The sequence below is a fragment of the Ambystoma mexicanum genome, chromosome 5p (genome assembly GCF_040938575.1).
Source record: "Ambystoma mexicanum isolate Mex_15411 chromosome 5p, UKY_AmexF1_1, whole genome shotgun sequence".
NCBI classification, from domain to species: Eukaryota; Metazoa; Chordata; class Amphibia; order Caudata; family Ambystomatidae; genus Ambystoma; species Ambystoma mexicanum.
The window spans coordinates 912,269,233-912,413,411 of NC_090930.1; positions in this window are offsets into that span (position 1 = coordinate 912,269,233).

The following is a 144,179-nucleotide window of genomic DNA, read 5'->3' on the forward strand; positions in this document are numbered from 1 at the left end:
TGGTCCGTAACGTAGTCCATTTAATGTTGTCTGCAGGGGGTTATGGGGTTTTGTGAATTCTGATAAGTGGTTTCCATTCCGCTAGGGTGGGGGGGTTCCTTCCTATTTCTATTTTTCTTTCTTGTTTCTTTGTCTTTCTTATATTGTGGAATATTTGTGGTCCATGTCTATTGTTATAGGGTTTGAGGCATGCAATGATTTCCAGGGGCAGGTGCCCTCCTGTTATTTTTTTAGTTTTTTCTTTTTATGTTGAGTTAGTGGTGGGACCCCTGCTGTAATGTACAGTAGTGCCTGCCTTCCAGCGGCTTCAAGTAGAAGCTTCAATTTTTGAGACAGAGTTGGAATGTGTTACATTGTAGTATATCAGTAGTAGTATATTCCAGGTGCCGATGCCCTGCTGGGTCAGTAATTTCCTGATCTCCAGTTAGATGGCTGTGCTTTGACGCTTCCCTGACATACAGTGGCATCCGCCTTGCTGCGGTTGTTGTGTTGTGCCTCTGTTTTTGTATCTGTAAGTGTTTGCAATGGTGAAAGCCTATTTGTAGTGGTTGTATTTCCGTCTCATAGTTTCTTTTGTCATGGATCCTGATCCCCTGGTGTTGATGAGTGATTTAGATTGGTTTTATTCTTCCAATGGTTTGGTCTTCACTTATGGGTTTCTGTATAATTCTGCTTCATGGTGGCGTAGGTCTCCTAGTGGTGGTTGTATCTCAGTCTAGAAGCCTCCTGTGGTGTTGGGCCTCTCTGGGTGCTGGGGTTTTTGTGGCTGTATGTGGTTTGCAGTAGTGAGAGCTCTCTGGTTAGGTTGTATTTCTGTTTCCTAGATACTTGTGTTATGGCTCCTGATCTCCTTGTATTGATGAGGGTTTAGGATTGTTTTATTTTCCTGATGGTTTGCTCTTCCCTTATGCAGTATTTTGTAGTTATTTGCTTCACAGTGGTGAAGGCCTCTCCATGGTGGCTTTATTTCAGATTCGGGGTCTGATGGGCTTGGGAGCTTTCGGTTGTTAGTATTTTGTATCTGTACATGTATTGGGTTCGCAGTGGCTAAAGCCTCCTTGCGGTGGCCTAATGCAAGGGTTTTGTAGCTGTATTTTTATTGGGTTCACATTGACGAAATCCTCGCTATGGTGGCTTAATACTAGGAGGCTGGTAACCAGCCTTACATCAGAACTGTGCTGTGGGAGGAAATACAGTCGGTTGTAGTTCAGAATGTAACCTTACTGCTGTGAGGAAGTCCCTTACCTGTGTGTTGCTGCAGACCACCACCTTTGTACATTGATAAATATCCAGGTTAAGAATTAGCATGCAATGGCTAACTTAAAAGTCTCACTAGCTTTGGGTGCAGGTTCTGATTCCGATATCCAGCTAAAAATTAGCGGGCAATGGCTAACTTTAACGTTTTGCTATCTTAGGGTGCATTGGCTGATACAGATATCCAGCTAAAATTAATAGGCTGTGACTAACTTGAAAGTTTCGCTAACTTTGGGTGCAGTGTTTAATCCAGATATCCATCTAAAAATTAACAGGCAGTGGCTAACTTGAAAGTCTTGCTAGCTGAGGGTGCAGTGGCTAAGTCAGATATCCAGCTAAAATTAATAGGCTGTGACTAACTTGAAAGTTTCGCTAACTTTGGGTGCAGTGTTTAATTCAGATATGCATCTAAAAATTAACAGGCAGTGGCTAACTTGAAAGTCTCGCTAGCTGAGGGTGCAGTGGCTAAGTCATATATCTAGCTAAAATTAATAGGAAGTGGCTAACTTGAAAGTCTTGCTAGAGCTTAAATGCAGTGGCTATATCAAATATCAAGTAAAGGTTGAAACAGTGGATTAATTAACTTTGCACCTGGTTTCAAATATTTGGCAGTGGTCAATCATGGGACGCAGTGGGGTCCAAAATAATGGTATACTAAGGAGCACAGCAAGATTGAATGCAATGGCAAACTTTAGAAGGCAGCTAGAGTCAACAAAATGGTAAATTTAGGACATAGCAAGATTCAATGCAATGACAGGGATCAACACTATGGCACATTTGAAGCACAGCAGGGTTGAATGCAATGGACAACTTCAGAGGGCAGCAAGACTCTACACAGTGGTACAATATGGGTGCAGTGGGGTTCAACACAATGATACACTATGGAGCATAGCAATATGCAATGCAATGGCCAACTTCACAGGGCAGCAAGACTCTATGCATTGGTACAGCATGGGTGCCGTAGTGTTCAAAACAATGATGCACTATGGAGCACAGCAAGATGCAATGGTCAACTTCACAGGGCAGCCAGACTCTACACAGTGGCACAATATGAGCACAGTGGGGTTCAACACAATGGTGAACTATGGAGCACTGCAAGATTCAATGCAATGCTAAGTTTGGAGCACAGCGAGATTCAATGCAGTGGCAGGTTTCAACACAATGGGGGTCATTCCGACCCTGGCGGTAGGGGGTTAACGGCACCGGTAAGGATGCCGGTGCCGTTAACCCCCTACCGCCCTATTACGAGGTCCCTTAGCGGGTCTCACCAGGGCCAGCTGGTTTTACCAGCCACCCTTAGCGGGACCTGTTAAGGGACCATGGAGCTTACAACGGGCCCGAAATTTGCGGGCCCTTTATTAGCTCCTTCCCCATTCCCATTGAGCCCTATGGGGGCTCAAATGGGAATGGGGAATGGTTTTCGAAATGGGGATTTACCGGGTCCGCATAGGTCAAAATGTCCCGATAAATCCGCATTCCGACACCACGGACCCAGACCCGAGTTTGGAGGCAGCCATGGTGCTAGTAGCACCATGGCTGCCTCCAAACTCGGAAAGACCCCCAATGCCTAATTTGGAGCACAGCAGGATTTAATGCAATGGTCAACTTGACAGGGCAGCAAGGCTCTAAGCAGTGGTACAATATGAGTGCAGTGGGGTTCAACACAATGGTACGCTATGGAGCTCTGCAACATTCAATGCAATGGACAACTTCACAGGGCAGCAATAATCTATGCAGTGGTCCAATATGTGTTCAGTGGGGTTGAACTTAATGGTGCACCATGGAGCATGGCAAGACTCAATGCAATGGCGAACCACACAGGGCAGCCAGGCTCTATGCAGTGGCACAATATGGACACAGTGGGGTTCAACACAATGGGCCTCATTCCGAGATTGGAGGTATACATGGCACTATTTGCGCCATGACTGCCTCCAATAATGGTACCGGCACCGGTCTTGTTAAATGGGGACTTACCGGTGTAGTCAGACCTTTGCGTGACCGGTAAGTCCCCATTGAAAAAAACATTCCCCATTCCCATTCGAGCCCCTGGGGGGCTCAATGGGAATGGGGAAGTAGCTAATAACAGCAATTTGCAGTACCGTTATTAGCTCTGAAGTCCCTTAACGGGTCCCGTCCTTAACACCTGGTCAGACCAGGCGTTAAGGAAGGGACCCACTAAGGGACCGTGTAGTAGGGCGGTAAGGGATTACCGGCACTGGTCTCCTTACCGGTGCCCAGTATCCCTTACCGCCCTACTCAGAATGAGGCCCAATGACCTATTTAGAGCACAGCAAGATTCAATGCAATGGCAAAAATCAGAGGGCAGCAAGACTCAATGTGGGTACAGTAAGATTCAACACAATGGGGCACTATGGAGCACAGCAAGATTCAAGATTCAACACAATGGCAAATTTGGAGCACAGCAGGATTTACTGCAATGGCCAACTTCACAGGGCAGCAAGGCTCTACAATGAATCCTGAACTGCAATCCCTCCCAACTGCATCACATTCTTGTGATGTATTGATGTGCACTAACATTAGTAGTATAACCACAACATAGACCACAATATTGCAAACAGGAATTCATTTTCATTAGCTCATGTTTATGTAATTATAAAAATGAAGGTCACTCTCCTAGATTTTTCTGCCACCTAAGCATCTATTGGTGCTGTTCTTCCAACAATTGGAAACATCAATTGGAAATGTAATCAAGCTGAGAAAAACATATTTCAAATACATCTGTCAGACTTAACATACTGCCCAGATGCTGTTCGAAATGCTTCATGGGAAAAGTTGAAGAAAGGGAAGAGGTTAGGTGCTGAGGAAATGGGGGAATGTTCAAGCCATAAGGCTGCTTGGTTGGCACCTAAAAGGAGCACCTTGGAGCTGCTTCAAATCACTATATGGGGGAGTGGGAAGTGTTGTATGAGGTGATTCAGTCATGTTGTCATTTGATATGATTAGTTATGTCGAATGGTTTGAGCACATGGGTATCTAATAGCAAAGCCTTCCTTATGCTGATAGAACCTGAGCATGTGATACCAATGTGTGGAAACAGGCAGGTGGACATATTATAGCAGTAGCTTCTCTAATGGAGCACCTATTGACAATATCTGACACATAAGTGCATGTGCTGGCATGTTATGCAATTATATGACCAAATGATTGAATTGCCTAGCACATTGTCCAAGTTGCTGCCAGCTGATGGCAAAAGCAGGCAGTTTGTACAAGTACCTGGCAATGGTGAGAGCACCTTGCTTTATGATGGCAATACTTGTAATATGATGTATGTGCAAAGCGAACAAACATCTAGCAAATGATTGTAACTTGGGCATGTAATTGCAACACTGGACAAATCATATGGATACCTGGGCATTTGATGGTAAAACATGTAAATAAAGAAGTCTGCACAGCTGGCAGAAAGCTTCGCATGACCGAACAAGCAACGGCCTCGCTCACTAGACATTTCGTGTTAACCACTCTACCGGACGACCAGAAATTAAACTACCAATGGCTACTCCAACCGTACTACAAACCAGCAAGCCAGCAAATTATGAAAACCCATCGACACCGCTACAACAAGGACCTCACTGAAAGGAAAAGGGCGTTGAGAAATTCTGTCCGACAATTAAAGAAAACCAAAGATAAGGACCTGTTCAACAAAATAAAAACGGCCAAACAAAATTACAACAACTGGATCAAAATACACCGTATGAGTTTACTACAAGCAGATGCAGAGTCAATACTAGAAACGTATAAAACACATAACCTACGAGAACTTTGGAGCCTGCTGAATAACAACTCAGTACACCAACAAAAAATGACAGGAAAAGTGACAGAACAACAATGGATTCAACACTACACAAACATCTACAAAGCCCAACTAAAACAAATAACCAAACACAAAACGCAAAGTAGACCGTAACCTGCAACCACCAAGACGTTCTAGACATGACACAAAAACTTAACATATCCCGTGCTCCAGGCCCCGACGGGACTTCAAATGCGATGATTAAAAAAAATCCACACTCATGGGCCAACCTCATGAGTAATCTCATCGCACTGATCAACAAGCTAAACTGCATACCGCTGTCATGGAAAACTGCCACCATTGTGCCCATCCACAAACAAGGACCGAGAGACGATCCGGCAAACTTCCACCCAAGTGCGTTACTTGATCCTCTTGGGAAGTTGTTTGCATCGATCCTCCTAAAAAAATTGACTTAGTGGGCAAACGACACACAACGATTTTCTGCAAGACAAACTGGCTTCACCCAAACGTGGGCACAAATATAAACCTACTTCTGCAGTCCAAGGATGAGTAGTAGTAAAATCACTTTCTCAGTTCTCACACTTCTGCAAACCAAGAGTGATCCCAATCATAAAAATAAACAGGCACAGTTAAGAGATTTGCCTCCTTCACCTAGTGTGGTAATGTGGGCGCGGGAAGGCTATACTATTAAGAGAGGTGCGAATGTGACTCAGTAGCAAAACAAACAGTAAACTACAACAGTCCACCATTAATCGAATGTAGGACCATGGACGAAAATACAGTGGTGAAAGGCAGTTTAGCAACCATTGTGTTCTTTGAAGAGGATGGGCCTCATTTACAAAAGCATTTTTGAATGGGAAACCATTATTGAAAAATACTTTGTATATGCATCCCGAAATAGGTCTTTAAAAAAACGGTGCACAAGGGATCTAACAAGTTTCTACGGCCCAAAATCGAATAAAGGGGGAGTTTAGCAGTCAATAGTACCTTCTTGGTGGTTTGACGGTGTCGAATAGGCTTCAAGCAGCAGTGCAAGCTCAATTCATGTACAGTGGATCATGTTTGACCAAGCAGCAAGCAGGTGTTGAGCAAGGGCAGATGTGGTAGCTCAGAAAAGTTAGAAGACTACATTTGGCGATGCACATTGGGTCACATATCAAGAACTGTTTGAGGTCGAAGCAGTTGGACACATGGTCCCCACTGGGCATTGTTAATGTGTGACAGTCCAGTGGTTCAAAGGAAAGATCAGCAATGGTTTGAAGCAGTTATCCTATTGCTACAGTGTTTAGTTCTGCAAGGTGACGGTTCAAGGATGGGCCAGGTGCAGTTGTTCATGATACAAAAACTTAACATATCGCGTGCTCCAGGCCCCGACGGGACTTCAAATGCGATGATTAAAAAAAATCCACACTCATGGGCCAACCTCATGAGTAATCTCATTGCACTGATCAACAAGCTAAACTGCATACCGCTGTCATGGAAAACTGCCACCATTGTGCCCATCCACAAACAAGGACCGAGAGACGATCCAGCAAACTTCCACCCAACTGCGTTACTTGATCCTCTTGGGAAGTTGTTTGCATCGATCCTCCTAAAAAAATTGACTCAGTGGGCAACCGAAACACAACGATTTTCTGCAAGACAAACTGGCTTCACCCCAAACGTGGGCACAAATATAAACCTACTTCTCCTAAACTTGATTAAACACGAAGCAATCCATCAAAAAACAAGAATCTTGGTGGCCTTTATAGATCTTCACATGGCCTTCGATGGAATTTCCCGACAAAAACTTTGGAACAAACTTGAAAAATGGAAATGTCCCATCGACATTTTGGGACCTACCAGACAACTTTACTCTAATACATCGACAACAATAAGACTCACAGAAGAAGGTCACACAGCACCAAAAATACCAGCTGAAAATGGATTAAACCAAGGATGCCCTCTAGCGGCCACACTATACAACCTTTCTACCGCAGACATTGACACGCACCTACAACCGGACGCCCTCAACCCTCCTAAGCTAAACTCAATACCAGTTAAAATCATGACATATGCGGACAACATAATTCTGCTGGATAAGACACCCTCAGGCCTACAACATAGGGCCTCATTACGCGGTAGGCGGTGGATCAAGGTGCCAATAGCACCTTGATCCATGCCGGTAAAATACCGGCACCGCCTTGGTGGAAAGGGGAATTACCGCCCTATTCTAAGGTTGGTGGGGCGGTAATTCCCCCTTCCCCCATTGCCCTTCCCCATTCCCATTTTTGCCCCATAGGGCATATTGGGAATGGGGAAGGGGCTAATCACGACACCGCAAATTTGCGGTGCCGTAATTAGCACCAAGGTCCCTTAGCGGGTTGGTTTTTAACACCTGCAAAAAGCAGGCATTAAATTCTCCAACCCGCTAAGGGACCTCGTAGTAAGGCGGTAAGGGTTAACGGTCACCGGTACCATTACCGGTGACCGTTAACCCTTACCGCCTACGGTGTAATGAGGCCCATGGTCTTTCTCAGCTAAACCACTATATGAATCTTAACGAACTTACTATCAATACTAAGAAGACAAAAATCATGCAACTGACCAAATCGACCAAAAACAATGGAAAACAACTAAAAATTAACTTAAATGGAAACCAGCTTGAAGAAGTTACAACATTCAAATACCTAGGAATTCAGATTAATCAATCTAAACTGGAAAAAGATGGACAGCGAAACTTGAACAAAAGATCAAATCCCTTGCAAGACAAGGATGTATGATCCATCGAAAGTACGGCAAATTCTCTTTCAAACCGATAACAACATATTACAAACAAAAAGTCATTCCAACAATAGTTTATGGCACAGAAGCTATGTTAAATGCAACGGACTACGGCTAGATAAAACTAGAAGCCTCCTTTTGGCGCAAAATCCTTCATCTTCCACCTTCCTTCCATATGCCCAGAATCAGACATGAAATAGCAATACAGTCCATCAGCTCCATTGTCATATGGAAACAACTAGACCTCAACCGCAAGTTACTCTCAGAGGAGAAAACTCCAGCAATCCAAATCCTAAGGGCTCATGAAGGTGCAAAGAACAACATTATCCTCACAAAGTGGAAAGACAATCTTGAACAACTTATGAAAGTAGAAGAAATCTCGCATGAAATGCTTACGTTACGTCCACAATATGCAAAAATAAAAATAATGAGAAATGATTGGATGAAAACTATCGAAGAAAAAACAAAATACAACTTGAACCTTCACTGTAACACAGACAACAGATCCATTAACAAACTGCCTGCCTACTTGACCATCTTTCCTGATGCCAAAATCCGAGCAATATACCTGAAAATCTGGATGAATATAATACCAACGCGCTCTTTCCTGGCCAAAACTAGACAAATTTCATTAACAGATCATTTCTGCCGCTTCTGCTCAGATACACAAAAGCCAGAAACACTTTTCCACCTATTAATGGAATGCAAAGAACTCTCCGAACAAAGATTCAGAATTGGCACCTATTACAAGATCAGAGAACAGACGATGCAGTCTGAAGAAAGATGGATGGAGATGCTTAATGGCAGATCAAACAAACTTATTTTCACAATATGCCAATTCCTGCAGGAAATTCTAAATCTTGGCAAATATGTAAAGAATTGAAAGGAAACCCCGCAAAACTGGAGACAAATGAAAAGTTTAAAAATTAAACTACAACATTTTATTTAAAAAAAAGAATACATTTTCACTATGCACAAGACAAAACTCGTGGCTTTGTTAATGCTGTTTTCGACTTGTTCACAGAATTCTTTTTCATGTAAATAGTACACATACATGATATTGTGTCTTGACACCTGCAACACCAAATAGCATTAGTTATCCTGTTAAACGCAACACCCTTTGTCCTTTACACCTAATCTGCTATAACCCATTACCCTCTGTTTTTCTAACTCCTGTACCCCTTTCCCTACATCCTGAAGAATATAAATAAACATAATGGGCAATAATGTTTTGCTCTCAATGTGTGCAACTGTTCTTTTCCCTCTATGTCCCAGTAAACAGTATAGGGTGGCCATATCCCACCATGTCACCAGGACACCTTTTTCCTAGTCAGGTCATGGGCTTTCGTTTAGCAAATCAATGAAAAATGGGAGCTGCAGTCTTGTTGGTGTTTAAATTGGCTTAATGACCTTGAAAACAAGATTTTGAGAAATGAGGCCCTTTCACATAAAGTCACACATGTGTATTGCCTTAAATAAGCAAACACACAAAAAAAAAAAAAATAAGCAAACACAAGCAAATGAGCCTTGTAACATGTTGTAAGATCCAACTGTGATGAAATGACTTCTGCTCTGCAGTCCAAGGATGAGTAGTAGTAAAATCACTTTCTCAGTTCTCACACTTCTACAAACCAAGAGTGATCCCAATCATAAAAATAAACAGGCACAGTTAAGAGATATGCCTCCTTCACCTAGTGTGGTAATGTGGGCGCGGGAAGGCTATACTATTAAGAGAGGTGTGAATGTGACTCAGTAGCAAAACAAACAGTAAACTACAACAGTCCACCATTAAGCAAATGTAGGACCATGGACGAAAATACAGTGGTGAAAGGCAGTTTAGCAACCATTGTGTTCTTTGAAGAGGATGGGCCTCATTTACAAAAGCATTTTTGAATGGGAAACTATTATTAAAAAATACTTTGTATATGCAGCCCGAAATAGGTCTTTAAAAAAAGGTGCACAAGGGATCTAAAAAGTTTCTACGGCCCAAAAACCAAAAAAAGGGGGAGTTTAGCAGTCAATAGTACCTTCTTGGTGGTTTGACGGTGTTGAATAGGCTTCAAGCAGCAGTGCAAGCTCAATTCACGTACAGTCTCTAAGGTTAGAGACGTTGTCACTCCTAAGATCTTTTCTCCGGGAATGATGGGCACTGGGTCTGGGTTGGTGGATTCCTCTTCTACCCCAATGTGAGATAAAGTGTCTGCCTTGCCATTTCGACAACCAGGTCGGTAAGTATTCACAAAATCAAATTCAGCAAAACATAATGTCCATCGGAGTTGGTTGGATGATTGGGCCTTTGCCACCTTCAAGTACTGTAGATTGCGGTGATCAGTGATTACTGTAAAAGTATGGCTTGCTCCCAGAAGGTAATGCCGCCAAGCCTTGAAGGCCACCTTGATGGCCAGAAGTTCCTTATCCGTAATGGCATAATTAAATTCTGGTGCCATGATTTTCTGTGACCAGAAGGCCACTGGATGGAATTGACCCGTTTCAGGATCTTTTTGCGAGAGGACCGTTCCCATTGCCGAACTGGAAGCGTCGGTCTCGACCACGACGGTAGGTCTGGACGTGGGTGTTTCAGGATCGGGGCTAAAATGAATTTTTGCTTTAAGTCCTGACAGGCTTTCTCGGCTTCTTCTGACCATTGAAAACGTTTGTTCTTTCGCAGTAGAGAGGTAATGGGATGTACTAGCTGCGTGAAGCCTGGAATTAAACGGCGATAGAAGTTCACAAATCCGAGCATACTCTGAAGTCCTTTAATCAAGGTTGGGGAAGGCCAGTTGAGAATGGCGTCAACCTTCCGTCAATCCATGCGTACACCATGTGGGATTAGGACAAACCCAAGGAATTCCACCTCCGTAACATGGAAGAAGCATTTTTCCAGTTTTACGAACTACCAATGTTGACGAAATTCGTCCAAAACTGCACAGACGTGTTTCACATGTTCCTGTTCAGACGATGAATATACCAGAATGTCGTCTCTGTATACCATGAGACACACATCAATCAATTCACGCAGGACGTCATTCATGAAATACTGGAACGCCGCTGAGGCATTGCAAAGGCCAAAGGGCATCACTTGGTATTCGAATAATCCGTATTTGGTGCGCAAGGCAGTCTTCCATTCGTCCCCTTGTTTTATTCGTACCAGATGATATGCCCCTCTAAGATCTAGCTTGGTATAGATTCGGACATCTTTAACTTGGTCCAAAAGTTCAGGAATTAGTGGCAAGGGGTAACTGTTTTTAACGGTGAATTGGTTTAATGCGCGGTAATCGATGCAAGTCCTAAGGTCTCCTTCTTTTTTAGGCACGAAGAACAAGGGCGAGGCAGCTGGGGACTTGGATGGGCGGATAAAGCCGTTAGCCAGATATTGGTCCAGATACTTTTTTAAATGCAGATTTTCAGGTTCCATAAGTGCGTAGATTCTGCCACATGGAATCTGTGCGCCAGGGATAAGGTTGATCTGACAATCGTCCGATCTATGGGGAGGAAGAGTATTCGCTTGGTCCTTCTGGAAAACATCCTGATAGTCTTGGTATTCTGGAGTTAGCGGATTAGTCAGATTCATGATAGTTGCGACTTCCTTAACCAAAGGTTCCTTTATAGGGTAACAGGTACGAGCACATTCGACTGAGAAGGTCAGCCTCTTAGCACGCCAGCCAATGCAAGGATTGTGTGATTCTAGCCATGGCATTCCCAGAATTATTTGAAATTGTGGAGCCTTGATTAGATCGAACACAATGTCTTCCCGATATCCGTCTTGGCACAAAAGTGTCATTTCTGTTGTCGAGTGCGTCACTGGACCCGAAGCGATCTCAGTTCCATCGACAGTGGTGACTAAATCTGTAGTTGCCTTTTCGCACAGAGACAGATTCATCCTTGTAGCCAAATCGTGATCCCTATCATTTCCAATGGCTCCGCTATCGATGTATGCTCTGACTGCATGCATTTGAGACGGCTTTTGGTGATTTATGAGGATCATTGGCAAGACGAGGTGTGAGGTCTGAGAGTCCTTCTTTTCGCTCGACAAGCGGACCTCTACGCTTGTCGGGAGAGGAATTTTTCCTACTCCGGCTCCGTTTCCACTTTGCCGGGAACCCCGACTGCCTTCTTGGGTGGTTTTACTGGGCAGTCTCGAAGGAAGTGGCCGGCCGAACCACAATACAAACACAACTGTTGCTGTCTACTTCTTTCTCTCTCATCCTTGGTTAACGGCCCTCGCACTCCTCCAATCTGCATGGGTTTGGCCAAGTCGGAAGTCATGGATGCATACTCCTTTGGGCGTACAAAAACCCGAGTGTCCATTCTAGCTCGATCTGCCTTACGGTTCTGTAGTCTATGATCCAGCTGAACCACCAGATCTATGTATTCCGCACAATCACTAGGGGGTTTGACCACTTGAGATAAAACATCCTTCAACTCCCCTCTTAAGCCCCGGTAAAACAGAGTTGTTCTTTTGTCATCTGGCCAATCAGTTTCTACTATCAGTCTATTAAAGATTGCAATGTACGTCAACAGATCTTGATTGCCTTGGCGCAGGGACAAGAGTTTGTTATCCAATGCCTGATACTGAGAGTGGCTGGCAAACAACTTCTCCATATTCATTTGGAACCTCTGGAAGTTTCGCAAGATGGGATCGTCCCGATTGACTAGAGGTACCGACCAGTCTGCAGCACTGCCACTGAGATAAGACAATACAAAGGCTACCCTTGATTGGTCGTTTGGAAAGGCCCCTGGCCTACATAGGAAATGTAGTCGGCACTGGTTCATGAAAACCGCATACCTTTTTGGGTCTCCTGCAAAGCGTTCTGGAGGTGCCAAACGTTACGGATCCTGGAAGGACCACTTGAACTGGATTGCTGTGTGTGGTCGGAACCGTTGACCCCAATCCAGGTAACGGTGTTTGCCCCGCCTGGGATTGAAGCAATTGTTTAGCGAGCTCATCGGTACGATCTTTAGCCACGATCAATTCCCTCCTTAAAGCATTGGTTTCCTGCCGGGCTGAATGTACCTTGGCCCTGAGTTCCCCCAAAAGCTGGGCTAGTTGGTCTGTCTCTGAGGTTTCCATGACGCCCAGGTAGAAAATTTGTAGAAGGCTTTGCGTTCTGTCACTCCCACCTGGTCTCCACGGGGGCGTAGCACATAGGCGTATGACCGGTATCTGTACTGGCGTAGTTTTGATGGTATGATGGTGTCCTCTCCCCTGTTATCTCCCCAGGAGGCGTTAGCCTGCAATGTTAAAGCAAGATGTTAGCTAATGAGTGCGTTGGATTGGTCCCACTTCCTGCAACCTCCTAATGCCCGACTCCTCTCCTGCTCACCTTTGAGTTTGGTGAGGCTCAGTCTTTCTCTGGGCACAGTTAATTCACTGTTCCGGAGTGTCTGTTGCTGTGTTTTGGGAATGCTTGGATTAATCAGGTAAATCTCTATCCCAATGACAGCTTGGTATAGGTGCTTAAAGTCTTATTGTTCCAAGGTTTAAACGTGTTTTGTCTTTCTTGCAGACACGGTTTTGTACGGAGGGTTAGAAGATAAATTGACTCTCCTAGGATGCTGAACTGGTTGCCTCCAGGTGAGTATTAGCACGGATGAGTGGCGCTGGATGGCTGAACAATAGTTCGTTTTGTATTGTGCGCGACTAACCTGCGGTTTTCTGTTCCCTTTTTGCAGGCGTGGCGCGGCCCCAAGATGAAGAATGGAAGAACCGCTTCGAAGTTCCGGAGGGATGCAGAATCCCGGGTGAGTATTGGAAGCCTGCGCAGAAGTCCTTTCCCAACATGGGCGGCGGTCGAATGACCAGCTCGAGACGAGACCGTAGGACGGAATTGCAGGTAAGGCCTTTGTCGCTGTAGTAACACCTGTTCTTCTCCTTTTCTCCTTCCAGGCACCGATGGATGGATCTCTCAGATGGGTGTGGTTGTAGAAACTCAAGAACAGAGCAGACACAGTGAGCGTTACGCTGCAGGAGAGCAGAATAACACGAAGCGTGTTCTGCCTGCAGGGTGTGGCTTAAATAGCCTTGAAAGTAGTTCCAGGTAAAGTAGTCCCTTTACCACACCCTGCCTCTCAGGAAAAGTAGTCCCTCTGCCACACCCTGGATATACAGAAGGCTCAGCCTCACTAGGCAGATTAAGTAGTTCCATAAGTTCAGCTCATTTCATGAGCCTGGCGCCAACGGCGTCAGGACTGAGACCATGAGGCTCTGGGGCACCTCCTTGGGGCCTGACTAGTCCTTCTGGGTGACAGGGACTGGGGTGGGCTCAACAGTTCCTGGGGTTTCGGAGCACGCACCATGACAGCACTCCCTCCAAAGCCCCCCTAATGGTGGGATCTCCCCTTGGACCTGGTTTGTTCGGGTGACTCTGATGAAACCTTTTCAACAACCGTGGTGAATGAATGTGTTCACTAGGTTCCCATGATCTTTCATGTGGTCCATATCTTTTCCAGTCTATTAGATAAAACAGTTTTGATTTGAGGCTTTTCGAGTCCAGGATATCGTTGACTTCAAATTCGGGTTCCCCATCGACCATGATCGGTTTTGGCGGCTTCAGTACTCAGGTTCCTGGTTGCACTGGTTTCAGAAGTGAGACATGAAATACGGGATGAATTTTCATGTGCGAAGGTAAATTCAACTTCACAGCTACCGGATTGATGATGGCCTTAATGGTGTATGGACCTATGTATATGGGGTTGAAGGTTCGGGTTCCTTTCATTGGTACATGCTTTGATGCCAGCCAGACTTCATCTCCGATTTGATACTTTGGAGCTCCACTCCTATGGATGTCTGCTGACTTCTTGTATCTTTCCTTGGCTTGTTTCAGCTTATCCGTTGCTTGTTTGAAAGCTTGAGTTACAGTAGTGTGCAAACTTCTTACTGCTGGCATTTCCAAAGGCTGAGGCGAGTCAAGATTGGAGGTTCGTGGATGCAACCCGTAAATGGGGTAGAAGGGAGTCTGTCCGATGCTGGAGTGCAGGGAATTGTTGTAGGCGTACTCGCTTTCAGTTTGATGTAACATACATAGGTATTGTTCTAGAGTCTGGTTGGTCCTCTCAGTTTGACCATCAGTCTGGGGATGGTGGCTTGTGGAAAGTCTTACATCGATTTGCGCTAATTCACAACACTTTTTCCAAAATTGTGAGATAAATTGACTGACACGATCCGTAATTAGGATGGAAGGGAATCCATGTATTCGGACTATCTGCTCTAAGAATTCTTTAGCCAAGATTGAAGCTGAGGGTAAGCCCTTCAGTGGAATGAAATGAGCCATCTTTGAAAACAAGTACACCACCACCAAAATTTTGTTGAACCCGTTACAAGAAGGAAGGTCAGTTATAAAATCAAGAGACAACATATGCCAAGGCGTAGGCGGAATATCCAGTGGTTGCAGTTGACCTGGTGATCTTTTCTTCAAGGTCTTGTTTTGTGCGCAAATTCCACAGGACTGAGTCAATGGGGCACCAAAGCTTCCCGGGTGTTGAGGTAGCTCAGAGAGTGAGAGGGGCTCTCAACAGTTCCCACAGTGGAAGAGCATGGCTGTGAACTGCTAAGAATAGTGAGCGATGCACGCTGGGGATCCACCTGGAAGGTGGAGCACAGAGGAGTGAACTGAGAAGCCCGGCGGGGCGACTGCAACCGGTGAGTGCAGAGAAGGGAACACTCATACCGGGGCACTCCGGGGGCTGGAAACCACCATGCCTGAATGCCGAATGAACTGAATCTTATTGCACATACTACAGAAGGTCAAATGAGATGACTGTGAATGAAGAACAAGTTACAAAGTATGATAAGAACATTTGAAAGGTGCAATCAGCCTTATTAAATATCAAAATAACTGAAAGATATGATGAACATGTTTACAAAGCTAATTAAGTACTTTTGAAAGGTGCAAAGAACATGATTGAATACTAAACTAATTAAAGGATATGATGAGTTTGTTTTTGAATATGGCGACAAAGCAAAGCAAGTGATGAACCATTATGAGCATTTATGAATAAAGCGAATGCAAGGGGGTGAGAAAGAGTACATCTCACAGTGTGAACTGTATGAAATAAAAGTTGTGGCAAAGCATAAAAGACTGCCAAGAAGATGCTGAAATCAATATTTATCCAAGATACAGGAGTCCCCAGGACTACAGGTTGAGAGAGAAAAACCTGTGTTGGTAAGAACCTGAAGAATACACAGGGTTATCGGTTGCATGACTTGTAATGGGTGGATTGTGTTGTTCAACAACTGTGCCTAGACCGAGTGAGCCCCACTAGGAAATAACCAAGGAAAGCAATTGCAAAGAAGCATGTATGTTGTAACAGTTGTGAGGTAACTGGTAAATGCAGAGACAGAACAATTTATTTAAAAAATTGAAAAGCCTGAATAAACAAGGAGTTGAACTGGTATGGTTTTGAATGTCTGTAGATTTGAACTGACTTTTTGTGTGGAACTATTGAACTGTTTTGAGCCCTTGGGAAAGGGATACCCTGAGGCTTTTTTGAAATGGTTGAACTATGTTGAACTGTTGGGAAAGGGAACGTTGAGGTCTTTGTGAAATTGTTTTGAGCTTCGGGAAAGGGAAGCTGAGAGAAAGCCAAAGAGCTGGAAGAAGCTTGGGCCTCTACTTTTGAACACTGTTTATTTTGCTGCTGACATACCTACACATTTTATAGATTCAGTTATGAGGGAAAGTATAGGTTTTGAACACAGACAGACTTCTTATTTGAACTTATTGACACTGACTATCCTTTGTTTTCATTAGGTAGGGAAATCCCATGTTATCATGGGGCAAGTTAGGCCTTATTCCATCCTGACATTTAAAGTATAGAAAGTTGAATCTGTTGTCTGTGTATTACTTAATGATGACTTCACAATTATTCAGTATTGGTTTACTAGTGCAGCACATTGTTACCATCTCTACATTTGGTAGCAGAGGATGGTTGCCTAGGAGTTTTGTGGATTGTCGAGCAACGTCCCCCTTGGATAGCGAAGGCAGCCTGTGGAGAGCAGAATAACATGCACCTGAGAAGAGATATTTGCAGGGACCCGCGTTAATGCAAAGTCTTGCCCGGTCTTGCAGGCCGCCCCCCTGGGCGCGAAGGGCAGAGCAGGCACAGAGTGGAGGCTCGACGCCGATGACCCTCAGGGGATCATTGGATGTGAGTATAAACTGTACACAGCAAAACTGGGGATTTGATGCTTTGTGTATTATTAATTTGTGAGATATTTTAGATATTGAGTGATTGAAAACCTCTGATTTCAAAGGCAAAGCAACAGTCTCCCCAGGCCCCACGGGCTCAGGAAGAATCTCTGAGACACCCTTGGTTTCGTTCAAAACAGACTTGTCGTGCAGAACAGAACAAACAGTCTCCTTCTCTTCTCCTTTGTCAAGTGGCAGAGGAAAAGGTATCTTCTTGACCTGTGTCGCGTGGATCCAATGTATCTTGCTTGCTACTCGAACAGCAGTCTGTGTGGGCAATAGAACTTTAAACGGTCCTCGCCAGCGCAGCGCGAGACAGGATGCTCTTTCAAAGACCTTGGTGAGCACCCAGTCGCCGGGTTGAAGTCGGTGACCTGGCCCCTCGTATTTTACTGGGAGGGCTTCTTGTACGTGTTGGTAAATCAATTACAAGTTTTGAGTTAACTGGTCACAGTGTTCAGAAAGGAGCAAATGCTCCACGTCTTTCAGTCTTTTGGGTTTGGGCATTTTCCAAATATTTGCTGGTCTCCCCATTACGATCTCATAGGGGGAGAGTCCCGTTCTTGTTTGTGGGGTCGTCCGCATGGACAATAAAACTACTGCTAAGGCATCTGGCCATTTCAAATTACTGCTAGCACAAACTTTATCTAGTTTGTTATTTAGGATACCTTTATGGTGTTCTACAAGTCCGGCACTCTGAACATGTCTGGCCAAAAAGAACCGTTTATCGATCTGTAATCCTGCACATACTTGCAGGATAACAGCAGTGATAAAATGTGGACCATTGTACGACCAGATGACCCTCGGCAGACCAAACCTAGGAAAATATTCCCTAAGCGTGTTTTTTGCCGTTGTCATTGCTGTGGCATCTTTCACAGGGAAGGCTTCAACCCACTTGCTAAAGGCACAAATGACTAACAGAACATACTTGTAGTTTTGGCAGTGACCATTTTGATGAAGTTGAAATGCATAACTTTGAAGGGCACAGAGGGGGCACAAAAACTACCCCTCAGTGTCGATGTACCCTTCCCCACATTATGCTGCAAGCATACCATACAGTTTAGGTCCAAACGCTCAGTAGTTTTAGAGATGTTTACATTTACCCAGACATGTTCTAGCAATTTACACATTTTTCTAGTACATATGTGAGTAGGACCATGAGCCATCGTAACCATAGCGGTGACATAAGCAACGGGTAGCATCCATCTTTTCTTTACATTGTCTATCCAACAACCTTCATCAGCTAAACTTGCTAGGCCCTCAGCCCATTGCATAAGTTCTTCTGGAGTGGCATCAGCTTGAATATTTTTTTATCAAATCAATTCCTTCATCTATTATACAGGTATTTGGGCTTCTTTTGTTACATACATTTCTGAATACAAATCAGTGGCAGTCTGTTTGGCTATCCTGTCAGCAAAAGTGTTTCCTCTCTCTACATCATCTGTTACTTTCTGGTGTGCGGCACACTTCATAATTGCGCGTTGAGTAGGAAGCTCAAGTGCTGAGAGTAGCTGAACTATCAAGGTACCATGTTGGACTTTAGTTCCCTGTGAGGTCAAGAAACCTCTTTCTGCCCATAGTCTACGAAGATGTGAACCACCCCAAAGGCATACTGGCTATCTGTAAATATATTTACTGTAAGCCCTTCAGAAAGTTCACAAGCTGGAGTCAATGCAATAATCTCTGCGGCTTGCACAGAGTTATGCGAAATTCGCTTGGTTTCCACAATAGTGCTGAATGTAGTGATGGCATAAGCAGCAGTGGATGTACCATCCGGAAGTTTGAAGCAGGAGCAATCACAAAACAGCTCCCCTTGTTGATCTTTCAATGGTGTGTCATTTAAATAATTTCTGCCTTTGGTTTCTTGCTCAGTGGTATAGAGGCAGTCATGTGACATGTTATCACTGCAAGCAATGTCTTGCGGAAGAGGCAATAGTTCAGCCGGATTTAATACGCAACACCACTTAATTTGGATATGCGATGCAAATAGAATCAGTTTGTATCTTGTTAATCGTGTGGAGGTAAGGTGTTGTGTTTGCGTTCTGTTCAATAGAACATCTACAGAGTGGGGTACCATCACGGTTAATGAGTGACCTAAAACCATACCCTCACTTTGTTTTACGGATGCAGTAGCAGCAGCGACAGCTCTCAAGCATCTCGGCAAAGCACATGCAACAGGATCAAGTGTGGAGGAAAAATAACTGCACGGTCTATTCTTCCACCCATGTTCCTGCGTTAATACAGCCAAAGCACATCCATCACATTCATGCACATACAACACAAAGGCCTTGTCATAATTTGGTGTGCCCAAAACTGGTGCTGAACACAGTGCAGCCTTGAGCATATAAAAAGCTTTCGAGTGTTTCAAGTTCCACGGTAATGGCAAAGAAAGGCCCTTCTTTGTCAATGCTAACATTGGTTTTATCACTAGTGAGAAGTTTGGGATCCACTGTCTACAGTAAGAAGCCATTCCTATCAAGGCTCCAACCTCTTTCTGTGTATTTGGGACAGACATGCCCGAGATGCTTTTTATCCATTCAGGTGTCAGTCTTCTTCGCTCCTTTCACAAGAGATAGCCTAAATAGGCAACTTCCTGTCGACAATATTGAAACTTTGTCAATGAAGCCTTATGCCCATGTGTTGCTAGATGAAACGCGGTGCCCTCCTTGCAAGCAACTTCTGAGTCTAAAGCTAAAAGAAGATCTTCAACGTACTGCAACAATGTACAAGTAGGAGGCATTTCAAGTGTATCGAGCTGCTCCTTCAGACCTCTACTGTAAATGCTCGGACTCTCTGCGTACCCTTGTGGCACACGAGTGAATGTAAACGAGCGTCCCCCTATGGTGAAAGCGAACAGATATCTACTATCAATGTGTACGGGAATACTAAAGAAGGCATTCTTAAGATCCACCACACTGAAATGAGTAGCAGAAGCTGGAATCATTGTTAATATTGTGGTCACATCAGGCACAATTGGAAAATGCGGAGCAACAATCTTATTGATAGCACGTAAATCAATAATAAAACGGAAAGGAATCACATTATCCCCTTTCTTGTACACCTGCAAAATCGGACTATTGCACAAACATCCTGCAATTTCCTCAATCACTCCACGATAGACAAAATCAGAAACTATGCTTTTCAAAGCTTGCTCACCATCAACTGAAATCTCATATTGTGGAATACTGGCAATTTAACTCCTGGTTTTAAGACAATTTTAACAGGTTCAATTTGTAAAATGCTAACATCATTGTCGCCAGCCGCCCATAAACATGCCATAACTTTACTAAATTCAGACGTTAAAGGTCTAATCAAAAATTGCGAAGCAGAATATTGCTGGGGTGAAATCATCAAATGTACTCCATCCGAAGAACAATGAATTACCGCATTTAATTCCTTCAACAGATTCAACCCCAACAAATTCTCGCCACAATTTGTCGTTAGAAGAAATGGACAGTGATCTGTGAATGGCCCCAGTGAAATCGGTACCGGCTGAGAAACCGGACTAACCACTGGCATGCCAGAAAACCCTACAGAAATGTTATTCTGCCCTGACAGTGGAATATCTGGAACCCGTGAATGATCAATGGGACACTTCTGTGCTCCTGTATCTATCAAAACAGATGCTTCCTATTCCCCACTTTCATCTCAATATAGGGCCCTTTCTGATCGACGGGAATAGGCACCAGTTCCAGACTCTGCTTCGGGCTGTCCTAATTAACAACATACACTAGATTGCAAATTATCTTGCTAGAATGACTGTGGATTCTGAGTGAACTGGCTCACACTAGGACCCCCATCCCCAGGGCGGCCTCTGGATCGTCTACCCACGACACCATATGTGTTATTCGATCTCTGCTGAAGGATCGGGGATTGTCCTCACCAATGACCTTCTTCTCTACAATAAGCACATTGGTTCATGTGTTCAGGACCCAACTGCGCATTACTTTGTGGAACAAACTGACCTCTAAACTGTGTACTCCAACATCTTTTTCCTCTAACTATCTGTTGCAACAATACTTTGGTTGTCAGGTCTCCCTTTTTCTTTTCAATCCTCTCTTTTTCATTATTGACTCTATTTTTCATAATACTGAGCCATATCCAATACTTCGGACTGTGATTTAGCTTGCCGGGCACTTTCGGAAGTCATGATTTGTGATTGGATATCAGGCAACAATCCACGCACAAATATATCGACAAACAACCTTTTCCCTGACTCAGTGATTAAATCTTGACCGCTAAAATCTGTAAATACTTGTTTGAACCAATTAAAACATTCAGTAGCACCTTCAGATTTCTCTTGGGTACAAGCAGTGAGTTTGTCCCTAACTATTCATCTCTCGGGAACTAGAGTCTTTCATTTCGTTACTATTCTGTCTGCAATATCAGTATCAACTGTGGCGGTCTCTCACCAGCTTTCCTTTCACCGCCTAACCGTACCAAGTCAACCCACGTGTCACCCAGTCCTGCCTGATCGTCTACAGTTATAATCGGTTTCCATAGATCAGCAGATAGGATCACAGGAAACAACAAGTCTATATCACCCAGGGTGAAAACTGATGAATCAAAGACAGATTCTATTTCTTTACAAAAACCCTGTTGGATTTTTCCTAATGGCTGGAATCGACTGTCTAATAGTGTTCAATTCCTGTCTAGAGAACGGAACATGAACAAATTGTGAAACATAGTGAGCTTTAATAGTAGTAGCTGGTGTGCCTGCTCCGTTATCAGCTGGAATTTCAACTTTAGGACCAAATGTCGGACGAACCGCTCTCATTGGCATTTGAGAAGTAGGCAACTCTGAACGTTTGTTAAGCAACAAAGCTAAATCGAGTGACAAAGTAGTCAAAGCAGTATCGGGCGCGAATGCTTTCTTATAAATAATCATCAAATCTGCGGAACAACAAATCTTTTTCTTCATACACTCATCCTGCACGTACTCTACCATTACCTGTAACACTTTCTTTTGCATTTCTGGAGTATACTGACTAAATGCATCATATACTTCTATGGGAGATATCAACACATCCGAAATCCATCTAAGCACATCCCTTGTGCAAATTTGCGTCTCTTCACTCGTTGACTTACAAGTAGGAAGAAACCGTTTCTGCACATACAGAGCATCCAATCTATCACCATCTGTTTCATCATTCTATAACCTATCTAACTCCCTCCTAAACTCAAAAACCCTCTCGACATGCTCATATTACTTTCTCAGCAGTATCCCTTGAATAAGCTAAGACATTTAAGTCCCTTAACCCTTGTGGGACATCCATATCCCTTAAATCATTCCACATTACGGCCAAATGTATTCCCATCCCCTCAATCAAACCATTCTGTTTGGGAATACTTTCTAATGAATGGAGATATCTGGATTTTGAGAAAATGTCAGTTTGTAAGGCACCAAATAGTAAGATGTATGATGTTTTTAGATTATTTGTATGAAATACATATGCACTGTGGACTTTTATCCATTCAATGAATGCTGACAAGGATTTTTAGTTTCACATCTAAATGTTAAGAATGTCAACAACAAACTATTTCCATAGTGTGATATTTGTGGCATATGGAATAGAGACGCTATTCAAATAGTGCACATTGTGGCCCACAGTGGCCCCCAAGGATGTACCCCCAATTTGTTTGCATGGATTTCCTATTAATTGATCATATATTTAATAGAGACTTCTTGTGCATCACAATACAACATTCACTGGAACAGGGGCTAGCTAGTCATCACAGTATAGCAGATAATCTATAACTTGTAATATCTCTTCCTGGGGAAAGGATGAAAAGATAGGTTCAGAACCAAGAGGAACTGGCATCTGTCAGCATGTTATTGCATGCGGGAGATTGGTTTCTGAGGTCCTGTGCATTATAAACGTATGGGTAGGACTCAGTGCCTCAGATGTGAGGTCGTGTTTATGTTGCTGTGTGTGCTGTATGGTGTTAGGGTGGATTGTGGTTGTGCGCACTGGTTAGTTGCATCCATAGGGAGTCCAGAGTCGTGAAGGGCTGTTGGTGTATGATTATCTATTGTCTTGGTGTGTAATTATGTAGTTGAAGGATTTATGGACTATGTGCTGTGTAGTTCCCTCTATGCTCACTTCCAGGGCCTTTTAGATGGTAGGATGCAAACATTAGATTGATTGTTGATGTGTTTATTTGTAGTGCGGCTATCCTCTAGTTATGTGTCGTGGCGTTGGTTATGTTGGAGGAGCAGAAAAGGGAAAAGTGTTAGTAAGTCGGTTGGTTTGGGGAAGTCTCTATAATATGAATCACATGGTTTTTATTGTGTCCCCTAGAACAGTTTTATAATGTTGACATGGAGTTATCAAATACACAGGGCTAATTGCACACCATGTCTACAACCATATGTGGAGCTCCAATCCAACACTGTCTCTTTAAACATCTCACTGCTCACGATCTTCTATTTATGCATCTCCTCCTTGCCCATCTCTATATTAGGGGCTGGCTGTTTTATCCCTTTCATCACTACTTCCCCCATTATTCATATCACCAACTTCTACTAAATGACGCTCACCACCTTTTGTAGACAGATCCAACTGGTGCTAACTTCCCAATCTCTCTCTATCAACTTCTTAGGTCCTTCCCTTCCCAGGCTTTGTATTCTCTCTCTCCCCTACCTCTTGGGTCTCTCTCTGCCCATCTCCCTCTCACTCTCTCTCTCTTTTCTCTATTTCTTTCTTTGTCCAGAGTCTCTCCCTGTTTGCCTCTCTCTCCCTCTCCCTCTCCCTCCCTCTCTCTCTCTCTCTCTCTCTCTCTCTCTCTGTTTCTTTCTTTCTCCATATCTCTTGCTCTATATCTCTCTCTCCTTACACACTCCTGTGGCTATCTTCGCCCAGCCTCCTAGGTCTATCTCTCTCTCAACAGCCTCCTGAGTCTCACTCTCCCCAAAATCTCTGGCTACCTATGCAGATTCCTGGGTTTCAATTGCCCAAGTCTCCTGTCCTCTTCCTCTGGACAGCTTACTGGTTCTGTCTCTACCCAAACTGCTGGGTCTGTCTGTCTGTCTGTCTGTCTCTCTGTCTGTCTCTCTCTCTCTCTCTCTCTCTCTCCTACGCCTCCTGGGTCCTTCTCTCCCAGAATCCTATGTTTCTCCTCCAGCCTCCACTCTCTACCTTGCCCCAGCCTCTTGAATATTGCTCTCCATAGCAAGCTGGATCTCCTATTTGACCTGCCGTCTCCTGCTCAAGCTCCCCAAATGGGCCCCCTCTCCACCCTCCAACAGTCTCATGCCACAGGCCCTGTCTCTTATAGGCTCTTGGCCTGGCCTTCCAGCCTCAATCTGGCCTATGCAAACTCTGCTATGTTCCCTTGTGAAGAAGGTATTGAGATTGGCTGGCAGGCCCCACAGCCTTGAAGTCAGTTAATCTATCCTCATGGACAGTCCACTCTGCTTACTACAGTCTTGATCCGCCTCAACAAAGGATATATTTACGTAATTTGCTGGAAGAGTTAATTTGCTGGACAACTTTTCTGTATCCACTATAATAAGCATCATGCTTCTTGTCATCTAACTCAGTTTCACTATTGTTTGATGTTTGACAGTGTATTTAGAAAACAGATATATGGGCAGATGTTGCTGGTCAAAGAATTCAGGAACTTACATGATGCATAGATTTGGTTGCTGTGTCACTTAGTCTGTTGTATTGAAATCAATAAAAGATGCAAAGTACAAAATATCTTATCTGCTGCTATGCTTGTCTGTGGTTTGTTCGAGTCTCTGGATTACATTTGTATAACTTGTGGAAAAAGTATCTAAGTCAGACTTCTACTGTACCTTCTGGCCTGGGGGCAGTCGGAGGACGGCCGTGACAATATACAAAACTGATTGCCATAGATAGCTCAGAAATGGGGAATATGATCGATGTAAACACTTCTGCAATGTGCAGAAACTCTGAACCACCAGCACATGAGGCACTTCTACCAATTTGCAAGGATAGTGGGAAACCGGTTTTGTACTGGCAAGGGTCGCCACATCTTCCACCCCACATCCCGGGACTCATGATGGGCATGGATGAGTGAGTTAGAGGGAATTCATGAGGGCTTCTCACAGAAGAAGTTTGGAGGGGGACTGCTGGCACATTGTCACTGGTGTTTTTACAGCAATATTGCTACCACCATCCCCATTACCAGCTTCAACAACTATCAATAGTCTCTGGGCTTCATAACGGTTTTGCCGGTCCAGATAAAATGCGAGTGATTTTTCCGGACCGGCAAAACACAACTTTGCCAGTGGGGGCCATGGATCTCCTGGCAGGCCTGACTTGCCAGAAGATAAGGCCCCTACCAGCACAGAAATGCCTGAATTACTGGCTCTGGTAATACTGGTGCTGGTGATTCAGGCAATTCATTCCATGGAATCCTATGGGACCCCACGGAAATGGGAACTTACCTGCTCTACACCGCCTGTAATATCCTGGTAATACAGAGATATCGGGTGGCGGAGAAGGTAAGGGCAGTTTGCCGGTATCCCACCAGTAGTCCAGGCGGGGTACCGGCAAACTCTTAAGGAGTTCCTCAATCAGTTTAGTGGAGGCAAGAAAGAGACAGGGAGGAGGAGGGCAGAGGTGGTGCAATGCTGATCTGATGGAAGCTTTGCCTCTAGATCAGACAGAGCATGAGAGTTTGTCAAAATGAGTTAGTATCTGCTTTCTGCTTAACCTTGAATCCAGGCCTCAGAGTCATTATTCATCTTCTTGACGTCTTCAAACTTCTGCTTTAGCAATTTTGAATACAGTTGGCTTGGATACACTCGTGTTTACACTCTCTTCCATGACATAATGCTACTTAATTAGAAACTATCTTCCTAAACCTTACCATAAGTACATGATGTATAAATTGGATCCAGATGGAGGCGCCTTACCCTTCCCCGAATGCATAGTATTTGCTTGAACAACGTGTCCAACTTCTGCCTGCACAGGATACAACATTTGAACAAATAATATTCCGCATGGGGTTTCTCTGCTCTGTGCATTCTAGTATAGTGTGTGACTTTTCATTGTTTTTTATCTCGTGCATTTTTTGTATATGTGTGATTATGTGGTTGCGTAATACAAGCGTGGAAACATCACATACTTTGTATGTTCCCAAAGTGGTTTATTCGATAAAGGGAGGGGGGTCGAATTAGTGACTGATTCAGTTTTCAATGGCTTCAAAGACATGGCCAAAGTTGTATGTGTGCCGCTTCTATTATTGGACGATAATACGAATTCGGCAGATACATCATTTGTATTGATTAATGCACTTGGTAGTGGAAGTGTAAAGTGTATAGATGTTCCATAATGGGTTCAATATGGTCAACAAAGAAATAATCCTTTATTTTAAATGCTGCATTTAAGTATACTGCTTTGTTCAAAATAACTAAATCGCTCATCATGGTCACAAACCTCTCAATTGGAAGGCATCAAATTAATATTGTTTGTGCGAACACAGGAAGTTCTAATGTTTTTTTTCTGAATTTCATTTATCAGAGATCACTCATTTATGGAACTGAAATCTGATGGGTAGGCAGACGGTTTTCAAGAGATTGTGATGACTAAAGCTGTCACAGCATTTCAATATGTTTGGCATTTACTGATGCCATGTTGAACGTGGGCTGCAGAGATTAAAAACAACGCTTTAGCCTTCCCTATTTCCTTTTACCTCTTTTGCACTCTTTTACTTTCTTAACGAATTACTAAATCTCCGTTGTGCAAGTAATATGTAAAAGCACGTTTTGTTCCCACCGAGAACGCTAAGTAATGTGCTGCTAAATTCCCTAGATAGACACAGGCATGCTCCCATACCGTTATTATTTGTTGATAAGCAGGGGGAGCATTCTCTTTTGATCGTAAAGTACATAGAATATTTGTCTTCGAAATTTGCACCAGCAAACAGTTGATGTGGACACATTAGTTTTTAGTAAACCCGAACAAGCAGTTTCAAGAAAGACACATAGAGATAGGGCTGTCAAATTGATATATCTGTTCTATGATGTGGCTGTCCTTAGAAAAAATTGTAGTTTGTTTGAATGTGACTTGTACCAATTATGACAGATTGCTATTTAGTTGCGGGTGTGAAACCCTTATTTATTTTTGATTGTTTAAAGATATAATGATGCAGGAAATTCTGTTTCTGAATTCAGACCCCCATTTCATGAAGTACTATACTAAAATCATAGTGCACCCATGTACCTTTGCTGCACCAGTCACTTGTCTTCTTAAACTGCTCATCTGTACTGGAACAGGGCAGGTTCAAAGACCACCTGTGCATTCCTGACAGCAGCTGTGACCCAAAGTCACTATAGGCAGAGATAACCTCTGCACCTCTGGCCTAAAAGATGATTGTCATCCGAGTCAGTCTTGTCAGAGGATAGATACTCTCTAAAATAAGCCATCACTGGTTGGGGAATGGTGACTTATGAAAGTACACAATCATTAAAGCAACATCAATTCAAAATTATGAAAGTGTCAACCCTGTGAGCTCAGGTCAGTGATGTCAAGGCAATGCATTTTCATGGCTAACCTGGCTGTCACTGCTGCTCCAATTGTGACAGTAGCCAGGAGACAGCATTCTTATGATTTCTCAGGAGGAATGGTAACACCTCACCTCAAGAAACATAAGCTCTTGCCAGGAAATCTCATGGGAACCCTGCCTCAGAGGGACATCCACATAACAAAAGTCATCATCACACCAGAGTGCTGCACACCAAATGGCCATTGAAGTCAGGAGGCTTGGGAAGGGGTAGACTTAGACTAGCCAGAGAGGGATGGTTGACCTGAAGTGGGTTTCAACCATCTGGGTTTTCTGCTATGGCTCTCTTCCTTCAACCCCATCATTTTCTTGCAGGACAAGACACTCTGGGTATGATGTTAGATGGCAAGGGCCACTTCTTATACAAACAGGGATTGGTCTACTTAGAGCAAGTTTGCTTTGATGTTCTGGTGTTTTGCCAACCACTATTCTGTTCTTGTTTCTACCCCTGTGCAGGCTGAGCTAACATGTGTTTGTGGGCTTCGGTGATTTAAGAAAAATAGACTTCCTGGAGAGGATGACAAGAAAAAGAGGACCAGAGGTTACTAACAGAGGAGAAAAGACGTGTGTGGTGGCCACATAAAATAAAACCTGAATTATCATGAGTGATTTTGAATCTATCCTTTGCATCACGAATGGGAACTAGATAGATTTAGATTTATAAAACAAGACTCTAACTGTTGAACCAAATGGGAATCCATCCTATTGTTGTAGTAGTTGTATTTATTTGTTTGCTTAATTTGACCAATACCTGCACCAAGGCTTAAAAGACTTTTGTTTTAAACTACATCCTAGACTCAGTCTTGAGTTGGACATATTGTAACATATGCTGTTAGAAGCAGGAACACAAGTGCTTGACCAAGAGGCCTGTCATATGTACCACGCCCACTGGTAAAGGTTATGGGGGGTACAAGGAGAGCTAATCTGCATTTTAAATAAGCAGGATTTGAATTAACCAGAATCAACATGGCAGACATTTCAGCTTGTGGCTGGGCTCTAATGAACACTGGCTGGAAACTTTAGTTATTTAATAGGATTTATAGCCAGATTGGAACTAAACCAAGTTAGCAGTAAAGTATGGCATTCAGGTTGGGCTCTAGTAGTGAATTGAGACTTCTGGGGAATACTTAAAATATTACACTTCATTCACAGTATGAATATGTTTGTTGTACAGCAAGGGGATATGATGGCCCAGTGATTTCTTGAACTTTTTACACGCCACCTCTGATAGATGTTCCAGACCAGCCCAACAGTTAAAGAAAAAGCTTTGGTTTCACACATCTGAGGTAGGATTCAAGATTGAAAGTAGAACCACCATACAACTTCCCCTTGGCCCTGAATTAACTATATCCCACTGAAATGCCCTTTAGCTGATCAACATTTGTATAAGTAGAGGCTAGATGTACCAAGCTGATAATGCTTTTATGTGGCAGGAACAGAAACACTGCAGAAGACTACCAGGGAATCGTTAAGACACAATATTACGCCTTCAGCAGGTTCACTGGACTGGGATATATCAACATATGAAGATGTTTGGTGATTAAGTATTTGTCAATGAAAGTTTCAAGTATTTGTAGGATGAGACCACTTACAATTCTTAACTATTATGTATGTATGACTTTCGAAAATAGGTGTGGATATTTGAGGGCCCTGGAGTCATTCTAAAGCAAGGAACATCCATATTTTCTTGTGATTTTGGATTACTCTACACAATACCCTAAAATATTTCCCTGGAGAAACAGCATGCACAAAACATGTAGTTCCCTAATTCACATGAGTGGGCTCCCCAAAATAGATTCTCATGGATTATGACTTGATAATCTTGTCTAAATTGATTATCAAACTCAAAACTCTCTTACACATTGATGCACTCACCATCCTCATCTCTAGACCTCAAATGGATGGCTTAGTTGAGATATGTATTCACATACTGAAAAACCTTTCATAGAAGTTAGGTGAGGGGGGAAACTAAGAATTCATACCTTGGGTCCTGTTTGCTGCGAGGAACATAACACATATCTCAACAGGATTCTCCTTCGTTGTACTGGTCTATTGTCAGGAGTGTGTAAAGAATGGACATCACTGTGCTCTACAAAGGGGGCACACCCAGGGGTTACAAGAAGTGTGCAGGGGTATTGAGGGAGCTTTGATGGACATAGGGAGCAGGGGAGTGGGGGTATTCTGGATGGGAGAACGGTTTGAGTGATATTCAAAATGGTATTAGAAGAGTAGGGTCTTCAGGTCTTGCCTAAAGTGGTGGGAGGAGGGAACCGATCGTATCTGCAGTAGTAACTTGTTCTAGGGACATGGTGCATTGCAGGAAAGGTCCTGTTTCCTGTATTTCCCTTTTGACGTTCTTTGTGTCTAGCCTGGTGATGTGACGTTTAGTGGGGTTCTAACATATGAAGACAGCCAGTTTCTCTGCCAAGTAGAGTAATGTTTTAGTTTTGATTGTTTTGCAACTGATGCAGGCAGTCTTGCAAATGTTATGTTGTTTGCATGAAGGATTAGCAGATCATTGGGATAGTGGAGATCTTGTCAAATTGTCCTAGCTGTCCTGTGATAAGGCATGCTGCAGCATGCTGGAAAGCTTTGAAATGGGACATGGTGCCATCTGGGACTTCTGTGAGTTGGACATAACCACTCTCCAGATGGGACAGGATCAGGGATTGTCCGCTCTTCTGAAGGTGGGATGAAAGACTTAATTGTGAGGAGGATTGCAAGATGATGCTTTGGTCTATTTGCAAATGAATATATTGAATGAAAGTTTACAGTCAATAGAACAGATGAAAGATTTTGAACTATGTAAGATTTCAGAAGGGAATCCATTAAACCTCTTGTCAGTCACAAATTCTGGCCTTGGAAATGTTTGGTCGGAAATCCTAGGAGATTGAATTTGAGACACTTGACATTCAGGATTGGAGGTGGAACAGACAGTGCTTGAGTGAAAGGTTGGTGTCAGTGAATTTAATCTGTAGCTAAAGCTTTTTTGTCTCCTGTAAGTTTGTGTATCTTGATGTATATGGCAGGGACATGATGGAGCCTTTTGGAACTCTGCAAAACTAAGAGGAGATCAGACAGAACATAGCCAAATTCATCCCTGCCTCCTATGAGTGTATTGATCCATCAGCACTTAAAAGAGATCCTGCAAAATGAAATATTGTATAACCATCAAGCAGACTTAAGAACATTTGGGGGTGGGGTCAATACCTAGTGTTCCTCCACACATTTGTGATTAGTGATCAAACTCCTGTTACAGTTTGGCGTGGGCAATAACAATTCCCGCAAATGAGTGATGTAAATTATTGTGTGCAAAAGTTAGACTGCCAGAAGCACTCACAAATATGTCATATACATTTTGAAAGTCCTGGCTAACCCAACAATGATGGGCAGCACAGATGTCTAAGCCCAGTCAGGGCTCACCAGCAAACTAAGCAAGATGTATACTGAGAGCCATAGGACATCCAGCAGGTTCACAATGTACAACACTATTGAGATCACTTGTGAGATTACACTCTGTCCAGTATAAACTACTATCTTAAAATTAATTATATTTCACATACGTAGGATGCATTTTTCCATCCATAGGAAGCAAGAAGGAATAATTCATTTATCATCAATTTTATCCCTGCTTGCCCCACTCTTTTATAATTCTCTTCCATACATAAAAAACAGCACCTATATATACCAGTTGATCAGACATATATACAGGACCAAAACTGATCATATTCTATCATTCTTTTATCCCACACTAAATCCTTATACCCCGCTTCATACCAACTACTCAATTTTTACATACCCCCAGCAGGTGCCTTATGGTTTCCACCTCCATATTACATAATCTACAAAGTCTATTTTCTCTGGGTATTCTTTTTCAAGAGCCTACAAACTCAAGACAAGGTAGCATGTTAAACCTTAATGACATAATAAATCTACTAAACTCCCTTTTATTCACTTTTAACAGATATTTACAAGGTCTGTTTGCGATCATCCCTTGGAGGCTATAAGTAGTAAACCTACTCCACACTCAGAATTTCCAAGTTCTTAATAGAATCCCATTGAATAGCTTTCTAACTTAATTTACTATACCAAAATTCCTGATTATTATTTAACATAGGCAGTTTCAGATCTATCTCTTTCAGAAATCTAGTCACATTATTAGTTAAATCTTTTAGAACCTCATTCTTCTGGCCCTCCTTTATCATTTCCTGGCCCAAGTTATTCAAACTCTTGGAATAATTAGTATCTAATGTCATTTTTACATACAATTTGCAACACTTTATCTTCCGGAGTGTAGACCACGATGTCAAACCCAATTCTCACCTTATGGCTTCAATTGGTGTGGAATTCGCCAATCCCAGTGCTGGTCTCCACAGTTTAGCCTCTACTTTATCTATATTCCTCATTAATTTAGCTCCACTGTCTCTAAAGCTTACATGGCACTAGGTATAATACATGATTTATATATTTCCAATTGTCCTTCTATGGAATATTCACCTTTATCAGATATAAAAGCTCTCCTGGTATTCCATTTTTGTATAATCTTTTTTCCCAGAATGTCTATACAATAGTCAATTTTAGGGAGACTTTTCATTATCATACCTAGATAAGTTTACATTTCTATTACTTCTATTTCCTTATTATCAATTTTCCATTCACATTTTTCCGTATTTCTACTTATGCTTTTAGTTCCAAATATTAAAATTGTCGTTTTATCACATTAATACTTAGACAATTTTTCTTTTGCATCTGAATTGAGTTCATTTAGTAGCCTCGAAGGCCAATAGGAGTTTTGTCTATTAGCATTGTATCACCCACATATGATAACCAACATATGGTCCTGTCTCCAATCTTCGGCGGGATGTTTACAATTTCCTCAAATTTTTCCCCAATGTCAGATACATACAAATTTGATGTAACAAACCTTTGTTTCTAGCCCAAATTGGTATTGATTTGGGAAGTTATTCCCTTGCCTTTATTAAGATACTTTGCCACTGTGGTATCTCTATACATCTCCTTTAGAAAGTGAAGAATAATAGGGCAAATCCCACATCTCGTCAAGTTGCCCCAAAGTCTTCCCCTGTCTGCACCATCAAATGCCCAACTAAAGTCAATAAAACTGGCATATCATTTTATTTTTTCCTTATAGCCTCTGACACAAGGACATTTAATGAGATTATGTTATCAATAGTGCTATGACCCGCTCTAAACCCTGTCTGCATAATAGGTGTTAATTTATTTTCTTCACTCCATTTATTCACAATTTGTAGAAGAAGTGTACAGAACATTTTGCAACTGGAGGTAGACATTGCCAGTAACCAGATTTGTGCATTGCCTCCAAAGGCCTCTGGGGGAATCTATCTTGTCTCACTGCTAGAAGCCCAACCACAAGCTGTCCAATCGGAGATACAACAGATGTTTCAGCTTTTGGTCATGGCATCCCTCCAGGGTCAACAATAGTGATGGTTTCCCAGACAAATACATTATAGAGGTTTTGCATAGACTTCTACAAGGTTAAAAAATTATATAATTATATTATTATTATTATTATTATTATTATTATTATTAATATAATTACTATATGTATTGAATACATACCTAGCTTTGGGAAGCAACAGAGTGCTTTACAAGCCAAATAATATGAGATAAATACAAGAGCGGGTGAATCAAGCGGTGGAGGGAGGGCCAAAAATAAGCAACCCAGGGAGGAAACAAAGGCTAGGAGATCATCCAATCTCAAGTGAGGTGGGGAGTGTAGGAGTGTGGACCTAGGTGTTAGGTAGGAGCCATTTCTTGCAAAGGATGGTATTGAGTTCCTTCCTGAAATGAAATTGTGAGGCGTGAGACTGGTGTTGACAGAGAGAAGGGTCCAGAATGTGGGGGCTTAGACAAAGAAGGCCTGTCTTCTGATTCTTTTCTTCCCGCATCAGCAGAGTTCAAGTCTGTGCATGTATCAGCTTCTGGTGAATTATGTACCTCTAAGGTGAGCTTCTCATCTAGTGTTCTTGGGAAATTGAGGATGATAGCCTTGTAGGGGATGCAACAGGATTTGAAGGTGATGGAGGGCTTGCAGCAGGAGCCATTGCAGTTTGATGAGGGTTAGGGTGGTGTGTTTGAATTTACAGAGTCATACTTCAGCAAGTAGGACACATCCAAGGAGTGCTAAGATTCTGACTAGAAGGCCTTTCAGGGGGACATTGCCACCATCCAGGTGTGAGAGGAAAACGTTTTGCCAGCAGATCTGAAGGTGTTTGTTGTGAGGAAGGGCTTGAAATTCGGCAGGAGGGAATGTTGGTACCAAGCCGTTTGTGTCCTCCTTGCTACGTGTTCCTTGAAGGAGAGAGGTCTGTCAATGTAGAACCCAAGGGACATGGCACCGGTGGTTATCTGATTGTACAGCAATCAAGGTTTACAGCGGAGATCCAGGACTGCATGTCAGGTTGTTCGACATTGTTGGTCTGCTGTAAGAATTCGGTCTTGGAGTAGTGGAACTTCTGCAAAGCATTGGGCAGGCAGAACTGAATCAACGTGAGGCAGACCTTGAGACTGTGGATGTTTTCAATGGAGGATATCTTCAGGTAGAGATGCATGTCATCTGTGTATTGGGGATTGTGGATGTAGTGTGGAGTCAGGAGGGTTCAGAGTGGTTTGATGTAAAGGTTAAAGAGCAAGCGGGAGAAGATGGTTTCTTGCAGGACTTCACTGGTGATGGGTAGAGTTGCTAATCTGGAGAAATCAATTTGGATGAATTGGTGTTGGTTAGCAAAGTAGGATTTGAACGAGCTGAGGATGGTCACACTGATCTCTATGCTCAAAGTAGAATGCCCAAACCCTGCCAATAAACCCCTTAGGCAAAATAATTGAAAGAATATTGTTGGCCAATCCATCTGTACCCAAGACTTCAAAAAGCTGACCTGACACATTGTTGGAGAAAAATACTTTGCAGATATCTAGAGCAAGAGAGTTTAGCTAGATTACTGAGGTTTGCATTTTTGCCAGTTTTGATCATGAAGATGACAATGACATGTCAACATGATTGTAAGGTAATCTCACCGATTCTTCCAAAACAATGATGAAACTGTTAATAATGCAAGCTAAAGGCAGAGACTGACACAGTAATGAAATTATTCAAGTAAATTGATTCACCACACGGCCAGATAAACTGAAAATAAGTATTGTATCTCAAATAAGTAGGTATCAGAAAGCCAATCAAATATGATTAGAGAATCATTTTACTTTCCAAGCAGGACCCATCCCCTTATACAAGGGAACAAACCAGAGAGACCAGAGGTAAAGAGGAACATGAGTAAGAGAACAGCAATGGCAATGTTTTTACCTTCCAGCAGAAATATGATCTTCCTGGCAGCAAAGTCACATCTTGACAAAACAGACTAGGGGTTTCACCAATCAGCTCAGACCCAGAATGTAACAATGGGGAGAGCAGCATTGAAGGTTTCACTGATAAAAACACAAATCGCCAAATAATGTGAAAAGGATTTTTTTTATCAGAAATAAAAAAGGTATGCAAAAGTAATTGTAGATGATCACAGAAACATGTTACCTTCAAAGAATGCCCTCTCTTGTATACAAGGGCTCAAAAGATAGAATGAAAGGCACCAGAGGAGAATCATCAGGAACATTAAAATGAAAGAGGTCACAATATAACCACCATATTTCACTACAGGATGGTGAAGAGCAATTTCAGGGAGAATAAAGTCGAGTTTATTCATGAATTTATCAGACAAAGCACTTGATTGGACAGATTTTCAAGTAATGGAAATTCATCCATCATTTGCACCTAGCAAACCATGTGATATTATACATTTTTTATAAAGCTTTTTTAAAATTCAGCAGAAAAATTCAGACATTCTTTCACAAGGAGGATATTTCCATGCATATCCTCCACATATAACATCTTGATACAACATACAATATTTAAGTGACAAACACAGCTTTTAATCTCACTAGAAGGCAATGGCCCTCATTATGACCCTGGCGGAGGACCATGGTGCAATTTGCACCATGGTCCATGGCGCAGAGCTGCCAACTCCGCCATGGGGGTTGGCGGACTTACCACCCCATTCCGACCTTGGCGGGGCGGTAAGTCCCCAATCCCCATTTACCCTTCCCCATTCCCATTTTTGCCCCATAGGGTATAATGAGAGTGGGGAAGGCGTTAATTACGCCACCGTAAATTACGGTGGCGTAATTAACAACAGGTCCCGTAGCGCCATGGATTTTTCCGCCCGGAAAAACCAGGCGAAAAAACCACCATGGCGCTATGGGAACTCGTAGTAAGGCGGAAAGGTACGCCATGCATTACGCTGGCGTAATACCCTTTCCGCCAGGGTCGTAATGAGGGCCAATGAAATTGCCAGCTCTCCAAAACTGCAGGTTCTGGGTCTAGAAACAGAAAAACCTGTCTGCTACCTCAGTGAAAACCTTAAGTTCAATGGAAGATACATAAACCAAACACAGGCACAATCAGTGGCAGGCTTTAAAACCGATAGTCATTGACGAATCTTCTATATCCAAAGAGCTGCACAAGGGTGGCCATATAGTGCTATACAATAGAGATGATTATATCAATCATGCCTCAGAGCATCTCAGATAAACTCACCACCAATCCTAACATATCAATGTTACAAAAACACTAACAGTCATTCACATATGGTCAGATTATGGAAAGCTAAAATGATTAAAATCAATGTGTTACAGTAAAACATCCTAATATGCCCACAACATAGTTTTTACCAACGATTTCTAAAACCTCTCTAAAGCCTACCAGAGGTAAGACCAATAATGACTGTTATGGGCTTCATTACAGAAACTATTCTTACACTAATAGAGACATGCATCAATCAATGGTACTCACTCAAATGGTGACCAGGCGAACACTATCGGGTTGAAAGAAAATAAGTATTTAGTCATGTATGTTTTAACACACTTCGTAACACTATAGAAAATATGGTCTCCTTGGTGTACTTGACTATTTGTATGCACAATAATCAGTGAAATACCTATCACGATAAAACTTGCTGAAAGAAATGCTGGCATTTACTTTAAAGAATAGTTTACTTTTATTTAGTTGTACCTATTAATATAAAACCAGAGGAGGTATTTGTGGCACTATGTAGTCTGCATATCTGGCAACACTTTTATTTTCTTGTTTTGGGACAAACTGAGTTAACCCATGCATAGTGAGGAACAACAAATATGTTGAAAAAACATTTGATTTTGTGGTCACTTTATACAATTATATTTTCATGATTCGGAATGGTACATCAGACCAATTAGAATCTTGCATTTACTTGTAGGCAAACATATTCCATACACTCACAGAAGTCAACTCTATAGTGCATGTGAGTAGCAGTCCCAGTCACAGATCATCTTATTTTAAAAGCAATCCAGAGGGAGAATTTATTAGGGGTAAATGTAATTGATGAGGAACAGATTTGAGAAAGAAGTTGGGATTATATATAAAAGACAACTGCAGAAGTATCAACACTGTGACAAGAAATGACCACATTATCTCAAACACAAAGTGAATACCAGGGGAAACCAAATGAATAACCTAACTGATCCATTGCACAGTGCACAGGAGAAAGAGATGCCCGACAGAAAATGCCAAGAATACATTGGAACATAGTATGTTTAGATAATAACGTACACAATACATAACAGACACCGCTTAAATAGCACATTTAAAATTTGACCATCACAGAATGTACTGTGTCTATCTTAAATGTTACTGAAAAATCAAAAAGGCTAGCAGAACAAATATGGACATGTACAAGATGTCATAGTAAAACATTCCCAGCACCACCCATCTGCTACTGTATGCAGTACTGTACAACGCATACCTGCCCTGATTCTTCATTGTAATTTATATTTGTATTTTTGTATTTTATTTATTTATATAGCACAGCCAGGCCCAAGGGCATTCGGGCGCATATCTTGACATAGTAAGTACAGTACAGTAATGGTTACAATTGGGATAAAGACATAACACAATGTGCAGGAAGTACCAAATATTAGGATAGCTTTGTAAGGTGAACGCAGTATATACATACAGTAGAGTTATACATAGTATACAATATAATGTGCAGCAATATCTACAGTTACAGGGGAGTTATACATAGTTTACAGCACTGATCTGGTAGAAGATGGCAGACTCTGGGGAGGTCCTGAGAGTAACAAGACAATGATACATTTCTGTAATGGAATACCCATCATAAACACCAACTTTTGCTTGCCACTCATCTCCTGGCTAATGCATTTAGGCATTGCATGAACAATAGATATAGCAATCACACCAGGTGCACTAGATCACAGTGCACAATTACCAAATGTAAAGCTGTCTCTAGAAAAAGGGACTTTAAATGGTAGAACAGTCAGGGGATGGGTATACAACACAAAGTCTACAGTTTAATTGTTTCATTGAGTACCATTGTAAGTACATCCACTAAGGTGTGGTTCTTTAATCAGGGCATTTTTATATTCTATATCCATGGCAGACATACATTGAAAATGTGAAAAGGTGTACATATGTGGGCATAGTTAGTACCATGCATTCTGCAAGAGTTTAACATTTCTGGGGGTTGACCTAACCCCACAGTACCTCAAACCTAAAGTTATTTTCCAGTTTAAACTGAGACCCCCTAATGACTTGTGTTACAAAAGGAATACAATCAACAAAATTAAATTAACCAATTTTAAAGTCACACAAGTCACTAGCCATATGAAAAACGTCCACATACCACAACATATATAAAAAGTGAGACTCTGGGCTGGGAACTAAAACACAGTGTCCATGGCATGGGGATTCAAACTGTGCCATTGATACAGAGGGGACAGCTTTAGCACTACCCAAAGCTCCTGCGTAAATGAGAACTTTGCAGCTCCTGTGTAAATGAGTGGTATCCCGTCCTCGAACATCACAGGCAATGCGAGCCCATGCAAGAGTTTGCTCAGTGAAAAACAATATTCTGCTCCAAGCATTCAAAAGCTTCAAACCTCATATTGCTTACAATATAACTTTGTCTTCTTACGGAAGATGAATGGGCTAACCCAAAAATCCAAAATATAAAAAGGGGAGCATAAACATTACATACCTTCCAGAAGGGTATTGTTTAATGTAATGCAATAAAGGTTTAAAAAACAAAATTCCAATTTATTAAATCATTGGCAGAGATAGTATTAAACCCTGAAACTCACTTCACGTTTGTGGCCAATTAGCCTAACAACATCAGAATCCAATGCAATACAAGTGAAGTCAATAGATCACTTCAATGAATCAACATGTGCTCTGCTAAACCGCAATCTATATCTACTGCATTGGCAACACAGTTTCCATCTAGAACCACATCATGGAGCTAGTGGAGAATGGCAATCAATCTCACTTAAATATTATCAGCAATGGAAAAAAAGAAAATAATCAACCAGAGTGGACTTGACAAGACAATGGGTCTCATCAATGGCATACCAGGGCTTTAGTGTCAGGGCTATCAAAAAAAATAAAACATAAACTCTTTGACAAGTACTCAACATTTGCACTGAATGAAATCCGTTTTTGTAGAAGTACTTTCCTCACTACATATTGTAGTATTTTAAGCAGCTGGTTTGCATGGTGCGGAGAAGATCTGAAGGTGCATTTTATGCAATGTCAAAACTCTGAGCTTTGTGTTTTGCATTTGTCTTTGTATTCATTAACAAAACACTTACAAAAGCTAATGAAAACATTTATACAAGGTGGCATACATTTGAAGGCAAGGTGATGAGAAATTGGCAATTTTATTGTGGGGTATACGTAGTGCGGCAAACAGGGAAACTAAAGCACACATGACAGACAGTAGTATTAGGAGACAGGCTAAATTCAACAGTGCCTTTCTACAGTGGAGGTATGTACAGGGTAGTAAGGGGGGGGTGAGTAATGTGAAATTATTTTGAGGGAACTTCTTCTTGGCTTGGGCAGGATGTGAAGTTTTATTTAAAATTTAAATAAGTGGATGGGAGTAGAGTGTTTGATGCGGGTGTAGAAAGTTCCAGTTGTGTGGGACAAGGAGGGAGAAGGGATGAAAGTGAGACTCAATAGTCGGGGAACAGGGCGATTAGGGAGTATCATGGAGTGGAGGTTTCAGGGACCCTAAAAAAGGACAATAATGTCATCCTGGGGGACAAGTGTTGGAGTTCAGGCCTCTGCCAGGATTTGAAGACATGCTTTAGGAATTCGAAGAGAGGCCCATTTCTCCAAGAGAGGCAACAGGTGAAGAGCCGGTTTTAGAAAGTGGGAGAAGCGTGCGGAAAATTGAAGAGGGTAAGCTCAGTGAATGATTTTGTCAGGGATGGAGAAGGAGTTTAGAGGAAGGTTAAGTGGGGGGCTGGTACAGAAGATGAGGTGACTGAGTACCACTTTTAGTATGAGGGTTGTTGTACAGTAGTAGTTTAGGAGAATGCCACATTTTCTGAAATTAAGCATGTTTATCCTGGCTACAGTTAAACTAATGCTAATAAAGAGGTATTGGGATCACTGACAAAAAGGACCTCAAGATTCTTTGCCTTAGGTAATTGAAAGAGTATTTCAGGTAGGGAATGCAATGTATCAGAGAAGGGTTGGGGGTGTTTGAGGCAGTGAGTTTGATTACTGTGTCATCCGATGAGTTTTGCATCGGTCATCAAATACCCATCCAGTGACAGAATAAAGGAAAGTCAATCAGTAATGTGTGAAGATAGATCAGGAGTTGGAAAAGAGAAGAAGAGTTGCATGCCATCCACAAAAAGGTAATTGTATGACAAAACTAATAGATGAGTTAAGCAAGGAAGTGTACAGGGAGAATATGAAGGGGACATAGTTGGAGGTTTGTGTGACACGGAGAGAAATAGTGGCAGAGGAGTCAGTGTTTCATGAAATGGAGAAACAAGCTGGATTAGGGTAGAAGCAGTCCTTTCATGGGTAGTCCCCTGTATTCCAAGGTTGCAAGGGTATGAAGAAGAGAGGGTTGGTCAGTGCTTTAAGTAAGCCAGGGCCAACCATGGCTGGTCCACAGCAGTCTCCAAAAGGTGGGGCTGAGCCAGGGCCCTCCTCGGGCCCCCTAGTTCCACCACACTATGGCGGGACACATTATCCTGCCATAGCCATAGCTGAGAAGGGAAATGCGCTACCATTCTCAAGTTAGGCAAGCTGACAGAAGTACTAGCCAGCCACAGCGTCACTCAAACTGAAAGTTTGAGCGACGCTGGCTGGAACTTCTGTCAGTCACTGTAACTTCCTCTAGTGACCCCTCGTATGCTTACATACATTTATATATTTGTTTGCATACCTAACTATGGTTTGCATATTTTTCATGCCCCGCCCATCATGAAAGCCACACCCCCAAATAAAGCCCCCCCCCTTCAATTTCTTACCCCACATAAAGCCCTGGGAGTGGTCCATGCTATCAATGGTTGCGGTAGCCGAGAGATGGAGGAGCATTAGGAAAGAGTGCACCAAAATAATGCAAAACCAAAGAAACCCTGGGAGGGAAACCAAGGCAGCCATCTAACTATTCATTGCCAAGTGCTCAATAGGAAGTGGACTAGAAATATAATTTAGTTTTTATTAACATTGAAAATATAATTTCCACTGCCGCATTTCTCGAAAGTGGTACACTTTTTAAAGATTAGAAGTGTCACATCAATTCATGGGTCAATTGCCACGTTCTCATTTTTAAAATTGATGCGCACGGCAGTGTCAAAATAGCAAACAATATTCTTTCTTCCTATGCCCAGTAAGGATGAACAAGATAAAAGCTTCCGGGTTTCCTTTCCTACTTCCTTAGAAAGAATGGCAAGAGAATTGAAAATGACTCATGATGTATTTCCACTGATTGCTTATAAATGGACCATATTTATCTTCCAGAAATAGATTCCCCAATGGCTGGCAGTGTAGCAGAAAAGTAGAAAATAGAATCAATAATGTGAAAATTAAGGGAAAGGGTCACGGTTTGACAATCTATCACTTTGCTGCCAGCTGTCACATTGAAGCTGCTAAGCAGGTTCTCCTTTACTTTCCCCACCTTGAAATCCAACACACTAAGGTATTCACTTCACAATGCAAAAACTACTCCATGCTCAAATAATTCCAAGGTCTGATTAAAGGGTAGCTTTCTCATCATATATGTAAACATAAGCATCCAGCTACATAGAGAAAAGCATACATTATGGGGTCGATTCATGGAATAATGTGCGCCGAAAATTCCCGCGCAGAGGTGCCAAAACGTGCGATTCGCCGTAAAAGTGCGAAAATCGCAAGGCAAGTGCGAAAATCGCAGGGAAACCAGCGCACATCGATTCATGGAAGTCCGTGCGCGAGAAAAACATTGGATGTGCGCTGAAATAGTGCGCCGCGCATGCCGGCGCACAGGTCATCCAACAGCGTGCGCCACGGCCACTGCGAAATCGCCCATAGCGCGGCGCACATCACAAAAGTAGGCGGAACACGGGGCGGAACACTTGGAATGGGGAACAACGTGTGAAAACATGGGCGTCACGGGGGAAGTACAGGAGGCAAGTGCGCGGAACGCCCACACGCTCGCCTACAACCCGTATTCATGGAATCGAATAGGGCAAACCAGCGCACGGTGAAAGACGCGCACAGGGCCAAACAAGTATGCCACAAGAAAGCAGGCGGTAGCGTCCCTGCGCCTGAAAAAAATATGCACCAAAATGTGCGCTAACAAAAAGCACCCATATACAGCCATGATGAATGGTCCATATAGTGGGTCTGTAGGACAAATGAGGTGCAAAGGGGTACCGACAAACACGGACACCCGCTGTGTGAAAAATAGCGTGTGCGTGTGTTCCTGGGTGCACGGGAAGTTCCACACCCGAGGCCTGGGTACGTGTACTTCGGGGTGCGTGGGAAGTTCCACACGCGATTAGCCTGGGTACGTGTACTACGGGATGCGCGGGAAGTTCAACACGCGATTGGCCTGGGTACGTGTGTTTCGGGATGCGAGGAAAGTTCCACACGCGATTGGCCTGGGTACGTGTACTTCGGGATGCGCGGGAAGTTCCACATGCGATTGGCCTGGGTACGTGTACTTCGGGTGCGCGGGAAGTTCCACACGCGATTGGCCTGGGTACGTGTATTCCGAGGTGCGCGGGAAGATTCACACGCAATTTCAGCAGGGTACGTGTATTTCGGTGGTGCCAGGGAATGCTACATGTGATTTGGCCGTGTGGGTCCTCCCAGGTGTTCCCTCTACACCCTCCACGGCCCCTGCAGGCAGCCCACACCACAGGGGACTACCCTGCACCCCTGCTCATGTCCCACAGGCAACCCATCCACCATGGTCATGCCCCCCAGCCAACCCACATGTCGCCTTGCACTACTGATCACCAACACATGTCTCCCAGCACCCCCACCCCCCAGCATCCAGGGGCACCCTCCACCAGGCCCCCACTCATGTCTCCCATCACCCCCACCCCCCAGCAGTGCAGGGGTAGCCTCCACCAGGCCCCCACACATGTCTCCCACCACCCCCACCCCCCAGCAGTGCAGGGGCAGCCTCCACCAGGCCCCCACTCATGTCTCCCATCACCCCCACCCCCCCGCAGTGCAGGGCACCCTCCACCAGGCCCCCACACATGTCTCCCACCACCCCCACCCCCCAGCAGTGCAGGGGCAGCCTCCACCAGGCCCCCACTCATGTCTCCCATCACCTCCACCCCCAGCAGTGCAGGGCACCCTCCACCAGGCCCCCACACATGTCCCCTGCACCCCCACCCCCCAGCATCCAGGGGCACCCTCCACCAGGCCCCCTCACACGTCCCCCTTCACCCGCACCCCCCAGCATCCAGGGGCACCGTCCACCAGGCAACCCACACATGTCCCCCTGCACCCCCACCCCACAGCATCCAGGGACAGCCTCCACCAGGCCCCCACTCATGTCTCCCACCACCCCCACCCCCAGCATCCAGGGGCACCCTCCACCAGGCCCCCACTCATGTCCAACTCATGTCTCCCATCACCCCCAGCCCCCAGCAGTGCAGGGCACCCTCCACCAGGCCCCCACTCATGTCCAACTCATGTCTCCCACCACCCCCACACCCCAGCAGTGCAGGGGCACCCTCCACCAGGCCCCCACTCATGTCCCCCTGCACCCCCAACCCCCAGCATCCAGGAGCACCCTCCACCAGGCCCCCACTCATGTCTCCCACCACCCCCACCCCCCAGCAGTGCATGGCACCCTCCACCAGGCCCCCACTCATGTCCCCCTGCACCCCCACACCCCAGCATCCAGGGGCACCCTCCACAAGGCCCCCACTCATGTCCCCCTGCACCCCCACCCCCCGCCATCCAGGGGCACCCTCCACCAGGCCCCCACTCATGTCTCCCATCACCCCCACCCCCCCATCAGTGCAGGGGCAGCCTCCACCAGGCCCCCACTCATGTCTCCCTCCACCCCCACCCCACAGCATCCAGGGGCAACCTCCACCAGGCCCCCACTCATGTCCCCCTGCACCCCCACCCCCCAGCATCCAGGGGCACCCTCCACCAGGCCCCCACTCATGTCTCCCATCACCCCCCCCCCCAGCAGTGCAGGGCACCCTCCACCAGGCCCCCACTCATGTCCCCCTGCACCTCCACCCCCCAGCATCCAGGGGCACCCTCCACCAGGCCCCCACTCAAGTCAAACTCATGTCTCCCACCACCCCCACCCCCCAGCAGTGCAGGGCACCCTCCACCAGGCCCCAATCAGGTCTCCCATCACCCCCACCCCCCAGCAGTGCAGGGGCAGCCTCCACCAGGCCCCCACTCATGTCCCCCTGCCCCCCCACCCCCCAGCATCCAGGGGCACCCTCCACCAGGCCCCCACTCATGTCTCCCATCACCCCAACCCCCCAGCAGTGCAGGGCACCCTCCACAAGGCCCCCACTCATGTCCCCTGCACCCCCACCCACCCAGCATCCATGGGCACCCTCCACCAGGCCCCCACTCATGTCCAACTCATGTCTCCCACCACCCCCAGCCCCCAGCAGTGCAGGGCACCCTCCACCAGGCCCCCACTCATGTCCCCCTGCAACCCCACCCCCAGCATCCAGGGGCACCCTCCACCAGGCCCCCACTCATGTCCAACTCATGTCTCCCACCAACCCCACCCCCCAGCAGTGCAGGGGCAGCCTCCACCAGGCCCCCACTTATGTCACCCTGCACCCCCACCCCCAGCAGTGCAGGGCACCCTCCACCAGGCCCCCACACATGTCTCCCACCACCCCCACCCCCCAGCAGTGCAGGGACAGCCTCCACCAGGCCCCCACTCATGTCTCCCATCACCCCCAACCCCCAGCAGTGCAGGGCACCCTCCACCAGGCCCCCACACATGTCTCCCACCACCCCCACCCCCCAGCAGTGCAGGGCACCCTTCAACAGGCCCCCACTCATGTCCCCCTGCATCCCACCCCCCAGCATCCAGGGGTACCCTCCACCAGGCTCCCACTCATGTCCAACTCATGTCTCCCACCACCCCCACCCCCCAGCAGTGCAGGGCACCCTCCACCAGGCCCCCACTCATGTCTCCCATCACCCCCACCCCCCAGCAGTGCAGGGGCAGCCTCCACCAGGCCCCCACTCATGTCTCCCATCACCCTCACCCCCAGCAATGCAGGGGCAGCCTCCACCAGGCCCCCACTCATGTCTCCCATCACTTCCACCCCCCAGCACTGCAGGGCACCCTCCACCAGGCCCCCACTCATGTCCCCCTGCACCCCCACCCCCCAGCAGTGCAGGAGCACCCTCCACCAGGCCCCAACTCATGTCCCCCTGCACCCACACCCCCCAGCATCCAGGGGCACACTCCACCAGGCCCCCACTCATGTCTCCCATCACCCCACCCCCCAGCAGTGCAGGGGCAGCCTCCACCAGGCCCTCACTCATGTCCCCCTGCACCCCCACCCCCCCAGTATCCAGGGGCACCCTCTACCAGGCCCCCACTCATGTCTCCCATCACCCCCACCCCCCAGCAGTGCAGGGCACCCTCCACCAGGCCCCCACTCATGTCCCCCTGCACCCCCACCCCCCAGCATCCAGGGGCACCCTCCACCAGGCCTCCACTCATGTCCAACTCATGTCTCCCACCACCCCCACCCACCAGCAGTGCAGGGCACCCTCCACCAGGCCCCCACTCAGGTCCCCCTGCACCCCCAGCCCCCAGCATCCAGGGGCACCCTCCTCCAACTCATGTCTCCCACCACCCCCACCCCCAACAGTGCAGGGGCAGCCTCCACCAGGCCCCCACTAATGTCTCCCATCACCCCCACCCCCCAGTAGTGCAGGGCATCCTCCACCAGGCCCCCACACATGTCTCCCACCACCCCCACCCCCCAGCAGTGCAGGGGCAGCCTCCACCAGGCCCCCACTAATGTCTCCCATCACCCCCACCCCCAGCAGTGCAGGGCACCCTCCACCAGGCCCCCACACATGTCTCCCTCCACCCCCACCCCCCAGCAGTGCAGGGACAGCCTCCACCAGGCCCCCACTCATGTCTCCCATCACCCCCAACCCCCGGCAGTGCAGGGCACCCTCCACCAGGCCCCCACACATGTCTCCCACCACCCCTACCCCCCAGCAGTGCAGGGCACCCTCCAACAGGCCCCACTCATGTCCCCCTGCATCCCACCCCCCAGCATCCAGGGGCACCCTCCACCAGGCTCCCACTCATGTCCAACTCATGTCTCCCACCACCCCCACCCCCCAGCAGTGCAGGGCACCCTCCACCAGGCCCCCACTCATGTCTCCCATCACCCCCACCCCCCAGCAGTGCAGGGCACCCTCCACCAGGCCCCAACACATGTCTCCCACCACCCCCACCCCCAGCAGTGCAGGGCACCCTCCGCCAGGCCCCCACTCATGTCCCCCTGCACCCCCACCCCCCAGCATCCAGGGGCACCCTCCACCAGGCCCCCACTCATGTCCAACTAATGTCTCCCACCACCCCCACCCCCCAGCAGTGCAGGGCACCCTCCACCAGGCCCCCACTCATGTCTCCCATCACCCCCACCCCCCAGCAGTGCAAGGCACCCTCCACCAGGCCCCCACACATGTCTCCCACCACACCCACCCCCCAGCAGTGCAGGGGCAGCCTCCACCAGGCCCCCACTCATGTCTCCCATCACTCCCACCCCCCAGCATCCAGGGGCACCCTCCACCAGGCCCCCACTCATGTCCCCCTGCACCCACACCCCCCAGCATCCAGGGGCACCCTCCACCAGGCCCCCACTCATGTCTCCCATCACCCCCACCCCCCAGCAGTGCAGGGCACCCTCCACCAGGCCCCCACTCATGTCCCTCTGCACCCCCACCCCTCAGCATCCAGGGGCACCCTCCACCAGGCCCCCACTCATGTCCAACTCATGTCTCCCACCACCCCCACCCCCCAGCAGTGCAGGGCACCCTCTGCCAGGCCCCCACTCATGTCCCCCTGCACCTCCAGCCCCCAGCATCCAGGGGCACCCTCCACCAGGCCCCCACTCATGTCCAACTCATGTCTACCACCCCCCCGGCCCCCTAGCAGTGCAGGGGCAGCCTCCACCAGGCTCCCACTAATGTCTTCCATCACCCCCACCCCCCAGTAGTGCAGGGCACCCTCCACCAGGCCCCCACACATGTCTCCCACCACCCCCAACCCCCAGCAGTGCAGGGGCAGCCTCCACCAGACCCCCACTCATGTCTCCCATCACCCCCACCCCCAGCAGTGCAGGGGCAGCCTCCACCAGGCCCCCACCCATGTCAAACTCATGTCTCCCACCACCCCCACCCCCAGCAGTGCAGGGGCAGCCTCCACTAGGCCCCCACTCATGTCTCCCACCACCCCCAACCCCCAGCATCCAGGGGCACCCTCCACCAGGCCCCCACTCATGTCTCCCGTCACCCCCACCCCCCAGCAGTGCAGGGGCAGCCTCCACCAGGCCCTCCCTTACATGTCTCCCAACATCCCACGCCCCAGCAGTGCAGGGGCAGCCTCCACCAGGCCCCCACTCATGTCCCCCTGCACCCCCACCCCCCAGCATCCAGGGGCACCCTCCACCAGGCCCCCACTCATGTCCAACTCATGTCTCCCACCTCCCCCACCCTCCAGCAGTGCAGGGCACCCTCCACCAGGCCCCACTCATGTCCCCCTGCACCCCCACCCCCAGCATCCAGGGGCATCCTCCACCAGGCCCCCACTCATGTCCAACTCATGTCTCCCACCACCCCCACCCCCCAGCAGTGCAGGGGCAGCCTCCACCAGGCCCCCAATCATGTCTCCCATCACCCCAGCCCCCAGCATCCAGGGGCACCCTCCACCAGGCCCCCACTCATGTCCAACTCATGTCTCCCACCACCCCCACCCCCCAGCAGTGCAGGGGCAGCCTCCACCAGGCCCCCAATCATGTCTCCCATCACCCCACCCCTCAGCATCCAGGGGCACCCTCCACCAGGCCCCCACTCATGTCCAACTCATGTCTCCCACCACCCCCACCCCCCAGCAGTGCAGGGCACCCTCTGCCAGGCCCCCACTCATGTCCCCCTGCACCTCCAGCCCCCAGCATCCAGGGGCACCCTCCACCAGGCCCCCACTCATGTCCAACTCATGTCTCCCACCCCCCCGACCCCCCAGCAGTGCAGGGGCAGCCTCCACCAGGCCCCCACTAATGTCTTCCATCACCCCCACCCCCCAGTAGTGCAGGGCACCCTCCACCAGGCCCCCACACATGTCTCCCACCACCCCCAACCCCCAGCAGTGCAGGGGCAGCCTCCACCAGACCCCCACTCATGTCTCCCATCACCCCCACCCCCAGCAGTGCAGGGGCAGCCTCCACCAGGCCCCCACTCATGTCTCCCACCACCCCCACCCCCCAGCATCCAGGGGCACCCTTCACCAGGCCCCCGCTCATGTCTCCCATCACCCTCACCCCCCAGCAGTGCAGGGGCAGCCTCCACCAGGCTCCCACTCATGTCCCCCTGCACCCCCACCCCCCAGCATCCAGGGGTACCCTCCACCAAGCCCCCACTCATGTCCAACTCATGTCTCCCATCACCCCCATCCCCCAGCAGTGCAGGGCACCCTCCACCAGGCCCCCACTCATGACCCCCTGTACCCCCTCCTCCCAGCATCCAGGGGCACCCTCCACCAGGCCCCCACTCATGTCCAACTCATGTCTCCACCACCCCCACCCGCCAGCAGTGCAGGGGCATCCTCCACCAGGCCCCCACTCATGTGTCCTATCACCCCACCCCCCAGCAGTGCAGGGCACCCTCCACCAGGCCCCCACACATGTCTCCCACCACCCCCCCCCAGCAGTGCAGGGGCAGCCTCCACCAGGCCCCCACTCATGTCTCCCATCACCCCCACCCCCAGCAGTGCAGGGGCAGCCTCCACCAGGCCCCAACTCATGTCCCCCTGCACCCACACCCCCCAGAATCCAGGGGCACACTCCACCAGGCCCCAACTCATGTCTCCCATCACCCCACCCCCCAGCAGTGCGGCAGCCTCCACCAGGCCCTCACTCATGTCCCCCTGCACCCCCACCCCCACAGCATCCAGGGGCACCCTCTACCAGGCCCCCACTCATGTCCCCCTGCACCCCCACCCCCCAGCAGTGCAGGAGCACCCTCCACCAGGCCCCAACTCATGTCCCCCTGCACCCACACCCCCCAGAATCCAGGGGCACACTCCACCAGGCCCCCACTCATGTCTCCCATCACCCCACCCCCCAGCAGTGCAGGGGCAGCCTCCACCAGGCCCTCACTCATGTCCCCCTGCACCCCCACCCCCCCAGCATCCAGGGGCACCCTCTACCAGGCCCCCACTCATGTCTCCCATCACCCCCACCCCCCAGCAGTGCAGGGCACCCTCCACCAGGCCCCCACTCATGCCCCCCTGCACCCCCACCCCCCAGCATCCAGGGGCACCCTCCACCAGGCCTCCACTCATGTCTCCCACCACTCCCACCCCCCAGCATCCAGGGGCACCCTCCACCAGGCCCCCACTCATGTCCCCCTGCACCCACACCCCCCAGCATCCAGGGGCACCCTCCTCCAACTCATGTCTCCCACCACCCCCACCCCCAACAGTGCAGGGGCAGCCTCCACCAGGCCCCCACTAATGTCTCCCATCACCCACACCCCCCAGAATCCAGGGGCACACTCCACCAGGCCCCCACTCATGTCTCCCATCACCCCACCCCCCAGCAGTGCAGGGGCAGCCTCCACCAGGCCCTCACTCATGTCCCCCTGCACCCCCACCCCCCCAGCATCCAGGGGCACCCTCTACCAGGCCCCCACTCATGTCTCCCATCACCCCCACCCCCCAGCAGTGCAGGGCACCCTCCACCAGGCCCCCACTCAGGTCCCCCTGCACCCCCAGCCCCCAGCATCCAGGGGCACCCTCCTCCAACTCATGTCTCCCACCACCCCCACCCCCAACAGTGCAGGGGCAGCCTCCACCAGGCCCCCACTAATGTCTCCCATCACCCCCACCCCCCAGTAGTGCAGGGCATCCTCCACCAGGCCCCCACACATGTCTCCCACCACCCCCAGCCCCCAGCAGTGCAGGGGCAGCCTCCACCAGACCCCCACTCATGTCTCCCATCACCCCCACCCCCAGCAGTGCAGGGGCTGCCTCCACCAGGCCCCCACTCATGTCAAACTCATGTCTCCCACCATCCCCACCCACCAGCAGTGCAGGGGCAGCCTCCACCAGGCCCCCACTCATGTCTCCCACCACCCCCACCCCCCAGCATCCAGGGGCACCCTCCACCAGGCCCCCACTCATGTCCCCCTGCACCCCCACCCCCCAGCATCCAGGGGCACCCTCCACCAGGCCCCCACTCATGTCTCCCATCACCCCACCCCCCAGCAGTGCAGGGGCAGCCTCCACCAGGCCCCCACTCATGTCTCCCACCACTCCCACCCCCCAGCATCCAGGGGCACCCTCCACCAGGCCCCCACTCATGTCCCCCTGCACCCACACCCCCCAGCATCCAGGGGCACCCTCCACCAGGCCCCCACTCATGTCTCCCATCACCCCCACCCCCCAGCAGGGCAGGGCACCCTCCACCAGGCCCCCACTCATGTCCCTCTGCACCCCCACCCCTCAGCATCCAGGGGCACCCTCCACCAGGCCCCCACTCATGTCCAACTCATGTCTCCCACCACCCCCACCCCCCAGCAGTGCAGGGCACCCTCTGCCAGGCCCCCACTCATGTCCCCCTGCACCTCCAGCCCCCAGAATCCAGGGGCACCCTCCACCAGGCCCCCACTCATGTCCAACTCATGTCTCCCACTTCCCCGACCCCCCAGCAGTGCAGGGGCAGCCTCCACCAGGCCCCCACTAATGTCTTCCATCACCCCCACCCCCCAGTAGTGCAGGGCACCCTCCACCAGGCCCCCACACATGTCTCCCACCACCCCCAACCCCCAGCAGTGCAGGGGCAGCCTCCACCAGACCCCCACTCATGTCTCCCATCACCCCCACCCCCAGCAGTGCAGGGGCAGCCTCCACCAGGCCCCCACTCATGTCAAACTCATGTCTCCCACCACCCCCAGCAGTGCAGGGGCAGCCTCCACCAGGCCCCCACTCATGTCTCCCACCACCCCCACCCCCCAGCATCCAGGGGCACCCTCCACCAGGCCCCCACTCATGTCTCCCGTCACCCCCACCCCCCAGCAGTGCAGGGGCAGCCTCCACCAGGCCCTCCCTTACATGTCTCCCAACATCCAACGCCCCAGCAGTGCAGGGCACCCTCCACCAGGCCCCACTCATGTCCCCCTGCACCCCCACCCCCAGCATCCAGGGGCATCCTCCACCAGGCCCCCACTCATGTCCAACTCATGTCTCCCACCACCCCCACCCCGCAGCAGTGCAGGGGCAGCCTCCACCAGGCCCCCAATCATGTCTCCCATCACCCCAGCCCCCAGCAGTGCAGGGCACCCTCCACCAGGCCCCCACACATGTCTCCCACCACCCCCACCCCCCAGCAGTGCAGGGGCAGCCTCCACCAGGCCCCCACTCATGTCTCCCATCACCCCCACCCCCAGCAGTGCAGGGGCAGCCTCCGCCAGGCCCCCACTCAGGTCAAACACATGTCTCCCACCACCCCCACCCCGCAGCAGTGCAGGGACACCCTCCACCAGGCCCCCACTCATGTCCCCCTGCAACCCCACCCCCCAGCATCCAGGGGCACCCTCCACCAGACCCCCACTCATGTCTCCCACCACCCCCACCCCCCAGCATCCAGGGGCACCCTCCACCAGGCCCCCACTCATGTCCCCCTGCACCCCCACCCCCCAGCATCCAGGGGCACCCTCCACCAGGCCCCCACTCATGTCCAACTCATGTCTCCCACCACCCCCACCCCCCAGCATCCAGGGGCACCCTTCACCAGGCCCCCACTCATGTCTCCCATCACCCCCACCCCCCAGCAGTGCAGGGGCAGCCTCCACCAGGCTCCCACTCATGTCCCCCTGCACCCCCACCCCCCAGCATCCAGGGGTACCCTCCACCAGGCCCCCACTCATGTCCAACTCATGTCTCCCATCACCCCCATCCCCCAGCAGTGCAGGGCACCCTCCACCAGGCCCCCACTCATGACCCCCTGTACCCCCACCTCCCAGCATCCAGGGGCACCCTCCACCAGGCCCCCACTCATGTCCAACTCATGTCTCCACCACCCCCACCCCCCAGCAGTGCAGGGGCATCCTCCACCAGGCCCCCACTCATGTGTCCTATCACCCCACCCCCCAGCAGTGCAGGGCACCCTCCACCAGGCCCCCACACATGTCTCCCACCACCCCCACCCCCCAGCAGTGCAGGGGCAGCCTCCACCAGGCCCCCACTCATGTCTCCCATCACCCCCACCCCCAGCAGTGCAGGGGCAGCCTCCACCAGGCCCCCACTCATGTCAAACACATGTCTCCCACCACCCCCACCCCCCAGCAGTGCAGGGGCACCCTCCACCAGGCCCCCACTCATGTCCCCCTGCACCCCCACCCCCCAGCATCCAGGGGCACCCTCCAGCAGGCCCCCACTCATGTCCAACTCATGTCTCCCACCACCCCCACCCCCCAGCATCCAGGGGCACCCTTCACCAGGCCCCCACTCATGTCTCCCATCACCCCCACCCCCAGCAGTGCAGGGGCAGCCTCCACCAGGCTCCCACTCATGTCCCCCTGCACCCCCACCCCTCAGCATCCAGGGGTACCCTCCACCAGGCCCCCACTCATGTCCAACTCATGTCTCCCATCACCCCCATCCCCCAGCAGTGCAGGGCACCCTCCACCAGGCCCCCACTCATGACCCCCTGTACCCCCACCTCCCAGCATCCAGGGGCACCCTCCACCAGGCCCCCACTCATGTCCAACTCATGTCTCCACCACCCCCACCCCCCAGCAGTGCAGGGGCATCCTCCACCAGGCCCCCACTCATGTGTCCTATCACCCCACCCCCCAGCAGTGCAGGGCACCCTCCACCAGGCCCCCACACATGTCTCCCACCACCCCCACCCCCCAGCAGTGCAGGGGCAGCCTCCACCAGGCCCCCACTCATGTCCCCCTGCACCCCCACCCCCCAGCATCCAGGGGTACCCTCCACCAGGCCCCCACTCATGTCCAACTCATGTCTCCCATCACCCCCATCCCCCAGCAGTGCAGGGTACCCTCCACCAGGCCCCCACGCATGTCCCCCTGCAACCCCACCCCCCAGCATCCAGGGGCACCCTCCACCAGGCCCCCACTCATGTCTCCCACCCCCCAGCATCCAGGGGCACCCTCCACCAGGCCCCCACTCATGTCCCCCAGCCAACATGTCACCACAATGTAGATCCCTGGCCCTTATGGTCATCCTCCAAATGCCAAACACCCACCTGAGTATTGCATCCACCCACTTAGAAATGGCAAAAACATGATAGAACCCCAATTGCAAGTTTGGAAATGAACACATGTCCCTCACATACACCCAATGGGTGTCAGTGAATGTCAAAACCCATATCATGAAACGCATGAAACCAATGAGATGATACTACACATTGAAGTTTGAAGAAAAAGTATGTATTAAATGCAACATGAATTGAATCAAAAATAAACAAACAGTAATGGAAATTAAAAAAAAAAAAAAAAAAACCAGCAGGTCCGTGAAATAATCCAAAACCACAAATCATAATACAAAGGAAAGGTGTCCAAAGTCACAGTCCACAAAAGTAAATCCAATGGAAAATTAAAATCGAAAACCATTGCTCCATGGGGAAATCATAAAAAAATTGAAAATCCAAAAGTCAACTATATACAGATAAACAATCCAGGGTCCATGATCCCAACCGAAGAAATGAAACCTATCTAATAACACTACCTAAAAAAAAAAACTATATACAAAAACGTGGCCCATTGTCCAAAAGGTCCAAAAAAAATGCAAAACCAAAGGAAACCTAACACTAACTACAGAACTATTTACAAGGGCAGCGGGCTAGTCTGACGGCTCACTTCAGGCTGTTCCGGGACAGGGCATCATCGAACTCCTGCTCAATGTCCCGGAGGCGGTCCTCCTCCATGGCCCAGAGGGTCCGCAGGGCCGTCCACATGTTCACCCCAAACTCCCTGCGGATTGCCTCGAGGCACTCGGCCCTCCTCAGGGCCCTCCGCATGGATTTCTCCGCCCTGACCATCGTGAGCCGTGCCTCTTCCGTCCACTGCCGCTCCACTTCTATGGCGTGGCCCAACCGCTGCCACATGGAAGACACTTCCCGTCCTGGGTCCTCCTGCCCTCCAGCCGATGCCTGCCCCTCTGATGTCAAAGGCCCCGAGCCATCATGGCTCCCACCACATTGCTGCTGCTGCTGTGCCTCTGCCCGTGCACTGCCTCCTGCTGCCTGGACATCCTCCGCTGGCTGGGGTGCAGTCGTTGATGTGGCCACCCCTGCTGGACGTCCGACTCCCGACTGTGGCAGGGATGCCTCCTCCACCAGCCTGGCCGCACCGTCAGAGGCAGCTCCACAGGGCACCCAGGTGACTGATGGGTGGGAAGATGGCACGGAGGACGACTGGCGCATAGGGGGTTCAGTTGAGGAGGGGGTCGGAGCGAGCCCCATCAAACGGAGGAATCCGGCCTGGGTGACCTGTCCCAGTAGGTCGACGCGATCAACGAGCCATTCGAGATGACGTGAAGTCTCCTCATGAAAAGACTGCAGGTCACCGCGCATGGCCCGTTGACGCAACGCCACACCAGTCAGGACAGGCTCAACCCGGACCCGGATAGCCACGTCCGCAGGCAGAGGAAGGCCAGTTGTCGTGAGCTCATCCCCTGCCTGAAAACGGGTCTGGATGTAGGCATCCCTGCTGGTGCAAGATGATGCAGTGACAGGATCAGGGACAGGATTGCACACAGGCACCTCCGCGGCGACCTGTGCTGCCTCCTGTCCCTGGTCCTGCACTGCACCACTAGCACCAGTGGAATCCCCACCTCCAGACCCCGTCTCTGTTGCTTGCACGGCCTCCTCCTCCACCAAACCCCCCACCAACCTGGATGACTCCGTGCCATCTTTACCCGTTGGGCCCTGTGGCGTCCCAGCCGCCCCTTCTGCTGCCGAGGAGTCCAACTCCGACCTCCGCCTCTTGGACCTCCCCCCGGCAGCTGCGGCCTGGGACGTGGCACCGGACTCCTCACTCCCCGACGAGATCACAACCTGGGAGGGGAGCCAGGCCTTGCGTCTCCGGCTGGTGGTGCGATCCCCGCCGCTGTGCTCCACAGCACCTTCTCCGCCCTCTTCATCAGTTGACGCTGCAGACAGGGAGAAATAAAACACAGGCATCAGGGCACTGTACAATGGACACATACACACATGACAGTTGCACATGAGTGGCATTGGCAAACCTCAGACATGGCATCACAATTGGCAACACACATGTCATTTCAACTTGCACACAAGAGCCATACCACAGCCACATCGCAACTGCCAGCCCCATCCATACACATACAACAGCATGAGCAGGCAAAGGTGAGCCAGACATCACATGCAACACAGAGAGTGCACTACACATGTACGCACACCACCACACTTGCATGCATGTGTACACCTCAGCCAACTGTCGCAGTGTTCAGATGAGCATCCATGTCACATCTCCCAATCAGGCTTCCACATCCCGCTGTCACATGCATCCATGTTGCATCACTGTTGCACCCTTGTCAAATACACACGCATGCACATGTACACAGTGCTGATACATGCAGCTGAAAACATCATACATGGGTGACATCACGAACATGCCTACTTACATACACAATAATCCAAACATGTGTGCCCACACAACTGCATTTGGCATGCAAGCCTACACACACAAGCACCATCCATGTCTCACACATGACAGCCCTCGCATGTGTTAGCCTCACGGCCCTATACACCCCCACCCACACTCGGCCCCATACAAACAGATGTGCAACCGGCACACTACTGGCACATCACCACACGCACAGCTTACAATCATGATATATGTACACTTACCGCTCAATTCCAGACGGGTCTGCCTCTCAAGGACCTGGACGTGGAGCGCTGGGGATATGCGTTCCAGGACCATCATCTGATCTTCCGACAAGTGGCCCCGTACAGTGTCCTGGACCTGAAGTCCTCCCAGCGCTTCTTGACATGTTGGAAGTCGCGGACTGCCACCCCCTCCGCGTTGATGGCAGTCACGATGTCCGTCCAGATCCGGGTCCGTCCTTCCTTGTCGGCGCGCACACTTCCGAAGAGGGCATCATACTGCCCCAGGACTTGCTCCACCAGGACACCAACTTCCCTGGCACTGAAGCTGGTGCCCCTCTGCCTCTCTGGCCGGGGGTTGTCAGTGGTGCCAGATGTTGCAGTGCCCGACATGACAACCCCAGAGGCAGGAGTGGGTGGGCTACTGGGTCCTGGGGCTGGGCTGTGGAGCGATGGAATCCCAGTCGGGAGTCTTCGGTTCCAGCAGGGGTGGTCACAGCAACAGCACCCCTGGCTGATGTGCAGGCAGCAAATGGCAGGGCAGGCGGGCATCAGGCAGTCAGGCAGCAGCAGATGGCAGGTGGGAGCGTGCTCGGGGCTCTGGGGTGCAGTAAATCGGATTTCTGGGCAGGAGCGTGGTCTTCCGTGTACTTACGCGTGGCCAGCTTGATACGGAGTGATTTGGCACGTGAAAATCCTGCACGTCTGCGTGTAATTCGAGGAAAGGCCCCTTGAGCGTACGCACGTCTGAACGCATACGCGATTTCATTGGCCCAAAGGCCCCCATGCGCAGCTATGACATCATGCGCATGGCCGTAGAGAATGGCGCATGTAAAAAAAAGATACACGTCCGAGTGTCAAAGCATGTAATTGGTGGAAATGGCCTCATCGCGTATGCGCGTCTGTGACGTGTGTATAAAAGGTACGTGTAGAACGCCATTTCCTTGTACGTGCTTTTCGTGGAGAGCGAGTGGGTGAAATCTGTACTTCTTGTCGGTTCACACGTGATTTACTTCACTGCGTTTCAAGTTCGTACTCCCTGTTACCTCTGACCGCTTTTTCTCTTTTCATCTTTTTCCTGGGCCTGTTTCCTCAAACAGCGTTCCCTTCTACTGTTGTCCTGTCTCCTCAGACAGCGTACAATTCTTCTTTTGGCGGGGGTGTTGCCAACGCGCACACGCGCATATTTTTCATGCTTTTGTTCTTGGCAGACGGTGAGTCGCGCACGTATTTAACATCTGTGCTTGCCCCGTGTGTCGCATACCCCTTCAGAGGTCATTCTAGGCTGCGTGTGACACGCATACGTTCATTTTTGTGTTTCTGGGTGCCACAGCATAGTGCAGGTTTATGTCTAGGAGGGGTTGCGTGCACCTTACTTCCCTTTTTTGGGATGCCTGTGCGTTGCGTGACCCGTCATCTTTCCCCAGGAGTGACATACAGCCTTACTAGAGCACTAGGGTACGATTACCATCTGGTACCCAACCCCTTTGACCCCCAAATGCCCAGGACAATAGTTCACATTGACTCCCATACGCACAATAACATCAGTGCCATGGCTGGGAGGCGAACAAGCCGTAAGGGTGGCAAAGGTAGCCGAGTCCCGAGTGGTGGCCGTGGTGGATCCGGTAGGGGACGTGGCCATGACTTGCAGGGTGCCCCTAGCCCCCCATGTGTGGAGGAGCAGTCAGGGACACCCATGCCCCCCCCCTGGTTGAGGGTAACGTGGCTGACACCATTCATGCTCAGCCCTTGTTGGACCAGCCCACTGTGGAACCAGACCTGGCACAGGGTGTCTCCATGGCTGACTTCCAGGTCAGCAGGTCTAGGCCACATGCGCCGGTGCACGTTGGTGTCATCAGGCCACGTGGATCAGGGGCAGATAGGTCATCTGCTGCCCCGCGTAGGCAGGCTGGGGAGGCTGCAGGGGCAGCTGCGGCTCCATCCACCCCACCTCTCACACACCCAGCCAGGACAGTGTCGGTCCAAGTCCATCATGCTGACATTCCCCCTGACACCATCACACTTGAGCTAATGCCTGCACCAACTCCCATGCTGAGTGTGCAATCCCACACTCCTAGTACAGAGTCCACCGGGGCTCCTGCCCCTAGTGTCCAGAGCGGCGTAGGACACTCAGGATCCCTACCACCTTCCAAGCGGAAGAGGAAGAGTGCTCGTCCAGTAAAGGCTGATGCCCCAGACACGGCTACACAGTCCGGCCCGTCAAGGTAGCCCAGCTTCAATGAGGCCGAACTGAATGCACTTGTAGAGTATGTGTCCGCACATGACCGCAAAATGGTGATTGTTGCAGGATCCAAGACCACACCTGCACAACGTCAGGCACACTGGCAGACCATCGTGGACATCATAAGTGCCCTTGGAATCGTGAGGCGCACAGCTACTGAATGCTACAAGCGCTGGAATGACCTGAAGCGCAGGGCAAAGAATAAGCTGGCTTCAAGTCATGCCGCAACTCTAGTGACTGGAGGTGGGTCTCCAGTAGAGGACATAGAACTCACTCCACATGAGAAGGTTGCTGGGACCTACGTCACGGAGGAACAGATCCAAGGCGTGGGAAAACTGGCAGATTACGAGGCATTGTCCGGTGAGTGCACATGCATGTGTGTGTCATCCATGTGCATGGTGTGTGTGGGAGGGCTTCTGTTTGGGTGCAAGGTGAGGGTGTGTGTGCCTGAGTGGTTTGGGTCACCCATGTGCCTCATCCAATACATTCTGCGCACCAGCATTTGGGTATAGCAGTATCCCTTCTGCCAACATTAGACATCCAGCCCAACACCACGCCAGTTGCCCTTGAAGTGTCATCTTGCCACAACATTGTTGCTTATTTTCCTCTTTTTATTCAGGCAGATTGTTTGCATACCACCACTTTTATTCGGCATTTCTCAGTCCTATTGTCACATGTCTGACATGGCTATGGTACAGTGGACTGGCTTTGTTTCCTGGACATGATTTGTTTAGACATGTCCCTGTGCTATAGGACCATTTTGGAATAGCAGCTCCAGGTTAAACATTTGAACCATTTCAATGAAAAAATCAATTTCATGAGCAAACTGGACTGAATGAACAATTGGTGCCCTCCTCTCCCTCTTCACTTTATGGCTAGGGTACATGCCATCTGTGTGATGGCATGTGTATTTGACCTGCCAATCACTGGCCAATGTGCGATGCCACTGATAGGCAGCATGCAGCAAATGTGTTCATCTTCCATCTTGGTGTCATCAATGTGTGCCATCTGCCTACCCTTCACACGCAGTGACGGTGCATGCATGGGAGGGTTTTAGTCATGTGGGACATGTGTCAATCAAGTACTGTTTCTGTAGCCTCTCAGCCCTAATTGTGTGCCATAGTGCTAATGCCTGTTTCCATTTGTTTTCTTTTATGTCTTTGCAGGGGATGATGCACTTGATACTGCTTGTGTTGTGGAGATGGTGCAGACCCAGGAGGGGTCTGAGGCCCGACCGACCACCAGTGAAGGACGTGGTGTGGTGGTGGGTGAGAACCCACAACTGCTGCAGGTCATGTTCTCAAGGGGTGTCTCTGGCTGCACCTCCCCCGAGCTGTATTCAGGTGTCGATTCGGATGATGAGCCGTCGCAGGTGAGTGTTCCTGGGAGGGATTCTGTTCTGTCCGACCCACCTGCACCAGGGTTAGAACCCTCAATGGGGATGTCAGTGTTGGCAGGTACGCCTTTGGTGGTTACGGATGCAGGGTCACACTCCCCAACATCTGATCCTGTTCCTGGGCCAGCAGATCAGAGGGGGAAGACAGTCCTGCAGCCTCAGGCAGTGCCGGCACAGCAAGGCGCAGTTCGCCTTGCCCCAGACAGGTGTGGTGCCCACCGACGTGGTGGCCGTACGCCACCTGGAAATACCGCATGGGCGCAATCCATATACGGTATGGCAATCCAACAGGCAGCATCATCAGAGATGATGGCTCAGGCCATGGATAGGGTGGCCACTTCCATTGTCCCCCCCGAAAGGCTGATGGAGCGACTACAGCAGGCAACAGACTCCATCTGCCAGTCACACAGGGAGGACATGTTGGCGTCCGACAAGGACAGGCGGGCGGCACTGGCGACTCTGCACGAAGCCATTTCCATAGAGTCCCAGGGCCACAGGGAAGCCCTGAAGGTGGAACTCCTTCACCTCAGGACGACTCTTGTTGAGCTTGAGGCTTCAACAAACAGAAGGACAGAACAGCAGCTGGAGCATCTCACATGTACGTTCTCAGCTGAGATGCAGGCAACTAGGGCGGAGGTCCGGGCATCCCGTGAGTTGTTGGATGGGGACCTACGCACAATTATCCTCCAGAACGAGACCTACCACACCCGCATGCTTGCTGCCATGGAGGAACAGACTAGGGCTTTGCGTGGGCTGCCTCCCATAGTGCCACCACCTCCTGATGCAGCTGCAGAGGGTGAGGAGAGCGACAGCAGTGATTCTCTCACAATAGGGTAGCCGTGTAGGCCATGAGCCCATGTAGGTGTTTTTTTTTCGCAAGATCCACACAGGTGGGTTTTGGTGTGCACCCTGTCCTCGGACCTCCTGGGTGGCCTCCCCCACCCCCCCGAACCCATTAATGGCCATTTTTGATTTTTTAAAAAATGTTTATGATTTTTTGGACAGTGTGTTGCCTTGTGTGGCTCCCGTGGGCATAAGCTGTATTGTGGCTGGGCACATGCAGGCTTGTCATGAATTTGGTTCAGATGCTTGGGTTTGTGTGACACACAACCCTCCTGCTTCCCATTTCCATGGGCTTGCAAAGGGTGTGCCCAAGTGACATTGACGTACATGGTGAAGTTGGACTCCCATTCGATGTGTGGGCAGTCTGTAGTCAATACTGTGTATACATTCATAGTGCATATTGTTGTTGTATTGTACACTGCATGGTGTATTGATATGTGCCTCTGCATCCATCTCATCCTCCTAATTTGCAGGTCCATTTCTGATGTCTTCACAAGGCGGTCCACCTTGGAACTGGAGACCATGTTGTAAGCAGTGCACCTACACTCTTGCGTGGCGCTAACACTGTATACTTGGAAGTGTTCGAAGTGCTGGCATCATCAGGTAGTGAGGCTACCCATTTTTTAAGTCTGTAATGTAATGTTAAAGGTAGGTTGGAGGTTGTGTAGGTGATTGGTATTCTTGGTAAGTATTTGGTAATGTGTGTTGTAGGTCCTGCATTACTGTGAGCATTTAATGTGTGGCCATGTTTCCATTAGAGACACTGTATTTGATGACACTTGGGGCATGCTGTGGGGATTAATTTGTTTGCTCTCACATTGCATGACATGCCATGGTGTGTTGTGTGGCCGTGCCGGGGAGGGGTTGGGTGACATGGCACTGTTCTGATGTAGTATTTTGCAAGTGGGTATTCATTTCTGCAGCATGAAAGTGTGTCTTTTGATGACACTGCATTGGTGGTGTTTGTGTAGGTAGGGATGCACACATTGTGACACTTCCACATGAACAATCTCAGGCTGCTATGGTTCTGACAGTTGACTGTCCCTTTGTTCGTCATAATTGTCAGGTCGAGTCATCATTGCTTATCAGATGGTATGTGCCAGGGCTGTGTGCACTCCACAGGGGTGTGATTTCTATGTGAAGTAATTAGCCACCAGCTGCGTACGGGCTGCCTCACCCTGTACCCTTTCCCCTCCCATGCGCAGCGGGTGTGCATGTGGTTGGGGATGTGGGGGCACCACCATGTCCACAGCCAGGCCCCGGCGTGTTGCAACATTGTGCAGGACACATGCTGCCACTATGATCCTGCACACTACTGGGGGCGCATATAACAGCTGCCCGCCAGAACGGTCAAGGAAGCGAATGCGTGACTTGAGCACTCCCAATGTGCGCTCCACTATGCCCCACGTTGCAATATGGGCTGTGTTGTATCTTACCTCGGGAGGCGTGATGGGGTTCCGAATTGGCGTCATCATGTCGGTGCTCGGAGGGTAGGCACTGTCCCCTGGTGAGGAGGTGATGGGTATCATTAGTGGGGTAGTGACACAACTCTGCATCTGACATGCATGCATGTGCAGTGGCATTCATACTCACCAAGCAGCCATGTATCGCCATGCCACCCAGCTTCTAGGTCCCGGCTTAGGGTAGACATTCGGTAAATGAAGCTGTCGTGGGTGGACCCTGGATAGTTGGCATATACTGAGGTGATGATTCCCTTGGCATTACATACTACCTGAACGTTGCCGGAATGCCAGTGCTTGCGGTTCCTATAGATGTGCTCAGATGCCCTGGGGGGGACATAGTGCCACATGGGTGCAGTCAATGGTGTCTAGCACTTTGGGGAATTGTGCCACACCGTAGAAATCAAGGGCCGCAGCCTGCCTTAAAGCAGGTGTCCTGGGCAGGTATATGTGCCTACGGACTGATGGGCGTGCAGTGATGATGTTCAAGACCTGGTGTAGGCAGCGTGACTGCGTGGCCTGTGACACCCCACCCACTATGGCAGTTGTCGGCTGTAATGATATTGTGGCCAAGAAGTGCAGTACATTGAGGACCTTCTCCAGGGGGCTGAGTGCTTGGGAGCACAGGGTGGGTGATGTGAGGTCATCCTCCCACTCACTGACCAGGTCCAGTATTATGTGTGGTGGAAACCTGTACCTCCCATACACCTGGTCAACAGGCATCCCAAAAAGGCTGGTTCTGGGAGTGAAAATTCGGGCTCTCACTATCCTCCTCCTCCTCCTTTGGTAACCCATGGCCACTGCTGCTAGGAACGGTATATTCATCCTGGCGCCTGAGCTTGTTTGTTGCTTGCGCGCACTTTTATGCTGCGCGGGTCGACGTACGCCTGCTTCATGCTGGCGTACGTGTTTCAGGACTGGACCATTTATTTTTCGGCGCATTGTAGGCGAACGTGTGAATCTTCCCGCCCACCCCAGGAATACACGTAACACGCTCTCCCAGGCCGAGTCGCGAGTAAATATTCCCGCCCACCCCTGGAATACACGTACCCCACTCTCACAGGCCCAGTCGCGTGTGGAAGTTCACGCGCACCCCGAAATACACGTACCAAGGGCAATCGCGTGTGGAACTTCCCGCGAACCCCGTAATACACGTAGCCTGCTGGTATCGCATGTGGAAGTTCACGCGGACCCATAATACACGTACCCTGATGGTATCACATGGGAGACTACCCGCGCACCCCAGGAATACACGTACCCAGGCAAATCGCACGGCTGGGGGGTGGGGGTGATGGGAGACATGAGTGGGGGCCTGGTGGAGGCTGCCCCTGCACTGCTGGGGGATGGGGGTGGTAGGAGACATGTGTGGGGGCCTGGTGGAGGGTGCCCTGCACTGCTGGGGGGTGGGGGTGATGGGAGACATGAGTGGGGGCCTGGTGGAGGCTGCCCCTGCACTGCTGGGGGCTGGGGGTGGTGGGAGACATGTGTGGGGGCCTGGTGGAGGGTGCCCTGCACTGCTGGGGGGTGGGGGTGATGGGAGACATGAGTGGGGCCTGGTGGGGGCTGCCCCTGCACTGCGGGGGGGGGTGGGGGGGGTGGGAGACATGTGTGGGGGCCTGGTGGAGGGTGCCCTGCACTGCTGGGGGGTGGGGGTGCAGGGGGACATGAGTGGGGGCCTGGTGGAGGGTGCCCTGCACTGCTGGGGGGTGGGGGTGGTGGGAGACATGAGTTGGACATGAGTGGGGGCCTGGTGGAGGGTGCCCCTGGATGGTGGGGGTGCAGGGGGACACGAGTGGGGGCCTGGTGGAGGGTGCCCCTGGATGCTGGGGGGTGGGGGTGGTGGGAGACATGAGTGGGGGCCTGGTGGAGGCTGCCCCTGCACTGCTGGGGGGTGGGGGTGATGGGAGACATGAGTGGGGGCCTGGTGGAGGCTGCCCCTGCACTGCTGGGGGGTGGGGGTGGTGGGAAACATGTGTGGGGGCCTGCTGGAGGGTGCCCTGCACTGCTGGGGGGTGGGGGTAATGGGAGACATGAGTGGGGGGCTGGTGGAGGGTGCCCTGCACTGCTGGGGGTGGGGGTGATGGGAGACATGAGTGGGGGCCTGGTGGAGGGTGCCCCTGGATGCTGGGGGTGCAGGGGGACATGAGTGGGGGCCTGGTGGAGGGTGCCCCTGGATGCTGGGGGGTGGGGGTGGTGGGAGACATGAGCAGGGGCCTGGTGGAGGCTGCCCCTGCACTGCTGAGGGTGGGGGTGATGGGAGACATGAGTTGGGGCCTGGTGGAGGGTGCCCCTGGATGCTGGGGGGTGGGGGTGCAGGGGGACATGAGTGGGGGCCTGGTGGAGGGTGCCCCTGCACTGCTGGGGGTGGGGGTGCAGGGGGACATTAGTGGGGGCCTGGTGGAGGGTTCCCTGCACTGCTGGGAGGTGGGGTGATGGGAGACATGAGTGGGGGCCTGGTGGAGGCTGCCCCTGCACTGCTGGGGGGTGGGGGTGGTGGCAGATATGTGTGGGGGCCTGGTGGAGGGTGCCCTGCACTGCTGGGGGTGGGGGTGCAGGGGCACATGAGTGGGGGCCTGGTGGAGGGTGCCCTGCACTTCTGGGGGGTGGTGGTAGACATGAGTGGGGGCCTGGTGGAGGCTGCCCCATCACTTCTAGGGGGTGGGGGTGGTGGGAGACATGAGTGGGGGCCTGCTGGAGGGTGCCCCTGCACTGCTGGGGGTGGGGGTGGTGGGAGACATGAGTGGGGGCCTGGTGGAGGGTGCCCCTGCATTGCTGGGGGATGGGGGTGATGGGAGACATGTGTGGGGGCCTGGTGGAGGGTGCCCTGCACTGCTGGGGGGTGGGGGTGGTGGGAGACATGAGTGGGGGCCTGGTGGAGGGTGCCCCTGGATGCTGGGGGGTGGGGGTGGTGGGAGACATGAGTCGGGGCCTGGTGGAGGCTGCCCCTGCACTGCTGGGGGGTGGGGGTGGTGGGAGATATGAGTGGGGGCCTGGTGGAGGGTGCCCCTGGGGGCTGGGGATGCAGGGGGACATGCGTTGGTGGGCAGTAGTGCAAGGTGACATGTGGGTTGGCTGGGGGGCATGGGCATGGTGGATGGGCTGCCTGCGGGACATGGGCAGGGTAGGCTCCTGTGGTGTGGGCCCCCTGCAGGGGCCGTGGAGGGTGTAGAGGGAACACCTGGGAGGACCCACACGTGCAATTCACGTGTGGTGCTCCCCGCGTACCCCTGGAATACACGTACCCTGATGGAATTGCGTGTGGTACTTCCTGCGCACCCCTGAAATACACGTACCCTGCTGCTTTTGCGTGTGATACTTCCCGCGCACCCCTGGAATACACGTACCCTGCTGCCACGTACCCTGATGGAATCGCGTGTGATACTTCTCACGCACCCCTGAAATGCACGTACCCTGCTGTTTTTGCGTGTGATACTTCCCGCGCACCCCTGGAATACACGTGCCCTGATGGAATCGCGTGTGTTACTTCCCACGCACCCCTGATGTACACGTACCAAGGACAATCGCGTGTGAAACTTCCTGCGAACAACTGAAATACACGTCCCGCGCTTGGCGTTTGCTGTTTGGCAGCCCTGTGAACTGGTCCAGGGTTAGCGCAGCCCTTTGCGATGATTTGTGAATTTTGAAGGCTTTTCCTTGCGCGAGGGCGTTCTTGGGGGCGTAACTGGCGCTGCTGCCGGGTCTCTGCGCCACTCTGCGCCACGGCTGGTTTCGGAGGCTAAAATCCGTGCGAACAACTGAAATACACGTCCCGCGCTTGGCGTTTGCTGTTTGGCAGCCCTGTGAACTGGTCCAGGGTTACCGCAGCCCTTTGCGATGATTTGTGAATTTTGAAGGCTTTTCCTTGCGCGAGGGCGTTCTTGGGGGCGTAACTGGCGCTGCTGCCGGGTCTCTGAGCCACTCTGCGCCACGGCTGGTTTCGGAGGCTAAAATCCATGAATAAGCTGTGCGATGAAAAGGATTTTTTCGCACGCGGCTGGCGCAGTGTATCGCACGGGGACACTGTGCGCCAGCCGCGTGCGCCACTTTTGTGTGAATTTCTATGAATTACCCTGTGAAGCTATTGCATGTCATATATGAATTGTGCCTGACAGGCAGTACTCACTAGCAATATATATGGGAAGGAAGATGATGCTCAGAATGATTTCTAACAACAGCATAACTAACAGTGTACTCAATGATTGCAACAAACCATGAGATTTTTTTTTAAAGTTCTACTTAGACAGTGGCAGTCACGCAAGCCCACTTTCCAAAATTAAAACAGTGACCATCATTTAACAAGTTGTGCTATTTTACAGCAACACACAAGACCTGTTAATTTTCCAACCTCTGCGCCACCAGTGAGGGATCCATAATGTGAACCCATAGGGCCAGATTATAGAACCTTTGCACCAGTGCAAGTGCAAGGTTGCATAGTATTCCTACTAGGGTAATTTTAAAAACACTGGGACATACATGAAAACCATTGAACCATGATAGGTGCAGTTTGGCATGGTATAAGCCCCAGTGCAAAAATTGCCCCAGTGCAAAACAGATATATTCTCATTGCATTTTTGCACCAGGGCAGGGTTTGCCCTAGTGCTCATACAAAATGTCTTTTTTTTAAACTAGGGCAATTTTTGCCTCAGTGCTTATAAAATCCCAAACTGCAGTTGTCATGGCGCAATGATTTTCTAATATGTCCCAGTGTTTTTAAAAATAGGGCAAACGTTGCCCTACTGCTAATACCGTGCAACTTTGCACTTGCGTTGGTTCCAAACTTTTGTAATCTGGCCCCAGGTATTAATTCGATAGAGAACATTTATTTATCTATTTATTTTGCATTTGTAAGGCGCTTATACATCAAGTATATCGTGTTTCAAAGCGCCCCAGCTTAGTACAGCCAAGTATATAAACGGTAAATTCAATCACGTTAGCCCGCTTTCCAAAGTCAGAGAACAAGTTAGAAACACGTGAAACCTTGGTATTTTTCACCGCAGTACTGCCACAGAAGGCATATCATATGCGAACTCCAGGGACCCACCCATCGCTTTCCAGCTCTCATATACCGAGAAACTGGCAGATAACCACGCAGCAAAGCTGCAACTAAGTTTCATTGACATGTATACACCTCAGTCAGTAAACGCACCAGCTCAGTAACTCGGGACTGTATTCCCGGCAGGGTTTATTAGTACACCTTGCAACTCGACAAGCACGACTTCAAGAGACGCGAGCTGAGAGCCACCAACATTCTAGCAGCAAGGCACCAATATCCAGTCACCCTGCACCTAAAAGCAGTCAAGCAGGCAGGTAACCACATAGTTATTTCAGGTATTAGCTAAAGCCCAATGCCAGTGAGTTCTTTGCAATTTTTTCATATGATATGTTACAAGCCAAGAGTTGTGCTTTGGGCCCACAAGCCCTGGCGAGACCAGATGATATCCACTAAGAGAGACAGAGCACAGTTGAAACTATTAATATAAATGCATCTTACTGAAATGCAAATATGCTGATATTCATTTGTTTTACTAACACTACCATTAGGGACCGTGTATTCTCTCCACTGAGCTCGAAACACGGTCCTAAATGTACGCAAGTCTATAGTACGGAAGAATCCCTTCTAGTCAGTCTTGGAAGACATTTACGGCTCATGGACACCAGAACAGTTCCATAAAGTTATAGGAACTTTACAAACTCTTTCATAAATTTGAAACATCCAGTAGCATGTTCTATATAAATTATTACTACTACTATTAAGTCATTTGCCATTTCTCAAACAAACACACACTTTTGGATTTCAGCACAGAGGAAGACTAGCCCTAACGAAGATGATGTTCTCGTCGAAACTAGCGCACGTTTAGACCAAGGGGCCAGTGCGATATGAGCGCAGATACATATACTGTAATTTATTTAACTGGTAGGCATTTTGCAGTTTAATACAGGCACCTAGCACATCATTAGATCTTGGACAATAGTGCAACACGCCCAAGAATAGCTGCAGTATGAACTCTTTAGCTCCCAAAGTTAGGGAGCACTGAGCAGCACTTCAGTGAGAAGACAACAAGATAACAGAATCAGAAAAGTCATAGAGAATCTAGTGTTCAGTGTGCCAATTAACAAGATAGATACCCAGCATCCATGCGTTTTTCACTATTGGGCCTCGTTATAAGGCTGGCGCTCCCGTAATGAAGGGGGCCGGTACGGGACCGGCCCCCTTCATTCCGGGTGCGTCGATTACGAGCTTCCCAGCTCGTGGAAGGTAAAAACAGGTGTGCTTTCCGGGTCCCGCGAGGGGAAGAGGGAGGCAATAACGGGCCAGATGTAATCTGCCCGTTATTACCTGCCTCCCCATTCCCATTGAGCCCTATGGGGGCTCAAATGGGAATGCGGATGGGTTCCTGCAAGGAGGAATTAACGGGTCCTCCTATGTCGGAGTAACCCGGTAAGTCCCCATTGCAGGAACGCGGAACCAGGCTACCTCCGTTCTCGTAATGAGGCCCATTGTGTGTATTGTAAACTCAGTATGCACTGTATTTATGTATTGATCATGTTGTTTAGTAGATTGCTGTTTGTTTGTCACTTGGCTCAAATGGAAACAATTGAGTACTTCAATATGCACTTCACTTGCACTTTATTCATTCAATAAATAATGATTTCATAAATAATACTTTTGTTCTTCATTAGGAGTACAACTCAGACCAATACTGAGTGGGCCACTAACGGTTATTTGTAGGAGGTTTTATAATAATTATTGTACCAAAATAGTGTGCAAAAAGAAAAGAAAGTAAGCTTCAGGCATTATAAAATAGTTAAATAAGTTAATCCGTACACCATTCCAATGTGGTTCACCATAGGCTGTGCCAATCTGCATGTCCATTTCAAATATAGATTGGTTATATGCAGCAACTTAATCTAGTACAGGGTTTAATTTCATTTGAGGGCAGTGTTGATTTACCTTACCAATCAATGCCATCAATCACTATATATTTATTTTGGAATTGCAAAGCAATGCTTAAAACAGTAATAGCATAAAGCATCAATCAAATTCTCAATCATAAAAGCAAGATAAAACAAATATGTATTCTCAGAACACATCTAATAAAATCACAATGATTGAGTCATGTCAACATTAGTGTTCTCCTTTTCCATGATTCGTACAAATAACACACACATTTCAAAGCTCTTGGCACATCTGATGGGCACAGTAATAACACAAAGGCAGGTTTCCAATGAGCCAAGACAAAGTCCCCGTAAAAAAGTGAAAGAAGATAGTGTCTCAGTAAATTATCATATAGAAGGCAAAAGAGAACACAATTAGCAAAGGTTTTTTTGACACCACAGGGCCAGAAAGTATTGTTTACATTCCTTGTGCCTGACCAATAAGTGGTCATTGCCTTTAACTGCATGATGTTTCACCTGGCTTGGGCGAAGAGTAATGTGTGATAAAAGCTTGTCACCAAATCAAGATATGGCTCCATCCCTATAGGTGGTGAGAGAGGTAGATATTGTCTTACGGATGGCTTTAGGCGGTTATATCTTCCCCCTTGCTTTCACACATCATCAGAACATGTTTAGTGCTTGCTCAGGTACTGGGGCAAGACTTGGAACGTTTGTAAAATCACCTTCCAGGCCCATAGTTCCTAGGAACCTTTGGATATATGCAACCCGTTTAATTGTATGGCAATTGCCCATAGACTGTACTTGTTTTATCAAACATGTTGCTAAATTGTCCCAACCACAATGAATGCCAAACTAAGTAAGGTTTAAGCAACACAATGTGAGAAAGATGGGCAAGCCTGTTTCAAGATGTTTAGCAAATGATTCTGTAGTATGAGGCACTCCTAGGAGGCAAGAGAGGAAAGGGTTCTCCTCAGCTTGGAGCCCATAGAGCTTACCCACAACCCCCAATTCACCACCATATGCTCCCAATACCATACCGTTCTCTCTGTATGCTGTTCGCATGTGGCTCACAGAGAACTGACTCAAAGTATTTGCAAATATGAAAATGCATCCAGTAGGTTTTCTCATTTTTAGTTTTCTATTAGATATGTTCTCCTTCCAGGTTAAGTGACTAGTGAACGTTATTCCCAGATATTCAAATCATTGGCATACATTTAGTTCCAGACTGTTCAAGAAAATCGATGGAGCACAATGACGTCTAGTTGTGAAACATATTTCAGGACTCACAGTACATCCTCTTTGATTCATGACATCTGCATAACCCACAACAAGAGTTTGGAGCAACTTGGGTTTCTGGCTATGAGAACCGCGTCATCTGCGTAACTCAGGACAGGCAACTCTCTGCCGCCACATCGTGTAACATCGGCACTTATGCCCTCTAAAAAGGATAGGAGATGATTCATGTATAAAATGAATCAGAGTGGTGCAAGAACTCACCTCTTCCTAACTCCCTTGTTCACATTTATACTATAGCTGACCTCTCCCTCCTTGCCACACCTAACACAAACCGTATAGTCAGCATGTAAGGATTCAAACACCCACAGCAATGCTCTTTGAATGCCCATATTACCAATGTTACTTCCCAAGAGACCCATGTCCACGTGGTCAAAGGCTGCACTTAGATCCATAGAGTTCCCATAGAGAAAGACATATTTGGAGAGGAGCAGGTACAAAGTATTACATTGGTTTATTGTTCACATCCCGAGCCTAAAAGCTAGCTGGGTATAAGAAAGAACAACAGTAAGGGCAGTTTTCCAGCATGGATACGAGCAAACTCATAATGAGGCCCAATGTCTCATTAAATGCCTTGCCTTATCTGGGGAAATCAGGTTAGGTGACCAGGAGGGCTGGCTTCCTCCACCCTTTTGTCATCCCAACTAGGTTAATGAGACAGGACATGGGTCTGTGACTTATACAACCAAAACTCTACTTGATCTTTAAATGAGAGTTTTTAGGCTGAGAGAGTGTGTACATCAGACATTAATTATAGGGAGACTGTGGATGTTAAACTCTCACTCACTGCCTGAGTGAATGCCCAGAAGACAGAACAGCAGACCATCACTAAACAGAATACAAAGAGACAGAACAGGGCAAGCTGCTGCTGCATTCAATTTAGAGAGAAAGGAGAGGGAAGGTTAAATTCCAAGATGATAGAGTAGCTCTTAGAGCCTTGATCCATGAACAAACAAAACATGTAGTCTAAACAACGTGCTCAATCCTGAAACAAAGTGTGCAGCTCAATCACAAACTAATACCACTCAATGTCAACACTTTTATTCGGTATACACTGTTAAGCACAATTCGATTCATTATTGGAAATGGATAGCTTTAAAAATAATCACAAGATAAAATGGTTACAAATATAAAAGTAGCGATGCATAACACAATCGGAAAAAAACCCATAGAGGAGAGCAAGCTTGCAGCCTCTAAGATGACCATCTATCTGATCAATCTACAACCAGATGCTACTCACCAATCAACTTCTTATACCTGGTGAGAACAGGGCACTTATTTACCAGGGTCAGTCTAAGAGCTTGGGCTGTTAACACTATTGGGCCTGTTTGCCAAGGCTTCTTTCTTTGCAGCAAAGCTCTATGAGTATATCTGGCAGTTGCAAAACAACCTTTCTTTCAACAGTTTGTATCAAAAACAACATTGCATCATGTGCTTGTCGGATGCCTTTTTCCGTCAAGAGTAGTCTTAAATACATACATCTCAGGTTCTGTGTTACAAGATAGTTTCACTTGCCACTCTACACAACGGACAGCGTCCCGAAATCTGGAGTGACCATGTCCAAGTATACCAAGCTGTGTGTAAAATGCCAAGTCTGAGTCAAACGTATAAAGATTGCTCATATGCTGGGACTATTTTGTCCAGAAAGGCATTGCTGTTAGACAGTAATTTGACAGGTAGGTACTCTGGTTTTTCCTTCAGGAGGGCAAGCCTGTCAACCAATCATGTTGTAAGTGATTTCAATCCGGCACACACCCAAGTCAATGCCTAGCGTGTAATGCACAACTGAAATCCTTATTTATTTTTGTCTAAAAGTTCTTTATTCTGAACTATATACCACTCATATCACACCCCTCTCCTGGGAGCCCCCTCCCGCCCCCAGTCACACTGAACAGGAATCTGGCTGGTTTGCAAAGTTAAAATATTTATTTATGTATTAACAATTTAATCGGTACACAATAATCACCAATGGGGTGATGTAACACTGAATAATCTCTTTAATACACCAGGAGTAATAGTGAGCAAAACAATTCAGCACGGAAATAATACTTTTGTGTGTGTGTTCAAGTCAAAATAGCACTGTGGTTAACGGTGCCCCTGCACACCCCTCAAGCCCCCAATCGCCCAATCGCCAATGTAAAGAGATAGGAGGAGAGAGCAGGTATTCAGGAAAGGCAACCTTCAAACAGAATATCAATCCCACTTTCCCCCAGCAACACAAGAGAAAAACGGAACTGATTGTCAAGCTGTCAGAATGGCTTTTAAAGTTATCTTAGAATGGATTGTGTAAAAACACTAAATATGGTTTAAATTGCTGAAATTGTTATAATTCTTATGGGAGCCACTTTGGATGGTTGTACACAAACACAAGCAATGATTCAATACCAAGAAAAAATTTGAAATCCTAAAATTCAAGTCGAGAGCAATCAAAAGCTGTTTTACACATTTCCCAAAAAACGAAATTTGCGGCAAACTTTCCACTGCGCGATAATCGCGATAACGGGACAACCATAAGGATTTGGGATGTGGTTTTAGATGCAATTTAAAGCTGTGGATGTTAGCTACAAGCAGAAGTTTAAATTATATGGCTGTTTTAGTGGAGGTCATTTTTTCGAGATAGGTGTAAGAATGAAAAACGGGAATGCGCTTTTAAAATGACAAATGGGATTTGGATGACTACAAACTAAACAAATCCCTACAAGAACACAGACACTTGATCAGAATGACTGCCTGCCTTGGACTCGCCTTCTTCAGATGAGAAAAGATCAGCGCAAAGATAGTTTTAGCAATACTAGTACAGGAGGAAGATAGGAGGGATAGGCTAGAGAGTTCAGACAATTCAAAAGTACTCCTAACAATATCGGTTCTGAATATAAGATAGGATGGGTTTAAGATAGGGATTAACTAGACAAGGTAAATATGCTAGTGACACAGTGCTATCTATAGATACTCACTAGATATGTTTTTAAATGGGGCCGTCAGGATTCTGGGCTGTCAAAATTCTGGTCAGGGAAGGGAATTTGGTTCTGGGACAGACAGCTGGGCACATCGGATTGGATCTGCAATCAGCAAGGAGCTCCGGTCACATCATGGCACAGGACTGGATCGGATCTGTAAGGCACTCTGGTCACAGCACAGCACAGGACTGGATCAGATCTGCTCTTTTTGGTTCTGATGAAATGTATTTGCCGGAACAGTCTGGGCTTGCAGATTCAGGCCTGCCGTCAGGGCGTAAGGACAGCCTGGAGATGGAAACAATTAAGCAAGTACCGACTTTGGGCCAGAATATAGCCCCTTTGGAGATAGGGGTTGGTGAAATCCAGGACCCCACTAAGGTTATAATTGCTGACTGCTCATCCGCTATGCACTCCCTGGATAACAGTGGATCCTTGTTTAACCTATGTAAATCCCTGCAACGTCAACCATTGGGAGTGGTACCCCAACAGAACAACGTAAGTTCCTCAGGCAATTTGTCTCTGAGCCCTGATATGAACCACCTATTTTGAAGTATGGCACATCAAGGAGCAAGGGAGGAAGATAAAAGATGGGAAGTGCTGTTGCCAGTGGTGGATGGTTCTTTTAACATTGAGTATAAATCAATATCAGAGAGATTGGATGACATTCTTAGGATTTGTTCCAACTTGGTGAAACATCAGCTTTGGACACAACAACAATTGGATCTTGTGATCAAAGCTTCAGGCAAGTGGCCAACTGAAGCAGCACACTCAGATGAGGTTGTTAAAATGTCCCATCCTTCGACACAAAATAATGCAGCTGTTATAATGAATGGCATAACAGACCTGGATAGACTGTTGGTGGAGACGGAGGAACAGGGAGATAGACAAAGTTATATCTCCCTCGCTGAAACCAGGAACACATGGAGAACTGAAGACTGTCACTATTCCAGCCGCAAATGAAGAATTTTGCCCTTGAGGCGTTATGTACGGAAATTTCCCTTATGGGAAGAACTGAACATTTGTTACCAGAGACGAGAACTACAGAAATACAGAAGGAAAATCAGATTAAAATATGAACCTCGTCAAAACCGTTAATAATAAATCAGGATGACTATATGAAAACTCTTCTGACAGATGTAAAAGATTCTATGGGTCTTGTAAAAAACAAGAGAGTTACTCACACCCTGGCTGATGGGACCAGAAGGAATGTGACCATACGAGGTCCATTGGATAAGTGGACACTCCCGCATCATGGGGCAGTAGAATTTTCTGCCCCTGCTGGGGCTAAGAGTGTGGGACCCTCTGGGTCATGTTCTGTTCCTAATATTGTAACAAAACCGTGTATAGATGTGAAGCAGGATGTGGGTAGAGGGTGTCCCATACCTGGAACTAATATAATACCAATACATTCTTCCCGGTTAAAATTTGTGCAAGAGACATCAGATGTGGACGAAACTCATTCACCTCCGAAGGTAGACAAGGTGGCTGGGTCTGACACTAATCTAAAGGTAAAAGACTGGGGCAAGAATGTGAAATTTATCAAACCTGGGTGTATGATTAAGCTAATGGAAAGATACCCCACGGCAGATAGCCTTTAATTGAACAGGACCAACTAACTGAGGCTGTTGCCATGGTGCCTTGTTTGTGCACAATAAGATGTGCTGATATTCTTGAATTGGCTTTACCCAAATGGGATAGTCCCTCTAATTGGGTGCTGCTGCGGGTGGTTAGTCCTGCGGTGTCTGCTCTATTATGCGCTAATGTTGACACCCTAGAGTTGTTAGTCCTGAGACTGAGTACGTGGGGAGACAGTGAAAGGTGCCCCTGGGGGGAAGTCAGGAATAGAAGGTATATACAACATCGTAGGGGTATTAACATCCCTGGAACCTACGCAAGGTGAACGTGGGGTGGTGGTGGGGTCTGCTTTATGTGGTATTGAAATATTAACTAAGGGGAGGAGTAGCCTCTCCATGCCACATTTCCAGGATAACATTGATAGGTATTGAATTATTAAGTTGCTTAGTTGGAACACCCGTGGGCACAAGCACCTGCTGCATAAAAATGGTTCACTACAATTCCTATTGGGCCATGATATAATTATGCTGCAGGAGACCTGGCTAGACTGCCCCATATATTACAAGGGCTACCACCTGTATCATTTGCTTTCCACTAAAGGCAAAAGGGGGAGACCTTCTGAGGGGTTGGTTGTAGGTGTCAGCCAGAGGCTGTGCTCTCGCGAAGTCTGGCATACCCATGACGAAGTGTTTGCTCTTGGTGTAGAGATCAACAGTAGCATTTGTACAGAAAGATTCACCCTGCTGATAATTAATGTGTAACTTCCCCCTAGCTTGAAATCCATCAGGGTTTTCTGCACCATTTGGAGGAGGGCTTGGCAGAAAATCTCAAAGTCAATGGGGAGGATGGATTGGTTTTACTGGGGGTGATTTTAATTCAAGATGTGTTGATAATACACTCATACCACTGTGTTATGTGTAGCCCCGAGAATTGAAATGTTGCAGGGTATCCACAATCGCAGAGGGAAGCAATTGGTTCTTTTTTTTAACAATGGGATATTAGAATGTTGAACGGATGTACTGTAGGTGATGTACCTGGTCAATATACCTGGAAGGGATTCAATTCCACTGCCACTGCGTTACCTATTTGGAAATAATGATTGCCTGCTGGTAACTAGAAAGTTTGAAGTTAGAGATTTGGGATTTAGTGATCACTACTCATTAAGTAGGTCCCTTGTAGCTCCTGACAGATTGAAATTGCAAGAAGATGTGTCTGTGTGCTCAGGCGTGCAGGCTAATCATTCTGGAAATACTATAAGATGGAATGAACAGAATTTGGGTAAGATTGGAAGTAGGGTTGATTCCCTTGATACACACGATATAGAATGCCTGGGGGTCTTGGGTGGGTATGCTATTGAAGACTGGATAAAGAATATGGCTACGTCTACTGGTAGATATTGCATCAGGTAATATGCGATAAGTCCTAAATGTAACCATCCATATGACCCAGTGGTTCATGATGCAAAGCGTGTTATGCAAAGGGATATAAAGAGGATTAATTATTCTTCTCTACCTAGGGTAAAAAAGAATACACAAATAAAAATGATTCAGAATGCCCATAGGGCATGGTGCAAGTGATGGAAATTGTCCATTAAAAAACAATGCTGGCAAGAAATGATTGGTGTCCTTAGTAAAAGAAACTCTAAGGAAATATGGAGGAAGATTAACACTGTCAAGGCTTCCAATAAAGTTAGGAGCCTCAACCCTATCCAGAAAGGGAATGGGTTGATTACATTATTAAGACCTACTAAGTTGGTGTTCCTCTTACCCCGGTTTCTGCCTCCAAGGTTGGGATTTGAAGATAAGTAAGGGTGCCACAGAGGATACTTTTTTAAAACTAAATAATTAGAGGGCAACCGGTCCTAATGGCCTGGCCAACGCTGTACTAAAACGGAATCCTGGTACATGGGCAAGAATACTATACATCCTCTTTGACAGAGTTTGTTTTACTCAGTGGATTCCTAGATCTTGGCAACAGGCTCTTCTGGTACCAGTTTACAAAAAGGTTGTACGTACCTCACCAGCAAACTATAGGCTCTTGTCCCTTCTTGACTCTACAGGGAAAAAGTCTGGCTCATTTGTTTTGGCAGCCTTACAAAAATGGGTTGATGATTCCAAAATGTTGAACTTTTCCCAAAATAGGTTAGACCTGGATGCTGTACTACACATAACATCATAGTGATGGAGTGCCTATGTTGGGAAGCCTTGGTCGCTGGAGGTAATGCCCTATATTCTATATTTTAGGGTAGCCTTCTACCGGGTATGTAGGCAGAAACTCTGGACTAAAATGGAGTGTTGGGGATTCCCGTGGTGGCTGCTTAATGTCTTAAAAGTTCTGCACTATGAGACATCCGTAAGGATCAGATTGGATGACAAGGGGGTGTTTTGCACCGGTCTACACTACTGAAGGGGTCAAGCAGGGGAGAAAGTTGGCACCCTTGCTTACTGTATTTATATGACAGATCTGTCTATATTTACACCAAATTTGTATTGTTGCCCTAAGATAGGAGCACGTATGTTACCTTGCATGTTGAGTGTGGATGATCTAAAGGGTATGTTTGAGAAGCTTATTGAATATACCACTGCTAATGACTTAACTATAAACATGGGTAAAACTAAGTTGATAATTGTGGGAGCAAAATCAATTAAATGCCCTATTGTGACTACTAGTCTAGGAATATTTGAGAGGGTCGATAAGTACCCGTATTTGTGACTCAAGACGAGCCCATCAAGAGTCTATGGGCCTCATTATGATCCTGCTGGTCCGGAAACATTGGTGGTGTAAAATCCAGTGCCACTGTTGTTTCCGGACCAGCTGATTCTGATTTCTGCAGTTGGGAGGTGTTACTCCCGCCATGTCTGGCCTGGCGGGATTAACAACTCCCACCTGCAGACAGAAATGGAAACACCGGCTCTGTCATAGACGGAACCGGTGTTTCCATTGTCCCCATCCCCATGGGACTCCATGGGAATGGGGATTTACGAAATTCCGCCTCCGGAATTACCGGGGTTGTAATGCCCCGGTGATTCTGGCAATAACGGAGGCGGAATGGTATTTTGGGTCCGGCGGCAGCCTGATGGTTTTTCCGACATGGCTACCACCAGACTTGTAATGAGGCCCTATGTTTATATTAAGGAAACAAAAAGACTTAAAGCAAAGCAATTAGCAAACCTAATGCGAAAATATGCGTCCCAGACTGCTGGATATTCGTTAGAAGGTATTTTTGTATTATACAAACAGTGCTTCAGCCCCATAATACTCTATGGGCCTCATTACGACCCTGGCGGTACAGAGTGAACAGTGCCGTAAAAGGTGCCGGCGCCTTTCACTCCGTACTGCCGCATTACGAGTTCCCCTCGCGGGACACGGTAAGCACGCCTGGGAAAACCAGGTGTGCTTACCGGGTCCCGCGAGGGGAAGAGGGAGCAAACAACGGGCCATCTTGTAATGGCCCGTTGTTTGCTCCCTCTCCATTCCCATTCAGCCCTATGGGGGCTGAAATGGGAATGGGGAAGGACCGTGTCCGGGTCCTTGGAGGAAGGAATTACCGGGCCTTCCGAACTCGGAATGGCCCGGTAAGTCCTCATTCCGAGGACCCGGACCCCGATGCGATTTCGGCAGAAGCCATGCCGCCAATAGCGGCATGGTTACCGCCAAACTCGTAATGAGGGCCAATATCTTTAAAAGAACACCTTCCCGCAATGCGAATTGGTATCACTCTTGGCAACAATTTACGGCGATAGGTCGAAAATTGCAAGGAGGGATTTTGATAGCTGGATTGAAAAGTACCTAGGGAAAATTACTTGGAGCCCTGATTTTCGATGTGGTACTAGCTTCGAAGTTTTTAAGAGGATATTCAAAAAGAAGCTATACCAGTGGGATTGGGCCAGTAACTACGATCACTTGTACAGTCTACGATCCTACGCTGAAGTGACGACTGTCACTCATACATATCTTAAGGCCCAAAGATATATCAAGTGCGGTCCGAGTCCGGCGCTCAGAATGTTTTTTTTTAAGCTTAGGACCAACCAGCTACCTACATTTCTGAACGATGGGCCTCGCTATAATATCCCTCGTAATGAGCGCACATGCCAGATTTCTAAAAGTAACAGTATCTTAGAATCTCCAGACATCTGCTTAGGTAATGTCAGGCATTAATACCGGCAATCATAGAGGTCATTGGGTGTTTTGCATATAACCACGAGTTTATACGTGCAGATCATCTTTGGACATACTGTTTGAATACAGAAAATACAGAGGATACACCTTGCACTGTTCCGTCTATGGAAAATGATCCAGAAACTATTGCTGAGTGTAAACCTCTGGGAGAGTATGGTATAGCTTGGGAATCGGTCCCTGTAGACTGGTACCGCTAGCATTACAGTTTTATTCTATTTATTCTATTGAGATTATTCTATGAATTCTATGAACTACGTATGAGTGGGTTTGGTAGACTTTTTATGAATCAAAGTGCAGAAGATATACTGGTGTTATGTGTTTTAATGTTTTAATGATCTAACGAGCTACAATGTACAAAGCTATGGTGGTTGGGTCTGCGTATCAAATATATTTATATTTGTAATTTGTAATTGTATTTGTATCTTCAATCAAATTTACATTTATATTTAGTGTTGTATTATTGTTTTATTTGTATTATATCATCATTGTTGCTCTTCCATATGAATTTTAATGGAATTTGTAAATTGAAATTTTAAAAGTTGTATTACTATGTACAAATAAATTAAATTCAAAATTCAAAATAAAGCTACAGACAATAGAACATAATGAAGGCAAAGCATTTTTAATGCTGAAAGAAATGAAAACAAGTTTAAGCATATTTACAAGCATTTTACATGCCCAACAAAAGGAACCGTGCAAATCATTTTGAATGCTGAATGAAATGCAAGCAAGTTGGGAACACTTTTGCATCTTAAGAGGAGTGAAAGAAAGATTTTTAATCTTACAAAAAGGACGTTTTGGAACTAAAATTAAATGATGAACTGCATTAACTGAAAAGAGTGCTGGCAAAGCCAAGAGAGCACAGAGAGTTGAATGCATGCTATGAGAAGTCCAGTATTGGTCCAAGTCAAGAAAATGCAAATAACTGTATATGTTATGTTATGTTATGTTATGTTATGTTATGTTATGTTATGTTATTGGAATTTGTTAAGCGCTCGGTCACCCGAAGGTATCATGGTGCTGGAGGAGAGAGACAAAGCAAGAGGAAAAAGACAGCTACATCAGAACTACTGGAACAGGTAGGTTTTTAGCACTTTCGTAAAGGCCAAAAGGCTTGAGCAACTGTCGGGGGGAAATTCTGCCGGGGTCGGCCGGGCCGTCTGCAGACCTCCGGGCAGCGAGGCCCCAACTCCTCCCGTATATCCCAAAAGAGATAGAGTATGAGACACAAGCAAGAAGCAAGGTGACTCTGCTGTTTATTAGACAAAATGGCAGGGATGTGTCAAGGAGCGTACGCGTCCGTCCTGACACACACACAATCGTGGGGCTCGCAGGCCCTTTTTACCTTAGTATGATGCTCTACTTGCGTCACCTTTCAAAGTTTAGCAAAAAACCTATTTCCACTCTGGATTGGTTACTCGAGTAGTAGGGTTAGTATAGCATACATATAGAGAACGGTATTAGTGGTTGAGGGTTAGTCAGGTGATATACTTGGGCTGTCCCTTCAATTTGATACATGAAAATTGTTACATGAAGACCTCTGAGGATTGGTCAATGTTAATGGCGTCAGTGATAAGGGCCCCATGTTCTGATTGGTCCACTCGCGAGCCTCCCAGTCTGGGACTATCGCTGTTCCCAGCTCGCGGTGTACCTGTAATTTGCAAAAATGTTTTACTATGGGTAGGTGTAAACAATGTGAGGAGTTATTCATATGTTGGGAGGTCGACTACTCCCACTGCTGCAGATGTCCAATGAGTCTTTTAATTGTATCTGCCTGTGTCTTCAAACGTGGGATTCAGGCGTCTCCTTCCTCCTGGGGTTGCCATCCTGTCAGGTTTGGCTTTGTCACGTGAGGTGGGACCGTGTTTGAGGCAGAATTCAGCACAATTAATATTGTTTTTCCCACTGTGTGCCTGGTTTATCTTGCAGGTGCGACCTTGGCGTTGGCTTGCGGCGTGCAAGATTGCAACATCGTGCCCTTGGCGGTGTGCTTTCGCCGGGCTCATTCTGCAGGGTCAGCAACCGAGCTCTTGCTCATTCAATGTTCATGGAAGCTTTTGCTTGCGGCCTACTTGGGCCTAGTGCATAGGTGGAACCGCTTGATGCAGAGCGTGTTAAGGTTACGGTATCATATTGCCCTATCCTCAGTATCGTGTCTCCGTTATATTCTTCATTATGGTACATGGTTCTTAGAAGAAGCGTGAGCAAGCCTTTTTAGATAAGTTCATGATGCGTCTTGCGTTTCTGCATTTTGAGAGCCTATGTGGAAAATAATAAAGATGCACGTCCGTGAGTATGTCTGTCGCCTACGTCATAGCACTGAGTATATTCTTCGTGTGGATTGGTGTGGGAGTGTCCGGTGTGCATGTTTGCACAGGTGTGCTAACCGTTGGCTAGGTCGTCATGGCATCTCTAACGACGTGTTGATTTAGTGCTGGATGGTTCAGTCGAGTCCATCCATGCCACAGGTGTCGGCATGTGCAGGGCAGGCTGGTGGGCACATCCGTATGTTCCTGTACCAGGGTATTTGGTCGTCTGGTAGATGGGCAAACTCCTCTCGTGGCGGGTGTCTGGGCCGTGATCCTCTAGGCCAAGCGCGAGAGGGGAAGGGCGGGAGCCTGTTCTTCCATTCTCCCACTTCACAACTTTTCAGAGTAAGGGGAAGATAATTCCATAGCTGAGCTGAGGCAATTGAAAAGGCTCATCCTCCAATGTGGGAGCAACAGAATGAGGGAACAACAAGTAGACCTGCAGCGGCATATTGCAGTGGCCGCATCGGCAAATATTGGGTAAACTTGTTGCAAAGGTTTTTGGCCCCTTGATCATGCAGAGCGCGATATACCAAGCATAGGGACTTAATATCAACTCACTGAGTAACTGGCAGTCATTGTAGGGCCTGCAGCACTGGTGAAATGTGAGCCCCATAAGGGGAGCCGGTCGCAACCCTGGCAGCATATTCTGTAAGCGTTGGAGCCGCTGAACTAGAGTTTTAGGCTGAGCCAAGTATAATGCGTTGCAGTAGTCTAAATGACTAATTACCAATGCTGCAATGACAGGGGTGGGTAGGTAAGTGCATAGTGATTAGTGAAAGGACCTTCTTTAGTATTTTAAAGTGAAAATGGCCTGCCATAGAAAGAGAAGTGAAAACAACCAGACCCAAATTCTTCACCTTTGCCGCCGGTACTGGAAGGGGGCCAAGAGAAGTAGGCCAGAAGCAGGACACCCAAAGTGAAGGATCAGTGGAGATCCCACCACCAGCACCTCCGTCTTGTCTCCATTCAGCCTCAGCCAATTGCAGTTCATCCATGCCCCCACGGCCGTCAGGCACTGATGCAGGCACAATGACAGCTCAGCCTGATCTTGATCTAACCGTATCAGGATCTGAGTGTCGTCGGCATATGAATAGCATCTCATGCTGGAGAGGATGAGACACACAAGAGGTCAGATGCAAATGTTCGAGAGAATGGGAGACAAGGCAGAGCCCTGTGGAACACGGCAAGAGAGAACACAAGAACCCTGAAAAGAAAGAAGAGAGTGAAAGGGTTTGGGTTCTGTCAGACAGGAACAAAGTTGACCAGGTAAGCACCTGACCCAAAAATACCCACTTGAGCCAGGTGTGCAAGCAGGATGGGGTGGTCAACGGTGTGGAATGCCACGAAAGATCTAATAGAATCAGGGCACCAACCCCTCCTGCATCCACCATCCTGGCCATGTTGTCCTGAACCGAGACCAGGACTCTCTCCGTACCCCGACCTGGTCTAAAACCTGATTGGGTGGGGTCCAAGAGCTCAGTGGATTCCATAAACCATGAGAGTAGAGGAGAGACCAATGACTCGAGAACTTTCCTAAGAAACAGCAAAAGAGAGATTGGGCGGTAGTTAGAAGGCTGCAGGGGATCAAGCAAAGGCTTCTTAAGAAGGGCAATCGCAATAGCAGCCTTAAGCTCAGGTGGAATACCCACAGTCTGGCAGGAAGCATTGACTGCCCCCGTAATCTTGCATAGCAGTTCAGAAGAAATGTCTTTCATCACAGCTATATACTCTAGAGTATAAGGAAGCAAGCCGTGGCACAAGTCAAGGAAACATAAGAATATGTAACAAGTGCATGGTGGGCAGAAAAGCCACACTACCGTGTCAGGGGAGTGTGACGCATTTGAGTGAGACAAACCTCACTGCTGAGGAGAAGCAGTTGAATGGTGTTAAAGGAAAATCAATCAAGCAAGGGTTCCGGTTGCATGACCTGTAATGGCCGGACTGTGTGGTCCGACAACTGCACCTTCACCGCGTGCCCCTGAATGGAAACGCCACTAAAACACCTATGAAGAAGTTTGTGTTGTACAAAGATCTTTTTGGTGACTTTGAAATCAAGTGTTGTTAGAAAGTTGGAAGATTTGAACTCTTGGGGAAGTGGCTCCAGAAGAGTGGCTTCAACACACTTTTTAAAAGGTAAATATATGTATCAATATATTGAAAGGATACATATTTAGGTTTTTAATATACAATTTGGAGTTATTATCCATAGATAGCAGGCATACATTTATTTCCAATAAATGCATATACACTTTTTTACAATATGTTTTATTGAAGTGCCACCTTGAATTTTAGGATGGAAATGGACAGCATGAAGTGTAGATTCATAACAATACTTGACATGGCTTAAACATTTTTATTGCATAGAATTGAGAGAATAGGATGGATTACCTTAGGCACTTGAAGGCCGATGACAAATAAGAAAGTACCATCAGTCTAACCTTGCTAGCACCAACCTCCAGTCTCAAATAATTTTACGATATCAACACAAACTACATACCATGAAGGGGGTAGAAACTGGCCTCTACACCTTCCCGGAGTTGTTAAGACTTTATGACATTTTGAAGTTGTAATATCACAATTCTTTCTAGACATTAGGAAATTGGCCAAACGATTGATCATTCTGGTCTGTGCTTGTTTGGGCTTTTGAGAAAAGGCATAATGAAAATGGCATTGAAAGCTGTTGAGATAGTGCTAGGTATTCAGGATTTTTTAAAAATATTGTGATGGTACACATCCGTGTTGCACTGGGTCTGGCCACGGCACCACTCGTTGAGAAACATTCTGTAAACAGACAATAAAAAATAAATTGCCACATAGCCGCTATTAAGAGTAGAATAGGTTGTTCAACACAAGTAGGATGAGAGGTAGTGTGCATTTACAAAAGCAAGGGAAGGTTGCAAAATACCCAGACAGGGTTACACAAGTAGTATAGACACGGGCAGGTAGAGAGAGGTTGCAACATATACAGCCAGGGAATAATGAAAGGTGGCATGCAAGACACAAAGAACACTAGCATGGCAGAGAAATAGCAGAAGTGCCACCATTAGTCAGACTGAACCCTGCAAGGCATCACTTCTGAAATATTGCAGCTTAACACACAATTCCAGTCCTCACGATTCTCAGACAGCAGCCCAAGCACTAAGGACATTGTACAAAAGGGAGTTCTGCCTAAGAGTTGAAACCACACCAGATAACGTTTCCCAGGGCACAGTGTGCAATTATTAAGTTCATTAGTTTCTATTGGTAGCAGCGAGAAAACACAAATATCTTTGAATGGCAGGTGATAGTAGCTGCTGGGCCAAATGATCCCATAACAAATAAACACATGCACCTCCAGTGGCCACTGAAGAAAGGCACACACATGGTAGGACAGTAGAGAATCCAGCAAATGGGTGAGCATGGTTTTAGCACAGCGGTCTCTCATCATGTGGTTTGAACAGTGACCCTCTATTCCCTGCCCAATTAGATAGTGCACCTGATAGGTTCATTGTGTATCTAGAGGGGAAAACGAGATGCCAAGGCCATGAACTTGTCTGGAAGAGAGAACCTCAGCATGAGAACAAGATGGGACTAATTTTCAAGACCATCTCATAGTGGATCCCCCATCTCTCTTTCCTCACCATGTACCTTGCCACTGAATAACATAGTCAAAGCTTGATGATCAAATAATAAACCAATCAGAACCTTTTTCACTTTATCGACTAGTGTAGTAGAATGCCAACCAATGGCAAGTTAGATTGAAATGTATCATTTATTTTTTGTGAAAAAAACAATAGTAAAAATTGTATTTATAGATAACTATATTTTCTATACTCTCCTAACCAATTAAATACATGAATAGACATTTATTATGATAATTACTAAACATGAAATCCGCTTTGACATTTTTTCTACTTAAAACCTTGTTGTACCAAATTCCATTTTTGAGATTGGCATTTGTACGTTCTCCCGGCCTTTCAAATCTGAATATAGGTGTTTTTTTAATGCACTTGGAGTCACTCTGTTCATTGGTTTTTTTCTCTTTATTTATAGACTTGGGTCTTTCATAACAATGGGCATCATTATAAGTTTGTTGGTCCGGAAACAAGTATGTTGGTAAGGTCACCGGCACTCTTGTTTCCGGACCAACAAACTACAAGTTTGCCTGCCGGAACCACTGTGCTCGACAGGTCTGACCCTGCCAGGCGCAGCGGCCACAGTAGACAGACTTGTCACGGGAGCACCGGCCGTGTCTCCACTCCCATAGAGTCCACAGGATTCTTTGTGAATGGGGATTAACAAAATTACTGCACCTGACTTCCCAGCCACCGGTAGCACAAGCAGGGTTACCGTGGGACCCGTAATGAGACCCAATATTATTACGTTTATTTGCAAAAATTGGACGTTGTGCCCATTCTTTGAAGTTCACAGGTATGTAGATATCAACATGCAAAACAGGGTATCTACTAGTTTCAGCCAGTATAATGTACTGGAGATTGGTAAGTACATCAAAGCAGTGCATGATATGTTGTGCTACAAAGTCACAGATCTGTTCTTCCTCCTTATTAACAATCAGTACTGTTGGATTTTTGGTCCAGAAAAAAGTATACAATACCGTTGCAATATTTTAGGGACATGATAATATAATTTAACATGCCTGCAATGTTGCAAAGTTTTTGGAAACATTGATCTTATGTTTGCATTTAGATGTGCACAATGCAGAACACAGAGCCTAGTGGTGTAAGATTTGATTTTGTTTAGTAAACATGGTTAGGTGGACTTACAGGACACAAATACAAAGCAATTCCATGATAGAGCCAGAGTCTGATATGAAATGCCTACCACTACTCATGAATTTTCTATGGAATCATGTCACAAAATAAACAAGTTCAAAACTTTGTCACACAAGTGGAAATGGGCAACACATCGCTTAAAGGTCATGCTCACTTCTTCTACGTAGACACCACAAAATATGCAGTATTCTTGTCCCTCAGACAAATTATTGAGATTGTCTGACACATGAACAGCCTCCTTAAAAAATGAAAAAATGCTGAGGAAACATGTCTGTCTCAATACCAAAATATACAGAGTAGAGTTTAGTCTTTATCTCTTCAATATACAATATCTGAAGCCAAATTCCAAGTAAACAAAGTTAAAGACATGTGTAGATTTTATAATAAAAGCATTTTTGGATGGTAACCTTTTTTTTGTTTAAATTAGGAAGTGTGATGTGAAACTCAAGCACACTCTGATTTCTTATTAAAGTTATAACCCAGGACAAAATGGCCTTCTGGGAAAAATAATGTGTGTCAGGAATTATTAATGGCTTACAAACTGTGTTAAATAATCTAGATTTGCTGAAACAGTACCAACCACCAGCTTTCTCCAGTGCTCAGGTAAAGAGAAATGTGTTTATGTAAAATGATTGACCAGGAATTACAACCTTAGCTTTAGGTTGCTTGTTGCACAGACCCTTCACGATGAATAGGTGCATTTCTCTAGCAGACACGGCAAAGGATGTTATGACAGAAGCAAAGCGAGGTGTTGTATAATATAGCAGGAAGATTGCAATAACAGGTGCCATCATTATCCACTGGTTACATATTATGGATTTCATAAAGATCCAGGAAAAGGTCAGTCATGCAAACATTCCAACCTGTGACTTCATGTTATACATAGATTTCTAAAGCAACGGATTAAATCACTGGTCTTTCCTACCAACCACGTATCATGATGACATAATCTCTTCATCATATTTTCTGAGAGGGCAACAATCTTTTTTTTCCAATGTGTCAACTGTTGGTTTGATAATGACACTGGTTGTCGAATCAAGCGAAAAGGAGAGAGGCATACCCTCCAAGCTCGCTCCTTGACTTTAGAGGTGGAAGGAAAACAAATCCATTAGATTAATGCAAGTTCAAGAAACAGCTTTCACTATTATAATGTTTGCTAAATGTCCAGTTTGGAGAGATTTGTTCCAGGGGTACACAATATGGTTTGGTATGGTTAGGAGATGTGCCAGAGTCCAGAGTCCCAAGACAGGGCTTACCTATTAATGAACGTAAAAGAGAGAACCAGACACTGGTGACAGCACAACAAGTCCACAATGTCTGCAATGTCTGCAGAGGCCTGACCCTGATAGAATGTGGACTCGACTAAGACAGAAAGGGACAGAGGGGTACATCAGATTCTGATGCTACAGCTTTCCACCAGCCCATCAGCTCCAGCAACCTGTTAGCACGCCTTTAGGTGAGCCTTCAATGGGATCTCCATTTACCAAGTCCCTCAACTTTCTTCTTTACAGTAGAGCCCAGGGATGGAGCGAGTTCCAGGGAAGAGTAAGTCATCTCTAACATCAGTGCCATTGGACTAGTACAGTAACAAATCAGCCCATCCCACAGGACCAAAATGAACCTCTAGGTACCATTACACTTGAGAGCAGACATACACAAATGAGATCACATGTTTGTTCACTATGTTTATTTCAGATGTTTCCATAAAACAGTACACATGTGTAAAGAATGAATGAATCATGATAATAAAAACATTGTTACAAAGGAAAAAAAAATCCAGTAATACAAAAACATTAATTTCTAGAGAAGCTAGCAAGTAAGATAATATGATTAAGAATGCCAGGCAGGCAAAGACTAATGTGTATCACTACACATACATATCTTCAAAAGATAAACAAAAGAATAAATAGACAAATAATCAATGTCAGCCAATTACTTTTTCATTTAGCTCAGCACAAAGCCCTAGACAAACATGTTATAGGAAATTAAATAAATATGTGTCACATTATCTCACACATTTAAACTCCTGATCCACTATAAAACAGAATTGCACGAGCAATCAGATGAGATCCTGCTGTCTATTAATAAACTAAAGTCTGGTGACAGTGTAAAAAAAAACATGTTCATGCAAAATTGGTAAGAGTGTTTTCTTACATACTGTCAAATACACGGTTTAGCAAGTTCTCGTTTGCATTCATACAAGACGGACTGATGATATGAATTAATATATTAGGTTTTCATAATCTTGTGAACGAGCACAGTGGTAACAGATCAAACCTCGCCCTAGTAATCAGTGATCTTTCATATTTAAAATTTGACCACACAAGTTAGTTCTGGTACTGTCATATACCGGGTTTCCAGCTGGCGGCGTCTAGGGATGCCTAGCAACGCCTGGAGGCTATTCTGGCATCTGTCCCAGCGTTATTTAGCACACAGAGTTTGTTAAAATGACAGTTCCCATCCACCTACCTCCCGTAGTCACGTGACACGCACGCACGCAATATATTTCCGTGTCTTTCCGTGAATTTTGTATTTAATACCCATTGTTGCATACATCGGGTGCTCCTTAACTGTTTTGGTTATGAGCACTTACATTCACGTACCTATATTCTATTGTTCCGACCCGACTTACGAATCAGGACCCTGCATTTGCCTTTGTCCCTTTCTGGTTTCCTGACGCCTGTCTCCCTCTGCTGTCCCCCCTTGGATTACAAACTCGGCTACGTTACATTGATTCCTTTCCTCAATCCATTTCTGTTGTGATGCCTTGGATTCTTGAACTTTATTATTCGTAGGGAATAGCATGAGAGTAAAGCTGAGTTCCCTGGTTTCAGTTTAATTTTTCCATTTGCAAACTTTCCTTAACACACCTTGTCTCACCAGCTCACTGGAGATTCCTGAATTTATAGGTGATCAAGAAGGGTGTTTTGCCCACCGGACTATATTGGGTTTGACTTTGGGACGCTTTGCTGCTTCTGTTTTTTGGATTGCTTTTGAACACTTTGCGATGCTCTGCGGCTTTCACATTTTGGATTGCTTTTGAAAACTTTGGGACGCTCTGCTGCTTCCACATTTTGGATTGCTTTTGAACACTTTGGGACGCTCTGCTGTTTCCACATTGTGGATTGCTTTTGAACACTTTGGGATTCTCACTCCTCATCGAATCCTGTTATCCCCTTTTCATTGAATGTAAGTAGGTTGCTGGTATTCTTCTTCGCTGAGCAGGTAAGAGTGCGTAGTCTTGGGTGGTAATTGCTGTATTCGGGCATTTTTTTGGCTGCATTTACTGAACTATTGCATTATTCTTTGTTCCTCTAGCTCTGTTGTTGCTGCTCCTGCCTTTTCACTCAAGCCCCCGGCCTGACAGGTGTATTACGTTTCTGCAGGCTGTGCTCTTGTGGGGAAAGTCTTTAATAGATTGTGCTCAAGACTTCACAAGTGTGAAGGAACACCCAAAGTGAGAGTTTTATCTGCAACACCTTAGATTGTGATATTAGCTCAGGTTGTGAAAGGTACCAATAGTCAGATGCTAATGTGCTCTATTATGTGGCTTTTGCAGCTCTCTGGACTTCCTAACAAAAGTGAAATGGGCCATTAATTGAGATTGTTTTTGGCATCAAAATTTCACGAGAGCATGATGCTGGATTAGAAAACTACTGCGAGGCATTAATGTTTCCCAACATTGTTTTCACATATCTTATGCCATGAATTGCCAGGTAACTAATGGTGGTTGATACATTTCTAATGATCCCCTGGGTAAACATTGCCTTACTTTATCCCCATAAATATATCTATAAAAGGCTAAGAGCTATTAGTAATTCACCATCTAAAATTAACACCACAAGCTCAGAATCGTTTGTATAAAAAAATCAAACAAGTTCTAAAAGCACCTATTTTCTTGTATTTGAAATGTTGAAGTCTTTGGAAAAGCCCACATCCCGGCACCATAATTGGCTACTGCTTTCAAATAATCTAATGATAATTTCAACAGATAAGAATCCATTCTTCATAAGCAAACAATGCCCCAGCGAGCCTGTGTTATTTTCATAGCTGACCATACCATATGATACTCACAATGACATAACCGAATATTCAAAGGATGTAACTACATTAATTACTTTGTTAGCGTCAGTAAAACGTGGCCTTTTCAATTTCTTGTTGGTCATTTAAAGGTACATGATTGCAGATTTGGAAACATGAAAAGTACGATGCAGGTGTGTATTAGTGATTACCTGGGACATCAACGTCGTAGTTCCCCTTACCCAACGGAAAGCCAAAGCCATTTCACATATCAATTCCTGGTTCTCCTCTGAACTCAATGCAAAAAAAAAAAGAGTGTCAGAAATCAGTTCGGAAAAAAAATTGTACTTATAATACAAGAATCGGCAAAGCCAACTCAAGTTGCCGAGAGTTTTTCTCAAAATTACGAGACCATGAATCACCCACACCCCCGCAAACCAATTGCACTAAAGACAGCACCTGGTGCACTGACATCCAAAATGCGCTGCTAGATAAAATTGATTTGCTCCAGAAAAATATTCTACTGAACAAAACTACTCTGAGCAGAGGCAACACAGCCTCCCCTGCTCCGGGACAGTCAGCCCTCTTATAAAACCTATTCAACTTCAAGCCAGTTTCTGAAACAGAGGTCACCTGTATCAGCAAAGGGCTCAAACCCTCCCAAAGTCAAAGTGATGCCTGCCCTGAGACAGTAATCAAGGACGGCGCTGAAGCGATTGCTCCCATATTCTACACCCCTCTCAATGCATTGTTCTCCTCCAACTCAGTGCCAACCAATTTAAAGGAAGCGTGGGTCCTCCCTCTACTAAAACAAACTACTCTAGACCCAGACATCCCTACAAACTGACAAAGGCAGAGGAGAGATTTAGTAGAGTGAGGAAATCTGGAGAGTTAGAATCCAGAAATGCAAGCATTTCTTCACGGGTGTTCAGAAGAGCATTGTCAGTGCCTCTAGATGCTCGGAATCCAGATTGATGGGTTGTGGAGACCTCCAATAAGTTCAATGTAGGAGGTAAGTTGTGGGAAGGCCAGATTCTGCAGGAGTTTACCAAGGAAGGGGGGTGATAGAAATAGGGTAGTAGTTAGCTGGGCAAGTGGGGTCTGCTGAAGGTTTTTGTACAAGGGAGTGCTAGCGGAAGGAGGGGAAAGATCCAGAAGTGGATGCAAAAATCAGCAAGAATGGGGGCAAGAGAGCCAATGTTGTCATTGATGGTTCTGGAGGAGCAAGGGGAAACCTGTTTGGAGGAGACCGCCATAGCTCCGACAACTCTGGAGACCTCATGAGGTGAGATGGGAGAGAAGGAGGAGAGAAAATAAGAAGGAGAATGAGAAGCTATAGGAGGCAAGGGAGTGCCGCAGGAGTTTGGGGAGAGGGTGGCAAGGGTGTTCAGGATATCCAGATTTTTTGTGGTGATGTGTTTGGGCAGTGCATTGCCGAGGGCCTGGGAAGGGAGAGGGGACAGGGAGACTACGGAAGGGTTGGCAAGTTCCCTAGAGTCCTTGATGGTATGAAAGATTAAAGAATATTGAGGCTTAATACCACATAATAAAAATACACCGGTGACAAGGGCAAACATTAATGTACACGTATTAACAGGCAGCTGTCTGGCTCTCAACACCCTGCAATGTGTGCAAGCAGACACCATGAGATGAGAGAGTGCTGGACATTTCAAAAACACAAGAATTTATTCAGATTTTCCACAATCCCGGACACATCGTCCAGCCCCTCTTACATTTACCGAGGGTTCATAGCCTATCCACATAACTAATTCATGTTTAAAGATATTTGAATAGTTTGTTGTTTTGCTTTAAACATTTCACGTGTTTTCCAAATATAAGACACAAAGGTAACATTCCTTATTTTGCTCACTTATATTTGTCTATCATTTGTTCTTGAGTTTAAGGTCAGCTTAGTTTTAAGGTGCGAAAACAAAGATGTCTGCAAGAAGAGCACGTTCAACTATTCATCATTCTACTTTGCTGTTTGAACAGAGAAGTCACTATTGGAAAATATGGTATCTAAATTACTGATTAGTACAGCTTTTGTTTAACTCCAAGGTTTCTCAGTGTAGGACAAACAATCCACTTTTATCAGCTTCAACATTCTCATCTATGTTGACATCATGGAAACAGTACAAAGTTCATTTTGCTATGCTGGAGCCAAAAAAACAATTCTTAACATGGGACAGAAAGCAAGAGGCGATCAAAATGGCAGATAACTCAAAATGGCGGCGCCTGTTTCAGGTTCATTCAATGCAATTTATAGTGCGATGCAAATAGGCTTAGGCCAATCGTTTACCATCAGGCGGTATTCATGCAAAATATATTTATACAAACCCTCCTTTTGGTCTAAGCCAAGAGCATTACAAAAACATTAGCATAATCCGAAAACCACATGTCATCATCAGAGCATCCTGAATCGCTACCTTCAAAAACATTGATTGCCATTAATTCCTTAATGCCGATGTCCTGCATTACCAAGGCATTAGTAATTTTTCCCAGCCTATGTGTCTTAGGTTCTAGTTTACCCACTGCTTGTTCACAACTTCCCCCTATCATGGAACAGATGGCAGGAAGACACTGTATGCAACAACAGCAAAACAGTACAATGCCAACGATCACAATTAGGACTGCGATTTTCCAGCCCCAAGATCATAACAAGTCCCAGAACCATGTGCCAATATCCCACTTTCCCCCTGGTACGTGTACTTCCATACTTAAGGTGTGCAATTTCTTAATTGCCTTAAATATGTTGGAGGAGGAATCATGTACAAAAACACAACGCACAGGTCCCACCAGTTTGCACACCCCACAACGCTCAGCTAGAATGATGTCTAGCACCATCCTATTTTGGAGAGCCACTAATCAAATAGCCTTTTGCTCTAATGTCATGTTACATAGGATGTCAATGGTTTCATTGATGGTTTTCTCTAAAATCCTTGCCAATTTTCTAATTTTTTGGGAGTTTATTATCTATCCCAAAATGGTGCAAAGGATTTAGCAACGTCACCCAGAATCTGTGAGGCAGTGTAACCATCCTCATCCTGCCTGGGACGAGTTCTAGAAACTTCAGCAGTGGTGGCGACATATAAACCTTGTAACAGTATTCCTAAATAACAAGTACCCTCCTAGTCTCTTGGCAGCCATGGATACGCTTCATTACCGCAAACAAAGAAATATGGATCTCATACATACAGAGGTCTATCCTCACTGGTTAGTACGGCAGTATTCGTACATTCCTCAAATGTACCCATTGCCTGGGAACCTTCTCTTTGTATGCAAAATGGAACAGAGTGTGAACTATGGCTAATGGTATAGGATGGAGGCATGGCATCCCTATTACCTACGGGAGCCATTTTAAAGGTAATCATAGATTGGAAAGGTCTGGAGAGTCTATCAGAAGGCCTAATAGAATTAACATTTAGCTGGCTCCTATTTGCAAACATAGAACATCCTAAAGGTGCGAAAACTTGTTTTTCAAACTCATTAAGATTAGTGCCATCAAAATTCCCAGTGACACTATCGTTCCATCAGACAAAGAATAATGCCCTCAGTGAAGCATAACAAGCAGTAGTTAGAGTGAGTGTATGTATATACCAGCACAATCCCTTTTCCCCATGCTGTGGCAGATGTGAACATATCCAACAATTGGTCTTATTAAAAATGCCATGTGTGGCGTTCATGATCATCAAGAGTGTGTTGTTATGATAACCCTCTCTGTGTTGGAGGACTCGAGGATGAAGCATGTGCGAATGCACATGAGGTGAAGACACTTGCAGTTGGCAATACAATATCAAGCGGATGTGCACTCTCCAGATACCAAAATACGAATGTCAATGTAATTTCAATACAAGCTGTTATTGTGATCAGTATCCATTTGGTCCTAGGGGACCATAGTCCTCGACGGGCGGACTCATTATCAGCAAAACAATCAGTATCCTTATTAGTATGAGTGACCCCAAAAACAGGAATAGTTTCTCACTGTCCATTAAGAAGCCTCACTGTTAGGCTCTTTTAGTTTATCCGTGGGAGGAACTTGCTCATGTGGCCTACCTTGACTGAAGGTAACTTTGCCAGTCCCTGCCTCTTATCGTATGCAGCAGAGGAATGATGAAGGACCTGCCCAATGTTGCTTTCTTGTGGGTTTCTTGTGGGTACAGAATCTCAGCTGCACTTTCCTATTCTATTTACATTAATGTAATGTCAGCAGGCCCTAAATCTAAATCCTATTCCGTGGTCGCAGATCGTACCTCAAACTCCAGGTACGGAATGATCAGTGAACAAAGCGTTGTCGTTTCTTGAAGAAGATGAAGAAGCAGAAACAAGATCGATCGACGGTGAAGAAGAAATTGAAGAAGAAGCAAAAATCTCCCCAGGCCTCACAGGCTCAGGAAGAATTTTCATGGCACCCTGGGTGTCGCTCAAAGCAGGCTTGTTATGAGCGCCAGGATCATCAATTCCTTTCTCCTCCCATTCGTCATAGGGCAGAGGAAAAGGAATCCTCTTCACATGTGTCGCGTGGATCAAGTGTTTCTTTCCGGTCACTCGTACTGCAGTTTGCATAGCCAAAACGATCTGATGGGGTCCATTCCAACGAGGTGCAAGGCAGGTGCCCCTCTGAAAATGTTCACCAAGACCCACTGACCAGGTCAGAGTCGGTGACCTGTACCCTCGTATTTTACAGAGGGGCTGCTCATACCTGTTGGTGAATCAAACGCACGTTTTGAGTCAACTGGTTACAATAATCAGACAAAAGCGGATACACAATATGTTTTTATGAAGTGCCACCTTGAATTTTACGATGGAAATCGACTGCATGAAGTGTAGATTCATAAGAATACTTGACATGGCTTAAAACATTTTATTGCATAGAATTGAGAGAATAGGATGGATTACCTTAGGCACTTGAAGGCCGATGACAAATAAGAAAGTACCATCAGTCTAACCTTGCTAGCATCAACCTCCAGTCTCAAATAATTTTACGATATCAACACAAACTACATACCATGAAGGGGGTAGAAACTGGCCTCGACACCTTCCCGGAGTTGTTAAGACTTTATGACATTTTGAAGTTGTAATATCATAATTCTTTCTAGACATTTGGAAATTGGCCAAATGATTGATCATTCTGGTCTGTGCTTGTTTGGGCTTTTGAGAAAAGGCATAATTTTTTTTTTTTTTTTTTTTTATTGGTTGTTGTTTTGGCAAAGAAAAATAAATTTTTCCAACCTTTCAACAATGCATTTAAATCTACATTACAAACAGAATAAATTTCTATTAAAAGTTAAATTAAAAGTTGAATTAAAACCCCTGTGAGCAGTCAGAGCTTTCAGAAAAGAAACATAATGTATATAATTCAATCTTATCCTTTTTTTTCATTTCTAAAACAAATTTTTTCCCAACATATTCAAATCTTCATAATTTTCAAAAAATTAACAATCGCATACTGTATTGCTTTCTTGTTCGTGTGAAACAGTGTAGACCATAGTTGGTCATAGGTTACATTAATATGCCCTTCAAAGAACGGTTTGAACAGTTTAGCTCTTAATTCTGTCCAATGGTCACAATCAACCAATAAATGGCGCACAGTCTCCAACATATGATGACAAAACCTACATTTGTTTTCTTCCTTTGATAGAATTTTGCGCTTATAAAGAAGGTCAGCTGTAGAGCACAATCCTAGTCTGAAGCGCATGAATGCCTGGCGGTGCTGAGGACTTGGGGAGATCAATAAGTACCGAGCAGTTTGGCCAAATCTTTTTGGCTCAAATGGGTTCTCCTGAAATTTTTTATATTGTGCACACTGGGCAATAGTGAGAATCCAATCATATCGCCACATGCTTTCTTTGGCCTTGCAGGGGTTATCAATTAGCAATTGGATGGTTATGTTAGCATCATCAAGCAATTTCAACACTCTTTGTCTCCAAACTCTTATAAATACGTCATGGGTTTCTTGTGCAGCATAGTCGGCCATAATTCGAGTTAGGCCATTTTCCAAGTTACCCATTACAAGTTTGCGATACAAGGAGCAGCAGAGCCACTTATATCTGGCATGAAGTGATATTAATCCCAATTCATAGCGAATTAGAGGTAGTGGTTCCGAACTAGGTAGATGCAACATTTTTCTCCAAAAAGCTCCTTCCATCTTAGCCCAATAGGTATATGGTCGCCAGTGTTTGGTTTCTGTCCCATATAATAATATAGGTGATGTTTTCTGTTTATAATAAGTTATGATTGGAAATATCGAAAATTTACAAAATTTTGCCCTGATAATTCTTGCTTGGGAAATTGCATTATGAAGTTTTGCTCTCTTAGCTTCCTCAAAAGGTAAATCAGTCGGGTGGTTAGTTATTAAAACACCTAGATAGGTATACGTTGAAACAATGCTTAAGGAGCTGTTCTGTAATATCCATGAGTAGGTTCTGCATCTTTGTTTAGGGTTCCCAAATTGAATGATTTGTGTTTTGGAAGTATTGATGGCTATGCAGTTGGAATGAGCATAGCCCTCAAGAGCTTTCAACATACTTTTGAGTCCCTGGGGGGTCTTAGACATAAGAACCATATCATCCGCATAAAGCAGATAATTTATGGGCGTTCCCTTAAGGCGAGGGGCATCAGTTCTTATATCTTTAAATACGATACCTATGTCCGAGATGAAAAAATTAAAAACAGCCGAGGCCAAGATACAGCCCTGTTTTAAACCCCGGTCTGTTTGAATGTAGCCGGATAGGAGTCCATCCCTGCGAAGTCGAACCTGAATGGTTGTTTTGGAGTGAAGCTGAATTATCCATCGCAGGATGGGCCATGGACAGCCCTTTTCCAGGAGTTTTTTGAACAATAGTTCACGAGGAACACCATCAAATGCCGTGCGGAAATCTATAAAGGCAACAAAAATGGGCTGCTTCCTTTGCTTCTGCGCGTTTATCAGAGAATTCAACGTAATTAGGTTTATAGAAGTACCAAGGCCGGCTACAAAGCCTGTTTGGAACTCATCCCTAAAGGAGTTTGCTGTTAACCAAGCGTTGAATGCTACTAACACGATGCGCGCAAAGATCTTACCAGGGCAGTCTAACAGGGCGATCGGTCGGTATGACCTAGGATCGCCCCTCGCGCCTTCCTTATAGACAGGCACTATTTTAGATTTTCTCCATGAATCAGGGATTTCACGAGTTTGAAGTGTATGTTGGAAGATGTGGTTTAATATTGTCGCCCATCTTATTGGATTTTGCTTCATCATTGAATTGCTAATGCCATCTGGCCCGGCTGCGCGAGATCTACTGAGTTTAGAGATACAATGTATGATGTCATCTGTATCAAAATGGAGTTTAGAGTTCGCTCTTATGAGGGTCCAATCAATTTCAATTCGCGAAAAGGGAGAGCGGTAAAGGTCAGCATAATAGTCATTCCAGATTTTTTCAGGGATTGGGTTAATTTGGAAGGCGCTTTGCAGCGTACCGACCGCCTCATTAAGGAGAGACCATATGCCAGCGGTAGTTTTAGTAAGGCATTGAGACAACATTTTTTCTCCGTCTCTCTGGTATCGCAATGATCTCCTTGACCTGCACCAGTTCTTATACATTTGTTTTAAATTTTTTATCAAATTGACATTAGTGGGTGTCAGGTCGAGTGATAAATGTCGGATATCTTTGCGTAATTGGGCCTTCTTTGTTTTAAGCTCCAAATCAAACGCATGGAGATGCTTGATAATATGACAACGTCCACCGTTCCCCCTGGTGCTAAACATTTGCATAGAATGGATGTAACATCCTCCTTCGTTATTATGATATGGCCCAAACTCACTTTCCAGGGCTTTACCAAATAACATGAGTTTATGATCCGACCATCGAACACGGTTCCCAGCTTGACTAATCTCAACAAGTTGCATATTTTTTTTAGTTTTTAGTTCTGGAAGATCAAACCATTGAGCCCACTTCCAGGTTAGATGCAGTTGATTATGATCACTGATGTCATTTTCGCATATCTCCAGAGATGTTGAAGCATCCATGAGGGCATGGTTGGCATATATATAATCTAAGTGTGCTCGCAATAGTTCTCTATGCCATGTTGCCTTGGGGGGTATGTCTCCATCTATGATGCCATTAAGCATCATGAGGTTCCTCTCTTCCATTAGGTGTATCCACTGGGACTCATGGGATAAATGATTCCCGGGCTTAGATGGAAGGAGGTGCAAGTTTAAATCACCTAGAAGAAGTATATATTTAATGGTTATATCCATGGTTAATGTGTCAAGTATATCAGCGATATGTGCAAAGAATAGATCTGCTGATAGATGTTGTTTTCCCCAATATACATTGATTATCACAGTTGTGCCAGTTGACCTTGATAATTTTACAACTTGGATATAAGGGGAGGAGGTTTTGCAGGAAGTGATGCGCAAATGTAAAGATTTCCTTAAGGCGATCAAAAGACCCGCCATAGGTCGACCAAACATGTTTTTTATTGCAGGAACCATAGAAATGTAGTGTGTGTCCCAAATGGGTTCCTCAACAAGCCAGGTCTCCTGCAAGACAACAATATCGTAGGCATTCAGTTCTCTGTTGGATGTATTTAGAAAATGCCTATGTCCACGTGTGTTCCACGATATCAACGAAATGTCTTTATCAGACCTGGATTGTTATGAGTTTCGCCTTTGAGAATTCACGCCCCTGCTTGTGATCGCATTAGCATTAGCATTTGCCTGTGGAATTTCCAGGGTGTTGGAGTAATTCTCTGATAATGAGGTTACTTCGGATGGCAATGTTTGAGCCAAATCTTGTGAAATGAGAAAGCCCAAGGCGTAAAATTCTGATCTAGCTTGCCAAATGGCATTTAGGGTAATTCCCGATCGCATGAATATTCTAACCCTGGATAGATCATTATGAGAAATAAATTCCACCAGGTCAATGTCTGTGCTCGATAAATCCTGTAAAGAGGACACCTCGGCACAGATGTTCAGAATACTCTTGCGATTTAGATCATATTTAGGAAATGGTTGAGGGCGGCATGATACTATCAATCGATGGCAGTGGGCGTATACGCTATGAGTAGGGTTTTGCTTACTATAGTCCTTTTTTCGTGAAGTCTCAAATTCAGGCACATGTTTATTAAATCCTAAAAATTCCGAGGCATCGGATGTTTTAAAGGTTTGAGAGGAAGGCCTTGTGAATGTTGACTCATTTCGTTCAGTCATCGGACCTTTTAACAGCTGTGATACATCTGGCATCTTGTTCAATGACTGCTGAGACAGTAAGGTCTGACCCAGGGGATCTGAAGAGTGGTGCAGATACTGTACTAGGGCAGCTTTAATTTCTTCCCGCAGTTCCTGCCGATCGGGAGTTTGCCCCACCACGGTATCTTGTCCTTTCGGATTCCTGGTTTGAATGGAAATGTCTTGTTGGGTCAAATTTGAAGGTACCGCCAACACCGCTATCTGCTGTGAAGGAACTTTTCTACCATCACGTTGCATCTCTTCTAGCGTAGGACAAGATGTAAAATTGTTTTGGGATTGAGCAGCCCACGGCAAATTTATATCAACAGGCAATTTGGAATGAGTAGAGGCCTGAGCATTTATAACAGAGGATGGTGTAATTTGCGCAACGTGTAGAGCTACTATTCTAGCAATCTCTTGGCGTATTTCTTCAGGAGAAAGAATAGACTGAATAATGTCATAATTCCGAACTTTTATGTAGTTTTGAGGAGTTGTGTCTGACATTAGCGCCACTAGTTTAGTCAAGGGTTCGTGTTCTTGGGGGCATGTCATCGTAGAGTTCTATAGAGTTACAGCCGAGGTTGGTTGAGTTACAACCATGGACGATGGTTGTACTGTGGGAGATGGAAACATTTTAACAAAAGATTGACCCAGATGTGGAACAGCTAGGGCCAATGGTTGTTTTGCTGCAGCCACAATTGATGTGACCATAGGCTGATTCGATTGAGTTACTGTAGGAGTCGAAGACTTATCCGTTGGGGGAGCAATTAACTTAACACACACCTTCTTTGAAGGAGGAGGCTTCGTGATTTTTCGTTTATTTAACATACCTATTTTTTTCCTTTTTCCCTGCAAGTTAGGAACTGTCTTGCCCATCAAGGAAAATGGGTTAATCACATTGCTAAATGGGAGCTGGCCAATAGATGGATCTCTGTCAAGCTGAGACTCATCTACTGGGGGCTCCTGAGGCGGCCCCCCGTCTCACCGGCATTTCTTGTAGTTCGTATTAAGGTTGGTTTTTTGGAATTTCCCTTGGTGCCCACTTCCTGAGACATGTCCAAACAGATCACTACTGGAGATGTCTCCTTTAAAGTACCAAGTTCCGGTTTTGGAGTTGGTTTTGGGCTAGCCACAGCATTATTTAAGATAACTGATGACCCTTCTGATCTTGGGATTTTCAGCAGCTCTTGTTCACATTGTGTCGATCTTCGACAGGTATTGAGTTGTTCTGTTTGCGAGGCAGTGCTACAAGCTGCTGGTGATTTTGAGTTCAGAGTATTCAAATTTGAGTCTCTTCCTCTCATCTGTACTAGATCCAAACTATTTGATTCCTTATTAAGCAATTGTTGTAGTATTTGGGTCTGCACATTCATCTTACTCTCCAAGACCTCATACAGCCTTGCTATTGTTAGCAGGGCAGTATTCATGGCGCTCAGTGTATTATTGAGCGCCGGGGCTTCTGGAAAGGAGGGACGACCAGATCTCAGCCCGTTGATAAAAAAATTATTATTATCTGAGGGCCGTACGTCAAATCTTGAGCCTCTTGGAGTCGGAGCAATGAAGGATGCGGAATTGTTAGATGGATCACCTTGAGATTTATCGAACATGGCTGGAGACTTAGATAGTTCATTAATCGAAGTTCTCAATTCACCCACTACGGATTCCGCATGACTTACCGTCACGTTGGGCGAAGACATTCTCTTTTGAGTAATAACTGTTTTGTCCTGATCCAACTGGCTTAAATCACCTGTGTTGGAACATATGTACAAAACCTCACTCAAATCAGTACAGGTGATATTCGAGGAACCAGTAAAACTAATCATGTCCTCCTCTATTTCACCTGTTGCGATCATTGCCTCGTGGGCAGCTCGCAATTTTTGTTGAGCGAGGACTGTGCAAAATGGTATAGGTTGTGCCAGAGATGCAGTGGATTCAGTTAGAATTGTTTGTTGAAGGGTGGACGGCTCGTTGTTACTGCATGCAGCGAGAAGAGTCAGATCTGAGGTCTCTTTACCCAGCACTACTGTCGACACGTCAGGAATTCCTGTCGGCAGCGCTTCTTGGGTACTAGTAACAATAAACATTGAGTGTTGTAAATCCTGATTTAGTAAGGAAGTTGTTCCCGAGTTCATTTGGGCTACTACTGTGATTTGACCTATTGTCGATTGAACTTGTGTAGGGTCAGTTTGTGGGGAACAATTATTTGGTTCACTGAGTGGGTTCTGAATAATACCGTATGACGCAAAGTTTTGCGGCACTGATGAAGGTTGGTCCCTCAAATCACAATTTGATGGATCAATCGTGCAGAACTGCCGTATATCAGAGGTTAAGGAAGTGGATCGTGCTTTCTTTCTCTCTAAACCTCCTAATTTGGTTTCAGAGATTGTGGTGTCATTCTTGTTTTTTCTACATTAGCTGGATGATGGTCCGGCATGCCTGACTTCAGGGTATAAATGCCTGAGGCCATTAGTGTATAATTTCTTTTTCTTTTTATTTTTAGTTCTTCCTTTCTTCCTCTCCAATTCCCTTTAAATTCCAGCCTATCACCTTCCCCCTCTTCTTTCCCTCTTCAGAATAAAATAACTGTAATGATTTATTAAATAAATAATTAATAAAAACGTACTAAAGATCAGAATCACAGTGAAATAGAGAAAAGAGAGAAACAACAAAAAAAAAAAAAGACAAGGGAATAAAATTAAATACAGTGGAAAATAGCACAATAGTATTGCACCTATAAAATTATATGTAAGTTTTCAGCTTAAGAGGCAACGTTTTACTGCATTATAAGCATGTTACCAGTAATTGAACGAGATTAAACGGTAAATTGGATACCGGGACACAGGAAGCACCGCACCTGAGCGCGCACAGCAAACAGTACTTTTCGAGCTTCACAGAGCGCTCCAATAACCACAGATTTCTTTTTGGTGCACCCTCCAACCCCAACCAGCCACAGACAGCAGCCCTTAGCACCAAAGCCCTTTTCGCCAAAGCGCGCGCGCAAAAGCGCGTGTCCATACAATATATTGTATTGTGGGTAAAAGAGGAGGAGTTGGGGACTTAGAAAGTTTCCCTGAAATTTCTTCCTGAAACAAAGGAGACGAAAGTTGAAGTTGCCTCGCAACTTTCACAATCCAACCAATGGAAAGTTCTTGTCTTTCAAAATCCGTACCGTGGTTCCAGCCGGGAAGTAACACACGTGTAAATACAGCCAAGTGGGACAGCGCCTCCAGCAGCCACAGACAGCAGCCCTTAGCACCAAAGCCCTTTTCGCCAAAGCGCGCGCGCAAAAGCACGTGTCCATACAATATATTGTATTGTGGGTAAAGGAGGAGGAGTTGGGGACTTAGAAAGTTTCCCTGAAATTTCTTCCGTGGTTCCAGCCGGGAAGTAACACACGTGTAAATACAGTCAAGTGGGACAGCGCCTCCAGCAGCCACAGACAGCAGCCCTTAGCACCAAAGCCCTTTCGTTCCTTCCATTATGCACCTCCCAGCCGAGTGTGTCGTTATTGACAGAATCCCAGAAGAAAGGCCCTCAGAATTCCGGCACGTCCTGGAGTCCAGCGTAGTTCAGGGAACGTGTTTCCTTGCTACCGTAGTAAAGGCATAATGAAAATGGCATTGGAAGCTGTTGAGATAGTGCTATGTATTCAGGATTTTTTTTAAATATTGTGATGGTACATATCCGTGTTGCACTGGGTCTGGCCACGGCACCACTCGTTCCCAATCATGAATGAAAATATAAGTTGAGAAACATTCTGTAAACAGACAATAAAAAATAAATTGCCACATAGCCGCTATTAAGAGTAGAATAGGTTGGTCAACACAAGTAGGGTGAGAAGTAGTGTGCATTTACAAAAGCAAGGGAAGGTTGCAAAATACCCAGACAGGGTTACACAAGTAGTATAGACACGGGCAGGTAGAGAGAGGTTGCAACATATACAGCCAGGGAATAATGAAAGGTGGCATGCAAGACACAAAGAACACTAGCATGGCTGAGAAATAGCAGAAGTGCCACCATTAGTCAGACTGCACCCTGCAAGGCCTCACTTCTGAAATATTGCAACTTAACACACAATTCCAGTCCTCACGATTCTCAGACAGCAGCCCAAGCACCAAGGTCATTGTACAAAAGGGAGTTCTGCCTAAGAGTTGAAACCACACCAGATAACGTTTCCCAGGGCACAGTGTGCAATTATTAAGTTCATTAGTTTCTATTGGTAGCAACGAGAAAACACACATATCTTTGAATGGCAGGTGATAGTAGCTGCTGGGCCAAATGATCCCATAACAAATAAACACATGCACCTCAAGTGGCCACTGAAGAAAGGTACAGACATGGTAGGACAGTAGAGAATCCAGCAAATGGGTGAGCATGGTTTTAGCACAGCGGTCTCTCATCATGTGGTTTGAACAGTGACCCTCTATTCCCTGCCCAATTAGATAGTGCACCGGATAGGTTCATTGTGTATCTAGAGGGGAGGACGAGATGCCAAGGCCATGAACTTGTCTGGAAGAGAGAACCTCAGCATGAGAACAAGATGGGACTCATTTTCAAGACCATCTAATAATGGATCCCCCATCTCTCTTCCCTCACCATGTACCTTGCCACTGAATAACATAGTCAAAGCTTGATGAACAAATAATAAACCAATCAGAACCTTTTTCACTTTATCAACTAGTGTAGTAGAATGCCAACCAATGGCAAGTTAGATTGAAATGTATCATTTATTTTTTGTGAAAAAAACAATAGTAGAAATGGATTTATAGATAACTATATGTTCTATACTCTCCTAACCAATTGAATACGCAAATAGACATTTATTATGATAATTACTAAACGTGAAATCCGCTTTGACATTTTTTCTACTTAAAACCTTGTTGTACCAAATGCCATTTTTGAGATTGGCATTTGTACGTTCTCCCGGCCTTTCAAATCTGAATATAGGTGTTTTTTTAATGCACTTGCAGTCACTCTGTTCATTGGGTTTTTTTCTCTTTATTTATAGACTTGGGTCTTTCATAACAATGGGCCTCATTATAAGTTTGTTGGTCCGGAAACAAGTATGTTGGTAAGGTTATCGGCACTCTTGTTTCCGGACCAACAAACTACAAGTTTGCCTGCCGGAGCCACTGTGCTCAACAGGTCTGACCCTGCTGTGCGCAGCGGCCACGGTAGACAGACTTGTCACGGGAGCACCGGCCGTGTCTCCACTCCCATAGAGTCCACAGGATTCTATGTGAATGGGGATTAACAAAATTACTGCACCTGACTTCCCAGCCACCGGTAGCACCAGCAGGGTTACCGTGGGACCCGTAATGAGACCCAATATTATTACGTTTATTTGCAAAAATTGGACGTTGTGCCCATTCTTTGAAGTTCACAGGTAAGTAGATATCAACATGCGAAACAGGGTATCTACTAGTTTCAGCCAGTATAATGTACTAGAGATTGGTAAGTACATCAAAGCAGTGCATGATATGTTGTGCTACAAAGTCACAGATCTGTTCTTCCTCCTTATTAACAATCAGTACTGTTGGATTTTTGGTCCAGAAAAAAGCATACAATACCGTTGCAATATTTTAGGGACATGATAATATAATTTAACATGCCTGCAATGTTGCAAAGTTTTTGGAAACATTGATCTTATGTTTGCATTTAGATGTGCACAATGCAGAACACAGAGCCTAGTGGTGTAAGATTTGATTTTGTTTAGTAAACATGGTTAGGTGGACTTACAGGACACAAATACAAAGCAATTCCATGATAGAGCCAGAGTCTGATATGAAATGCCTACCACTACTCATGAATTTTCTATGGAATCATGTCACAAAATAAACAAGTTCAAAACTTTGTCACACAAGTGGAAATGGGCAACACATCGCTTAAAGGTCATGCTCACTTCTTCTACGTAGACACCACAAAATATGCAGTATTATTGTCCCTCAGACAAATTATTGAGATTGTCTGACACATGAACACCCTCCTTAAAAAATGAAAAAATGCTGAGGAAACATGTCTGTCTCAATACCAAAATATACAGAGTAGAGTTTAGTCTTTATCTCTTCAATATACAATCTCTGAAGCCAAATTCCAAGTAAACAAAGTTAAAGACATGAGTAGATTTTATAATAAAAGCATTTTTGGATGGTAACCTTTTTTTTGTTTAAATTAGGAAGTGTGATGTGAAACTCAAGCACACTCTGATTTCTTATTAAAGTTATAACCCAGGACAAAATGGCCTTCTGGGAAAAATAATGTGTGTCAGGAATTATTAATGGCTTACAAACTGTGTTAAATAATATATATTTGCTGAAACAGTACCAACCACCAGCTTTCTCCAGTGCTCAGGTAAAGAGAAATGTGTTTATGTAAAATGATTGACCAGTCATTACAACCTTAGCTTTAGGTTCCTTGTTGCACAGACCCTTCACGATGAATAGGTGCATTTCTCTAGCAGACACGGCAAAGGATGTTATGACAGAAGCAAAGGTAGGTGTTGTATAATATAGCAGGAAGATTGCAATAACAGGTGACATCATTATCCACTGGTTACATATTATGGATTTCATAAAGATCCAGGAAAAAGTCAGTCATGCAAACATTCCAACCTGTGACTTCATGTTATACATAGATTTCTAAAGCAACGGATTAAATCACTGGTCTTTCCTACCAACCACGTATCATGATGACATAATCTCTTCATCATATTTTCTGAGAGGGCAACAATCTTTTTTTTCCAATGTGTCAACTGTTGGTTTGATAATGACACTGGTTGTCGAATCAAGCGAAAAGGAGAGAGGCATATCCTCCAAGCTCGCTCCTTGACTGTAGAGGTGGAAGGAAAACAAATCCATTAGATTAATGCAAGTTCAAGAAACAGCTTTCACTATTATAATGTTTGCTAAATGTCCAGTTTGGAGAGATTTGTTCCAGGGGTACACAATATTGTTTGCTATGGTTAGGAGATTGCCAGAGTCCAGAGTCCCAAGACAGGGCTTACCTATTAATGAACGTAAAAGAGAGAACCAGACACTGGTGACAGCACAACAAGTCCACAGTGTCTGCAATGTCTGCAGAGTCCTGACCCTGATAGAATGTGGACTCGACTAAGACAGAAAGGGACAGAGGGGTACATCAGGTTCTGATGCTACAGCTTTCCACCAGCCCATCAGCTCCAGCAACCTGTTAGCACGCCTTTAGGTGAGCCTTCAATGGGATCTCCATTTACCAAGTCCCTCAACTTTCTTCTTTACAGCAGAGCCCAGGGATGGAGCGAGTTTCAGGGAAGAGTAAGTCATCTCTAACATCAGTGCCATTGGACTAGTACAGTAACAAATCAGCCCATCACACAGGACCAAAATGAACCTCTAGGTACCATTACACTTGAGAGCAGACATACACAAATGAGATCACATGTTTGTTCACTATGTTTATTTCAGATGTTTCCATAAAACAGTACACATGTGTAAAGAATGAATGAATCATGATAATAAAAACATTGTTACAAAGGAAAAAAAAATCCAGTAATACAAAAACATTAATTTCTAGAGAAGCTAGCAAGTAAGATAATATGATTAAGAATGCCAGGCAGGCAAAGACTAATGTGTTGTCACGATCCCTCATCATGTGGTCCCCAGGGCACTCTCCCATCCCCCGTCTCGCCCTTCCCTCTCTTTACCCCTTCCCAGGGACTCACGTGGACTCTCGCACGTCTTGCGAGCGCACCCGCGCCTGGTCCGTAACAGGACGGCTGTCAGGTTACGGCCGTTCCTACATTGGCAATTGCCTTGGCGCTTAGGATCGCGAAGGGCTAGCCCTGAGCTTCCGCGTCGCGGGACTGTAAGGTCACGTGATGCTCTTGCCCGATCACGTGACTCAGCCGCTCATCACGTGACCAGAAGCGCGAGTACTTAAACTCAGAAACCCGAGTACTCGTTGCTTCACAGCTGTGCTCTGCATTCTGTAAGGCGCTATGAACTTTGAATCACCTTTGGATCACTCACGGAATCGACCTGGCTTGCTGTACTGGACTCCTCTTGGATTTTGCCCCTTTGGATTTGTTTGCACATTGATACACGGCTCTCGACCACAGACTGTTATTGGACTGCCTCTTGGATCACCCTCTTGCACCTTGGCTCTTTGGACTTCTTGCCTCACAGCTCCACAGCTCCTGCTAACAGGTGAACTACTGAGAATTACTCCTCTTGGGGTACCTCCGTCCACGTGGGTCCCGCACCTCTCCATTAGGTTCACTACCTCTTCCTTGACCCCGATTGGTAAGACCTTTTCTGTTTTATTCGAAACACTGTTGTTACTGTTTCTTGCTTGGTACTTAATCCGCATTTTCTTGCAGCAGTGTGGGGTCCCAGAAGTTCGCGGTCCCGGACTTGAACATCTTCGCCTGTGGCCTCAACGGCTGCACAGAGAGTGGCTTTAAGTTCTCTCTGTGCGGCATTTGGGGATGGAGGCCTCTTCTGCCTACACGACACTCAAGTCTCAACAGACTGTGAAGCCTATTGTCGTGTAGGCAATGGAGGGGAACGCTGAAGACCCCATGACTGCTATAGTCCAAGCTATTACAGTGCTACGAGCCGATATGGCAGCAGCCAACACGGCTATTCACCAACGTCTCGACAACATACAAAGTGTCAGACACCCTTTACCCCCAGATGCAGAATTCGGAGATACACCCTCTGTTTCCCAACCCGTTCCACCTCCGATTCTCCCACCTCAGAACCCCGTTCCCGTGGTACTACCTTCTCCTTTCCCACTGGCGGCCCCTGAGAGGTACCATGGGGATCCCAAGAAATTCAGGACCTTCCTAAACCAATGCAAGTTGCATTTCCTGTGCCGACCCCAGGCTTTCCCAGATTCCACCACGAAAGCAGCATTCACCCTTTCTCATTTGGCTGGGATAGCCGCTGCATGGGCCAACCCCTTGTTGGAGAACGACAACCCGGCCTTATATGACTTCGATCTCCTTGTCACCGAGATGTCCAGGGTTTTTGATACTAGACACAAGGTCCAGTCTCGAGATCTGGAACTTCTGGATTTGTGCCAGGGTAGGGGTTCCCTCATTGAATACATAACCCGCTTTAACCAGCTCTCCGCTGAAACTTCTTGGCCCGAGGTCAAGAAGGCATTAGTCTTCTATAGGGGTCTCAGTAATCCCATGAAGGACGCCTTATCAGTAGTACCCTCATTACCCACTGCATTCCAGGAGCTGGTTGATTTGTCACTCCAGGTGGACGCACGTAGGTCCGAAAGAAGAGCGGAAGCAGGATTCGCTCAGTCCTCCATATCTCACACGGCTGTCCCTTCCTCTGACTCCTCCCAAGAACCCATGCAGATCGGGGGCGTCAGGAGCATGGCTGAGAAATAGCAGAAGTGCCACCATTAGTCAGACTGCACCCTGCAAGGCCTCACTTCTGAAATATTGCAGCTTAACACACAATTCCAGTCCTCACGATTCTCAGACAGCAGCCCAAGCACCAAGGTCATTGTACAAAAGGGAGTTCTGCCTAAGAGTTGAAACCACACCAGATAACGTTTCCCAGGGCACAGTGTGCAATTATTAAGTTCATTAGTTTCTATTGGTAGCAACGAGAAAACACACATATCTTTGAATGGCAGGTGATAGTAGCTGCTGGGCCAAATGATCCCATAACAAATAAACACATGCACCTCAAGTGGCCACTGAAGAAAGGTACAGACATGGTAGGACAGTAGAGAATCCAGCAAATGGGTGAGCATGGTTTTAGCACAGCGGTCTCTCATCATGTGGTTTGAACAGTGACCCTCTATTCCCTGCCCAATTAGATAGTGCACCGGATAGGTTCATTGTGTATCTAGAGGGGAGGACGAGATGCCAAGGCCATGAACTTGTCTGGAAGAGAGAACCTCAGCATGAGAACAAGATGGGACTCATTTTCAAGACCATCTCATAGTGGATCCCCCATCTCTCTTCCCTCACCATGTACCTTGCCACTGAATAACATAGTCAAAGCTTGATGAACAAATAATAAACCAATCAGAACCTTTTTCACTTTATCAACTAGTGTAGTAGAATGCCAACCAATGGCAAGTTAGATTGAAATGTATCATTTATTTTTTGTGAAAAAAACAATAGTAGAAATGGATTTATAGATAACTATATGTTCTATACTCTCCTAACCAATTGAATACGCAAATAGACATTTATTATGATAATTACTAAACTTGAAATCCGCTTTGACATTTTTTCTACTTAAAACCTTGTTGTACCAAATGCCATTTTTGAGATTGGCATTTGTACGTTCTCCCGGCCTTTCAAATCTGAATATAGGTGTTTTTTTAATGCACTTGCAGTCACTCTGTTCATTGGGTTTTTTTCTCTTTATTTATAGACTTGGGTCTTTCATAACAATGGGCCTCATTATAAGTTTGTTGGTCCGGAAACAAGTATGTTGGTAAGGTTATCGGCACTCTTGTTTCCGGACCAACAAACTACAAGTTTGCCTGCCGGAGCCACTGTGCTCAACAGGTCTGACCCTGCTGTGCGCAGCGGCCACGGTAGACAGACTTGTCACGGGAGCACCGGCCGTGTCTCCACTCCCATAGAGTCCACAGGATTCTATGTGAATGGGGATTAACAAAATTACTGCACCTGACTTCCCAGCCACCGGTAGCATCAGCAGGGTTACCGTGGGACCCGTAATGAGACCCAATATTATTACGTTTATTTGCAAAAATTGGACGTTGTGCCCATTCTTTGAAGTTCACAGGTAAGTAGATATCAACATGCGAAACAGGGTATCTACTAGTTTCAGCCAGTATAATGTACTAGAGATTGGTAAGTACATCAAAGCAGTGCATGATATGTTGTGCTACAAAGTCACAGATCTGTTCTTCCTCCTTATTAACAATCAGTACTGTTGGATTTTTGGTCCAGAAAAAAGCATACAATACCGTTGCAATATTTTAGGGACATGATAATATAATTTAACATGCCTGCAATGTTGCAAATTTTTTGGAAACATTGATCTTATGTTTGCATTTAGATGTGCACAATGCAGAACACAGAGCCTAGTGGTGTAAGATTTGATTTTGTTTAGTAAACATGGTTAGGTGGACTTACAGGACACAAATACAAAGCAATTCCATGATAGAGCCAGAGTCTGATATGAAATGCCTACCACTACTCATGAATTTTCTATGGAATCATGTCACAAAATAAACAAGTTCAAAACTTTGTCACACAAGTGGAAATGGGCAACACATCGCTTAAAGGTCATGCTCACTTCTTCTACGTAGACACCACAAAATATGCAGTATTATTGTCCCTCAGACAAATTATTGAGATTGTCTGACACATGAACACCCTCCTTAAAAAATGAAAAAATGCTGAGGAAACATGTCTGTCTCAATACCAAAATATACAGAGTAGAGTTTAGTCTTTATCTCTTCAATATACAATCTCTGAAGCCAAATTCCAAGTAAACAAAGTTAAAGACATGAGTAGATTTTATAATAAAAGCATTTTTGGATGGTAACCTTTTTTTTGTTTAAATTAGGAAGTGTGATGTGAAACTCAAGCACACTCTGATTTCTTATTAAAGTTATAACCCAGGACAAAATGGCCTTCTGGGAAAAATAATGTGTGTCAGGAATTATTAATGGCTTACAAACTGTGTTAAATAATATATATTTGCTGAAACAGTACCAACCACCAGCTTTCTCCAGTGCTCAGGTAAAGAGAAATGTGTTTATGTAAAATGATTGACCAGTCATTACAACCTTAGCTTTAGGTTCCTTGTTGCACAGACCCTTCACGATGAATAGGTGCATTTCTCTAGCAGACACGGCAAAGGATGTTATGACAGAAGCAAAGGTAGGTGTTGTATAATATAGCAGGAAGATTGCAATAACAGGTGACATCATTATCCACTGGTTACATATTATGGATTTCATAAAGATCCAGGAAAAAGTCAGTCATGCAAACATTCCAACCTGTGACTTCATGTTATACATAGATTTCTAAAGCAACGGATTAAATCACTGGTCTTTCCTACCAACCACGTATCATGATGACATAATCTCTTCATCATATTTTCTGAGAGGGCAACAATCTTTTTTTTCCAATGTGTCAACTGTTGGTTTGATAATGACACTGGTTGTCGAATCAAGCGAAAAGGAGAGAGGCATATCCTCCAAGCTCGCTCCTTGACTGTAGAGGTGGAAGGAAAACAAATCCATTAGATTAATGCAAGTTCAAGAAACAGCTTTCACTATTATAATGTTTGCTAAATGTCCAGTTTGGAGAGATTTGTTCCAGGGGTACACAATATTGTTTGCTATGGTTAGGAGATTGCCAGAGTCCAGAGTCCCAAGACAGGGCTTACCTATTAATGAACGTAAAAGAGAGAACCAGACACTGGTGACAGCACAACAAGTCCACAGTGTCTGCAATGTCTGCAGAGTCCTGACCCTGATAGAATGTGGACTCGACTAAGACAGAAAGGGACAGAGGGGTACATCAGGTTCTGATGCTACAGCTTTCCACCAGCCCATCAGCTCCAGCAACCTGTTAGCACGCCTTTAGGTGAGCCTTCAATGGGATCTCCATTTACCAAGTCCCTCAACTTTCTTCTTTACAGCAGAGCCCAGGGATGGAGCGAGTTTCAGGGAAGAGTAAGTCATCTCTAACATCAGTGCCATTGGACTAGTACAGTAACAAATCAGCCCATCACACAGGACCAAAATGAACCTCTAGGTACCATTACACTTGAGAGCAGACATACACAAATGAGATCACATGTTTGTTCACTATGTTTATTTCAGATGTTTCCATAAAACAGTACACATGTGTAAAGAATGAATGAATCATGATAATAAAAACATTGTTACAAAGGAAAAAAAAATCCAGTAATACAAAAACATTAATTTCTAGAGAAGCTAGCAAGTAAGATAATATGATTAAGAATGCCAGGCAGGCAAAGACTAATGTGTTGTCACGATCCCTCATCATGTGGTCCCCAGGGCACTCTCCCATCCCCCGTCTCGCCCTTCCCTCTCTTTACCCCTTCCCAGGGACTCACGTGGACTCTCGCACGTCTTGCGAGCGCACCCGCGCCTGGTCCGTAACAGGACGGCTGTCAGGTTACGGCCGTTCCTACATTGGCAATTGCCTTGGCGCTTAGGATCGCGAAGGGCTAGCCCTGAGCTTCCGCGTCGCGGGACTGTAAGGTCACGTGATGCTCTTGCCCGATCACGTGACTCAGCCGCTCATCACGTGACCAGAAGCGCGAGTACTTAAACTCAGAAACCCGAGTACTAGTTGCTTCACAGCTGTGCTCTGCATTCTGTAAGGCGCTATGAACTTTGAATCACCTTTGGATCACTCACGGAATCGACCTGGCTTGCTGTACTGGACTCCTCTTGGATTTTGCCCCTTTGGATTTGTTTGCACATTGATACACGGCTCTCGACCACAGACTGTTATTGGACTGCCTCTTGGATCACCCTCTTGCACCTTGGCTCTTTGGACTTCTTGCCTCACAGCTCCACAGCTCCTGCTAACAGGTGAACTACTGAGAATTACTCCTCTTGGGGTACCTCCGTCCACGTGGGTCCCGCACCTCTCCATTAGGTTCACTACCTCTTCCTTGACCCCGATTGGTAAGACCTTTTCTGTTTTATTCGAAACACTGTTGTTACTGTTTCTTGCTTGGTACTTAATCCGCATTTTCTTGCAGCAGTGTGGGGTCCCAGAAGTTCGCGGTCCCGGACTTGAACATCTTCGCCTGTGGCCTCAACGGCTGCACAGAGAGTGGCTTTAAGTTCTCTCTGTGCGGCATTTGGGGATGGAGGCCTCTTCTGCCTACACGACACTCAAGTCTCAACAGACTGTGAAGCCTATTGTCGTGTAGGCAATGGAGGGGAACGCTGAAGACCCCATGACTGCTATAGTCCAAGCTATTACAGTGCTATGAGCCGATATGGCATCAGCCAACACGGCTATTCACCAACGTCTCGACAACATACAAAGTGTCAGACACCCTTTACCCCCAGATGCAGAATTCGGAGATACACCCTCTGTTTCCCAACCCGTTCCACCTCCGATTCTCCCACCTCAGAACCCCGTTCCCGTGGTACTACCTTCTCCTTTCCCACTGGCGGCCCCTGAGAGGTACCATGGGGATCCCAAGAAATTCAGGACCTTCCTAAACCAATGCAAGTTGCATTTCCTGTGCCGACCCCAGGCTTTCCCAGATTCCACCACGAAAGCAGCATTCACCCTTTCTCATTTGGCTGGGATAGCCGCTGCATGGGCCAACCCCTTGTTGGAGAACGACAACCCGGCCTTATATGACTTCGATCTCCTTGTCACCGAGATGTCCAGGGTTTTTGATACTAGACACAAGGTCCAGTCTCGAGATCTGGAACTTCTGGATTTGTGCCAGGGTAGGGGTTCCCTCATTGAATACATAACCCGCTTTAACCAGCTCTCCGCTGAAACTTCTTGGCCCGAGGTCAAGAAGGCATTAGTCTTCTATAGGGGTCTCAGTAATCCCATGAAGGACGCCTTATCAGTAGTACCCTCATTACCCACTGCATTCCAGGAGCTGGTTGATTTGTCACTCCAGGTGGACGCACGTAGGTCCGAAAGAAGAGCGGAAGCAGGATTCGCTCAGTCCTCCATATCTCACACGGCTGTCCCTTCCTCTGACTCCTCCCAAGAACCCATGCAGATCGGGGGCGTCAGGAGCCCGATATCTCCTCTAGAAAGATAACGTAGGAGGGTAGATAACGCTTGCTACAACTGTGGCACCTTAGGTCACTTTGTTAAGGAATGTCCACGTCGTCCCAAACACAAGCCACAGCGTTTTCAGATAGCTCGATCATAGTACCGGGGACGGGATCGAGCTATACCACGTACACCCCGAATCCAACACCCTCTTTCGGGTGTATCCGGCCCATTCATGTACAAGCCACTCTACAGCCCACAGCGTCCATTTCGCATCCTGTTACTCTGATAATCGACTCAGGGGCAACGGGTAACTTTATCGACATTTCCTTGGCCCGTTTGTTAAACCTGCCCCTCTTGACCAAGACCAGGCCTGAACCGGTACAGGCTGTAGATGGCTCTTCTTTGATTTTGGGCCCAGTAAAACAACAAACAGCCCCTTTGTTATTGACCATACAATCCAGACACAGGGAGACCATAAGTTTTGATCTTATCACCATGCCACAGTTTGGGCTCATTTTGGGAATCCCTTGGCTTCAGGAACATAACCCCCTCATTGATTGGAAATCGGGTTTGGTTCACTTTGAGTCGGACGTCTGCCAACATTTCTGTCTTCCCACAGACGCACCCAGCGACAATCCTGCCCAGGCTATAGCTCGTCTTGCAGTACAAGACCCACAAGAAATACCATCAGAACATGTAGTTGGGTTAGTGGTGCAGGACGTTCCCCAGGTATACCAAGATTTTGCAACTGTGTTTGATCGTGGTTCCTCTGAAACACTGCCTCCACATCGTCCGTACGATTGCCCCATCGATCTACTCCCTGACACAGTGATTCCCACAGGGCGGATCTATTCCCTCTCACCATCTGAGGAAACGGCTCTCAAGGAGTACATTAGGAAGGCCTTGAGCCTAGGGCACATACGACCATCCACCTCTCCTGCAGCAAGCCCCATCTTTTTTGTGCCGAAAAAAGAAGGCGATCTACGCCCATGTGTTGATTATAGACACCTGAATGCCATCACGAGGAAGGATCGGTATCCTATTCCCCTCATCACGCCCTTGTTAGACCGACTCACACACGCTACCATTTTCACCAAACTGGACCTCCGCGGAGCCTACAACCTGGTCCGCGTCCGTTCCGGGGACGAATGGAAAACCGCTTTCTGTACCCGGCACGGCTTATATGAATATACTGTCATGCCTTTTGGGTTGTGTAATGCCCCAGCGACCTTCCAGAGGTTTATGAATGACATCCTGAGCGATATCTTAGATGTCTACGTCGTGGTTTACCTCGAGGACATCTTAATCTTTTCTCAGTCTCTAGAAGAGCATGTGCGACACGTTCGTGAGGTATTATCGCGCTTACACAAACACTCGCTATATGCCAAACCGGAAAAGTGCCTGTTCCATGTTGATAACGTTGATTTCCTCGGGTTCTGTATCACTCCTGGGGGGTTGTCCATGAACCACTCCAAAGTAAAAGCGGTTTTGGATTGGCCTTTTCCTACGAATCTGAAAGCTCTTCAGTCCTTTTTGGGTTTTGCGAATTTCTATAGGAGATTCATCTCTGGTTTCTCTTCTATAGTGTCTCCCCTCACCGCATTAACCAGTCCTAAAGTTCCCTTTCTTTGGTCTGATATACAACAGAAGGCCTTTGATTCGCTGAAGACTGCTTTCACCACAGCCCCTGTCCTTCAGCATCCCGATTCTGAACTCCCTTTTATCGTGGAAGCCGACGCCTCCTCCTTCGCTCTTGGTGCCGTCTTGTCCCAAGCCTGTCAGGCCACGGGTCGTCTGCACCCGGTTGCATTTCATTCCCGCAAATTTACCTCCCCCGAGTCACACTACACCGTGACCGAGAATGAGTTATTAGCGGTTATGGACGCATTCCGCGTGTGGCGACACCACCTCTTGGGCGCCAAGCATCGAGTCACTGTGTTCACTGATCACCAAAATCTGCAGGATTTGGCGTCCCTGAAATGTCTTAACAGCCGACAGGTGAGGTGGCACCTTTTCTTCACAGCATTCGACTTCCAAATCCGACATCGGGCTGGTTCTGCACACGGCAAAGCCGATGCGTTGTCTCGCTCTCCCGGGGGGGTTTCTCTGCCGGTATTCCCTGACACAATGCTAGACGACACTAAGGTTATTTGTCTATGTACCCCCTCAGTGCCCTTAGTGGACGCGGTACGCAAGTGGGTGTCCTTGCATCCCGACCAGCTATCAGAGTGGGATCCGGTATTCCAGGATGGTCTCCCATTTGTGCTGAATCGTCTATTTTTGCCCACTGCCGATACACGCAATATGGCCATGGAATGGTCGCACGATGCCCCTATGAACGGTCATCCTGGCCAACGCCGTACGTTATCCCTCCTGAAGCGCTGGTGTTGGTGGCCGGGCATGAAGAGGGACGTGGATTGCTACGTCAATACATGCACCATATGTACGCAATGCAAAACCCGTAGGGGACGCCCATTAGGCCTGCTTCTCCCTTTACCAGTACCCCCGAAACCATGGCATACAGTAACCATGGATTTTGTTACAGAACTTCCTCGGGTACAGGGTTACGACACTATTTGGGTGGTGGTAGATTCCTTCTCAAAAATGGCACGCTTTATCCCCTGTAAGGGTATCCCCTCTGCTTCCGTCCTGGCCGCCCTGTTCTTTGATACTGTCTTTTGTTTCTTTGGGTTGCCCTCTGTTCTTATCTCAGATCGGGGTTCTCAATTCACTTCTCGCTTCTGGCGCGCTCTGACCAAATTGATGGGTATTGATGTTCGGTTCTCTTCAGCCTACCACCCGGAGACGGATGGTCAGACCGAAAGGACGAATCAGACGATGGAGCAATATCTCCGCTGTTTGATCCTGCAACAACAGTGTTCTTGGTTGCGTGCTCTCCGACACGCTGAATTCGCTTACAACAATGCGGTTCATGCATCCACTGGGTTCACCCCCTTCTATGTACTCTATGGCCAACATCCCCCCACGCTACCGGTCCCTGACCTTGCGACCTCCACCAATCCGGCCGCTAGTACCTGTTTTAGGGATCTGTCCTCTATCCACGCCCAGACTGCATTACATCTCCGTGAAGCCCAGGCATCCATGAAGGTACAGGCTGATAAGAAGCGGCTGTTGGCTCCGACTTTCTCGGTGGGTTCCCGGGTGTGGCTTTCTACCCGTCACTTGAGGTTAGTGGGTTGCAGGAAGTTGTTGCCCCGTTTTGTGGGTCCCTATGTGGTCTCCCGGGTTATCAACCCTGTCACGTACCGCCTGGTTCTCCCGGGATCTTGGAGGGTTCACCCTGTGTTTCATGTCTCCCTTCTCAAGGCGTGTCCGGCCCCATCCCGCCTGCGCGCCTCTGCTGCCCCGGTGTCCTTGGCATCCCCAGACGAGTATGAGGTGTCCTCCATCCTGGGCTCCCGGTTCTGCAGGGGGCGCTTGCAATATCTGGTTGATTGGGTCGGTTATGGCCCGGAGGAGCGCTCCTGGGTTCCTGCTATTGACGTCCACCCTCCCCGGTTGGTGGCTCGCTTCCACCGGGATCACCCTTCCTGCCCACGGGGTCGTGGGCCTTTGGGGGGGGTTCTGTCACGATCCCTCATCATGTGGTCCCCAAGGCACTCTCCCATCCCCCGTCTCGCCCTTCCCTCTCTTTCCCCCTTCCCAGGGACTGTAGGGTATTTTGTGGAGATTTGGGGCCTGACGGTATTTTATTACCGCCGAAAAATAACTTAGCAATAATCACTCCTTGTATTCAGATTTGGCCATGTGCAACAATAATACAGTGGACATGCATTATTTCAGCACCCAGACATGCATATTTGGTATGCGTGGTTGGTATGCGTGGTTGGTGGTATTTTGGTGAGCATAATTCCCTTGTTTTATTTGTGGCCCCAATGTCCAGAATCCCTTATCTTTGCTTAGATTTTTCGTGTAATCACTAGAGAGACCTCAGACCTACATTTTAGGAATACCACATTTTCAGTGTTGGTGTTAGTGTGCCACCATGGGTGATCTCACTGACTTATTCACGACAGAGAGCTATATGTGGTAATTTTGTGGTAATTTCCACTACCTTATATACGGTAGGGAACTATGTTCAGAGAGTCCCTCTTCCCGTTGGCTCATGTACCTCCAACGAGCTATGCTACAAACAATCACTCTCAACTGTCCATACTGAATATGATCATGCACACATCTGTCTTAAAATGACAATTGCATTGTTTAAAAATCTCCCCTCATCATCAGCACTGTATTGGTAAATAGAAGACACACCACCCGTCTGCTTTCAAATATTTTTCTGTATTATAAAAGTTGCATTTAAACACGATCTCACTCTTTACAGAAATAAATAAAACAGCACATTAACAGCATTGTCTGTAATACACTGAAAAAAAAATGGCGGAGAACAGAACACAATTTGCAACATTAACGTGTGATTAAGGCACCGGAATCTCCTTTCCTACTCTGACTGAACATTCTCATACACACTCAGCTCCCACACTTATGTAATTACATTATCTGTTCAGAGTTTTCTTCAGCTGTTCTCTTTCTGAATGTGGCTCCCTTGAAGATTAACCCCAGTGAAAACGAACGCCTGCCGTTCTCAAACCGGGGTTATTATCTGGAATTCTCAGCTTTTGCAGATAGTAATGTCTCAGCCAGAAAAAAGGTCCTTCTCCCAGCTCTGCCAAATCTTGACTGGCCTTCTCTCTCCTCAAACTCCCCCCAGCAAAACTCTGATCACTCCCTCTAGCATGATACTTGCTATGACGCTGCTCCAATCAGAATCAATCATGCCATCTCCTCCTTCTCTACACAATGGCTCATTTTTATAGTAATACTTTGTAACCAACTGATTTCCTGTTCTTTCGAGCTCTTTTGCTTCCTGTAATTATGTGGACAGGGCAGCAGAGAAAAAAAAATGGATGTGCGTTTAAAAGTTCACTTTCAGAATAGGCCTAATTCTGCAGTGGAGACACATTTTTATTAGTGGATTATGTTTCATTAGTCAGGTTAGTTATAAGTAATGTTAGTTATTATTTTCAAATGTTTCTCTCGCACTATAGGCATTTCAGGTGAAAAATAGTGTGCATTTTTGAATGTGCATGTGTGCTTTTAACTGTAAAAATAGATTTGCATCTTATATGTTAAAATCGTTTTTGACTGAATAGCCTGTCTTTCCTTGTTAATCTGGTAACACATATAGCAATGCACCGCACCCTTGTGGTGGTGCTGCAAAAAAAAATTGCTACCTGTGCAGTGCTGTACTCTGTGCTGTAACACGCCAAATATCCTTACATACCCTCCTTTTGTTTTTAGAATCTGGCTACGATCCAAGCCAATTCCTAAAAACAACTTGTTCTTTCTTTTTCTTTTAAAATGCATGTGTATTGGGATATCTTTCTCTTCCTGACGTAGCTAGTAAAATCAGTAACATTTTCATTTTTACTGATAGCACAATCAACCATCCACCCATGATTAGCACCAGGATAGCCAAACCCACTATTGAGCGTTCCCCCCAGGTTCCCCAATTAAATCTTTCCACTTCTATTATGCCCAGATTACTAATTGTAATATTGTTTTTTTCTCAAATTCATTTTTATAACATGTCTTTCTTTGTGATTCAATAAATATTCCACATCCGGATCTATTGGAAAAGTATCCCTTTGAAAAAAATCGATATTTTCCACTTGGCTTTCCCAAACATCATTTGTTACATGAAACAATGTTAATCCCCCAATTGACACAATTGCATCCTTTGGAACCTGTAAATAAAAAACATTATATTTCACCTGTTTAACCACGTATGTTCCATGGTTTAAATGTACTACCGTCATGTTCTTTAAGCAGGTGCTGACCAACCATTTACCTCTGACCATCTTAGCCTGTGCCATTTCTTCACTCCCCATATTACTAATAATCACTTCACATCCCTCTGATATACTTGGGTCAGATTTCAAACCACAAATAGCATCTGTGGCATCAGGAACAAACGGTTTACCTGGACACATATAATTTTGTTCTTTAAATGTTACACATGTTTCCAGGTTTGGTATTAAATAAACTTCAGGTTCCCATGACTGAAATGCCACCACTTCTGGAGTCTTAATCTTAATGAATTTGTCCTCTTGCCAAAATCCCACATTGTGTACCCACTTCGTTTGATAAATAAGTTCAGGGGCTACATATGGGATGCATAGCAAAAATCCGATCTCTAGTCTTTCCAAGTCCACATATAACGGCATTGCATTCCCCATTTCGAATGCAATTTTTACCTGTATTATGTCAATTTCCCTCCTGGTCAATCTTTCTATCATTTGACGAATGATATCCTGCGAAACAAAATACAATGGAATATGTCCTTGAATCAATTGTGAAACTGCAGTTTGAACTTCTCTCATATAATTTGTTAATAGTCTATCAACAGGACTCATTATGTTCAATATTTCATTTAAAGTTCTGTCATGCTTAAGTATTATTTTAGTCGCCCGTTGCATTACATCCGCTTGTTCATTTAGAATGATTGCAGTTTCATTTATGAATCTTACTTGTTCATCCAGTCCCCCTCTAATTCCATCTAATGTTTTTTGTATTCTTTCTAGGTCAATACTCAGTTGTTGTGCTTTAGTACTCAGTGTTCCTACCGAAATAGAATTGGCTGTTGATATTGTGGTACCTATTATTGCTCCAACTATAGACATTACCATTGATATCGCGAGCATCACCGCACCTCTCTTTCCTCTCTTCTTCTTAATGTCTGCTGAATTCACGAATGTTTTTTCCAATTGCATTAATATATCTCTTATTGACTGCTTAGTGTCCTCTTTTCTTATTTCCAGCCACTCTTTAGTCTGTTCAATCTTAATTCCGGTATTGTTCAAGTGTTTTTCAATCAAAATCTCAGGATTTAATGGTATGCATATATTTTGGAAAATCATCCTTCTATCACTCATGATGAATCCTGGTGCCTCTTCCACCGCAATACCAGATGCTGGTCCAGGTTCAATGACAACCTGTGCTTCTGAATTCTTGAAGATCCCTCCAAATATCATCATCATTAACCATATCATCGGTATCATCTTCAATGCTGATCGCTTTGCAGCCTTGGTCTTCACCCCTCTTTGGGGCTTTCTCGGAATCCGTCCACATGGGCTCCAGGACTCCATCGTCTCCCGTGGGCTCTGATCCCGGAACCTCCGACCAAATAATGTTAATTTTCTTATCAAAATAGAAAATAAACAAATTAAGTACATAGCACAATATTAACTTCACCCTTTTGCCAAAAATAAAACATGCTTGGTAAAAATATTTCATTTTTTTTTCTTCTATTTATTTATTTATTTATTTATTTATTTTTTAAATTAAATACAAGTTAAAAAAAAACAAGCACACATAAACAGCATTCAATATTTAATACATTTTCTCTCTGCACACCAACCATGAGCTTCCGTTATATGTGCATTTATTTATTTATTTATTTAATATTATATATTTTTACATATGCTACAGTGTTTATGTGCCATCATAACAATCAACTTTTTAACTCCTTTGTCACTGTCTCCTGATTGTACCCATTTATTTTCTCTTTTTGTGTTCAAGGGACTTTATCTTTTTCTACATGCTCAAGCTGCCTGATCTCATGTCTGGGATGGCATGGTTTGATTTGATTTACATGGACAAACTGCTCTATTGCTGTTTCACCTTCATTTTTCAAAATTTTATACACTACAGGAGAGACCTTATCTATAATTCGAAATGGCCCCTGCCAGGCTGCTAGAAATTTAGAATGTTTCTGTTTACTTTTTCCAAAATGAAACTTGTACACCTGATCCCCTACACTGTATTCCTTTACTGATGTCTTTTTATCATAATACGATTTTGCACTGTCAGCAGCTCTTTCCAGATTTCTCTACACAAAAGCAAATGCATGTTGCAAATGCCTCCTCAGTTCATCAATATATTCATGAACTGTGGATGCACTCACAAGGGTTTGCTCATGTGTTCTGTATAGTAGGTGTTGTGGTAACACCATTTTCCTACCTGTTAAGACCTTATGGGGGCTAACACCTGTTGCTTTGGCAGGAGTCGACCTGATTGCCATCAAAACCAATGGTAAACGTAAATCCCAGCTGGAACCTGCTTCTGCCACAAATTTCTTTAAAATATCCACAACAGACCTATTGCTTCTTTCAACTGTACCTGAAGACGCCGCCCGATATGCGATATGTAGTTTCCTTTTCACACCTAGTATTTGCCATACCTTACTCATTAGAGTACTTGTGAAATGACTTCCTCTGTCTGACTCAATTCTTTGTGGCAACCCAAACCTTGAGAACACATGGTTCACCAGCAATGTGGCTGCTGTTTGCGCACTACAATCTGGTGCAGGAATGCATTCAATCCACTTCGACATCAAACATACCACACTCAAAATATAACGGTGTCCCCTGCTCGACCTTTTTAAAGGACCTACATAGTCTATTTGCAAATCTGACCATGGGAGAGTTAGGCCTCTTTTCATCAATGGTGCTCTATGCATTGGTGAAGCAGGTTTAAATTGGGCGCATACTAGACATCCTATAGTATATAATTCCACATCTTGGGACATATGTGGCCAGTAAGCATAATCTTTTAGTATTTCTAATGTTTTTTGTGAACCTCTATGGCCTGCGGTTATGGCATCATGTGCATGGTGTAGCATTAGTCCTCTGAATGAAAGGGGTACTACCCACTGTATTTGTCCTGTTATGGACTCTCTAATCATGAGTCCATCCTGTAATCTAATTCGTGTTTTGTTCTTTAATAACACCCTCAACTCTTCTTTTCTCATACAATCATTTTCTGTTAAAGGATTTTGTTCGGGGTCTATCAAATGATTATAATAGATTCCCAAAATGTGATAATTCTTTTGTGCCTCAATCAAATCTTGGTCTGGCGTGTCATGACTCCACTGCACCACCGGTTGATCTACCTCCTTTGGTGCTTTAGAACGTGTGACTGCATCAATTTGTATTTCACCCATTAAATAATCAATAGGTAGCAATTCTCCCATCACAGCCCCAATCTTAGCCAGGTGGTCTGCCTTATCATTTCCCTCCTTATCCTCTCCTGGTGTTTTTAAATGCCCACAAATTTTTCTCCAGTATATTGTTAACTCATTCTCTGACACCAATTTGTCTATGGCTTGTATCATTTTTCCATGCTTAAGTGGCTTTTTGTTATATGTAACCATGCCTCTTGCTTTCCAACCAGGCAAATACTCCACAAAGCTATTCCGTGCATAGTCAGAATCAGTCACCAGGACAATTTCACTGAACTTTTTATCAACTGCAGTAGCAATTGCTTTATAAATGGCCGTCAATTCCGCCACCTGACTGCTCCTATCTCCAATCCTCATCCCTATACTGGGGACACCTTCACATTTCAACCAGACATTTCCTATTCCTGCCACTAACTGTTTATTACTGTCATTTTCAATGTGAAAAGCACAACCATCCACATATACAGTTGGCAAATCCTTGCATGTTTTTTCATCAAAAGCTTTGTGTGGTGATTGTTCAAATTCCTGTAAACTAGTTTCTACTTCCATTTCATTTGGTATTTGTTCAGCTGCACAGTCATGTAAGTCAGCTAACCCTTGAGCAATTGGGTTCTTTTTATTTTGTCCATATCTCACTTCTACGGGAAAACCTTGTAATGCCAGCGTCCATGAAGTGATTCTGGATTGCGCTAGATTACCTGATCTAATTCTTTTACTCTCTAAAAATTGCAAAGGTTGATGATTTGTTTCAATAATTACCTTTTCTCCCTGAACAATGGGGCCGAAATGTTGTAGCGCCCACACAGTGGTTAATAGGGCCTTTTCACATTCATTAAATTTAATTTCAACTTGGGAAAATGCCTTACTTGCATATGCAATGGTTTTGTGATTCAAATCGTGTTTTTGTGATAACACTGCTGACATGCAATGTTCAGAAAAACCTTTTTCTATAAAGAAATCCCTGTCCTTTATGGGGTATGCTAAACATGGTGCCTTTACAAGACATTCCTTTAATTTAGCCACTGCATCAGACTGCCCTTTTTCCCATTTCCAGGGAGTATTCAGTTTAAGCAGTTTAGTCAATGGTTGAGTGATTTCTGCATAATTTTCAATGAACTTTCTGTTATAGCCTGTCATCCCTAATAAACTTTTTACTCCTTTCACATTTTTAGGATCTTTTAATCTTTGTATGGCCTCTATTTTCTTCTTTTGTGGATTTAGCCCATGTTCAGTCACTTCATGCCCTAGAAAGTTCACTTTTTTCTTGCACCATTGTGCTTTCTGCAAAGATACTTTGGCGCCTGCTTTCTGCAATTGGCCAAGTACATGTCTTATTTCATCAAAATGGCTTTTCAGGCTTTCATTTTTTATCAGGACATCGTCCACATAAACTATTTTTCCTCTTTCCGCTGCATCCGGCATGGCCTTTCTCAGAAATATGCCAAATTCACTCCCACTATTGATGTACCCGAACGGAGTTCTAAGCCAGGCATATTGAGTCCTGTCAAATGTAAAGGAAAATAAATGTTGTATCTCCTCTGCCAATGGCACGCACCAATATCCAGAAGTGAGATCTAATGTGGTAAATACATTTGAACCATGTACCTGAGCTAGGCCCTGATCAATGAATGGCAGTGGCCATCTAGATATTGGTACTCTTTTATTTAACTCTCTCAAGTCTGCACACAGCCGCCATTGACCATTTGGCTTCAATACACCTAAAATAGGTGTATTGGATGTGCTATGAATTGGCCTGATGATTCCCCGTGATTCCAAATGTTTAATAATCTCTGCCAATGATTCTAAACATGCCAGCGGTAGTCTATACTGGCGCACAAACACTGGATTTCTGCTACACCCTTCTGGTAGTGTGGCCACATGTAAATCAGTTAAACCACAATCATAAGCATCTTTTGCAAATACATCCTTAAACTCCATAAATATCTCCCTCAGATTGTCCCTCTCTTCATTGCTTTCACATGCATCCGCTAAGGAGATCTGCTCTTCTACCATTTTGGAAAATTCTGGAAAATCTTCTGGTAAGGGAATCTCGGCGCTTTCTTCTAACTGTGTGGCTGTGTCTTTTTGTAAAGCTGCCACTTTTAAATATTTTGGCATATCAGCTTCCACTTCAATGGGCTGATTTTCTGTTTCATTTTCATTTAAATTAAATATTATGCAATCCTCTTGATGGCAGCACACTGTCTCATTTGAATCATAAGGATACACAGAATTAATTTTAAATATTCCTTTGGGCTGAGAGTCCAGGTGTTCTGGCAACTCGCCCTTGGCATCTACATATTTTCCAGGAATATTCCCAATCACCATGTTATTTAAATCTGCCGTATAATGTGATCTTTGTATGGCCATTCCTAATGGGGAGTTTTCCTCTAAATGAATATCCTGACAACCTTTATTATTTACCATGATTTTTACAGATCCCTCACCAATGTCTACCAATGGAATGTATTCATAATCCAGGCCTTGCTGTTTTATGGATTCATTCAGGCATACAAATGCATCAGAGCCTTTCATCTGCTGTCCATTTTTGCATTTCAGTGTTATTGCAAACTGTTTTGTAAATGCAGGAATAATAGTATTTTTCCTCATTTGTAATTCGATTGCATAAGGAACCAGTTGTGCACAATGATAAGCCCTTCTTTTGTCTTCAAACTCAGGTGCCGGACCACCTAGGCGTGACCATATTTTTTGATTAAGGAAATCTAACACCATACACATTCTGTGCATGATGTCATTTCCCATGTAAAATTCATTTTGTGCTCCACTCACTATCCATACATTATGGTAAATTGTTTTCTGCCCAATGCTAATTTTAAGCATGCATCTGCCTGCAATTCGGTTTTCAAAGTCTGGACTGTCCAAGCCAGAAACATATTGGTTTTTAATCCTAAATCTCGGGATTTCTTCCCTTTCCATTATTTTTTGCAACAATTTCTCATTAATGAAACTCCTTTCATGTTCAAGCGCTAAAGTGGCTTTTATTGTTTTAAAATAATCATTTATACCAACATGAACCCATGGTTGCTCATCTTCCATGTGTATTTCTGCCAGAGTGGTAATGTGTTTTTCTGAATCTGTTTTAGGAGCAATATTCTGTTTGCACGTTTTCTCTTTTAGATAAAAACATAATGTGTGCTCATCTATGGCAGTCTGCCAATCTTTCCTTGGGTCCAAGTATATTTGTACAGGTAGTTTTTCATTGTCGCTCTGCATTTTGTCTTGACACATTAATATGACAGTGACACTAGGTATGCAGCTATTCTGGAGATATACCTCCACAGCATCATTTGTTTTGGCAACGGTGTGACATTCATTTATATTGCTGTTTTGTGATTTTAGTTTCTTAGGCCTCAATGGTTTTTTGGTTAAGGACCACAGCACTCCATTCACCCCATCTATGAGAGGAGACAATCTTTTCAGGCAATCTGTCCCCATCAGAAATGGAATTTCACAAATAGATGTGATCAATACCTCTTGTTTCATTCTGTGCTTTCCTATTTTTATGTCAACCTCAGTTACACCTATGATGGGCACCTCCTCCCCATTAAAGTTATGCACTGGGCCTTGATTTTCCTTCACTGTGATCTGACTCTGTGGAGGTCTCCCTTCATTGATACTCTTTACCAGCTCCTTGGACATAATTGTGGCCTGTGCGCCAGTGTCAATCATAGCAAAGGTGTGGCATTTTTCTTCTACAGTGATGGGTGCATAATATCTGTCCTCAACTTCCTCTAATACACATAAGAAATGTGAATTCTTACTGATTTCAGGGCTCACCTTTCTCAGGTCTTTTTCACTTTTGGCTAAGCACATTGGTAAATGGAAAGACATTTTTCCTTCCTTTTTACCCATTTCTGCGCGAGATTTTTTATTCATTTCTCCATGATCAGAGGTTTTTTGGAGTGTGGCCACTGTTCGCCCATCCATCTGGGTAACATCAGAGACCACATTACAATCCTCCAACTGAACATGTGTAACAACATCAATCAGCAATTTGTCATTTTTTAATTCTGTGCATTTGTGATCATTTAGTGTAATACCAGCCCTTTCAGCCTCTTCAAAAGTATGTGGCTCAAAGAATTCTTCAGGTGATTGACTTGTACCCTCCTTGTGAGTATTTCCTTTTTCTGTCTGTGTTTGGTCATTGTTTTGCTTGCCCAGGGAAGGAGCTATAGCATCCCCACTTACTCCCTGTTCACTGGTATTCCCCATGCATGAGTCATTTTTCTTAAATCTGTTCCTTTGTTCTTTTGGAATTCCTAATGTTTCTTTTTCATTTGTGCAAATCTTTACTGTTTTATTTAGCTCTAAGTTAAACCGTACCTCTTTTTTAGAAGTATTTGCACTTTCTGTCACAATTTCATTTACTGGTACTTTCATTTTTAATCCATTAGGCATCTCAGAGTCGTTATGCAAATTATATCAGAGCAATCTGTCATTTTGGCACTGCAGTTATCATGAGTACTTAGTCACTTTTCGGAAGCCCCCCGGTCATTGCTATGGCCATCAGCCCCCTCTTTGGAAGGTTGTTTTTGCGCTGTATAGAGCTTTCCTATTTGCTCAGCTAACATTTTCACTTGGGCCTCAAGGCACTGGAACCTTTCCATCTCTCTAGGATCCTCTTTCTGTGGCCTAGGTCGATATTGGTTGTTTTCCCCCTGATTGGATCTATTCTGATACCTCTCAGGTGATTGATGTCGGTTGGGATGGTTTCTGAACTCTTGATTCATTTGTGGAGGGGAGCGGGTTGCACCCATCCTTTGATTATAGTCCCCTGGTGGGGAATCATTGTACTGGCGTGGACTGTAATTCACGTTTTGCCTCATGTCCTGTCTCTCAGATTGTGGGTACTGGCCCCTATGTTGATTTCCATTATCAGTAAATCGATCCACATATCGGGGCCTATCCTGATTACCATATATCATGGTGCTGGGATCAAATCTGCTCTGTGCCCCCAATGACTGGTAGGGACCATCATTTCTTTGATCTTGATTTTGTCTCTGGTTATTGTTCATACCTGCCATATCAGGCCGGTATCCTACCCGGGGTCTGTCCCCTAAATACCTAGGGCTGATGTAGCTCTCTCTATTACTAGGATCATGTGATTGGAACATTGGTACAGGAAATGGCGATCTTTGTTTATTACCCCTTTGTTCAGGTGTCACATTATTTTTACCTTGGCTTTGAGCAGACTCAAGGGACATTTTGGCTGACCTGATTTCCATTACTGTGGCTGAGGGTTCTTTAGATTTAGGTCTAGTATCTTTCATTTTATCACTTTCTCTACCCTGACAATAGAGTACCTCATATAGTTTTGTGCTTTGATGTACAATCCATTCAAGGGACTTGTCACGGTCAAATTCACGGACCAATTGGGATATTGATTTCTTTCTGTAGCCCATAGAAGTATGCAGTTTTAAACTCATTGGAATTTGAGTCAAAAGATACATCAAAGCGAGAAAATGCTCTTTTTAAGTCTTGTAAAAATTGGCGAGGGGATATATTCGGTCCAGCAGTAATTGTGTACGCGACTTTCTTTGCCTCCTGCAATGACTGAAAAGGAGAAAAATGACGCCTAATTTCTTTTTCAAACTCCAGCCATGTCATATTCTGCTGTTCATTTAATCCCCTTATGATGCTGGCCGTCGGGGCATCTAAAGTTAAATGAAAATATTGTTTATACTGTTCCTTAGGTATCTGGAGTGCTTTAAAAATGTCATGCACCGCTTCTAAGTGATCCTCAATGCAGCATTCACCTCCCTTTTTAAATGGTTTGATCAGGGCTTTAATGGATTTCATTATTTTTATGGGGCTACTTGTTGCAATGCATGGAATTGCACTATTTTGTGATTCACTCCTGTTTTCAGGTGTATGAGATTGGTGGCCGCCCCCAATGGGAATATCAAATCCCCCAAGGGCGCTGCAACCAAGTTCAGTCACCGGCCCAGTCACTGGAGCACTAGCTCTTTGGGCAGAGCTAGAATTCACCTCCACTCCATTGAATGTGGTACCCTGCCGCCTCTCCTGGGACCTGGGAATGCACATTTGCTGTTCTAAGTCCTTACACTTTTTAAGGAGTCTATTGGCTTCATCTTGCAAATAGTTGTTTTCACCATTCATTTTATTAATCACCTCCTGCATGTCGCACATTTGCATTTGGCATTCATTGAACTCTTTATTTCTCTTGTCTCTTTCTTGGATCATTTTAATCATTTCTTGTTCTGCACTCTCGAGATCACCTTCTTTTTCACAATGTTCCTTTTGTAAAATCTGCATTTCTGAAACAACCTCATCTTTATCCTGCCTAATGTGATCCACTAAGGCTTTTAAGTGTGCCAATTCTTGCTCACTATCTTCAAATTGTTTCTTGCTTTTGGATAACTGAGTATCAAAGTCTCTGCATTTTAATTGCATGTCTTTTTGGCATACATCCAATTCTGCTCTCAACATTTCCTGATTTTTACTTGCCCCCTCTAATTCAGTCTTTAACCTGTTAATTAGCTGAGTATCATTCTCTTGCATTCGCAGGGACTTGTTTAAAATAAACCATATTTTGCCGCATAGCCGTATTAAACAGTCTTTCTCTGCACTTTTATCGGCTGCATTCAATAATCTTGTAAGGCAGACCTGAATTATGCTGCCTTCTGCAAAAATATTGTCTAGTTTTTCTTTCTGCACCTCACCCTGAATGCGGTTACTCCATTCTAACGTGCTATTTGACGACCAATTCCCATGTGCAAACAACTTTGCCTCTAAATATTGCACTAGATCTGAGAATGTGGTTTCCCTTTGTGACATTCTGAAATTTGTTTTTAGTGGCACACTGCTATTATAAAATGGGTTCCCTTTAATGTGCAAATGGCAGTGTGAGACACACTTGCCACGCCCAGTAGGTACTCTATGATCACTTTCCCGGCCTGCAACGCACCATAAATATGTAGGGTATTTTGTGGAGATTTGGGGCCTGACGGTATTTTATTACCGCCGAAAAATAACTTAGCAATAATCACTCCTTGTATTCAGATTTGGCCATGTGCAACAATAATACAGTGGACATGCATTATTTCAGCACCCAGACATGCATATTTGGTATGCGTGGTTGGTATGCGTGGTTGGTGGTATTTTGGTGAGCATAATTCCCTTGTTTTATTTGTGGCCCCAATGTGCAGAATCCCTTATCTTTGCTTTGATTTTTCGTGTAATCACTAGAGAGACCTCAGACCTACATTTTAGGAATACCACATTTTCAGTGTTGGTGTTAGTGTGCCACCATGGGCGATCTCACTGACTTATTTACGACAGAGAGCTATATGTGGTAATTTTGTGGTAATTTCCACTACCTTATATACGGTAGGGAACTATGTTCAGAGAGTCTCTCTTCCCGTTGGCTCATGTACCTCCAACGAGCTATGCTACAAACAATCACTCTCAACTGTCCATACTGAATATGATCATGCACACATCTGTCTTAAAATGACAATTGCATTGTTTAAAAATCTCCCCTCATCATCAGCACTGTATTGGTAAATAGAAGACACACCACCCGTCTGCTTTCAAATATTTTTCTGTATTATAAAAGTTGCATTTAAACACGATCTCACTCTTTACAGAAATAAATAAAACAGCACATTAACAGCATTGTCTGTAATACACTGAAAAAAAAATGGCGGAGAACAGAACACAATTTGCAACATTAACGTGTGATTAAGGCACCGGAATCTCCTTTCCTACTCTGACTGAACATTCTCATACACACTCAGCTCCCACACTTATGTAATTACCTTATCTGTTCAGAGTTTTCTTCAGCTGTTCTCTTTCTGAATGTGGCTCCCTTGAAGATTAACCCCAGTGAAAACGAACGCCTGCCGTTCTCAAACCGGGGTTATTATCTGGAATTCTCAGCTTTTGCAGATAGGAATGTCTCAGCCAGGAAAAAGGTCCTTCTCCCAGCTCTGCCAAATCTTGACTGGCCTTCTCTCTCCTCAAACTCCCCCCAGCAAAACTCTGATCACTCCCTCTAGCATGATACTTGCTATGACGCTGCTCCAATCAGAATCAATCATGCCATCTCCTCCTTCTCTACACAATGGCTCATTTTTATAGTAATACTTTGTAACCAACTGATTTCCTGTTCTTTGGAGCTCTTTTGCTTCCTGTAATTATGTGGACAGGGCAGCAGAGAAAAAATAATGGATGTGCGTTTAAAAGTTCACTTTCAGAATAGGCCTAATTCTGCAGTGGAGACACATTTTTATTAGTGGATTATGTTTCATTAGTCAGGTTAGTTATAAGTAATGTTAGTTATTATTTTCAAATGTGTCTCTCGCCATAGACCATTTTCCAAAATATATGCATACCATTAAATCCTGAGATTTTGATTGAAAAACACTTGAACAATAACGGAATTAAGATTGAACAGACTAAAGAGTGGCTGGAAATAAGAAAAGAGGACAATAAGAGATATATTAATGCAATTGGAAAAAACATTCGTGAATTCAGCAGACATTAAGAAGAAGAGAGGAAAGAGAGGTGCGGTGATGCTCGCAATATCAATGCTAATGTCTATAGTTGGAGCAATAATATGTACCACAATATCAACAGCCAATTCTATTTCGGTAGGAACACTGAGTACTAAAGCACAACAACTGAGTATTGACCTAGAAATAATACAAAAAACATTAGATGGAATTAGAGGGGGACTGGATGAACAAGTAAGATTCATAAATGAAACTGCAATCATTCTAAATGAACAAGCGGATGTAATGCAACGGGCGACTAAAATAATAACTAACATTACTTATAACTAACCTGACTAATGAAACATAATCCACTAATAAAAATGTGTATCCACTGCAGAATTAGGCCTATTCTGAAAGTGAACTTTTAAACGCACATCCATTTTTTTTTCTCTGCTGCCCTGTCCACATTATTACAGGAAGCAAAAGAGCTAGAAAGAACAGGAAATCAGTTGGTTACAAAGTATTATTATAAAAATGAGCCATTGTGTAGAGAAGGAGGAGATGGCATGATTGATTCTGATTGGAGCAGCGTCATAGCAAGTATCATGCTAGAGGGAGTGATCAGAGTTTTGCTGGGGGGAGTTTGAGGAGAGAGAAGGGCAGTCAAGATTTGGCAGAGCTGGGAGAAGGACCTTTTTCCTGGCTGAGACATTCCTATCTGCAGAAGCTGAGAATTCCAGATAATAACCCCGGTTTGAGAACGGCAGGAGTTCGTTTTCACTGGGGTTAATCTTCAAGGGAGCCACATTCAGAAAGAGAACAGCTGAAGAAAACTCTGAACAGATAAGGTAGTGCCTTGGTCCCCAAGGCACTCTCCCATCCCCCGTCTCGCCCTTCCCTCTCTTTCCCCCTTCCCAGGGACTCACGTGGACTCTTGCACGTCTTGCGAGCGCACCCGCGCCTGGTCCGTAACAGGACGGCTGTCAGGTTACGGCCGTTCCTACATTGGCAATTGCCTTGGCGCTTAGGATCGCGAAGGGCTAGCCCTGAGCTTCCGCGTCGCGGGACTGTAAGGTCACGTGATGCTCTTGCCCGATCACGTGACTCAGCCGCTCATCACGTGACCAGAAGCGCGAGTACTTAAACTCAGAAACCCGGGTACTCGTTGCTTCACAGCTGTGCTCTGCATTCTGTTTGGCGCTACGAACTTTGAATCACCCTTGGATCACTCACGGAATCAACCTGGCTTGCTGTACTGGACTCCTCTTGGATTTTGCCCCTTTGGATTTGTTTGCACATTGATACACGGCTCTCGACCACGGACTGTTATTGGACTGCCTCTTGGATCACCCTCTTGCACCTTGGCTCTTTGGACTTCTTGCCTCACAGCTCCACAGCTCCTGCTAACAGGTGAACTACTGAGAATTACTCCTCTTGGGGTACCTCCGTCCATGTTGGTCCCGCACCTCTCCATTAGGTTCACTACCTCTTCCTTGACCCCGATTGGTAAGACCTTTTCTGTTTTATTCGAAACACTGTTGTTACTGTTTCTTGCTTGGTACTTAATCCGCATTTTCTTGCAGCAGTGTGGGGTCCCAGAGGTTCGCGGTCCCGGACTTGAACATCTTCGCCTGTGGCCTCAACGGCTGCACAGAGAGTGGCTTTAAGTTCTCTCTGTGCGGCATTTGGGGACGGAGGCCTCTTCTGCCTACACGACACTCAACATGTGTATCACTACACATACATATCTTCAAAAGATAAACAAAAGAATAAATAGACAAATAATCAATGTCAGCCAATTACTTTTTCATTTAGCTCAGCACAAAGCCCTAGACAAACATGTTATAGGAAATTAAATAAATATGTGTCACATTATCTCACACATTTAAACTCCTTATCCACTATAAAACAGAATTGCACAAGCAATCAGATGAGATCCTGCTGTCTATTAATAAACTAAAGTCTGGTGACAGTGTAAAAAAAAACATGTTCATGCAAAATTGGTAAGAGTGTTTTCTTACATAATGTCAAATACACGGTTTAGCAAGTTCTCGTTTGCATTCATACAAGACGGACTGATGATATGAATTAATATATTAGGTTTACATAATCTAGTGAACGAGCACAGTGGTAACAGATCAAACCTCGCCCTAGTAATCAGTGATCTTTCATATTTAAAATTCGACCACACAAGTTAGTTCTGGTACTGTCATATACCGGGTTTCCAGCTGGCGGCGTCTAGGGATGCCTAGCAACGCCTGGAGGCTATTCTGGCATCTGTCCCAGCGTTATTTAGCACACAGAGTTTGTTAAAATGACAGTTCCCATCCACCTACCTCCCGTAGTCACGTGACACGCACGCACGCAATACATTTCCGTGTCTTTCCGTGAATTTTGTATTTAATACCCATTGTTGCATACATCGGGTGCTCCTTAACTGTTTTGGTTATGAGCACTTACATTCACGTACCTATATTCTATTGTTCCGACCCGACTTACGAATCAGGACTCTGCATTTGCCTTTGTCCCTTTCTGGTTTCCTGACGCCTGTCTCCCTCTGCTGTCCCCCCTTGGATTACAAACTCGGCTACATTACATTGATTCCTTTCCTCAATCCATTTCTGTTGTGATGCCTTGGATTCTTGAACTTTATTATTCGTAGGGAATAGCATGAGAGTAAAGCTGCGTTCCCTGGTTTCAGTTTAATTTTTCCATTTGCAAACTTTCCTTAACACACCTTGTCTCACCAGCTCACTGGAGATTCCTGAATTTATAGGTGATCAAGAAGGGTGTTTTGCCCACCGGACTATATTGGGTTTGACTTTGGGACGCTTTGCTGCTTCTGTTTTTTGGATTCCTTTTGAACACTTTGCGATGCTCTGCGGCTTTCACATTTTGGATTGCTTTTGAAAACTTTGGGACGCTCTGCTGCTTCCACATTTTGGATTGCTTTTGAACACTTTGGGACGCTCTGCTGTTTCCACATTGTGGATTGCTTTTGAACACTTTGGGATTCTCACTCCTCATTGAATCCTGTTATCCCCTTTTCATTGAATATAAGTAGGTTGCTGGTATTCTTCTTCGCTGAGCAGGTAAGAGTGCGTAGTCTTGGGTGGTAATTGCTGTATTCGGGCATTTTTTTGGCTGCATTTACTGAACTATTGCATTATTCTTTGTTCCTCTAGCTCTGTTGTTGCTGCTCCTGCCTTTTCACTCAAGCCCCCGGCCTGACAGGTGTATTACGTTTCTGCAGGCTGTGCTCTTGTGGGGAAAGTCTTTAATAGATTGTGCTCAAGACTTCACAAGTGTGAAGGAACACCCAAAGTGAGAGTTTTATCTGCAACACCTTAGATTGTGATATTAGCTCAGGTTGTGAAAGGTACCAATAGTCAGATGCTAATGTGCTCTGTTATGTGGCTTTTGCAGCTCTCTGGACTTCCTAACAAAAGTGAAATGGGCCATTAATTGAGATTGTTTTTGGCATCAAAATTTCACGAGAGCATGATGCTGGATTAGAAAACTACTGCGAGGCATTAATGTTTCCCAACATTGTTTTCACATATCTTATGCCATGAATTGCCAGGTAACTAATGGTGGTTGATACATTTCTAATGATCCCCTGGGTAAACATTGCCTTACTTTGTCCCCATAAATATATCTAAAAAAGACTAAGAGCTATTAGTAATTCATCATCTAAAATTAACACCACAAGCTCAGAATCGTTTGTATGAAAAAATCAAACAAGTTCTAAAAGCACCTATTTTCTTGTATTTGAAATGTTGAAGTCTTTGGAAAAGCCCACATCCCGGCACCATAATTGGCTACTGCTTTCAAATAATCTAATGATAATTTCAACAGATAAGAATCCATTCTTCATAAGCAAACAATGCCCCAGCGAGCCTGTGTTATTTTCATAGCTGACCATACCATATGATACTCACAATGACATAACCGAATATTCAAAGGATGTAACTACATTAATTACTTTGTTAGCGTCAGTAAAACGTGGCCTTTTCAATTTCTTGTTGGTCATTTAAAGGTACATGATTGCAGATTTGGAAACATGAAAAGTACGATGCAGGTGTGTATTAGTGATTACCTGGGACATCAATGTCGTAGTTCCCCTTACCCAACGGAAAGCCAAAGCCATTTCACATATCAATTCCTGGTTCTCCTCTGAACTCAATGCAAAAAAAAAAAAAGAGTGTGAGAGATCGGTTGGAAAAATAATCTGTCTGAGTCCAATAAAGCTCACTTTACTTCTGAAGCAATGGCCTGCAAACAAGTAATACTCCAAGTGAAAAATTGTACTTATAATACAAGAATCGGCAAAGCGAACTCAAGTTGCCGAGTGTTTTTCTCAAAATTACGAGACCATGAATCACCCACACCCCCGCCAACCAATTGCACTAAAGACAGCACCTGGTGCACTGACATCCAAAATGCGCTGCTAGATAAAATTGATTTGCTCCAGAAAAATATTCTACTGAACAAAACTACTCTGAGCAGAGGCAACACAGCCTCCCCTGCTCCGGGACAGTCAGCACTCTTATAAAACCTATTAAACTTCAAGCCAGTTTCTGAAACAGAGGTCACCTGTATCAGCAAAGGGCTCAAACCCTCCCAAAGTACACCCCTCTCAATGCATTCTTCTCCTCCAACTCAGTGCCAACCAATTTAAAGGAAGCGTGGGTCCTCCCTCTACTAATACAAACTACTCTAGACCCAGACATCCCTACAAACTGACAAAGGCAGAGGAGAGATTTAGTAGAGTGAGGAAATCTGGAGAGTTAGAATTCAGAAATGCAAGCATTTCTTCACGGGTGTTCAGAAGAGCATTGTCAGTGCCTCTAGATGCTCGGAATCCAGATTGATGGATTGTGGAGACCTCCAATAAGTTCAATGTAGGAGGTAAGTTGTGGAAAGGCCAGATTATGCAGGAGTTTACCAAGGAAGGGGGGTGATAGAAATAGGGTAGTAGTTAGCTGGGCATGTGGGGTCAGCTGAAGGTTTTTGTACAAGGGAGTGCTAGCAGAAGGAGGGGAAAGATCCAGAAGTGGATGCAAAAATCAGCAAGAATGGGGGCAAGAGAGCCAATGTTGTCATTGATGGTTCTGGAGGAGCAAGGGGAAACCTGTTTGGAGGAGACCGCCATAGCTCCGGCAACTCTGGAGACCTCATGAGGTGAGATGGGAGAGAAGGAGGAGAGAAAATAAGAAGGAGAATGAGAAGCTATAGGAGGCAAGGGAGTGCCGCAGGAGTTTGGGGAGAGGGTGGCAAGGGTGTTCAGGATATCCAGATTTTTTGTGGTGACGTGTTTGGGCAGTGCATTGCCGAGGGCCTGGGAAGGGAGAGGGGACAAGGAGACTACGGAAGGGTTGGCAAGTTCCCTAGAGTCCTTGATGGTATGAAAGATTAAAGAATATTGAGGCTTAATACCACATAATAAAAATACACCGGTCACAAGGGCAAACATTAATGTACACGTATTAACAGGCAGCTGTCTGGCTCTCAACACCCTGCAATGTGTGCAAGCAGACACCATGAGATGAGAGAGTGCTGGACATTTCAAAAACACAAGAATTTATACAGATTTTCCACAATCCCGGACACATCGCCCAGCCCCTCTTACATTTACCGAGGGTTCATAGCCTATCCACATAACTAATTCATGTTTAAAGATATTTGAATAGTTTGTTGTTTTGCTTTAAACATTTCACGTGTTTTCCAAATATAAGACACAAAGGTAACATTCCTTATTTTGCTCACTTATATTTGTCTATCATTTGTTCTTGAGTTTAAGGTCAGCTTAGTTTCAAGGTGCGAAAACAAAGATGTCTGCAAGAAGAGCACGTTCAACTATTCATCATTCTACTTTGCTGTTTGAACAGAGAAGTCACTATTGGAAAATATGGTATCTAAATTACTGATTAGTACGGCTTTTGTTTAACTCCAAGGTTTCTCAGTGTAGGACAAACAATCCACTTTTATCAGCTTCAACATTCTCATCTATGTTGACATCATGGAAACAGTACAAAGTTCATTTTGCTATGCTGGAGCCAAAAAAACAATTCTTAACATGGGACAGAAAGCAAGAGGCGATCAAAATGGCAGATAACTCAAAATGGCGGCGCCTGTTTCAGGTTCATTCAATGCAATTTATAGTGCGATGAAAATAGGCTTAGGCCAATCGTTTACCATCAGGCGGTATTCATGCAAAATATATTTATACAAACCCTCCTTTTGGTCTAAGCCAAGAGCATTACACAAACATTAGCATAATCCGAAAACCACATGTCATCATCAGAGCATCCTGAATCACTACCTTCAAAAACATTGATTGCCATTAATTCCTTAATGCCGATGTCCTGCATTACCAAGGCATTAGTAATTTTTCCCAGCCTATGTGTCTTAGGTTCTAGTTTACCCACTGCTTGTGCACAACTTCCCCCTATCATGGAACAGATGGCAGGAAGACACTGTATGCAACAACAGCAAAACAGTACAATGCCAACGATCACCATTAGGACTGCGATTTTCCAGCCCCAAGATCATAACAAGTCCCAGAACCATGTGCCAATATCCCACTTTCCCCCTGGTACGTGTACTTCCATACTTAAGGTGTGCAATTTCTTAATTGCCTTAAATATGTTGGAGGAGGAATCATGTACAAAAACACAACGCACAGGTCCCACCAGTTTGCACACCCCACAACGCTCAGCTAGAATGATGTCTAGCACCATCCTATTTTGGAGAGCCACTAATAAAATAGCCTTTTGCTCTAATGTCATGTTACATAGGATGTCAATGGTTTCATTGATGGTTTTCTCTAAAATCCTTGCCAATTTTCTAATTTTTTGGGAGTTTATTATCTATCCCAAAATGGTGCAAAGGATTTAGCAATGTCACCCAGAATCTGTGAGGCAGTGTAACCATCCTCATCCTGCCTGGGACGAGTTCTAGAAACTTCAGCAGTGGTGGCGACATATAAACCTTGTAACAGTATTCCTAAATAACAAGTACCATCCCTGTCTCTTGGCAGCCATGGATACGCTTCATTACCGCAAACAAAGAAATTTGGATCTCATACATACAGAGGTCTATCCTCACTGGTTAGTACGGCAGTATTCGTACATTCCTCAAATGTACCCATTGCCTGGGAACCCTCTCTTTGTATGCAAAATGGAACAGAGTGTGAACTATGGCTAATGGTATAGGATGGAGGCATGGCATCCCTATCACCTACGGGAGCCATTTTAAAGGTAATCATAGATTGGAAAGGTCTGGAGAGTCTATCAGAAGGCCTAATAGAATTAACATTTAGCTGGCTCCTATTTGCAAACATAGAACATCCTAAAGGTGCTAAAACTTGTTTTTCAAACTCATTAAGATTAGTGCCATCAAAATTCCCAGTGACACTATCGTTCCATCAGACAAAGAATAATGCCCTCAGTGAAGCATAACAAGCAGTAGTTAGAGTGAGTGTATGTATATACCAGCACAATCCCTTTTCCCCATGCTGTGGCAGATGTGAACATATCCAACAATTGGTCTTATTAAAAATGCCATGTGTGGCGTTCATGATCATCAAGAGTGTGTTGTTATGATAACCCTCTCTGTGTTGGAGGTCTCGAGGATGAAGCATGTGCGAATGCACATGAGGTGAAGACACTTGCAGTTGGCAATACAATATCAAGCGGATGTGCACTCTCCAGATACCAAAATACGAATGTTAATGTAATTTCAATACAAGCTGTTATTGTGATCAGTATCCATTTGGTCCTAGGGGACCATAGTCCTCGACGGGCGGACTCATTATCAGCAAAACAATCAGTATCCTTATTAGTATGAGTGACCCCAAAAACAGGAATAGTTTCTCACTGTCCATTAAGAAGCCTCACTGTTAGGCTCTTTTAGTTTATCCGTGGGAGGAACTTGCTCATGTGGCCTACCTTGACTGAAGGTAACTTTGCCAGTCCCTGCCTCTTATTGTATGCAGCAGAGGAATGATGAAGGACCTGCCCAATGTTGCTTTCTTGTGGGTTTCTTGTGGGTACAGAATCTCAGCTGCACGTTCCTATTCTATTTACATTAATGTAATGTCAGCAGGCCCTAAATCTAAATCCTATTCCGTGGTCGCAGATCGTACCTCAAACTACAGGTACGGAATGATCAGTGAACAAAGCGTTGTCGTTTCTTGAAGAAGATGAAGAAGCAGAAACAAGATCGATCGACGGTGAAGAAGAAATTGAAGAAGAAGCAAAAATCTCCCCAGGCCGCACAGGCTCAGGAAGAATTTTCATGGCACCCTGGGTGTCGCTCAAAGAAGGCTTGTTATGAGCGCCAGGATCATCAATTCCTTTCTCCTCCACTTCGTCATAGGGCAGAGGAAAAGGAATCCTCTTCACATGTGTCGCGTGGATCAAGTGTTTCTTTCCGGTCACTCGTACTGCAGTTTGCATAGCCAAAACGATCTGATGGGGTCCATTCCAACGAGGTGCAAGGCAGGTGCCCCTCTGAAAATGTTCACCAAGACCCACTGACCAGGTCAGAGTCGGTGACCTGTACCCTCGTATTTTACAGGGGGGCTGCTCATACCTGTTGGTGAATCAAACGCAAGTTTTGAGTCAACTGGTTACAATAATCAGACAAAAGCGGATACACAATATGTTTTAATGAAGTGCCACCTTGAATTTTACGATGGAAATCGACTGCATGAAGTGTAGATTCATAAGAATACTTGACATGGCTTAAAACATTTTATTGCATAGAATTGAGAGAATAGGATGGATTACCTTAGGCACTTGAAGGCCGATGACAAATAAGAAAGTACCATCAGTCTAACCTTGCTAGCATCAACCTCCAGTCTCAAATAATTTTACGATATCAACACAAACTACATACCATGAAGGGGGTAGAAACTGGCCTCTACACCTTCCCGGAGTTGTTAAGACTTTATGACATTTTGAAGTTGTAATATCACAATTCTTTCTAGACATTTGGAAATTGGCCAAATGATTGATCATTCTGGTCTGTGCTTGTTTGGGCTTTTGAGAAAAGGCATAATGAAAATGGCATTGGAAGCTGGTGAGATAGTGCTAGGTATTCAGGATTTTTTTTAAATATTGTGATGGTAGACATCCGTGTTGCACTGGGTCTGGCCACGGCACCACTCGTTCCCAATCATGAATGAAAATATAAGTTGAGAAACATTCTGTAAACAGACAATAAAAAATAAATTGCCACATAGCCGCTATTAAGAGTAGAATAGGTTGGTCAACACAAGTAGGGTGAGAAGTAGTGTGCATTTACAAAAGCAAGGGAAGGTTGCAAAATACCCAGACAGGGTTACACAAGTAGTATAGACACGGGCAGGTAGAGAGAGGTTGCAACATATACAGCCAGGGAATAATGAAAGGTGGCATGCAAGACACAAAGAACACTAGCATGGCTGAGAAATAGCAGAAGTGCCACCATTAGTCAGACTGCACCCTGCAAGGCCTCACTTCTGAAATATTGCAGCTTAACACACAATTCCAGTCCTCACGATTCTCAGACAGCAGCCCAAGCACCAAGGTCATTGTACAAAAGGGAGTTCTGCCTAAGAGTTGAAACCACACCAGATAACGTTTCCCAGGGCACAGTGTGCAATTATTAAGTTCATTAGTTTCTATTGGTAGCAGCGAGAAAACACACATATCTTTGAATGGCAGGTGATAGTAGCTGCTGGGCCAAATGATCCCATAACAAATAAACACATGCACCTCAAGTGGCCACTGAAGAAAGGTACAGACATGGTAGGACAGTAGAGAATCCAGCAAATGGGTGAGCATGGTTTTAGCACAGCGGTCTCTCATCATGTGGTTTGAACAGTGACCCTCTATTCCCTGCCCAATTAGATAGTGCACCGGATAGGTTCATTGTGTATCTAGAGATGAGGACGAGATGCCAAGGCCATGAACTTGTCTGGAAGAGAGAACCTCAGCATGAGAACAAGATGGGACTCATTTTCAAGACCATCTCATAGTGGATCCCCCATCTCTCTTCCCTCACCATGTACCTTGCCACTGAATAACATAGTCAAAGCTTGATGAACAAATAATAAACCAATCAGAACCTTTTTCACTTTATCAACTAGTGTAGTAGAATGCCAACCAATGGCAAGTTAGATTGAAATGTATCATTTATTTTTTGTGAAAAAACCAATAGTAGAAATGGATTTATAGATAACTATATGTTCTATACTCTCCTAACCAATTGAATACGCAAATAGACATTTATTATGATAATTACTAAACGTGAAATCCGCTTTGACATTTTTTCTACTTAAAACCTTGTTGTACCAAATGCCATTTTTGAGATTGGCATTTGTACGTTCTCCCGGCCTTTCAAATCTGAATATAGGTGTTTTTTTAATGCACTTGCAGTCACTCTGTTCATTGGGTTTTTTTCTCTTTATTTATAGACTTGGGTCTTTCATAACAATGGGCCTCATTATAAGTTTGTTGGTCCGGAAACAAGTATGTTGGTAAGGTTATCGGCACTCTTGTTTCCGGACCAACAAACTACAAGTTTGCCTGCCGGAACCGCTGTGCTCGACAGGTCTGACCCTGCCGGGCGCAGCGGCCACGGTAGACAGACTTGTCACGGGAGCACCGGCCGTGTCTCCACTCCCATAGAGTCCACAGGATTCTTTGTGAATGGGGATTAACAAAATTACTGCACCTGACTTCCCAGCCACCGGTAGCACCAGCAGGGTTACCGTGTGACCCGTAATGAGACCCAATAGTATTACGTTTATTTGCAAAAATTGGACGTTGTGCCCATTCTTTGAAGTTCACGGGTAAGTAGATATCAACATGCAAAACAGGGTATCTACTAGTTTCAGCCAGTATAATGTACTAGAGATTGGTAAGTACATCAAAGCAGTGCATGATATGTTGTGCTACAAAGTCACAGATCTGTTCTTCCTCCTTATTAACAATCAGTACTGTTGGATTTTTGGTCCAGAAAAAAGTATACAATACCGTTGCAATATTTTAGGGACATGATAATATAATTTAACATGCCTGCAATGTTGCAAAGTTTTTGGAAACATTGATCTTATGTTTGCATTTAGATGTGCACAATGCAGAACACAGAGCCTAGTGGTGTAAGATTTGATTTTGTTTAGTAAACATGGTTAGGTAGACTTACAGGACACAAATACAAAGCAATTCCATGATAGAGCCAGAGTCTGATATGAAATGCCTACCACTACTCATGAATTTTCTATGGAATCATGTCACAAAATAAACAAGTTCAAAACTTTGTCACACAAGTGGAAATGGGCAACACATCGCTTAAAGGTCATGCTCACTTCTTCTACGTGGACACCACAAAATATGCAGTATTCTTGTCCCTCAGACAAATTATTGAGATTGTCTGACACATGAACACCCTCCTTAAAAAATGAAAAAATGCTGAGGAAACATGTCTGTCTCAATACCAAAATATACAGAGTAGAGTTTAGTCTTTATCTCTTCAATATACAATATCTGAAGCCAAATTCCAAGTAAACAAAGTTAAAGACATGAGTAGATTTTATAATAAAAGCATTTTTGGATGGTAACCTTTTTTTTGTTTAAATTAGGAAGTGTGATGTGAAACTCAAGCACACTCTGATTTCTTATTAAAGTTATAACCCAGGACAAAATGGCCTTCTGGGAAAAATAATGTGTGTCGGGAATTATTAATGGCTTACAAACTGTGTTAAATAATCTAGATTTGCTGAAACAGTACCAACCACCAGCTTTCTCCAGTGCTCAGGTAAAGAGAAATGTGTTTATGTAAAATGATTGACCAGGCATTAAAACCTTAGCTTTAGGTTCCTTGTTGCACAGACCCTTCACGATGAATAGGTGCATTTCTCTAGCAGACACGGCAAAGGATGTTATGACAGAAGCAAAGCGAGGTGTTGTATAATATAGCAGGAAGATTGCAATAACAGGTGCCATCATTATCCACTGGTTACATATTATGGATTTCATAAAGATCCAGGAAAAAGTCAGTCATGCAAACATTCCAACCTGTGACTTCATGTTATACATAGATTTCTAAAGAAACGGATTAAATCACTGGTCTTTCCTACCAACCACGTATCATGATGACATAATCTCTTCATCATATTTTCTGAGAGGGCAACAATCTTTTTTTTCCAATGTGTCAACTGTTGGTTTGATAATGACACTGGTTGTCGAATCAAGCGAAAAGGAGAGAGGCATACCCTCCAAGCTCGCTCCCTGACTGTAGAGTTGGAAGGAAAACAAATCCATTAGATTAATGCAAGTTCAAGAAACAGCTTTCACTATTATAATGTTTGCTAAATGTCCAGTTTAGAGAGATTTGTTCCAGGGGTACACAATATGGTTTGCTATGGTTAGGAGTTGTGCCAGAGTCCAGAGTCCCAAGACAGGGCTTACCTATTAATGAACGTAAAAGAGAGAACCAGACACTGGTGACAGCACAAGAAGTCCACAATGTCTGCAATGTCTGCAGAGGCCCTGACCCTGATAGAATGTGGACTCGATTAAGAGAGAAAGGGACAGAGGGGTACATCAGATTCTGATGCTACAGCTTTCCACCAGCCCATCAGCTCCAGCAACCTGTTAGCACGACTTTAGGTGAGCCTTCAATGGGATCTCCATTTACCAAGTCCCTCAACTTTCTTCTTTACAGTAGAGCCCAGGGATGGAGCGAGTTCCAGGGAAGAGTAAGTCATCTCTAACATC